At 42.6% G+C, this 137630-nt stretch overlaps 3 protein-coding genes and 2 non-coding genes across 8 annotated transcripts; 3 read left to right on the top strand and 2 right to left on the bottom strand.

The window, feature by feature from the left end:
• The first annotated feature begins 2621 nt into the window (after positions 1 to 2621).
• LOC120032841 (eukaryotic initiation factor 4A-III) lies at positions 2622 to 16437 on the top strand. Of its 2 annotated transcripts, none has more exons than XR_005473858.1 (12): positions 2622 to 2899; positions 3436 to 3508; positions 5987 to 6053; positions 6361 to 6423; positions 6847 to 6979; positions 11338 to 11418; positions 11745 to 11886; positions 12760 to 12898; positions 13805 to 13920; positions 14698 to 14805; positions 15815 to 16007; positions 16214 to 16437. XR_005473858.1 is itself a non-coding variant. In XM_038979051.1 (12 exons), the coding sequence occupies exons 1-12, from the start codon at positions 2746 to 2748 to the stop codon at positions 16228 to 16230; spliced, it is 1221 nt and encodes a 406-aa protein (XP_038834979.1). In that variant the 5' UTR covers positions 2624 to 2745; the 3' UTR covers positions 16231 to 16437. The 2 variants fall into 2 exon arrangements, 1 of the variants encoding a protein (XP_038834979.1); XM_038979051.1 differs by having other exon boundaries at positions 2624 to 2899; positions 15880 to 16007.
• On the top strand, positions 10945 to 11078 carry LOC120033080. The gene has a single exon (XR_005473917.1). It is a non-coding gene; the product is annotated as a small nucleolar RNA SNORA54 (small nucleolar RNA).
• On the top strand, positions 12387 to 12520 carry LOC120033081. The gene has a single exon (XR_005473918.1). It is a non-coding gene; the product is annotated as a small nucleolar RNA SNORA54 (small nucleolar RNA).
• A 9871-nt stretch (positions 16438 to 26308) lies between the features above and the next one.
• On the bottom strand, positions 26309 to 45476 carry LOC120032513 (atlastin-2-like). Of its 3 annotated transcripts, none has more exons than XM_038978638.1 (13): positions 45381 to 45476; positions 37032 to 37297; positions 34676 to 34810; positions 34286 to 34390; positions 33883 to 33933; positions 33228 to 33284; positions 32915 to 33007; positions 32432 to 32570; positions 31708 to 31835; positions 31186 to 31242; positions 30572 to 30643; positions 28771 to 29202; positions 26309 to 27439 (listed from the first exon to the last, which is right to left on the bottom strand). In XM_038978638.1, exons 1-13 carry the CDS (start codon positions 45451 to 45453, stop codon positions 27320 to 27322), a joined length of 1728 nt encoding a protein of 575 aa, XP_038834566.1. In that variant the 5' UTR covers positions 45454 to 45476; the 3' UTR covers positions 26309 to 27319. The 3 variants fall into 3 exon arrangements, with proteins under 3 accessions (XP_038834566.1, XP_038834564.1, XP_038834565.1); XM_038978636.1 differs by lacking the exon at positions 26309 to 27439 and adding an exon at positions 27632 to 28009; XM_038978637.1 differs by lacking the exons at positions 26309 to 27439; positions 33883 to 33933 and adding an exon at positions 27633 to 28009.
• A 21130-nt stretch (positions 45477 to 66606) lies between these two features.
• Positions 66607 to 132755, bottom strand: LOC120032923 (heterogeneous nuclear ribonucleoprotein L-like). Its single transcript, XM_038979188.1, has 13 exons — positions 132543 to 132755; positions 94750 to 94868; positions 91942 to 92179; positions 88995 to 89080; positions 86923 to 87019; positions 86733 to 86805; positions 79793 to 79864; positions 77256 to 77476; positions 76601 to 76722; positions 75232 to 75433; positions 74720 to 74777; positions 74178 to 74276; positions 66607 to 67997 (listed from the first exon to the last, which is right to left on the bottom strand). Exons 1-13 carry the CDS (start codon positions 132753 to 132755, stop codon positions 67942 to 67944), a joined length of 1656 nt encoding a protein of 551 aa, XP_038835116.1. The 3' UTR covers positions 66607 to 67941.
• Between the last annotated feature and the right edge of the window lie 4875 nt (positions 132756 to 137630).

Genomic DNA, 137630 nt, shown 5'->3' with positions numbered 1-137630 from the left:
TGACTGACCTTCATGTCTTAAAGTAATGATGGACTGTCGTTTCTCTTTGCTTATTTGAGCTGTTCTTGCCATAATATAGACTTGGTCTTTTACCAAATAGGGCTATCTTCTGTATACCACCCCTACCTTTTCACAAAACAGCTGATTGGCTCAAACGCATTAAGAAGGAATGAAATTCCACAAATTAACTTTTAACAAGGCACACCTGTTATTTGAAATGTATTCCAGGTGACTACCTCATGAAGCTGGTTGAGAGAATGCCAAGCGTGTCCAAAGCTGTCATTAAGGCAAAGAGTGGCTACTTTGAAGAATCTCAAATATAAAATATATTTTGATTTGTTTAACACTTTTTTGGTTACTACATTGTGTTATTTCATGTTTTGATGTCTTCACTATTATTGTAAAATGTTGAAAATAGTAAAAATAAAGAAAAACCCTGGAATTAGTAGGTGTGTCCAAACTTTGAATGGCACTGTACATATTGAACTTCCATCCTCTTAGGGCAGGGTCAACAATGTATGAATCTGAATCACCATTATAATTGTTGGCCAGTACAGAGAATAAAATAAAATAAAATGTTATTGGTCGCATACACGTTTAGCATATGTTATTGCAGGTGTTATAGCGAAATGCTTGTGTTCCTAGCTACAACATTGCAGTAATATCTAACAATACACATCCATGAATACACGCCATTGACTGTCATTAATAAAGTTAGACTATAAGATCTTAGTGGAAATAATCATGAACAGACTAAATGGGGTTCTTGATACCATAAAAGAAAAAGAGCAAACATTTGCCATCAAAGGGAGTTTCATGTGGGACAACATCTGTACGCTGAAAGATATTACTACATCCACATCTGAATTTGATTTCTACATTTTGTGTTTTGTTTAGAAAAAGCTTTTAATTATGGTTTACGTGAATATTGATGGTCTGTATTGAAATGTTATGGGTTCCCAAGTCCATTAATTGACATGATTAAGTTACTGTATGCCGATCTACTGTCCAAGTTAATGTAAATGGTTTCCTGACCGAAATCTTTTGAAATTGAAAGGGGGGTGAAGCAGGGTTGCCCACTTAGCACAGCCTTGTATGTAATAGCTATTAGCCCTCTCCTAAAGCAAATGAAAGAAGATCCAAGTATTCAAGGTACTATCACCAGCTCTAGACAGCCTGTTGTCGCACTTGCTTATGCCGATGATGTCGTAATCAGAAATCAAGATGAGTTGAATAGATTAAACAATCATTTTTATTTATACAAAGAAGTCGCTCAAGCTAAATTGAACCAAGATAAAATGGAGGGTGTTTGGATTGGAACTCCAATACACATACAAGTAAGGGATGAAATTAGAATTTGGGGTGTATAAATATGTAACTAAAGCGCATATCGGATGGTCTGCTCTGACCATAACAGTCATACCAAGCATAGGGTTGCTATAAGATTGAAATTTGAAATATAGCCGTGAAAAAACTATGAAATAGCTCCCCAGTTCCATCTGATGTTTAATGTATTACATGAATGGTGATGACAGACCTTCCGAAAATTTTAACCATGTTTAATGCGATTTTTTCAAACCTGCTCCATGTATTCAATCTATTCCATTTCAAATTTGGCTCCCAGTGTGGCTTTACTTCCGGGCTATTATGATACATCTGACAGTTCCTTCTCTGTATTGCTACGTTCCTGTGCTTGTCAGAACTAGGAAACTCTGAATTTTCTGATTTGCTAACTGGTAGTAGATATACACGCGCTGTGTTCAACCAGTAAGCAAGTCAGAAATGTTCTGAGTTTTCTATTCCCTACTAGTACGTGAACGCGGCATATATTCCTATTTTTAAATTTAAAAAATATATATATTCCTAGTTAGCAACCAGGAAATGGCGCAGCGATTTCTGTAGTGCACCCACAGATAGAACAATGATACATTTATTTCAATGAGACAGATATTTAATGGTTGTATAAATGTGAAGCATCCGGTTGACGTTTCCACTTACTACCAAATATGGTAGTGAGAGGACGCCCACTGGCGGGAAGTGGGAGATGTATTTTGGCCGATATTCTGCAAATTTTCTCATCGATGAAACATTTCATCTTAATACAGTTTTATGTTCGCAAACTAGAATATGTTATGAACAGAATGGACTAAGTTTTGTAGACTTTATCCTGAATAATAAAGTCGCGCTGTTTAGAATTAGTTATTGGGGCTCCCGAGTGGCAAAGCGGTTTTAAGACACTGCATCTCTGCGCTGGAGGTGTCACTACAGACACCTGGGTTCGAATCCAGGCTGTATCACAACAGGCCGCGATTGGAAGTCCCATAGGGCGGTGCACAATTGGCCCAGCGTCGTCCGGTGTAGGCCGTCATTTTAAATAATAATTTGTTCTTAACTGACTTGCCTCGTCACAGAGTAGGCCTTCCGTAGCGGAAATATGCAGATACTTGAACGCGCCAATAGGATATCACTTGCTTGGCTCTGCCCACCTCCTTGTTTGTTCCCACTATGACTCATTGTTTCCATTGAAAACAACAAGCTGTGATCTATCTTGGTTTATCTTTGGTACACCTTTAATCGGATCTCTATGATGACGACACAGAATACGTAATGCAAATTCTCGTCTCTTGCTTTCGGCGTCACTAGAGCGACACATGCGGCGGTCTTTTTTTCTACTTACAGCAGCACAACTCGAGTTGGTGAAGTTGTCGATTTCATTCGTATTTTGTGAATACGCTCACAAAAGCCATGGAAGTAGCCACTGTACCGCGCACGAGGCGTCTATTGAAGGAGGAAGACATGACCAAGATCGAGTTTGAGACCAGCGAGGAGGTCGATGTTACTCCTACTTTCGACACGATGGGCCTACGAGAGGATCTCCTCCGTGGGATATACGCATACGGTAGGTCCGGGGGTTTGTTTCGGACAGTGGGCCCATATAGGCAGCTAACGTTACCAAAGTTAGTTATTTGAACACATTTTCTGTACATCATGATTCAGTTGCACACTCAGAACCAACACATACTGCGAGTGTTGGATGAAAAAAGCCAGAATGTTGTATTTGTTTTTCATTAGTTAGCGTTAGCCAACTAACGTTACCTAGTTAATAATTCGTTTCATTGAAACTAGCTAACTCGATACCTAGCTAATGTTAGCTAATTAGCATGTCCCACCCCCTTTAGTATTTATTACATGTTGCGTTTTCCTCACATGTTGATTAATATTTGTGTGTGAGCATTTTGCTCTGCTTGTGCCGCCATTTGTTCTAGCCAGTAATAATAACATTTGACACGAACAGTCTGCACAACTGGAAATATATTCAGTACTTCCAGTTGCTCAAAGGTTTACATGAATAGTATGTAATGTTAATTGAACTATTTCACTGGAAAGAGTTTCATGGGCCTACATAATTAACCACCTTTTATTTCTTATTCTCAGGATTCGAGAAGCCTTCCGCAATCCAACAAAGAGCAATTAAACAGATCATCAAGGGTAGAGATGTCATTGCACAGTAAGTAACTTTAATGACTGTTTACGCTGGAGAAACACAATGTCCAGAGCTACACAATATAGTTAAATGTTTGGAACTTTGGCTATTCACCAGGGGTGTATTCATTAGTTGGATTCTGTTTTAAAATGTTTTGTCTTTAGCAATGGAAACCGTTTGCTTTAGGAATCAAATAAGGGCTACCTGAATTAGTCCAGTAGAAACAAACATTTTACATTTGGAGTAGGGATGCACAATATATTGGTGAACCTATCGGAATCTGCCGATACTAGCTAAAAAAGCCAACAACGGTATCGGCCCGATGTGTAGTTTAACGGCGATGTTTAAAAAACGATGTCAAAGCTGAGCTATAATAACAAAGGTACATGATGTAATGACGCCACGTAAAATGTTGCGCTACACTAACAACACAGCATTCCTAACCTAGCCCACAATGTCTGCTGAGTGGATCGAGCCGTCAACAAGTCGAGCAGTCATTTGAAAAAGTAAGAATTTCAGGGAGACGATTCAAAGGCGAAATCCATTAACGCCAAGATAATTGAATTCATTGCCTTTCGCAATCAACCGTTCTCTTGTTGTGGGTGAATTTGGCTTTCGCGACTGGTCGATCACCGGTACACACTGTTACCAGGTGCGCTATTGTTCAGCTGTTGCCCTACCGGCGTTACACAGTAATAGTGTAACTGCTATTAACCTCACGACATACTATGGAATGCCGTTTCGGTCTTTGCGTGTCAAATAACACAATTTGACAATCGCACTATTTAATACGTTACATAAGCTTTTAATTTGTCAAATAACAGTTCTATTATAGAATGTTGTGTGTTCTGAATTTGCACATGCAAGCTTCACACAGCTGTGAAGAGTTTACGCAAATATTAGCATTGTAGCTCTTATCGTGTGACTGAAGTCACCTCCCCAGTCAGCCTATTGTGTGTATTGACATTAATATTGCACTGTACAGCTTTACCTACGGATTGGGGGTCAATGAAATGGGCTAACGGTCTACTCAATACCTAAGATATTTTTCCCAAAGTTCTCCTCGGTTATCAGACTCCAAAGCATCATGGCAGTGTTGTTTTTCCTCTGGAATAGTGCTCAATACACATAGGTAGACAATAATACATGTGGCTCAATTCATTTGTTTCAGAGTCCCGCAATAAGAGCTATGATGCTAATGTTCTCTGGGTGTCACTGAGTAGATGCTAATGTTCTCTGAGTGTCATTGATCCACAATCCATAGGTAAGGCTGTACAGTGAAATAAGTATGCCCCAATGCAATTCTAAAGTATAATACATCCAGTGTGATTTCAACAGATTTGTCAAATTATTGTATTTTGTTGATTTTATATAACATTCCAACCTCGTTCAGCATGATCTATTCAATTATGGCATAATTCTACTATTTGTATGCATTTGCATCCCTATCAATGACATAACCTTCAAAATAAAAGTAACTGCAAAGTCCACCATTGTGGCTAGCTTCACATAGATGGGTCAGACCACCATTAATCAAATAAGACCTGTCTTATACATCAGGGTTATTTTAGATGACACCTAGCTATATAGCTAGCTAGCTAACTATAGCTACTGAAACATAGTCATTTTGCTATGTTTTTGGGGAAGAACATTGTTTGCATCCATGAGCTAGCTAGGTTCTTTTTTAATTACCAGCATTGTAGGTGCCTGAGACAACTTTACCAACATCATAGCATACGTATCGATGAATCGTTGTGACATATGAAATACGAGTGATAGTGTAATAACTACGTAAAAAATGTATGAACGTGTTAAATTATGTGACGAGCAGTCATTCAGGTCCTGATTGGTCAACAAGCTTATTTGACACGTATCTTTTTTGACACGCAAAGACCCAAACAGCGTTCCATAGAAATCCTGGTTGAGAATAAAACGACTAAACAAATGAACAACGGAACAGCACAGCAAGTAAGTGAAAGAAAAAGGTTTTGATTATGTTTTGCTGATAATGGGGGCATACGTTAATGCCAACAAAATAACTTTTTGGTCAGTGTGGTGTGTGTGTAACCTTTAATTAACTAGGCAAGTCAGTTAAGAATATATTCTTATTTACAATGACGGCCTACCCCAGACGACACTGGGCTAATTGTGCGCTGCCCTATGGGACTCCCAATCACGACCGGATGTGATACCGCCTCGATTCGAACCAGGGACTGTAGTGATGCCTCTTGCACTGAGATGCAGTGCCTTAGACCGCTGTGTGTGTGTTAACTATTTAACTGTACTAGAATGCTTAAAAGCCCGTTAAATATCGGGTATTGTTTTTTTTGCCACGGAAAAATATCGACATCGGCCAAAAATGTCATGCCGGTGCATCACTAATTTGGAGTAAACAGTTTCCAACCTAATGAATATAAATACTCCCCAAGGCCCTTGTTCGAATGTTTGTTTATCGTGGCTGTTGAATACAATCTTTCTCTGTTCTTCAACACCTTTCTTTAGGTCTCAGTCAGGAACAGGAAAGACTGCCACGTTTTGCGTATCAGTGCTGCAGTGTCTTGACATTCAGGTATTTGAGTAAGGTTGTGTGCAGACTAGGGCCCGTATCCAGCGTCTCAGAGTAGGAGGGCTGATCTAGTATCAGTTTTTCCTTTTGGATCATAATTAATCATTTTATATGAACATGTGGGATGACATCCTCGATCAGCACTCTTACTTTGAGAGGCTACATGAATACAAGCCCTGTTGTAGGTACCGTTATCATCACATATCAGTTTTGGATCATCCAACATTTTGTGAAATTTTCTCGCACTCTGAATATGTGGAGTTTGGACAACGTGAGCAACGTGATTTTTTTGTTGTTGGTTTTGTTACAGGTGCGTGAAACCCAGGCACTGATCCTGGCTCCTACCAGAGAGTTGGCTGGACAGATACAGAAGGTATGTGACTGAATATCAATTGTCTTCTGATGGACTGGGGAAAAACTGCTTTGGGAGAGAAGGGTTGTTCGTGTTCAGTAGGGCACACAGTAGCAAAATGTATTACAACAAAGTGTTGCTATTGGGCAGGTCCTGTTAATTCAACAGAACGCTGTGCAACGAAAAATGGGAACAAGTGTTTATTTGATTGTACCTTTCTGTTTCAAAACATTTTCTCCTGTTCTATGCCGACTGAACAAGCCCAGATCAGAACATTGGCAAAGGTTTGAATTGGTGAAAGCCTTGACTGGAGGGAGTTTCCACCATTGTTTAAATCCGTGACGGGGAGTGTGCAAGTGCACACTCCAGTAGAAGAGTAGACAATTTGGATGCAATCATTGTCTCCTATTATTCAGATGTTAAAATCCCTTCACCTCCCTCTAGGTGCTCCTGGCCCTAGGTGACTACATGAACGTCCAGTGTCATTCCTGCATCGGAGGGACAAACGTGGGTGAGGACATCCGCAAACTGGACTATGGCCAGCACGTGGTAGCAGGGACCCCTGGGAGAGTGTTTGGTGAGTTCCCTGGACCCTAACCTTCTACTATCCAGAGGTATGAACGTCTGTGTCTGCCCAGCTGCATTTCGCTGTTTCACTTCGTGGGTTCAGTCTGAATTAGAGGTCGACCGATTAATCGGAATGGCCGATTTTAATTAGGGCCGATTTCAAGTTTTCATAACAATCGGTAATTGGTATTTTTGGACACCGATTGTGGCCAATTAAATTTTTTTCACCTTTATTTAACTAGGCAAGTCAGTTAAAGAAAACATTCTTATTTTCAATGACGGCCTAGAAACGGTGGGTTAACTGCCTTGTTCAGGGGCAGAACGACAGATCTGAACGACAGAACGACAGATTTTTACCTTGTCAGCTCGGGGATTCGTTTTTGAAACCTTCCGGTTACTAGTCCAACGCTCTAACCACCTGCCTTACATTGCACTCCATGAGGAGCCTGCGTGGCAGGCTGACTACCTGTTACGCGAGGGCAGCAAGAAGCCAAGGAAAGTTGCTAGCTAGCATTAAACTTATCTTATAAAAAACAATCAATCTTAACATAATCACAAGTTAACTACACATGGTTGATGATATTACTAGTTTATCTAGCGTGTCCTGCGTTGCATATAATTGATGCGGTGCCTGTTAATTTATCATTGAATCACAGCCTACTTCGCCAAACGGGCGATTTAACAAGCGCATTCGCAAAAAAAAGCACTGTCGTTGCACCAATGTGTACCTAACCATAAACATCAATGCCTTTCTTTAAAATCAATACACAAGTATATATTTCTTACCTGAATATTTAGTTAATATTGCCCGCTAACATGAATTTCCTTTAGCTAGGGGAATTGTGAGAGTCAGGGTATATGCAGCAGTTTGGGCCGCCTGGCTTGTTGCGAACTGTGTGAAGTCCATTTATTCCTAACAAAGACCGTAATTAATTTGCCAGAATTGTACATAATTATGACATAACATTGAAGGTTGTACAATGTAACAGCAATATTTAGACTTCGGGATGCCATCCGTTAGATAAAATACGGAACGGTTCCGTATTTCACTGAAAGAATAAACGTTTTCGAAATGATAGGTTCCGGATTTGACCATATTAATGACATAAGGCTCATATTTCTGTGTGTTATTATAATTAAGTCTATGATTTGATAGAGCAGTCTGTCTGAGAGGTGGTAGGCAGCAGCAGGCTCGTAAGCATTCATTCAAACCGCACTTTCGTGCGTTTGCCAGCAGCTCTTCACTGTGCTTCAAGCATTGAGCTGTTTATGACTTCAAGCTTATCAACTCCTGAAATTAGGCTGGTGTAACCGATGTGAAATGGCTAGCTAGTTAGCGGGGTGCGCGCTAATAGCGTTTCAAACGTCACTCGCTCTGAGACTTGGAGTAGTTGTTCCCCTTGCTCTGCAAGGGCCGCGGCTTTTGTGGAGCGATGGGTAACGATGCTTCAAGGGTGGCTGTTGATGTGTTCCTGGTTCGAGCCCAGGTAGCTGCGAGGAGAGGGACGGAAGCTATACTGTTACACTGGCAATACTAAAGTGCCTATAAGAACATCCAATAGTCAAAGGTATATGAAATACAAATGGTATAGAGAGAAATAGTCCTATAATAACCTTAACCTAAAACTTCTTACCTGGGAATATTGAAGACTCATGTTAACCTGTCTAGGACAGGGGTTCCGCTAGCGAAACTCATCCCACATTCCACTGAAAAGGCAGAGCGGGAAATTCAAAAAAAATTTTTTTTGAAATATTTAACTTTCACACATTAACAAGTCCAATACAGCATTTGAAAGATAAACATCTTGTGAATCCAGCCAACATGTCCGATTTTTTTAAATGTATTACAGAAAAAACACCACGTATATTTATGTTAGCTCACCACCAAATACAAAAGAGGACAGACATTTTTCACAGCACCGGTAGCATGCAGGTAGCATGCACAAAGCCAACCTAACTAACCTAGAACCAACCTAACTAACCTAGAAACAACTCCCTCAGATGACAGTCCTATAACATGTTACACAATAAATCTATGTTTTGTTCAAAAAATGTGCATATTTGAGCTATAAATCAGTTTTACATTACTGCTACCATCATAGCTATCATAGTCAGAAATAGCACGGGAGCAGCCAGAGTAAATAGACACCAACGTCAACTACCTAATTACACATCATAAAACATTTCAGAAAAATATATGGTGGACAGCAAATGAAAGACAAAGATCTTGTGAATATAGCCAATATTTCCGATTTTTAAAATGTTTTACAGCGAAAACACCACGTATATTTATGTTAGCTCACCACCAAATACAAAAGACAGACAGACATTTTTCACAGCACCGGTAGCATGCAGGTAGCATGCACAAAGCCAACCTAACTAACCTAGAACCAACCTAACTAACCTAGAAACAACTCCCTCAGATGACAGTCCTATAACATGTTACACAATAAATCTATGTTTTGTTCAAAAAATGTGCATATTTGAGCTATAAATCAGTTTTACATTACTGCTACCATCATAGCTATCATAGTCAGAAATAGCACGGGAGCAGCCAGAGTAAATAGACACCAACGTCAACTACCTAATTACACATCATAAAACATTTCAGAAAAATATATGGTGGATAGCAAATGAAAGACAAAGATCTTGTGAATATAGCTAATATTTCCGATTTTCTAAGTGTTTTACAGCGAAAACACAATATATCGTTATATTAGCTTACTACATTAGCTAGCACACAGCAACATTGATTCTAGTCGAACGGTAGCATAGCACAGTTCGACAGATATATGAAAAAGCATCCCAAATTGGGTCCTTATCTTTGTTGATCTTCCATCAGAATGTTCTCCAAGGGGTCCTTTGTTCAGAAACGTCTTTATTTCGATCCAGAACGAACGATTTCCCTCTTGAATTAGCAAGCACACTGGCAGTGCGACGCTAACCTCTCCATCTTGACAAAATTCTTGCGTCGCATCACGTCTAAAGTCCAGAATAAATTTCAATAATATAATTAAACTATATTGAAAAAACATACTTTAGGATGATTCTGTGACATGTATCGAATAAAATCGAAGCCAGAGATCATATTCATCAATAAGGACGGTTTTCCAGGAGGCAATACCAGGTCCAAATTCGCGCCTCCCAACAAAAAATAAATGGCGGTCCTCTCAATCAAAGAGGTTGTAATCATTCCCTGAACGAGATAATCACCTCATTTCTGCTCTCACTTCCGCATGACACCCAGGGGAAGGCGTATGGCGTGTTTCTACAGTCATAAGTGACATGCCCTTTTATAGAGAAGCTTTTGAAGAGAGGCCTCGATTTTGAAAATCTCACTTCCGGATAGGAAATGGGCTGTAAAAAGATTTCTGTTTCACTTAGAGAAATAATTAGAACTGTTTTAGAAACTAGAGTTTTCTATCCAATATTAATAATAATATGCATATTGTACGAGCAAGAATTGAGTAGGAGGCCGTTTTAAATTTTGAACGATTTTCCCCAAAAGTGTAAACTCCACCCCTAATCCTTAAGAGGTTATTAAAAGGAACCACCAGCTATCATATGTTCTCATGTTCTGAGCAAGGAACTTAAACGTTAGCTTTTTTACATGGCACATATTGCACTTTTACTTCTCCAACACTTTGTTTTTGCATTATTTAAACCAAATTGAACATGTTTCATTATTTATTTGAGACTAAATTGATTTGATTTTTGTATTAAGTTAAAATAAGTGTTCATTCAGTATTGTTGTAATTGTCATTATTACAAATAAATGCAATTTTTTTTTTTAAATCGGCCGATTAATCGGTATCGGCTTTTTTTGGTCCTCCAATAATCGGCATCGGCGTTGAAAATTCATAATCGGTCGACTTCTAGTCTGCATCTGCCTTCATTGAAACGGTTTGTACCTTTTATTTAATGAGGCAACTCGGCATACTTAGGACAACAGTAAAGTAAAGAAAATCATCATTTTTGCACTGTTCGTAACCTGGCTCAGTCCTCAGTGTGAGCTGTGGGTTCCATTCCAGTGCCACAGTAAAACCCAGAGAGTGGCAGGGGTCCAGTACGTCTTGTACCGTTGCTCTGTTCACTCTCTGGGAACATGACCCCTCCCATGTAACACAGACAGGGGAAAGAAGGATAGTAAATCAATGACTTTTGGTCCCACTCCAGCCATCAATCACATTTTTCACATGATTTACCTGAGACCAGAACATTTCAAAGGAAGGTAACTAAGAAAATATGCACGAGTAGACATGAATTGGGCTCCCTGTAGTCACCACAAGGGTTGCGTCTTCAAAGTCAGAGTATGAATTGAGAAGAGTCCCCTCCATAATGCAGGCACTGCTCTCTCTGTTCTTTCAGATATGATCCGCAGGAGGAGTTTGAGGACGCGTGCCATCAAGATGCTGGTGCTGGACGAAGCAGACGAAATGCTCAACAAGGGTAGGCCAGACACGCTGTTGTGCATTACAAAGGTGAAACGGAAAGACATCTTCCAGTTGTGTGTTTCTGGTCTCCGGTTGCCCAAAAAACAACCAGAACAAGAGGTCACGTGGTAAAGCAGGATACGTTTCAGTGCTGCTTTGTCGTTCCCCCTGCACACAACTAGTTTCCTACTATCCCTGTCTGCAACCCACGGCAGGCAGGGACGCTTGGTCTCAGACACTATTGCACAGGAAAGTCGTTTTGACGGTCTGCGCGGCTTTTCCCAGGACGTGTAGTGTAATATGAAGGGGAAACTGAATATCTTTCCCTTACCCGTCCGGCAGGTTTCAAAGAGCAGATCTACGACGTGTACCGGTACCTGCCCCCCGCCACCCAGGTCTGTCTGATCAGCGCCACGCTGCCCCACGAGATCCTGGAGATGACCAACAAGTTCATGACCGACCCCATCCGCATCCTGGTCAAACGGTGAGTCGAGCGTTACTCGGATGTATATTAGGAAGTATCACCCTGGTTTCTAGCCTAGCGGAACCAACCTGGTCGCTGTGTTAAGACTCGTTCAAGTTGTGAACTCTAGGGGGCAGCATTGTGTAATGTATACAAGGGGGGGGAAGTAAGTCAGCCGGGTCCTAAATCGCTCCCTACCCCATGGCCCTAACCCTTTGTTTCTGCAGGTCTGTAAGGTGGAAGCAATATAGTGGATGCTCCACCACTGAACTGCTTATACGTATCCAGACCCTATACATCTGCAATCATCCAGGAGTTAGTGGCGAGGCGTTGAGAGTGATTTGGGACCGGTTTAGTCTGAATACAAACCTCATATAGTCATCAGCGAATCAGCCATGCTTAAATCGAAAAGTCCCCCACCATTCCTGTGTGACCTTTCAGAAGAGAAAAGCGAAATGCTCCGTCTTATCTATACCAGTATTTCTGACTATTATATAGCCGAGTCAAGGAAATCTTCCCTTTGGCACTGTTCGTAACCTGGCTCAGTCCTCAGTGTGAGCTGTGGGTTCCATTCCAGTGCCACAGTAAAGCCCAGAGAGTGGCAGGGGTCCGGTACGTCTTGTACCGTTTCTCTGTTCGCTCTCTGGGAACATGAAACAAAACCCCGTCATGGCAAACTACATGCGGCTCAACTTCAATTGCGATGTATTTTTGTTGAAGGTATGGTCTTTTTGGGGCCTTTGCGCCCTGCCTAGAAAAGATTATATGGAAAGTTCGGAGTTAACTGGAATAGGAAGACCTGCACTCACTGGGAAGAGTATTCAGATGGGTTCCTTTAGCAGCAGAAGTGGTCCAATACTGCGTTAACCCCTCTCTTCCTTTTCCCTATCCCAGTGATGAGTTGACTCTAGAGGGCATCAAGCAGTTCTTTGTGGCAGTAGAGAGGGAGGAGTGGAAGTTTGACACCCTGTGTGACCTGTACGACACCCTCACCATCACGCAGGCGGTCATCTTCTGCAACACCAAGCGGAAGGTCTGTACACAACTAAAACAAAGTGACATTTATTGCGAGGTTGCCCCTAACACTGAACTTCGGTCAGTTTAGCATTTTCCCCCAATAATAGTTCAAGTTGGGATTAAGGGAGGGGAAGCTGATCCTAGATCTGTGCCTAGGAGAAACTTCACTGGAGCTACTTGGGTTGTTGGCAGCTGTTGACAGTTATTGTATGTTTTTCCTCCTAGTCAGTATTGTCTCCCTTAGCCTATATGTATTGGTAAAAAAATAGGGATGGGCAGGAGTACTCCATTTGAAGGTTTGTATTCGATCGGTAATGTGTACTTGACATTTTTAAATGCAACTATTTAGCAGGTTCAATTTATAAGCACTGTCCAAATGTCCCGACACGAAGATGTTTGCTTGTGGAGTATGTCAAGCGCAGTGAAGATATGTTGCGTATGGTTTTCAGTTTTGTATCAGAACAAAATACATTCAAAATACATTCCCACCGTTGTTAGAGAAAAAATGAAGAGGTCCCGGCTATTTTGTCGTGCTTCCGTCTCCCCGGGGCCAACATGCTTTGACATTTGTTAGTTTGACAAATGAATGCCAGTGTTTCCTCAACCTCTCATTGAACACACCGCTGAATGTCATGATAATCTTTGTTTGCACTGTTCCTAACCTGGCTCCGTCCTCAGTGTGAGCTGTGGGTTCCATTGCAGTGCCACGCTAAAGCCCAAAGAGTGGCAGGGATCCAGTACGCCTTGTACCGTTGCTCTGTTCACTCTCTAGGAACATAAAGCCCCGTCATAGGGTGCGTCCTAAATGGCACCCTATTCCCTACATTGTGTATTTCAGGGAGCATGTTTGGCACGATCCCTGAAATGCGTCGTCATACGTTTGGGCCTGAGCCTCTATTTGTCCTCGCTCTGCTTGCGATAGGTTGACTGGCTGACTGAGAAGATGAGGGAGGCCAACTTCACCGTTTCCTCCATGCACGGAGACATGCCCCAGAAGGAGAGGGAGTCCATCATGAAAGAGTTCCGGTCCGGCGCCAGGTAATGATGAAATATTCTGTTTTTAGCATCCCAATCAATCTTTGAAGGCTATTCAATAAGTTAATTCATCTTTTGGGTGTGTGACCACTGGGTCAATATTTGTCAATAGTGAATGTGCGCTCGTGTCAGTAGTTACTTTGTCATATTTCTATGAGAAAGTTGAAGCTGTTCTTACACTTAACTTTTTAAATTAATTTTTTATTCTCAGTGTGCAGTCACCAATAATTTGCACATCTGGGTGTATATCTGAGTCGTTTGATGGCCAGAGACGTTATCTTAGCTTAGTTGGTCGAACAGTCTCTTAGCAGGAAGAACATTTAGATCCTAATATATGACAATGTACTGTATCGTCTGGATTCTTTCTGGTCCACCCGATAGAGAATGTTGTCTTTTCATATACAACACCGGACAGTTTCCCACACTAGATAAAGCGTACTAGTGGACTGAACACTTAAATGGGCATTCTTCATAGCACTGTTCGTAACCTGGCTCAGTCCTTAGTGAGAGCTCTGTGTTCCATTCCTGTGCCACAGTAAAACCCAGAGAGTGGCAGTGGTCCAGTACGTCTTGTACTGTTTCTCTGTTCACTCCCTGGAAACATGTCTACGCGTTGTTCTTTAAATTCTCCCAGGGGTGGACTTGGGTCGTATTAATTGGTGCACACCGTAGCAAAAACATTTTCCAAAGTTCAGATAGTCCCTCCCCGTTTGAGCCCGTTTAGTTCCAAGTGAAAACGACCTTGGTTTGGCCTAACGTGGATCTCCTCTCCCCCTGTAGCCGAGTGCTTATCTCCACTGATGTGTGGGCCCGAGGTCTGGACGTGCCCCAGGTGTCCCTCATCATCAACTACGACCTGCCCAACAACAGAGAGCTGTACATCCACAGGTACGTCTGGCTGCCCGGCTCGGAGAACTACTATTGAAACTAAGCGATATTGGGTATGCAATGTGGCTATTCGGACAACGGTGAAGTCGGGAAAATCACCTGGCGCATTCCTCAGTTTGAGCTGTGGGTTCCATTCCTGTGCCACAGTAAAACCCAGAGAGTGGCAGAGGGTACGTTTTGTACCTTTTTCTCTGTTCAGTCTCTCAGGACACTAAAAGCCTATTTTTATGGTCAATCCGACATCTGTAGTGGCCGTACAGCATTTACAGCGATGCGGACTCTGCAGAAGTCAGAGCATTTATACTTGCTCTTTGGGGAGCTGTCATACGCATCCAATAAATTGGTTTGCACCGCACCACTTGTAGTGATTCAAAGCTAATCGCTATAGCCATCCAGCTAATTGTGAGCGACTGGCTAAACGAAAAGACCTTACCTCTTCAGATGTTGGTGTCCGTTTCCCGGTGATTGACATAGGAGCTCAGCCAAGATAGCATTAAAAAGGCTGCACCGTTTTCCCACCTGTATCTCCGTCCTGAATCTCCCCATTGCCCCCAGCAAAATGTGCCTACATTTTAGGCTGTAAATGTATGTTTCACACTGTTACGGTAAAAATAAGTCTAATGCTTGTTTGAATGTCAACCCCAATACGTTCGTGTCATCAATCAACTGCATTACAGTTAAAAATGACTGGCTATCACCACTGATTTCTGTATGCTAGCTATGCTACCAGATTATACAAACAGGAGTTAGCATTTAGCAGTCACTTGCTCTAAACTTGGAAAAATGTCTAAATGTTATGCAGCGAAAACAGCAAAATATATCCAAATTGGATTTTAGTAACCACATTCTGGTCCTGTTACAGTACATCAATCATGACGGTTTTGACATATCCACTTAGATCAGATTTGTTGAATGTAGGCCAATCCAGTGCCCTTCGCTCCCCCATTGTCTGCATTCCATTGATCTCTTTACCACATCTATCCTCATTACGACCCTGATCTCTTTCCAGGAGCTTCGGCTTGTCAGGGCAACGATTTACTGGTGTTTTTGTCCCTCAACCTCCTCTCTTCATAGGATTGGCCGATCGGGCCGTTACGGCCGCAAGGGTGTGGCCATTAACTTTGTGAAGAACGACGACATCCGTATTCTCCGTGACATTGAGCAGTACTATTCCACACAGATCGATGAAATGCCAATGAACGGTAAATTCCCGTCTGAGTATTTAATTGACAATGTTGATGTGTTTAGTATTGCTGTTTTGGTTCAAGCAACTAAATGTAAGTGTTCAGTTTTGTTTCAACCATATAGTGGGTGTACAGATTTAGGGCCATATAGACCTGGGGTTCTTTTACAAAAATGGGCATTGACATTAGATGGCTGTCATTAACATGACATTTGTTCTCCTCAGTGGCTGACCTGATCTAAGGCGCTGGTGATGGAAGTGGAGAGACCGCTTTGATTACACTTTGGACCCCTTTTTATTTACTTAGAATTCTTGTCTCATTTGTTTTGTTTTTAATAGTAGCTTTGGAACAGCCTTTGAATTTGTGATGACTATTGTATTCTAAGGGAAATGCCTACTGCAACCATCAGTTGTTTTGTAAATAAAGAACATTTTGTTTCCCATTTGAATGCAGGTTCATTTTCTTTTCCCTGTTTTTAAAGGGGCAATCTGGGATTTTGGAAAAACAATGAAATGGGTACCCCAACCATTTTGTTTTGATAAACAGCAAAGGGATTGGGCTGGGAAAATGTAACCACTCTCAAATTCATAGAAAGGGCTATGGTTGCAAGGACTGACCATCCATCCTTGAGATCAAAAGTGTAGTTTTAACCATGTTATGAGGCTATAGTATTTGTTTACAATTACATTCTGTGTGATGTGGTAGATGAATGAACTAAGATCATGAGATATAAGTTAGTTCTATTACTTTACAATCACGTCTTCTGTTAGACTTCTATAGGCCTCCAGGTGCAACTGTCAGTCTTGTGCCAGGATTCAGTCCAATGTGTGTTATAGTGCTTTTGGACAGCCAACCAAGGTGTCATTTTAAATGGAATTTCCCAGGTGTTTGCAGTGATTCCATTCTTGGATACCTGCTAATTATGGCCCATGCGTTAATTACCTTTTAAAAGACACTTTGTCTACTGCCTAGTGCGCTGCTCTATAAAGTGCCTTGGATTGAAATACGGCCAAGGTTTCATTTAAAAAAAAGTTTATTTACCAGATCCGTTGTTTGATAATGGGGACATGGATGACCGTGATGATGAATGAGGGTGTAGGTGATGGCGTCTGACTGAGATGATGGAGTTGGTAAAGCTGAGTACTGTTGTAGGTACTGGAAAATATGCATGACAAGTCGAGTAATCCATAGGGCAGTGGATTTTGTCTCGGGACCCACATTTCAGCGTGTCACCTCAGTAGTGACCAAATACTTGCGCAGGTGGAAAATTTGTGCCAAAATGCAATGTGGGAAACTATAAGGCTCTATTGATTTAATTAATGTAACAAGAAAACAAAATGCTTTGCCGAAGGGCACTACTACATATTTTTTACCTTTGTCAGCTCTGGTATTCAAACCAGCAACTTTTTGGTTACTGGCCTAACACTTTAACATTGAGGTCACCTGCCACCATATTAACTGGAAACATTTTTTCCTTTTCAATAATTCCATACTGCTCAACCTCCCACCACTCAATTTTGGTTGAGAATCGCTGCCCGCACTACAGACGGCTGGCTATATTGGTGTCGGACTAGTAACGGCTATGCCCGTGGCTATGCTCGTGTCTCGGGGCCACCATTTTGATTCTGTTAGTCACTCTCCCTCAGATATACTAGTCGAGGTAAAATGTGTAGAATTGCAGGAAATTAGCTGCAAAAACTTTCTGCTATCGGATCCCTCTGTATGTATTCTAGTTTTTCATTCCGGTGCAGAGTTCGTGTAGTGGCTAATTGTATAGCTAATAGGCTGTGTTTGTAGACCGACTGAGGTTGATAAAACCACAGCAGTCAATGTGATAATGACTGGGTTCTCTTTTTCTTCTCCAAACAGCATTTGAGTTTTTCAGTTGTATAAAAATGCAGTAAATGAGCTTCAGTTGGCTTAGTAAGTAATGTGGAGGCAGGAGGATGGGAAGAGCTCACTCCTGCCTATGGATGTCACATTCGTTTTACTGATAACATATTGTATCTGAAACCTTTTTCAAAGTTGGATTTCCTAGCGGTAAGTGATGGAAGACCAACACCTTGGTTTAGGCAGTGGTGGGAAAAGTATAACGTTTTCGTACTTGAGTAAAAGTAAAGAAACCTTAATAGAAAATTACAAGTAAAAGTCACCCAGTAAAATACTACTTGAGTCAAAGTATGTGGTTTTAAATATACTTAAGTATCAAAAGTGAAAAAGGTTTCAGGTACAATATGCACTCTGTTCACAACGTTGACATCAGCAAACTGCTCACCCACACGACGTACAATTAAAACCGGGATTCATCAGTGAAGAGCACACTTCTCCAGTGTGCCATTGGCCATCGAAGGTGAGCATTTGCCCACTAAAGCCGGTCACGATGCCAAACTGTTGTCAGGTCAAGACCCTGGATAGCACGCAGATGAGATTCTCTGAGACGGTTTCTGACTGTGTGCAGAAATTGTTTGGTTGTGCAAAACCAGTTTCATCAGCTATCCGACCCTGCAAGTGAAGAAGCCGGGGGAGGACCTGGGCTGGTGTGGTTACGCGTGGTCCGCGGTTGTGAGGCCGGTTGAACGTACTGCCAATGTGAAAATTCAATGTGGATGCGGCTTATGGTAGAGAAATTAACATTCAATTATCTGGCAACAGCTCTGGTGGACATTGTGTTGTGACAACCCCATTTTAATGATCATGTTTAATCAGCTCCTTGATATGCCAGACCTGTCAAGTGGGTGGATTATCTTATATTATTCTTATGGCTAAGAAGAAATGCTCACTAACAGGCATGTACATGTGTAAAGAAATACACTTTTTGTGCGCATAGAACATTTCTGGGATCTTTTAATTCAGCTCATGAAACATGGGACCAATACTTCACATGTTGCAATTATATTTTGTATGTACAGTGCATTCTGAAAATATTCAGACCCCTTGACTTTTTCCACATTTTGTTACATTACAGCCTTATTCTAAAATGGATGAAATTGTTTTTTTCCCTCAACAATCTACACACAATACCCCATAATGACATGCAAAAACAGTTTTTTTGAAATTGTTGCAAATGTATTAAAAATAAAAAACTGATGTCACATTTACATAAGTATTCAAACCCTTTACTTAGTACTTTGTTGAAGCACCTTTGGCAGTGAATTACTCAATTCCTGTGTTGTAGCACCTTAGGCACCTTTGGCAGCTGTCACCACCATGCTTCACCGTAAGGATGGTGCCAGGTTTCCTCCAGACGTGACGCTTAGCATTGAGGCCAAAGAGTTCAATCTTGGTTTCATCAGACCAGAGAATCTTGCTTCTCATGGACTGAGTCCTTTAGGTGCCATTTGGCAAACTCCAAGCGGGCTATCATGTGCCTTTTACTGAGGAGTGGCTTCTGTCTGACCACTATCATAAAGGCCTGATTGGTGGCGTGCTGCAGAGATGGTTGTCCTGGAAGGTTCTCCCATCTTCACTAAGGAACTCTGGAGCTCTGTCAGTGACCATCGGGTTCTTAGTCACTTGCCTGACCAAGGCTCTTCTCCCCCGATTGCTCAGTTTGGCCGGGCGGCCAGCTCTAGTAAGAGTCTTGGTGGTTCCAAACCTCTTCCATTAAGAATGATGGAGGCCACTCTGTTCTTGGGGAACTTCAATGCTGCAGACATTTTTTGGTACCCTTCCCTAGATCTATGCCTCGACACAATCCTGTCTCGGAGCTCTACGGACAAGTTCCTTTGACCTCATGGCTTAGTTTTTGCTCTGACATGCACTGTCAACTGTGGGACCTTATATAGACTTGTGTGCCTTTCCAAATCATGTCCAATCAATTGAATTTACCACAGGTGGACTCCAAGTTGTAGAAACATCTCAACAATGAACAATGGAAACAGGATGCACCTGAGATCAATTTAGAGTCTCATAGCAAAGGGTCTGAATACTTATGTAAATAAGGTATATGTTTTTTGTTTTGCATAAATTAGCAACATTTTCTAAGAACCTGTTTTCGCTTTGTCATTATAGTGTAGATTGTGTGTAGATTGATGAGTATTTTTTAAATCCTTTCTCGAATAAGCCTGTAACGTAACAACATGTGGAAAAAGGGAAGGAGTCTGAATACTATCTGAATGCACTGTAGGTTGAAGATAGAAATGGCTTACTATTCCTCACCAGGAGAGGGTGTAATCCCCTTGTGGGATAAAAAAGTACTTGACCTAGGCCAAGAAGGGTTGTGGAATCATTCATGTTCCAGACAGTCTTGAAGGTAGCTATTGAACTGATACGTTTTTTAAGTTGAGCAGAGTTCAACTCCAATTCACCATTGACGTTAGAGGCGGCAGGTAGCCTAGCTGTTAAGTGAGTTGGGCCAGTAACAAAAACGGTCTCTGTTGAAGGCTGTGGATCTTCCAGAAGGACAACAACCCCAAACAACCATCAAAAGCAACTTGGAATGGTTGAAGAAACACTGGACTGTTCTGGAGTGGCCACCGAAGAGTCCAGACCTGAATCGCATCCATAATCTATGGTGAGAGCTGAAAACAGCAGTTGGTGGAGGGCACCCCTCAAACATTGAAGAATTAGAGCAGTTTTCTGCTGAAGAGTGGGCCAAATTGGCAGTAGAAAGTTGCAGCAAGGTCATTTATGGCTACAAGAAACATTTGTTGGCAGTAATCTTGGCCAAAGACTGTGCAACCAAGTGCAAGTGCCAGGGTGACAATAATTTAGTCCATAGTATTTGTCTTTATTTTCTCAATTAAAATTCTAAACTTAAGTTTACAACAACATAAATTCTGCAGTGTTGAAAATCCAATAACAAGGTGTGGAGAAAAGTTTTCTTTTTCAATTCAAATGTATTTATAAAGCCCTTTTTACATCAACAGGTGTCACAAAGTGCTTACACAGAAACCCAGCCTAAAACCCTAAACAGCAAGCAATACAGATGTAGAAGCACGGTGGCTAGGAAAAACTCCCTAGAAAGGCAGGAGCCTCGGAAGAAACCTAGAGAGGAACCAGGCTCTGAAGGGTGGCCAGTCCTCTTCTGGCTGTGCCGGGTGGAAGAGTACATGGCCATTAAGGCCAGACTGTTCTTCAAGATGTTCAAACGTTCATAGATGGCCAGCAGGGTCAAGTAATAATCACAGTGTTTGTAGAGGGTGACAGTAAGTTTGTTTTTTCATAGCTGATCATTCAGAGATTGAGAGGTCGAGAGAGAGAGACGAAACTGCAGGTCCGGGACATGGTAACACGCCCGATGAACAGGCCAGGGTTCCATAGCCGCAGGCAGAACAGTTGAAACTGGAACTGCAGCTCAAACAGGTGGACTTTGGGCAGCCAGGAGTCATCAGGCCAGGTAGTCCTGAGGCATGGCCCTAAGGCTCAGGTCCTCCAGGAGGAGAGGGAGAATTACAGGGAGCATACTTCAATTCACACAGGACACCAGAAAACACAGGATAATTACACCAGCTATAACAGACTGACCCTAGCCCCCCGGAACATAGACTATTGCAGCATAGATACTGGAGGCTGAGGTGGGTGGGTCGGGGGGCACTGTGGCCCTGTCCGACAATACCCCCGGACAGGACCAACCAGGCAGGATATAACCCCACACACCTTTCCAAAGCGCAGCCCCTACACCACCAGAGGGATATCAACAGACCACCCACAAAGATCTCCTCCACCACACGAGCCCAAGGGTGTGCAAAACCGGACAGGAAGATTACGTCAGTGACTCGACCCCCTCAAGTGATGCACCGCTCCTAGGGACGGCATGGAAGAGCACTAGTAAGCCTGGGACTCAGACCCCGTAATAGAGGCAGAGAATCCCAGTGGAGAGAGGGGAGCCGGCCAAGCAGAGACAGCAAGGGTGGTTTGTCTCTTCAGTGCCTTGCCGTTCACCTTCGCACCCCTGGGCCAGACGACACTCAATCATAGGAACTCCTGAAGAGATGAGTGTTCAGTAAAGGCTTAAAGGTTGAGACCGAGTCTGCGTCTCTCACATTAATCTCTCACATAAATAATGTTTACATATCTTGCATTAATCATCTCATATCTCTTCCCCTTTTCCAACATGTGGAAAAGGGGAAGGAGTCTGAATACTTTCTGAATGCACTGTAGGTTGTCGATAGAAATGGCTTACTATTCCTCACCAGGAGAGGGTGTAATCCCCTTGTGGGATAAAAAAGTACTTGACCTAGGCCAAGGAGGGTTGTGGAATCATTCATGTTCCAGACAGTCTTGAAGGTAGCTATTGAAGTGATACGTTTTTTATATATTCAATACTATTCTGCTGAATCTTAGTCTTTGCCACTCTGAGGTTGCTCGTCCATATATTTATATATTCTTAATCCCATTACTTTACTTAGATTTGTGAGTATTGGGTATATGTTATGAAATGGTTAGATATTACTTCTTAGATATTACTGCACTGTCGGAGCTAGAAACACAAGTATTTCGCTACACCCGCAATAACATCTGCTACATACGTGTAAGTGACCAATAAAATTTGATTTGGATAGGCAGACCATTCCATACAAATGTTGCTCTATAGGAAAAAGTCCTGCTTCCAGCTGTTTGCTTAGAAATTCTAGGGACAATAAGAAGGCTGCATTTTGTTACCGTAGCGTACGTGTAGGTATGTATGGCAGGACCAAATCGACGAGATAGGGAGGAGCAAGTCCATGTAAAGCTTTGTAGGTTAACAGTAAAACCTTGAAATCACCCCTAGCCTTAACAGGAAGCCAGTATAGAGAGGCTAGCACTGGACTAATATGATCAAATGTTGGGGTTCTAGTCAAGATACTAACTGACGTTTATTTAGTGCTTTATCTGGGTAGTCAGAGAGTAGAGTATTGCAGTAGTCTAATCTAGAAGTGACATAATTTTTGGACAAAAAGTTTCTGATTTTACGAAGATATAAAAAAGCTGCCCTTGAAATATTCTTATTTTCAAAAGTGAGATCAGGGTTCATAGTAACGCCAAGGTCATTCAGTTTTATTTGAGACGACTGTACAACCATCGATATTAATTGTCAGATCCAAAAGCAGATCTCTTTGTTTCTTGGGACCTAGAACTAGCATCTCTGTTTTGTCCGAGTTTAAAAGTAAAACAATTGCCGCCATCCACTTCCTTAAGTCCACTTCCAGGCTAGGCAATTTTTGGGCTTCACCATGTTTCATCGAAATGCACAGCTGTGTATTGTCCGCCTAGCAGTGGAAGTTGACATTGTGTTTCCAAATGACATCACCGAATGACATAACCTTGAGGGACACCGAAACCTACAATTGATTTGTCAGAGGACAACCCCTCCACAGAGACGAACCGATATCTAAACCAGGCAAGAACTTGTCCGTGTAGACCAATTATGGCTTCCAATCTCCCCAAAATAATTTGGTGATCGATTATGTCAAAAGCGTCTAGGAGCACGAGGACAGATGCAGAGCCTTAGCCTGATGCCATTAAAAGGTAATTTACCACCTTCACGAGTGCAGTCTCAGTACTATGATCCGGTCTAAAACCAGACTGAAGCATTTCTTATACATTATTTGTCTTCAGGAAGGCAGCAAGTTGTCGTGCAACAGCTTTTAATTTTTTTTTGAGAGGAATGGAAGATTCAATATAGGCCGATTCGTTTTTTACATTTTCCGGGTCAAGGTTTGGCTTTTTCAAGAGAGGCTTTATTACTGCCACTTTTAGTGAGTTTGGTACACATCTGCGGGATAGGGATCTGTTTATTATGTTCAACATAGGAGGACCAAGCACAGGAAGTAGCTTTATCAATAGTTTAGTTGGAATAGGATCCAGTACGCAGCTGTAAGGTTTAGAGGCATTGTCTATTTTGGTGAATGTGTCAAGAGATGCAGCATTAAAAAAAACTTGAGTGTCTCCATTGGTCCTAGGTCCTGGTAGTTCTGTGCAGACTCAGGACAACTGAGCTTTGGAGAAATACACAGATTCAAATAGGAGTCCGTAATTCGCTTTCTAATGATCGGTACTGTCTTTCCAAGCTAGCCGGAAGACTTCCAGTTTGGTGGAGCGCCATTTCCATTCCAATTTTCTGGAAGCTTGCTTCAGGGCTCTGGTATTTTCTGTATACCAGGGAGCTAATTTCTTGTGACAAACGTTTTATTTTATGTATTATTTTACCCAATTTAGTGGTATCCAAGTGGTAGTTACAGTCCTGTCCCATCGCTGCAACTTCCGTACGGACTCGGGAGAGGCGAAGGTCGAGAGCCGTGCGTCCTCTGAAACACAACCCAGCCAAGCCATACTGCTTCTTGACACAACACCCGCTTAACCCAGAAGCACCAATGTGTCGGAGGAAGCACTGTACACCTGGCGACAGTGTCTGCATGCATTGCGCTCGGCCCGCCACAGGAGTCGCTAGTGTGCAATGGAACAGGAATATCCCCTAACCTGGACGATGCTGAGCCAATTGTGCGCCGCCCATGGGTTTCCCGGTCGCGGCCGGCTGCGACAGAGCCTGGACTCGAACCAGGTTCTCTAGTGGCACAGCTAGAACTGCGCCACCCGGGAGGCCATTTTTTGTTTTTAGGTGGAGACTGCGTCGAGGGTATTACGCAAGGTTAAATTTAGATCCTCAGTTAGATGGTTAACCGATTTCTGTAATCCAACGTCCTTGGGTAGGTGGAGGGAGTCGAAGGACATCTATGAATCTTTGGGTTGTCTGAGAATGTATAGCACAGCTTTGGATAATCCTTGTTTGGGGTCTGAGCAGCTTATTTGTTGCGATTGCAAACATAATAAAATGGTGGTCCGATAGTCCAGGATTATAAAAACATTTCGATCCACAGGACAAAACTAAATCCAGGGTATGAATGTGGCAATGCGTAGGTCCAGAGAAATATTGGACAAAACCCACTGAGTCGATGATGGCTCCGAAAGCTTTTTGGAGTGGGTCTGTAGACTTTTTCATATGAATATTGAAGTCACCAGAAATGTGACTATTATCTGCCATGACTACAAGGTCCGATAGGAATTCAGAGAACTCCGTGAGGAACACTGTATACAGTAGCTATAATTTTCTGTCATAAATGTTAGCAACACCTCTGCCTTTGTGGGACATGGTCACAAGTGTAACCAGGAGGAGAGGCCTCATTTAACACAGTAAATTCATCAGGTTTAGAAATGTTTCAGTCAGGTCAAGCACATCAAGGTTTTGATCAGTGATTAGTTATTCGACTATGACTGCCTTGGAAGTGAGGGATCTAACATGAAGTAGCCCTATTGTGAGATATCACAATCTCTTTCAATAATGACAGGATTGGAGTAGGTCTTTATTCCAGTGAGATTGCTCAAGCAAAACACCGCCATGTTTAGTTTTGCCCAACCTAGATCGAGGCAGACACGGTCTCAATGGGAATAGCTGAGCTAACTACACAGACTGTGCAAGTGGTAGACTCTACTAAGCTGGCAGGCTGGCAAACAGGCTGCTGTCTGGCCTGCACCCCATCTGATTGTGAAGCTAGAGGAGTTAGAGCCGATTATCAACTTCCTCACTGTACACCATGAAGCCACAATTAAAGACAATTTAATATCCCAAATTGTACCCATCCCTGGGTCAACATTCTTGCATACAAGATGACATACAACCAATTGAGGCTGGTGGGATGAGCTATAGGATGGGCACATTGTAATGGCTGGAATGGAATAGAACAGTATCGAACACAAACATATGGAAACCACACTTGACACCCTTCCAGCCCTTACAAACTGTTGTGATACAATGGAGTTACTGCACAAAATGTATAGGTGTTGTGAAGACACCAATTGCTGTGTGAACATTGCACATCAGTTATTCCAACCATTGTCAAATGCATCGCTCAATTGTACAGCCTGAATGTCAGTGTTGTGGAAGCTACTCTGAATATATAGTTTCCCAAGCTACCAATTACTTCACACTGGGAGAAGTTAAGCTACCATTAAGAAAATTAAAGTTCTGGAAAAAGTAGTTCACTACATCCAAACTACTGCTTGATAAATGATCTAAATCTGACATTTCTACACATTGCAAGAACGAGTCATTCTGGAATTTAGGCTATTAAAACTGTTTCAAATTAGAATAGGCAGATCTGATGTCAAAAAAGGTAATCACCTACTTCACCCATATTTTATTTCCTTTTTGCAAAAGAAATTGTGTACTTCCAGTAATTAGCAAAAAAAGTTCTTAAAACACTAAAGATTTGAATTTAGTTCAGCTACTGCAAAATGTAGTTAAATTACTAGTTGAACTACGTGTAGTTCACTACCCCAACACTGCTGAATGTGTACGGGGGGGGCCCTCGGTCTGTACAAACGGACCAAGCAAGCATTACTTCATATACTGTGGTATTGTTTTAATCTCGTATTGAAAAATAAATTAACGAAATAACTTTTAAACTGCAACAGAAGACAAATTAAGTTAACAAACATTTGTCAGCAGGGGTGGAATTGCAGCGCTCAATGTAGATTACTTTACAAATGTGTATAAAAAATAATTTATTGGGACATACACAAATCACAAAATCATTCATTTAAATACAGTAAACTGCACAGTGGCCTACCACAAAACCATTGTTCTTCCAGCTACAAAAAAGGTATAGAAAACGTATTTATATATGTATATTTCGTACACATGCCCCATTTTGGATGAGTAACAAAAAAAACTGTACAAAACAGCACATTGGTGGTAATGGTCTGGAGGGAATAATTGCAATAGAACAACAAGTCTAATACTAGAATAGAAATATACCAAATGATTCATCTTAAGAGCAACTGGTTGAGAGATGTGAGGGGAGGGTGATGCTGAACTGATAAGCAGGCTACAACTAGCTATACCTCGATCGGTGTGTAACTGTAGTGTCTCAAAACAGCAACGACAAGTGTTAGTGAAATAGAGCAGTGGTTGTTCTTACATTGATTGATATCCATTCACTCGGACAAGTGGGAAGGAAAACGAGAAAGCTCTTACAGAGAAGACGAGTAAATTGTGGTTTAAACAGACCTCTAAACGCTGCCTGTCCCAGACAACCACAAACTACTGAGCTGAAAAACGTCCCACTTAAATAAACTGCCACAAAATGTCCTGTCACAATAACAATAATCCGTTTCCATGAGGGGGGGGGGGGGGGGGGGGGGTGGATCTCACAAGACATCCAATCAGCAGTCTGATCAAGGAAAAAGAGGCTGGCTCATCCTTCCCCGCACTGCCAACCGCTCGTAATGCCGCCTTCTCATTGGGTGCCCGAGTTAAGTGACGAGCGGCTATGACCAATTACAGAGGGTAAAGCTGTAAACTTTGGTTATACGGGCAGGTTGGCAAAGTTAGTGTGGGACGCGGACGTCGGTCACTCATTTACTCTAACTTGTTGTGTTGCGACACCTGCTCGCTCAGAAAAGCAGAGACTGTTGACCACACTCAGCCTAATGTTATCCTCCATATAGTGATCGCCCAGAGGCTTCAACACCTGGGGAGAGAGACAAGAGTGGTGGGAAAGACAAAAGGAGGAGAGGGGGGTGACGTCAGATGAAAGGAAGGGGGGGAGAAGGAGAATAAAACCAACTGGAGGTGGAGAGAAAGGAGCAAGGAAAGCAAGCTTAATTTGTTCGTTAGTACATTCATCCATACCAAAATTGGAAACCGTGGCAGCTAATCATGCACACACGTGATAAAACTTAAGCACCCAATGTCACCCTACCCACCCTTAACCCCACAATCCCCTCAACATGTAATGAGGAAACAAATCAAACATGAAAGTGCCAACCTGTATTCTACATTTGTGGTGAGAACCAGGTATAAAATTCAGTTTTTAAAGTCTAAACCAGCATGGCATGGGGACCATGAGCTATCAAAAAAGAAAACATTTATATATAGTCCTAAAAATGGACACTGGAAACCAAGCGAAGGGGGGGAAAACCGGCAGGTGCTAGTTTTTCTTCTTGACATTGTTGTTGGAGGCCAGTCTCGTTCTCTGGGCCGTTATCAAGGAATCCAACGGGACTCGACTCCTCGCCACCTCAAAGAGTTTGGAAAAGATCTGAAAACAAGGCAAGGGAAGTATTGTGGCCGTGTTAATGACATTAGTAGTGACGTATTTTTGCCTCCAAAATGACAAAAGATGGAGCCTTTAAACCCTCCGTCCACCTCACCTTTCGTGGAGTCCTCTGTGCCAAGCACAAAGTAAAAAGAAAAGATGGAATACTAATTAGTGGGGATAGTAGTGAGAGGCGTCCCAATTCCCTACCCTCCTACCAAAGTGTGCACTTGCACCCTCCCTCAGATTTAACAATGGTTGAAACTCCCTTCAGGCAACGCTTACACTAATACATTTATTTTAAGTGGCGGGTGCACACTTCTGGAGAAGGGGTAAAGAATCAGGGTTCAACCAGAGAGACAAAGGCAGATAAGGAACCACATTTTGGGCTGATAAGGAAATTCTGGTTTGAGAGAGAAAAGAGGTGTTTTGGTGAATCACATTCAGTCACATCCAGATAGGTTAGGAAAAGAACAGGAGAAAGAGGTTGGGAGCAAACACTCTGTGAAAGCGTAAGCAGGAGGGGGGACACGGGGTGAGACAGGGAAAGAAAAGGGAAGAGAGTGAGGGGGTAGAAAGGAAAAGAGCGAAAGGGAGCAGGGGGAAAAAATGAGGTATACATTAAAAGGGAGATGAGAGGCGTGGAAATAGAAGTGAGTGAAAGAGCCCAAGCAAAAGAGAAACAGGACATGCATAATAGTCTGATCAAGAGACGTGCCGCAGGCATTTCTTCCCCCCCCAACCTCCACTCCCGGATCACCCACCTGCTCCCACAGGGTCTCGGCCACCTGGTCGATGACGCTGCCCACCTCGCGGAACTCGCCGGAATACTTCACATAGGCCCATAGGCAGAGGGCAGCCAGTGCCACGCCCATAATGAGATTACACACCATGGCCACTGTGTTGATACCCAGAAAGCCCGTGACCAGCGACGCCACGTACATGGCGAACATGACGGCGAAGAGCGTGGCTGGCGTGCGTGCCGCGTAGAAGATGTTCTTGCCATCGTTGTGCTTGATGAAGTTCGTGAAGGCCTCATCCAGCTCTGCTTCAAGCTGCTCCTGGTAGCACCGGCAGAAGTCCTCGCCGCCCATTTTCTTGACCGAGCGGAAGTGGTTGACCGCCACCTGACGCAGGTTCGCGTGGCCGCGCTCCAGTTGATCGGGGGCCATGTAGGGCTTGTCGCCTCCGCACACCTGGGAGAAAGGGGAGTTCGCTATGAGGGACATACATACTGCAACTCATTTACTTATTGAATATTCAGTGTCTTATAAGCCCATATGGGCTGGGCATCTGACAGATGCAAGAACATTTTATAGCAATCATACAGACATTTCCGGTCGCAAATCAACCCCTAGCCTCTAAGTCTAGACATCTCTTTGCCCCTCAGATCTGGGAGAACTATACTGAACAAAATATAAAACACAACTATACTGAACAAAATATAAAACACAACAGGTAAAGTGTTGGTTACATGAGCTGAAATAAAAGATCCAAGAAATGTTCCATACAAAGCTTATTTCACTCAAATTTGTTTACATCCCTGTTAGTGAGCAGTTCTCCATTACCAAGATAATCCATCCACCTGACAGGTGTGGCATATCAAGAAGCTGATTAAACAGCATGATCATTACACAGGTGCAACTTGTGTTGGGAACAATACAAGGCCACTAAACTGTGCAGTTGTGTCACAACAGTGCCACAGATGTCTTAAGTTTTAGGGAGCGTGCAATTGGCATACTGTCTGCAGGAATGTCCACCAGAGCTGTTAACAGAGAATGTCATGTTTATTTCTACCATAAGCAGCCTCTTGTCGTTTTAGAGAATTTGGCAGTACGGTCAAGCCCCACAATCGCAGACGACGCGTAACCACGCCAGCCCAGGACCTCCACATCCGGCTTCTTCACCTGTGGGATCGTCTGAGATCAGCCACCCAAACAGCTGATGAAACTGAGTATTTCTGTCTGTAATAAAGCCCTTGTAGGGAAAAACTAATTCTAATTGGCAGTGCCTAGCTCCCCAGTGGGGGGGGGGGCTTATGCCCTCCCAGGCCCACCCATGGCTGCGCCCCTGCCCAGTCATGTGAAATCCACAGATTAGGGTCTAATGAATTTATTTAAATGAACCGATTACCTTAATAAACTGTAACTCCGTAAAATCATTGAAAATGTTGAGTTTATATTTTTGTTCAGTATAGAGCAATACAGAAGAAACAATGTAAATGTGAACATCTAGCACACCAGACTACAAAGTGGTGCTATACACGGGATTAAATCAACAAAATCCTTTCAGATCTACAAGGAGTCATCACATATCTCGATGTAGGCGCTAGGACTTTGCTGAGAGCAAAAACAGAGCTATTTACAGAGTTTATTTAGACCCGTCTAATTAAGATATTAGGTGGTTAAATGGACAACAACAAAAGCTTTACAACTGAATCAATCTTGAGTATAATGTAGCTGGTAACATGCCACAACTCATCTGCACAGATGTAAACGCTTCGACTGCTTTTATTAGTCAGACGCTAAATTGGATGCTTAAAACTGAAAGTAACTGTTCAATTACCTGCTCCATGCCTTTGTTGTAAATGTCTTTTGCTCCTGCAACCGCTGCCAGGTTGTTGGCTTCTGCTGTTGCCTAGGTGACAGTGGAAGAAAGCAGAGGGGAAAACGCAGCCGTCCTGAAATTAGCTTCATTTGGTGCATCAACGGTATACATGAAATTCTACTCAAGTTTTAAAGAGGCTATATGGAATACGTGTTTATATGGAACACGCCTCTGGGAGTGCTCGAGCCCAAAGGGCCCTCTAAACAGACAAATACTGGTCAGAAAGGGGCACACCTCCCCACGCCCATGAGTAAAAGCATATGTTGTTTGCTAATCGCTCATTGACCAGGTAACATAAACGGTATCATAAGGTCTAAAAGGCTTTGGGACGCAACGAATGTTCATGCTACACAATACATTTGGTCAACGACAAGTGAAAACACGAGCATGCTTCAGGGTTGTATTTACAAGAACATTTTGCAACAGAGGGAACGAAACGAGCTTTTAATTGGACAAATTCAGGCAGTACCTCCCAGCTTTACACCAGTATCAAACTATTCTACTCCATTTCGTAACACAATCCAGTTATTTGTTAGGGGAATGTATCATTGACCATCTGGAGAGTTAACTACCTGTAACATTGACTTGGGATGAGGTAGCTCCTCCCCTTGGTATATTTTCATGTATGCCTGTGCCGGAAAAAGAAAAACACAAGCAACATTTTTTCAGAAGAAGGTATTAAAGAGGAAAGGTATAGGAGGAAAAAAGGAGGTATATCGTAAATCATATTTTATTGGTCACATATTTTATTGGTCACATGCTTGTGTTCCTAGCGCCAACAGTGCAGTAGTATCGAACAATGCACACAAATCTCAACGTGAAAGAACGGAGTTAAGAGATAAATATTAGAACGAGCAGTGTCAAAGTGGCATTGACTACGATACAGTATAGACATATAAAAACAGTTTGTAAACATTAAAGTGACCAGTGGTTCCATGTCTATGTACATGGGGCAGCATCCTCGAAGGTGCAGGGTTGAGGAACCAGGTGGTAGCCGGCTAGTGACAGCGACTAAGTTCAGGGCACTGGGTGGAGGCCCGGCTAATGATGGCAAGGTATAAGCTCAGACGGAATGTTTGAAACGATCGACTTACTTTGAAATACTGTACAAGGTCTCGGCACGTCACTTTGGATCCTCCGATTTCTTTCTCCACCAAGTTCTTCGGGGACAACAAGATTGGCACTAGGTTGACTAGCTCAGTCTTGAAATCGTCATCAATATCTAGAGGGAGAGACAAGTGGGAAATGCATTTCTTTATTAAAAAAGGTCTGTTGACATTTCCCTTAAATTCCCAGTGAAAAATTTACCTACCGTCATCTGACCTTAAATGCAACTATAAAGGCCAACACGTTATAACTTTGAAAGATTACCTTTGTATTGTAATAGATTGCATTTATGTAGCACTTTTCTGCTAAAATCTAAGAATGCAAGTCTACAGTGAACCATGTTCCCTAGGCACACCTGGATGAGATGATTGGATACATATAGCATTATGGTAATTGCTTCACCTTACCTTCTGATTGGCTTGGTAGAAATCTGACCATAGTGCTTAGACCTATCCAATCGCTTCAGACCTACAGGAGTGCCTTGGGGTAGGGGCTGGTTTATTTGGAATTGACAGAGTTGGCTAAGGGGTACTTTGACTAAAGCCTGTTTTAGCATGGGCAGCACCATGAACTGTCAACACACTCTGAAGTAGAAGAGGAAATTGACTATATTAAAATAGAGACAGCCCTCAATGGCACTGTTCATGCTCTCGGAGATAGGTGTGCAATCTTTCCACAAGGGTAATAGAGCAACCTTCTCCTATAGCGTACCTGTGAGCCTGCCATCAAAGTTGGGGTTGGTGGCCACCTTGAGACCGGGGTGGGGCAGGAGGAAGCAGCCGATGTTAGAGAAGCAGGAGTGGATGTGCTTCCTGACATTCTGCAGCTCCTCGTGCTGGTTCTGTTTCACCTGCACACAGTGGAGAGACCCTTGTTTATTCAAGTAAATGGTTGGACAAATATTTGTTTGAATTAGCCCCGCCTCAGATCGGTTTGTGCCAAAACCCCGATGAAGGCAGCGTAGCTGTCAAGAGTGTTGGCATCTATTACATTTATTCCTTCAGAACCCAAGTGTGCAGCTTTTCTTATCCATGTGCTGTACAGCCTAGGAGTTGGCAAGACTGCGCAAAAAAACAGGCTGTTTGAACAGTGGATGCATAATTTAGAACGTGTGTAAGTGCTTTAGTTCCTGAAATGTCAGAGAAGTCTGATTTTCTTAAAACAAATAATGGAGCAAGTGGAAAAAATGCGTACTTGTAATCTCTTCTCCAGGAAACTCTTCCCTCCGTCCAAGCCATAGGGATGCTCGTAAGGGTAGCTCCAGTCTCTTATAAGAAACATTAAAGTCTGTTGTGGAAGGCAATTAAGGAATAAATATTAAACAAGATACTATAGGACTATAGACTTTTCACAAAGTGTCAAGTAATGGCAGCCATATTGAAATAAGACTAGAGATGCCTATCAGCGGCATCTCAATTACTTAAAAATCTCCTCTTCATTATTATCCAACGAGAAATGCGTCGCAGGCCATTCATTCAGGAAAGGCAGCAGAAAAATGTGACAATACCTGAAAGGGTTTCTCATAGATTTCTTCCAAGGCCAGCCTTCCATATTCGGTAAAGAGCTAGGTAGGGAAAAACAAAAGTCAGAGTAACACTCCACGTCCTTGTGGAAAAGGTCAACAGTCAGTCAAACAATCTATTAATAACAACGAGAAGTCTTGCAGCTGACTTGCCGTCTAATAGGACAGTGATGTCAATAACACGCCTCATTTAAGAGCCTTCTGTTGAGTAGGTTTTAGAGAGGCTATATATATATATATATATATCTTTTGCTTCTAGGGGTGCTCGAGCCAAAAGGGGTCCCCTGTAGTCACATTTTAAGTCAATTTGAAGTTCATTTAGCAATTAAAAACATCCATTGTGCATCTTTAACAAGGGAGGAAGCAGCTATACACTTCCATACAAGTGCTCTACTTATGACCCACTAAGTACAATAGTTCCAAATGCATGGTTGATAATCAAAGGAATATCATTTAGACATTTCCCCCTGGAGGACTATGATATAACATCAAAGTCAAGATCCTTTTCAAGTTACAGCATCTGTTCGTGGAGCTCAATGTCCAAAGCTCATGGCCAAAGCAGTGTTGAAGATTGCAAGTCCCCCATCCAAAACAATCCAAACACGCATGCACACACACACACACACACACACACACACACCTGGAGATGTTGAAGGTCATCTTCTTGCACATTCTGAGACAAGTTGTAAACCTAACACGGGTGACAAATCATCAAAACATCAATAACCTGTACTAAAGTCCAGAGATCACACTTTCAATCAATGTTTAGCATGAATTGAAAAGTTGGTATGGGGAGGAGGAAAGTCGGGTAGTCAGTCTAGAACTAGCACATGACAATACAACTTCATAAACTGTCTATTTAACATGCACGGAAGTCTCAGGAAATTGTCTAATTTTTCAATTCCTCAATCCTGATACTTACTGGCGAAAGGGGTATAGCAAGAGTGGCATTCCTCGTCCAAACAGCCTATAGTCACCCAGTTCCCTACGATAGTGAATACCTTAATATAAAGGGTACACAACACTGAGGGGGAGCGTCATACCTGTACAGAGCTGGTCATGGTGCTCAACGCAAACAGCGTCGCACAGTCTTTGATGGTTGATTGGCTGTCGAAAGCCCCCTGCGTGTCGATTAGAAGAACAGCAACCTTTCAGAGAAAGGATAAATCAATTACAAAGTCATATTCTTCACCAATCAAGGGGTATTAAATCAGTTGAAATAACCAATGGACAACTGGAAATTTGAAATCGTGTCTTTAAAAAGGGACATTGCACTCCAAAATCAAGCCGTTTGATATGGACTCATCTTGATCGTTTTAGTGGTCTGAAAATATCAGAAACTTTGCTTTTGGAGAGCAATGTCTTAAAAACAATTCAACATTAGTTGGGAGAAAATGTGCGCCCATCCAAGGGACAATCGACTTTGTATTTACCTTGCTCCCGTCTGGCTTGTCCACCACAAACACGTCGCTCCAGGCCAGGATGCCCGTGGTCTCCCTCTCGCAGCCCCCCCGCCAGGTGAAGCCCGTCAGTGGCTCCTCGTGCCCACCCAGCCAGGAGCAGGATGTCTGAAAGGACAAAGAGGACAAAGCAGGAGATTGAAGATCATATGAGCCATGTAGCTACAGTGCCACAACTCTTGTTGGCTGAAGCAGTCCTCTCAGGCCTTGCCCAGAAACAACCTCTAGCCATTTCCCCTAGACAATTCATGTAAACCTGAAAGGTATAAGCGAGCAATATGGTCAAGCCTATTAGAGGGCAAGAAATACTACAGTACCTGCTTATACCCATCAGATGTATTACAAATATGCATGAAGTGTCTAGGGGATAAGTATTTTTACTTATTGAACTCCCCTAACCCAGACCCTCCTGTTTGTTAGCATACTTGAGTTGCATATTGATGGCGATCCCTGCTCAAACTGAGGGCCACACACAAAAGCAGCCTTTATGCCCGGAATAAAGGGCAGAGTTCTTGCAAAAGCAGGCCACAGTCCCAACCATTGTGCTGCCCAAAAATCAGCTTTAAGCACAGCTCAAATGGATTATGGTCATCCCCCTAAACAAGTTATGAACAGCGAAAGGTAATTAACCGACAAGGGTTTAGCCAGTTGTGGCAGAAATCCTGATCCTGATTTACTCTAAGCGTCCGATGAATGGCATGAATGAATTCCTCGCAGCTCATAACAGTATGAGGACAATGAAAAGTATGAGGACAATGTTTCCCAACTCAAGATAAGTATCATCTCTGGTTAGTTGTGTGATTTCATCTAACAAGTTTGTTTGAAGTCCATCCTAGTAAAATGTTCTAGCAGGGCCAATGGAGTGTCCTGAAAGTCCTACTTGTTCAAAGGACACTCATGTTAGCAGATGTCCCAAAGCACTGCCAAGTAGCCCAACACGGGCAATCTTTTCAATAAGTGCTACTGGATCATTTCACAGCGCAGCTGCAGAAAATAGCTTGTCAATGCGGCTAAATCCCACAGGTCACAAAGCACTCAGACCCACATTAAGTTCACCAGACATGTGACATGAGCCGCGCTACTGTTCTCACAGGGGTTTGACATCAATTTCTCCGGGTCGGGGCAAGTAGACCAGAAGTCTACTGGCTGCCACGTGATTTTCTACTTGGAAATCGACTGACGTCTATCTACTTAGCCAAAAGCATGAGTTTACGTGGTCTCAAAAAACAAAAGAAACACAGGTTAATGTTGAACCCTGCCGCATATTCTACTATGTTCCAGACTGGCGGGTTGAGAGCCAGTGTTTGCATTGCTTTCCTGTGTATTTCCATACCTGGTGGGTCAGAGCATGTGTGTTGTCCGTATAGGCTGCACACTAACACGCATGTGGCCACTTAAGTGTTTTTAAATTGTATATGCCTTAATGTTAGCTGGACCCCAGGAAGTGTCCTAAATACAAAATACAACTAATTCTACATGTATGCCTATGTGGTCTCTCTTGTAGTATATGTACATATACTACATAAGCCTGTGTGTTCCCTCTCCTGGTTGTAAGTCATGTATAAAAGCCCTTGTTATACAGATCGGCCGGTGTGTAGCTTCACCTACCTTCACATGTATAGTATGACCAGCTTTCATCTAGCCTCACCTTGTTGTACACAGGGCCTAAAATTAACACTGGCCACCTGAAGGTAGATTTTGGCGGGTGAGATGTCAATTTCACCAGTCTCGTTGGCAGGTGGTCAGGGCTCCGGTACGAGCATTTCACTCATATGTGAATAAAAAATGTCACATTTATAGATAAATGCTGCAGTAGCATATTTCCGTTTTCAAAACCGTTTCGTAGCTGGTAAATGAATCGCAAAAGTCAGAGCTACGAATCCTATAGCCTATCCCAACTAGTGCTGCAACACTGCCTGGCTGGGGGCTGTGCTTGGAATGAAAGTACACCGACGTGAGACTTTGTCCTTGTGTTTTTGGGCTATTTACATTGTTTTGTTCGCAACCTTTTCAAATGTTTGTTTCAATTGCCAGGGAAGACAAGACAACGCAGCTACTAGTCAGACTCAATCTCACAGGCAGAAACAGTTGCATTACCAAGGTAACCTGTGAAAGACTCAGGGTCACAAACATTAAATTAAATAATGTACCACATTACTAGTAATACATTTGTCGTTTTAGAAAGATTACAAAGCATGCACATCTATTTTACTGGGTTTTGTTGGTGTAATTTGAGTTTAAAAAATATTTTAACAGTGGCTGGTGGAGTTCATTTTAGGCCCTGATTGTACATGTAGCCTGTACAAGGAACGCCTGTGTATAGCCTCACCTGGTTGTACATGAAGCGCAGCATGAAGTCCAGCAGGAAGGACTTGCCCTTGCGGAAGGCCCCGGCCACCGACACCACCACCACGTTGAGGTCGCGCACATGCTCCTGCAGCAGGATGCGCTCCAGCGCCGCCTCGTCGAGCTCAAAGGCGTGGTCGTCCTCGTGAGCCACAACGATCTGTACCGGCCTTGCATCTTCCTCCGACAACAGGGCCTTCTCTTCCTCTGGGCTCATCTTATGAGGCACATCCTCCACCCCATGCTCACCTGGGAGAGATGTTTAGAATCATTAAAGGGAAGGTCCTCAATTTATAACTTAAAGAGAAGGTCAACCCCCCAAATCAGAGTTTGTTAACAATTTCAAACCTGAAAGTGGTTACTGGTTAGATATAAAGTGGATATTATACACAGATACCTGCATATGCCAACTAGTTCATCCACAATATAAATTCAACTGTGTTACTTTCACTTAATTTTGGGGGCATATTAACCCATTACGCCATCGTTTTCCACTCAACGATGCTAAGACTAATATGTAGCCATGTTAAACCTATCTAGTCTAAACCTTGTGTTAATGGAACAAGGCCAAATCTTGGAACTATAATATCCATTTAAAAATAAAGGCACTCTGCAGTGAACCCGATCAAGATGCCGGGATGTCAAAGATTCTTTTGTTTTCTAAATGTTGAGTGTTAGCTAGCAGCAAGTTGGTGTGTCTGGTTCCCTTTCTGCTTCCTGTTTTTCTACGATGTGGTTTAGACCAGTAGTCTGTCTGAGACACCCTCTCTGATCACACCAGTAAGGTCCTTGAAAGAGATGAAAATAATTTTATATGTGGGGACCGTCCCTTCAAACATCAGAAACAGCAGACTGCAGTCATATCAATAATGGGTCCCAGTCATAAGTCACAAGCTTTGATGTCAAAGGTTCTTGACTTCAGACATGTCAGTATGCCAAAGCAACAACATTCAAGTCAAACGATAGGAGAGCAGTAACCATGAGTAGGCCTAAATGACTACCATTAACCTTTTATGGATGCGATTCAATGAACAACTACAATATATGCTGATATTCTCTGAATAGTTGAGCTGCTCATTGGGTGAAACAGCTGAAAGAATACTGTCTGTACCATACGCTCACTGAGGTGCACAACAGGAAACAAAGTGGCAGGAACTGGGCTGCCAAGTTTGCAGTTTGCGACGGGATAAGAAACAAACAGTGGTTAGAGCGGTTAGAACAAAATCACGTGCACACACACACACCTAGCAGGCAGACTGTGCAGCCCTGCCAGCGCTACATCAGTCGGCCTCCCCGGCCAAATTCTTTCATGAATAAAGTCCGAGGGCTTCCCCCAAGGACAGTCAGCCCATTGGGGGGGGACCATAATGAGGGGCACACGCAGCCACCCTCGTCACATTACAGTAGACGACACTGCAGTAATCACCGGCCAGTCAGAACGCAAGACAAATAAAGCCCCATCATGTCAGACTAGACCAGCACAACACGAGCGCGACATTTAAGGGGTCTTGTGCTAATTGCTATGCTAATTGAATAACTTGATAGACATCTACACAACAAGCATGGCCTTGACTGACCATGATGACTTATGGGGGGGGGGGGGTTTGACCACCATGACCGAACCCTTCGTATAAATAATCAGCCTTCTGTCTTATAGGACTTAATATGGGCAATAAGGGTGCTTGATTGGGCACCTCAATGGGCATCTATTAGAGTGTTAAACTAAATACAAGTTTCAGACTAGGGCACAGCGGGTAAACATCCGGATAACTCCTAGACAAACCTAAACCTGTACTAAAATGCATGTTCAACGGCGAATCCTGTGGCCGGAAAATGTCCGTAGAGGCATAGGCCTAAACCTAGTGCAGCAGCACCGGATTGGGCATCCACGGCCTTGGAGGGTTCAAAGTGTGTGCAGGTCTTTGTTCTAGCCAGCACTAGCTAAACGCACTGTTAAAGCTGGAATGGAACAAAAGCCCACACACTGCAGCCCCTCATGGAACCATAATCTAGAGTAACAGCCAGAGGATGACCATTCACAATGTCTGCATTTGGCTAGGCTGCATTACAAACTTGAAAGCGTAATCACTAGCCTCCGTCCCGGGCTACTCCACCTTCAGAGTCCTGAAAGGACTGAATGGGTTTAGGCCTACACCATATCTGGCTGGGCAATATGGCTTTCAGATTACAAGGGGAGTTGGACTGAAAAAGGGTTAGCAGAGGGAAGGGAAGGAGATTTAAGATTGATTCGACCCAGTTTTTCATAAAACCGACCCAGTTTTTCATAAAACCGACCCAGTTTTTCATAAAACCGACCCGGTTTTTCATTAAACTGGTGAACCCATTGGTTCTAACAGTAGAACAAACAGCCTATGAGGATAGAAGTGAAGAGGATAGAAGCTCCTTTGGCCAAATTAGCAGCTGGAAGCCAATGCTGCTGGGAGGAGCAAGTGATGAACAATCTGACTAGGATGAGAGCGAGTTCATGGCTCAGGAAGACTTGCTGCATTATTTAGGGCGCTTTGCTCATATACCAACATGTTATCATGCCAAACGTCAGGGGACCAAGCCAAGAGGATGGGTGCGAGTGACTCAAATACCTCTATAAGATGCTTTTTGAGGTCTCCTAGCGGTGCCGTTGAGGAACTACAGCAAGCACACTGGTTTTGTTGGGAACAACGCCAGCATCCCCACCATCACACAATTAGTTGTTTATGCGATCCAAAAACGGCTCATAATAAATCACAATTTGGTTCAGGTGGGCATAATTTGATAGCTTGTTCTATTGCCAAGTTATAAAATACGATCTTAGTGTTAGGCTTTCACAGGGCAATTCAGAGAAACCAATCGTAATTTCAGTGTCCATAGAAAGGAGTCATGCGTGCATTAAGTAGTGACTGGGGCAAGAAAAAAAATCTATAGTTAGGGACATTCATTTTGACAAACCATCATATTGCTTTGATAGCGCAAAAATAATACTGCAATATTTGGCTGTACTTGCACCAAAAATCCAGTATTCTTCCTTCGTAGCTTGTTCTCTATCTTTTTAAATAGGGAACCAATATGTTGCAATAAAATCGCAATACATACTGTATCGGCACCTGTGACACCGCCCCAGACCATGACGGACCTTTCACGTCGATCCCGCTCCAGAGTACAGGCCTCGGTGTAACGCTCATTGCTTCGACGATAAACGCGAATCCGACCATCACCCCTGGTGAGACAAACCCGAGACTCGTCAGTGTAGAACACTTTTTGCCAGTCCTGTCTGGTCCAGCGACGGTGGGTTTGTGCCCATAGGCGACATTGTTGCCGGTGATGTCTGGTGAGGACCTGCCTTACAACAGGCCTAGAAGCCCTCAGTCCAGCCTCTCTCAGCCTACTACGGACAGTCTGAGCACCGATGGAGGGAATGTGCGTTCCTGGTGTAACACGGGCAGTTGTTGCCATCCTGTTTCTGTCCCACAGGTGTGATGTTCGGATGTACCGATCCTGTGCAGGTGTTGATACACATGGTCTGCCACTGCGAGGATGATCAGCTGTTCGTCCTGTCTCCCTGTAGAGCCGTCTTAGGCGTCTCACAGTACGGACATTGCAATTTATTGCCCTGGCCACATCTGCAGTCCTCATGCCTCCTTGCAGCATTCCTAATGCCCATTCACACAGATGAGCAGGGACCCTGGGCATCTTTATATTGGTGCTTTTCAGAGTCAGTACAAAGGCCTCTTTCGTGTCCTAAGTTTTCATAACTGTGACCTTAATTGCCTACCGTCTGTAAACTGTTAGTGTCTTAACAACCGTTTCACAGGTGCATGTTAATTAATTGTTTATGGTTCATTGAACAAGCATGGGAAACAGTGTTTAAACCCTTTACAATGAAGATCTGTGAAGTTATTTGGATTTTTATGAATTATCTTTGAAAGGCAGGGTCCTGAAAAAGGGATATGTATTTTTTTGCTGACTTTAGATACAAAGGATCCGATATGATACAAGAACGAGACGTTTAAGTTTGAAATGATTCGGTGCGATTCGGTTTGATTAGAGAAAAAAAAAAGAGGTAATGGATGCAATCGATGTTGCATGAACAAATTTTCCATTCTTAAAAAAAGAAAGAAAATATGCTGCTGATGGAGCTCATGAGCTGAATCTGTGAGCTAACGTGTGTATAAATGATGTAGGTCTATGGCGTGTTTGTGTCGTGAATTATAAACTGGGTGGTTTGAACCCTGAATTTTGTTTGGCTGAAAGCCATGGTATATAAGACCGTATACCACGGGTATGACAAAACATTTTGTTTTACTGATTAAGTGGTAACCAGTTCATAATAACAGTAAGGTACCTCAGGGGTTTGCGGTATATGGCCAATATACCACAGCGGCGGTGTCCAGTCACTCTGTATTGCGTTGTGCATAAGAACAGCCCTTAGCCGTGGTATATTGGCAATATACCACACCTCCTCAGGGTTTATTGCTTAATTATGGAGTATGAACCATGTAGGCACCTGATCAGAGCCATAAAGGAGATTAGGCATCTACCACTATCAGATTGCAGCAATTTAGCCAGTTTTTTGTTGCTCCACTCTGAAATCACCCCCCACTAATTAACTTGTCATTTTTGCAGATTAAGTGTTTTAGCTAGTAATGTATGAATATTTAACATTTACAAATGAGCTATGACATAGCCAAAGAATATATAGCACAACTTTGGATTTCACCCCATCTCAAAATCAAATGGTTTTGACCGTTTGGAAGTTTAGTGAGCTTCTTTTCTCCTACTTTGGCCATGCAGTTTCCCTCGCAAAATGATGACTGTCTTAGTTATGAAATTGTCAACCTTACCCTGTATATCTAAAAATGACCTTATACACTGATTGTCTAACGCAAAACCACCAAAACTATTGCTGATAGTGAACCTGAACAATCGGGAAAAATAAATTAAAAAGTTAAGCCCCGTTCAACTACTATAGCAGATTAGAGTTGTCTACAGTAGCTTACTTTTATTTCGGGAAAAAACATTTTCAACAGAGCATAGATAACAATAACCTAGCAACTTACATAGGTTGTCACTCTAATAAAGCCTAACATTGCACAAGCCATTTCAGCATTTAAAATCTGAAGATGTGCATGATCAGGAACATGCCGCCTACCGCAAAACTGGGCACAGTTTGACTAGGCTACTGATACTCCCTGGGGTTGTTTGGCATGCAAAATGACTTTTAGATCAATGACTCAACAGTTAACATGCTTAGTTCGATACTGAAGGAGAGGATGCATCGGTTGTCACAAAACATGGTCTTTTCGGGAGGTATACAAGTAATATGTGCAGCAAAAAGTGAATCGTTGATTCGTAACGTTTCAAAACGATTTTCTGACCGATGCGTGCTACATTTGTATGTGTTTGGGACCGATGCAGTCTTAGCTTAAACATTTGAATTGGGACCGATCCCCATCAGTGAATCATAACATCCCTAGTGTAGAGTGGGGACTGTTTTTTGAGCCTCGGAAGCGTACCTCATCAAGCCCTTTACCCAAAAGGCATCAATCAAAAAGCATCAACACCAGAAAGAGTTGTCAAGGTGGGGAAAAATTACAGGAGGGATACAGTGGTGGCAGTAAACTCTAGGCTGCTGCGTGAATAGTGAACAGCGGTCGTGACAAATCTGAGAAATCGATACTCAAATGCCATGAATATGAAGCAAGATATTGGGCAAGATGTGATCTATAACCTGCATGACATCAGAAATAAAAAATAATCGAGGCTAGAGTTCAATGGCATTTCAGACGTGCTGGCATGCCTCTAGACTCTAGAGGAATCAGCCATTCTTAATAGGTTAGTGCTATGCGGGATTCTTGGGACATCCCTAAACACTAACCTTACCCATTTTAAATGTAAGCGTCAATGGGGTAGGAACGTTAATCTGTTAAAATCATGCCATAGGTCAAATGGAGCTAACCTAGGCTTTTTATAACCTAGGCCCTGCAATGTTGTTCACTTAGGCCAATGTTCTCTTGCTCACTTATCAGCACTGTTCAGATGCATGCGCAGATATCAGTGTAGGCTGAAGTTGCACATAGACATTGCTCTCGGGTCAGTTTGGTATTTTTCTTACTAATCGTTAAGGTCAGGATTGTGAGGGGAAGCTGATCCTAGTCACCATCCTAGAGCCAGAGATCTCTTGCGTCAGCAGTTGTCCACTGAGACAGCTGTGTCACAGATGATAGGATGATACCTGGACTCACTGGAACTCAATTTATTGCTAGTCAGTAGGCAGTCTAAGCACAAATTAAAGCATACTCAGTTTGTCATTACTGCAGGGGAGGTATGTTGGTTGCGAGAGCAAGCTATGCTAAATGGCTGCTCCAACTAAGCTAGCACATAAAATGTTAGCCAAGAGGTGCAAAAGCTTGGCCTAGGTCTTAAGGGTGGAAATGGGGAGAAAATTGGATAGGAAAACATTTAATTGGATAGCCAGACAGTAGCCTCACACTTTAGAAACAGGAGATGGGCTCCTGCCCTATGGTCCATCCTGGCTCGAGCTCCGGACAAGGCTTAGCCTACTTCTTAGACGGAGGCAAAAGATCCCAATAATAGCTTTCCTTTTACAAATTTGCCATCCTCTTAATCTCCCATGCTTGGATGGATGGTCATACGCAGTTCTCTCCTTGTATGGGAACATTTTTATTCCTAACAATTCCAAGAAGTTTTAATTCCTACACCTCTGACCTTGCCTCATTTCAAGAACTCCAAATGATGTCCAAATTAGCAGAACCAACTTAAAGGAATACTTCAGGATTTCAGCAACGAGGTCCTTTATCTACTTCCCCAGAGTCAGATAAACTTGTGGATACCATATATTTTAATGTAATTTTATATTAGTTTGAAGGAAGTTGCTAACATTAGCACATTGACTGGAAGTCTATGGGTATCTGTAGCCAATGCTGGTTAGCATTGGCTCACAAAACTACCTCTAACTTCTTTGTACTGTACACAAAAATGGTATCCACAAGTTCATCGGACTCTGCGGAAGTAGATAAAGGGCCTCATTACCAAAATCCCAGAGTATCCATTTAAAACATGAGCTCAAGCTCACATCCCCTTCAAATCAAGCCATTCCTACAACCCACTATGCAATCCCGTGGTATGACTGACTAGGTCAATGTTCAAAAACACACCATGTGAGATAACCCTAGACTTGTGCATCAATGCAGCAGGGCTAGGTAAGGTTACAGGAACAAATGCTGCAAGTAAACAAACTTGATCTATGGCTTAGTGGAAGCAGTTCAAGTGCAATGGCCTACTTCCATGCAGTCAGTATTGAAACAGTTACTGATATAGTAGTTGGCAAGCTAAGGTATCAAGTATGCACAGAGTATGCACAGTATTCCAACATTGATGGTCAAATGCCTAGGCAAACTAGCTAGCTAATCCTTGAGGGGTTGTGTAAGAGAGTAGATAAGACCAGCTACTACAGCAGCTAACTAACGTCTAGCTGGCCAAATTAATTCCAAGTAAGCAAGGCTACTAGCTAGTTAGCTATTATGTTTGCAGTAGACTAACGTTAGAGCATAGGTTCCTTGGCCGCGTTAACGTTACCTTCTAACAAACCTCTAATTGGTTAGATAGCTAGCCAACTAAAATAGCTAGCTAGTTACACAACACATGTCATTCATGTCATCATGTACTTAGTCAGATCATTCATTTAAAACTAACGTCAGCCAATAATACTAGCTAGCTAGCAGTCTAAAACGTTTACAAACTCACGCTAGCTAGCTACCAATAACTATCGAACAATGACATTGACACTTGAAGATTACCATTAGCTTTGACATAAGGTGGATCATGCCTTCACATACGGTACCAGTGTTGGCTAATGGGGCAAGGCATACTGGTAGTTCGCTAGATGGCGAAAAAACGAAGATTATCTGGATTTACTAAAACAAACAAGACAACAATGTCAGCCAGATAAATTATCTAGTTAGCATTACAAAAAGGAACAGTCAGTAGCCAGTTTATTGTGTAGTGCTAAATTATTATTCCCAGCTAGGTAGGCTTTGACTTTGTGGACGGAAACATTTGGGTTGTCATAATATGTAGTTTCAGTCACACCCAATCAAGACGTTAATTTTAATTCAACATTTTCTTCCCAAAATTGAAAAGGTATGTTGAGTAGGAAACGAATAATGGGATGGATGCTCTGCACTGGAACTCGATAGCATTCCCTCGTCCATGATAACGTAAGCTTAGAATGAAACAGGGATTATTATCGTCAATCCCACAAAACCTAATTATATTTATGTTTAGATATAATTGACAAACTAAGGATAAATAATACCTTCGTCGAAAGTGCTGTTTTCGCTATTTTGCTGAGCGTGATGCCGATGCTTCAACCCGCTCTCCTCCGCCATCTTGACCCGTTCAAAATAATCAAATTCAGCTGACGTAAAAAAAAAACAGAACCCCCTCCTCTTGTCTCTTTATCAAGTTCAGACGACGTGGGTTTTCCGCAGGGTCCTAAATGAATTAATGGAAGACCTAGGAACATTGTTTGTACTTTGATTGAAAGCCTCAACCTTCTGACTGATTTTTGTTTTGATTATTATGGTCTTATACTGGGCATTGTTCTTGCCATGCAGATACACACACACAAATGCCTAAATAACATTTTGTCTTTAAATATGTTGAATTTATTCAACGTCTTTATTGAACATCATTTTTTATGTTCTATTTGATATTTAGAGATATAGGGTTGAGTTGTCCATGTGAAGTTTATGCATTTTACAGTTGATGTTCCAGTTACTGAACCATGTAGATTGTACCATTTTTGTAAATAGTTAGAACAAAATGATGACCATTTTTCCCCCACAAAATATACAGACAGACTACGGAACGTAAAATAAAAATATACAGAAATATTTCAACTCCATGTCACTTATCACCAACTCCACAGTTGGACTGAAAGAGAAATAGACCCAGCTCAGTATAATCCATTATTAGCCATCAAAACAAGTGGAAGCACATGTGAACCAATAGAACAACCTAAAGCATATTTATATAACTAGGCTACATTCATCTTCATCCCCTTAACTGTGGTACATAAAGCAAAGCAAGCAGGGGACTTTAATGTTATGTTTCACGCTTCACTGAGTGGACACGTTAAAACAGCCAATGAAGTAAAGATTGACTCAGTGGTCTTCCCATATTGATCCAACATGTTCTCTATCCTTTTTTTGTCAGATCTAAATAGTTGATTCATTGATTAAAGCCTACAAACATGTTTTTCAGTCCCAAACAAAGTCCCAAACGTGCATCTTCGTGGACCCTTGTTAGTTTGTGGTACGAGCTAAATGGAGCATGCCATGTGATGCAAATAAGTGGTGTTAGGAAAAGTCCTTGCAAATGCACTGGCCATTTCACTATCAAAGCACTCAGACCTTTTATATAGAAGTCAATGAGTACATTTACATGCACACTAATAATTGAAACACCTGGTTTTCTGAGAAATCTTTCGAATTATTAGGACATGTAAACAGTTTAATCGGGGTTCCAGCGGTGTATTTAATCTGCGCATGTGCCAACAGCGGGTAGCGCAAATTTCCCACTGTATGCGAAAGTGAAGTGAGTTCGGAAAAACTGAATGTATGCATCTTATAAATAGTTTTCACATACACACTTTATATGTACGAACTCAGAATCAAATGGTCTTCGTAAAAATATGGTCACTGTGGTAGAACGTTTATTTGGATTGACGATTATCTGCATTCATCAAAAGTCAGTAGCCTGATTTCAGATGTGTCCATGTAAACAGGATTATTAGGGAAGTGGTTCTTCTTGCAAAGCATGTAAACGTCGATACAAGCTATTATATTAACCGGACTTTCCATCACAAAAATCGCATTGTGTGCATGTAACTGTGCACGATGAGTCTGATCGCCTCTTAGGGGCCGGTCGAAATGTACACAATTATTACCACGAGGAAAATGGGGGAGGGTCGTGCTTTTTCAGTTTCACTCAGGGGAAGGGTTTAGTATATATATTTTTTCATCCATGTGAGGGTCGTGCAATTTGTAATCGATTAAATGTTAGCATTTGTCAGCATTTTGGAATGACGTATTGCATTTAACTATGTGTAACTTTGGTGTACAACCCTGCTCTCTCGCTATCTCACTCATTATTTCTCTTTGCTGAACCTGGCTGGGTGGGCATTTCAATTGTGCCTTTCCATTGGCTGTTCGACCAGTCCCTCTTTGCACTTGGCCTATCCAGCACATGGGCATGTAGAGTATCTGGCGAATAAAATAACGCTTATAGTGATGATGTTCGGAGCTAGCGCACAACAGAAATGCTGCGTTCAAAACAACTGGGAACTCTGAAATCTCTGACTTCCGACTTCAGTGCTTTCAAGACAACTAAGAACTCGGGAAACAATAATCTTCACAATAATTAAAGGGTTTCTTGCAGTCTCTGGAGTAAAACATTGGAGTAAAACAAGCTTATATTTTGGTTCTCATGGAGTGTGACTGTTGAAATAAGCTCATGAGACATTTATCATTTATAAGTTATATTCTTAAAGATCAATGGATATATATATACACTACCGGTCAAAAGTTTTAGAACACCTACACATTCAAGGGTTTTTCTTTATTTTTACTATTTTCTACATTGTAGAATAATACTGAAGACATCAAAACTATGAAATAACACATATGGAGTCATGTAGTAACCAAAAAAGTGTTAAAAGAATCAAAATATATTTTATCACCCTTTGCCATGATGACAGCTTTGCACATGTAACAGTATAACTTTAAACCGTCCCCTCGCCCGACACGGGCGCGAACCAGGGACCCTCTGCACACATCAACAACTGACACCCACGAAGCGTCGTTACCCATCGCTCCACAAAAGCCGCGGCCCTTGCAGAGCAAGGGACAACATTACTTCTAGGTTTCAGAGCAAGTGACGTAACTGATTGAAACGCTAGTAGCGCGTACCCGCTAACTAGCTAGCCATTTCACATCCGTTACACTCACCCCCCTTTCAACCTCCTCCTTTTCCGCAGCAACCAGTGATCCGGGTCAACAGCATCAATGTAACAGTATAACTTTAAACCGTCCCCTCGCCCCGACACGGGCGCGAACCAGGGACCCTCTGCACACATCAACAACGGTCGCCCACGAAGCATCGTTACCCATCGCTCCACAAAGGCCACGGCCCTTGCAGAGCAAGGGACAACATTACTTCTAGGTTTCAGAGCAAGTGACGTAACTGATTGAAACGCTAGTAGCGCGTACCCGCTAACTAGCTAGCCATTTCACATCCGTTACACACACTCTTGGCATTCTCTCAACCAGCTTCATGAGGTAGTCACCTGGAATGCATTTAAATTAGGTGTGCCTTCTTAAAAGTGAATTTGTGGAATTTCTTTTCTTCTTAATGCGTCTGAGCCAATCAGTTGTGTTGTGGTATACAGAAAATGGTATACAGGGGTGGTATACAGAAGGTAGCCCTATTTGGTAAAAGACCAAGTCCATATTATGGTAAGAACAGCTCAAATAAGCAAAGAGAAATGACAGTCCATCATTACTTTAAGACATGAAGGTCAGTCAACACGGAAAATGTCAAGAACTTTTAAAGTTTCTTCAAGTGCAGTCGCAAAAACCATCAAGCGCTATGATGAAACAGGCTCTCATGAGGACCACCACAGGAAAGGAAGACCCAAAGTTACCTCTGCTGCAGAGGATAAGTTCATTAGAGTTACCAGCCTCAGAAATTGCCACCCAAATAAATTCTTCACAGAGTTCAAGTAACAGACACATCTCAACATCAACTGTTCAGAGGGCTTGGGCCCAGCCCCTGACTCACACAATTTATGTAATATACAGTTTTTATTTTTATTATTAATCAGTTACCCAATCAAGGTAGGGCTTGCCGATGACACAACAGTGGTAGGCCTGATCACCAACAACGACGAGACAGCCTATAGGGAGGAGGTCAGAGACTTACCCACGTGTGCCCCCTACTTCCTCTACTTCCCCCATCTGACGAAAAGCTGGCTCCTGAATCCTCCTGTGGTTGACAGTTGCAGTAAAAAAATGTGAAATATATATATATTACATTTATAATGTATACTGTATATATTTAGTGTATATTCTTTTACACTTTTTTTGCTGTCTCTTGGGCGCCCACGGGCCTGAGCCCAGGGGCTTCGGCCCCGATAAGCCCCTACATTAATCCAGCCCTGCTCACTTGATAATAATAATACTTTCCTCATTGCACTGAGTTGTTGTAGCCTAGGTAGAAAATGTTACTGTCTAAAAATGTAGGCTAATCAATAGTGGAGCTTTGCGTGCCCGTCTTCTGCAGAGCGCAGCTTGGAGGAATGCTCAGATCCAACTTTTTTCCTTGCACGTTGACAGGTAAATATTTATAGCCCGTAATATTTAGCTAATGAGTGGCCTAATATCTAGCAAATATTTCGGTTCATCAGCTACACAACTCTAGCCTCTCTCTTCAAATCAAATTGTATTTGTCACATGCGTCGAATATAACAGGTATAACAACCTTACAGTAAAATGCTAACAAACAAGCCCTTAACCAACAATGCAGTTTGAAGAAAAATATCCCCCAAAAAAGAAATGAAAATAACAAATAATTAAAGAGCAGCAGTAAAATAACAATAGCGAGGCTACAGTTGAAGTCGGAAGTTTACATACACTTAGGTTGGAGTCATTAAAACGCATTTTTCAACCACTCCGCAAATATATTGTTAACAAACTATAGTTTTGGCATGTCGGTTAGGACATCTACTTCGTGCACGACACAAGTAATTTTTCCAACAATTGTTTACAGACAGATTATTTCACTTATAATTCACTGTATCACAATTCTAGTGGGTCAGAAGTTTACATACGTTAAGTTGACTGTGCCTTTAAACAGCTTGGAAAATGACAGAAAATGATGTCATGGCTTTAGAAGCTTCTGATAGGCTAATAGACATCATTTGAGTCAATTGGAGGTGCACCTGTGGATGTATTTCAAGGCCTACCTTCAAACTCAGTGCCTCTTTGCTTGACATCATGGGAAAATCAAAAGAAATCAGCCAAGACCTTAGAACAAAAATTGTAGACCTCCACAAGTCTGGTTCATCCTTGGGAGCAATTTCCGAACACCTGAAGGTACCACGTTCATCTGTACAAACAATAGTACGCAAGTATAAACACCATGGAACCACGCAGCTGTCATACCGCTCAGGAAGGAGACGCATTCTGTCTCCTAGAGATGAACGTACTTTGGTGCGAAAAGTGCAAATCAATTCCAGAACAGCAAAGAACCTTGTGAAGATGCTGGAGGAAACGGGTACAAAAGTAGCTATATCCACAGTAAAACGAGTCCTATATCGACATAACCTGAAAGACCGCTCAGCAAGGAGGAAGCCACTGCTCCAAAACGGCTATAAAAAAGCCAGACTACAGTTTGCAACTGCACATGGGGACAAAGATCGTACTTTTTGAAGAAATGTCCTCTGGTCTGATGAAACAAAAATAGAACTGTTTGGCCATAATGACCATTGTTATGTTTGGAGGATAAAGGGTGAGGCTTGCACCCTCCCGTGAAGCACGGGGGTGGCAGCATCATGTTGTGGGGGTGCTTTGTTGCAGGAGGGACTGGTGCACTTCACAAATAGATGGCATAATGAGGTAGGAAAATTATGTGGATATATTGAAGCAACATCTCAAGACATCAGTCAGGACGTTAAATTAAAGCTTGGTCGCAAATGGGTCTTTCAAAAGGACAATGACCCCAAGCATACTTCCACAATTGTGGCAAAATGGCTTAAGGACAACAAAGTCAAGGTATTGGAGTGGACATCACAAAGCCCTGAAAAAGCGTGTGCGAACAAAGAGGCCTACAAACCTGACTCAGTTACACCAGCTCTGTCAGCAGGAATGGGCCAAAATTCACCCAACTTATTGTGGGAATCTTGTGGAAGGCTACCTGAAACGTTTGACCCAAGTTAAACAATTTAAAGGCAATGCTACCAAATACTAATTGAGTGTATGTTAACTTCTGATCCACTAGGAATGTGATGAAAGAAATAAAAGATAAAATAAATAATTCTCTCTACTATTATTCTGACATTTCACATTCTTAAAATAAAGTGGTGATCCTAACTGACCTAAAACAGGGAATTTTTACTGGGATTAAATGTCAGGAATTGTGAAAAACTGAGTTTAAATGTATTTGGCTAAGGTGTATGTAAACTTCCGAGTCAATGTGTGGGTACACCGGTTAGTCGAGGTAATTGAGGTAATATGTACATGTAGGTAAAGTTATTACAGTGACAATGCATAGATAATAACAGAGAGTAGAAGCAGCGTAAAAGAGGGGGGGGGGGGGGGGTAATGCTATAGTCTGGGTAGCCATTTGATTAGATGTTCAGGAGTCTTATGGCTTGGGGGTAGAAGCTGTTTAGAAGTCTCTTGGACCTAGATTTGGTGCTCCAGTACAGCTTGCCGTGCGGTAGCAGAGAGATCATTCTATGACAAGGGTGGCTGGAGTCTTTGACAATTATTTGGGCCTTCCTCTGACACTGCCTTGTATAGAGGTCTTGGATGGCAGAAATCTTGGCCCCAGTGATGTACTGGGCCGTACGTACAACACTCTGTAGTGCCTTGCGGTTGGAGGCCGAGCAGTTGCCATACCAGGCAGTTATGCAACCCGTCAGGATGCTCTCGATGGTGCAGCTGTAGAACCTTTTGAGGATCTGAGGACCCATGCTAAATCTTTTCAGTCTCCTGAGGGGGAATAGGTTTTGTTGTGCCCTCTTCACGGCTGTATTGGTGTGCTTGGACCATGTTGGTTTGTTGGTGATGTGGACACCAAGGAACTTGAAGCTCTCATCCTGCTCTATTGCAGCCCCGTCGATGAGAATGGGAGCGTGCTCGATCCTCCTTTTCCTGTAGTCACAATCATCAAAGGGAGTACAGGAGGGGACTGAGCAATCACCCCTGAGGTGTCCCGTGTTGAGGATCAGCGTGGCGAATGTGTTGTTACCCACCCTTACCACCTGGGGGCGGCCCGTCAGGAAGTCCAGGATCTAGTTTCAGAGAGAGGTGTTTAGTCCCAGGGTCCTTAGCTTAGTGATGAGCTTTGAGGGCACTATGGTGTTGAACGCTGAGCTATAGTCAATGAATAGCATTCTCACATAGGTGTTCTTTTTGTCCAGGTGTGAAAGGGCAGTGTGGAGTGCAATAGAGATTGCATCATCTGTGGATCTGTTGGGGCGGTATGCAAATTGGAGTGGGTCTAGGGTTTCTGGGATAATGGTGTTGATGTGAGCAATGACCAGCCTTTCGAAAGCACTTCAGGGCTACAGACGTGAATGCTACGCGTCGGTAGTCATTTAGGCAGGTTACCTTAGTGTTCTTGGGCACAGGGACAATGGTGGTCTGCTTGAAACATGTTGGTATTACAGATTCAGACAGGGAGAGGTTGAAAATGTCAGTGAAGACACTTGCCAGTTGGTCAGCGCATGCTCGGAGTACACGTCCTGGTAATCTGTCTGGCCCTGCTGCCTCGTGAATGTTGACCTGCTTAAAGGTCTTACTCACATCGGCTGCAGAGAGCGTGATCACACAGTCGTCCGGAACAGCTGATGCTCTCATGCATGTTTCAGTGTTACTTGCCTCAATGCGAGCATAGAAGTAATTTAGCTCGTCTGGTAGGCTCGTGTCACTGGGCAACTCTCGGCTGTGCTTCCCTTTGTAGTCTTTAATAGTTTGCAAGCCTTGCACACACCTGACGAGCGTCAGAGCAGGTGTAGTACGATTCGATCTTAGTCCTGTATTGACGCTTTGCCTGTTTGATGGTTCGTCAGAGGGCATAGCGGGATTTCTTATAAGCTTCCCGGGTTGGAGTCCCGCTCATTGAAAGCGGCAGCTCTTTAGCTCAGTGCAGATGTTGCCTGTAATCCACGACTTCTGGTTGGGGTATGTACGTACAGTCACTGTGGGGACGACGTCATCGATGCACTTATTGATGAAGTAACCTTCCATCTATTCCCGTGCTGAGTGGTTAGTGCTTTATGAGGTCGGTTCGGTTTCAATCCTAAAATAATAATCATGGTTTTCATTTTGGTTTCAGGTATTTTTAAATTATTAAATGAACTATGCATTATGTGGTTTGAATGCCATAACACAGAATAAAACAATTAATAAGAGTTCCGTGATGGTATTGACTGCATATTACAGCTTATCACTTATTAACCATAATTTATTCACGTTACTTTAACTAAATATTTCATTTGTGTATATTAGATTTGTTTATTTGATTTCTTTATTATTTCATTCCATGTCATCATCTCATCTCTATAGAGCTGCTGCCTATGTTGTCTGACAAGATCAGAATTTTCTGCAAATGTAAAAAAAAAAAAATAAAAAAAAAAAATACCGTATTTACGTAAGTATTCAGACCCTTTGCTATGAGACTCCAAATTGAGCTCAGGTGCATCCTGTTTCAATTGATCATCCTTGAGATGTTTCTCCAACTTGATTGGAGTCCACCTGTGGTACATTCAATTGATTGGACATGATTTGGAAAGGCACACACCTGTCTATATAAGGTCCCACAGTTGACAGCGCATGTCAGAGCAAAAACCAAGTCATGAGGTCGAGGGAATTGTCCTTAGAGCTCTGAGACAGGAAGGTGTCGAGGAACCGATCTTGGGAAGGGTACCAAAAATTCTTAAATGGAATACTCTTCCTAGAGCTGGCCGCCCGGCCAAACTGAGCAATTGGAGGAGAAAGGCCTTGGTCAGGGAGGTGACCAAGTACCCGATGGTAACTGACAGAGCTCCAGAGTTCCTCTGTGGAGATGGGAGAAGGCCAAGGGTCACGTCTGGAGGAAACTAGGCACCGCTCATCACTTGGCCAAAACCATCCCTACGGTGAAGCATGGTGGGGGCAGCATCATGCTGTGGGGAGGTTTTTCATAGGCAGGAACTGGGAGACTAGTCAGTGTCAAGGGAAAGATGAACGGAGCAAAGTACAGAGAGATCATTGATGAAAACCTGCTCCAGAGTGCTCAGGACCTCAGTCTGGTTCACCTTCCAATATGACAACAACCCTAAGCACGCAGCCAAGACAACGCAGGAGTTGCTTCGGGACAAGTCACAATGTCCTTGAGTGGACCAACCAGAGCCCGGACTTGAACCCGAGCGAGAGACCTGAAAATACCTGAGCAGCGACGCTCCCCATCCAACCTGACAGAGCTTGAGAGGATCTGCAGAAAAGAATGGGAGAAACTCCCCAAATACAGGTGTGCCAAGCTTGTAGCGTAATACCCAAGATGATTTGAGGCTGTAATCGCTTCCAAAGGTGCTTCAACAAAGTACTGAGTAAGGGTATGAATACTTACGTATGTAAATGTGATATTTCAGGTTTTTATTTTTTACAAATTTGCATACATTTCAAAAAGCCTGTTTTTGCTTTGTCATTATGGATTATTGTGTGTAGATTGATGAGGACATTTTTTTTCTCTCCATTCATTTAAGAATAAGACTGTAACGTAACAAAATGCACTGTAAGCCCATATATGGTCATAAACAAGTTCAACATTGCACCCAAAGATCACACGGCAACACAACTGTCAATAAACACCAATCAGTGGTCATATCAATATACCCTATCATCCTACCCTTGGAACACATTAGTAACATCACATTATGTGTCCAAAGCATAAATACTAGCATCAGTGCCCTCTGGTTGCCCATGTCAGTTTCCTCCTTGGACTAGGGAACATACCCAGGAACAGGGTGTTTTCACAGGCCATTCTGTGGTGGAAAATAGAGATTCGAACTGTAATGAAAGCCATTTCACACAGTGCTGACTCGGTTCACGTGTTTTCCTGTCTCTGAGTGGCCTGGGGCACTAGGAAGCCCTGTGCCCATGTCATGTGATGGGGGCCTGACCTGGGCAAGTGAGGTTGATTGAATCATACCGAGATACTGAGAAATGTCAAGGCCCGGAGCTGTCCTGATACACACGCACACCCACACACAAGGACTAACACACACACACACACACACACACACACACACACACACACACACACACACACACACACACACACACACACACACACACACACACACACACACACACACACAAAGAAAGAAAGACATTTACCAAAGCAAGCACACAAAGGCTTACTAACAGAGGCCTCAAACGCCATTGAGATAAAATGTATGGACAGGGAGAATCGATTAGACCTGGGGGAACCATTCTAATGGCCACCACTTTCATGTTACAGCTATTACTAATAGTAACAGACATTTATCCTGCCCCCACCCCAATGGACATTTATCATTGTTACAGTTGTGAATATGTATTTAAAAATACAATTTATTAATTTATATATATATTTTTTTTATTGTTTCATTCACATAGAGCTCTGAGCTTAAGAATTTCCCTGTACCCTGCAACTAAATCTGCGACCCTGTGCACGTGACTAATACAATTTAATCTAATGAAATTACAGTTGATTTTCACATTCTGAGGCATTTAACTGCCCAGCTATATGAATCTTGGTAGATAACATTTATGCATAGCAGTATTATTCACTATACGTCTGTAGCTGTATATTTCAAACCATTCTCATCATTATTAGACAATCATTTGCAACAACATTTCTGTGATTACTGTAATTTGCTGTATATTATATTTGATTAGATTTATGAAAAGTTAGTTAATTTTGGTCAGTTTCATTTTGTTGTTATATAACATATCATTTTTTGTCATATGAATTGGATTAGGGTGTACACCGGTTCAGACATATTTTCAGAATGAATAGGGTATCATCATAGTGTGATTATAGTGTATTATAGTGTACATATTATTCACAAATATGTACATATAGTGCACATATTGTAGTATACATAGTGTCATACTATGATTCTGACAAAACACAATATTATCAAATACCTAAGTAAGTGAAATATATCTGTATCAGGGATTAGACTTCAGACAAGTGGACCACCCTTTAAAGTTTAAAACACTACAGCCAGCCAAACATACTTTTTCTAGACTCCCGTCTCTGAAGTCCAACACCATTTACAACAATAACAGAGACATCTTCCGTCTTCCTCCGAGGGGGATTGGTCACATGGACTGGGGATGAAAAATGTAGTCCTCATGGCCTAGTATTTATCTGTGACTTTTGGTGCATGGGTGAGTTCATTAGGAGAGTGATATACAGCGGACCGGTAAGAGATCAATACCAACAGTGTGTCCCAAATGGCACCCTTTTCACTACTTTTGACCAGGGTTCATAGGTCTATGGTCAAAAATAGTGCACTATGCAGGGAACAGAGTGACATTTGGAATGCACACAGGTCTGCTGAAGTGATGAGGGCAACATGGAGTGGCACACTTTCCTTGCTGTTATATATTTTTTATTTTCAGTAGCTCCCTATTGATCTAGCTTGGCTAATGACCTCAGAGCTGGCTGAGGCTCTGGTCTAAGCTCATTAAGCAATACTGCAGAACTCTGCAGGGACCTGTGTAAAACGAAGACATGGTGTACATATACAGCTTTCAAACCTTAGTCGTTAGTACAAGTTTTTAAGCCCCTTTTCTCAGCCTACTAGCCTGGGGTGGTATGAAACAAGCGTCTCAGAGGAGGAGCGTTGATTTAGGATCAGTTCTGCATTTTAGATGATCAATCATAAGACTACATGGACAAGGGAGATCTGATCCGATCTCAGCGCAAGTTGCTGTTTGTGCTGTAGCGCCAACTCCTATGGCTCACTGTACTGTACATTGAATTGGGTAAAGTGTGGCTATGTTACGTAAGCCTCTAGGAAGAGGGGAACGCAACACCATGCTACAACTCAACTCCCCGTGGAGTGAAAGAGGTATGGGACTGTAGGTGCGAGTAAGGATGACAAGGCAGAGAATTTACCGTTAACTGGGAATTTATTGCTTCCTTCACACGGTAAATTTGGGGAAAAGGGGCTGAACGGAACCAAAGCAAAAGAAAGTAAATGTCAAAGCCCCCTCTCCTACCTTACCTGCCTACCCACTACTTACCTAACTTAGCACCACCTGGTGCGCTAACCAAAATACAGAAGGTGGTCCGCCCAGGTCTTACCTAGTAAGTATAGACAGTAAATACTACGGGTTATGTATGCCCGCGGGCCTCTTGCCTAAGCACTCCGTAGGTGCCTTCCCCTTCCACCCTGGGAACAAATGAAAAATAATATTACAAACATTTTCACAAAAAAAACTCTGAGAAACACAGGACATCAAGTAAGCTCTATCTGACTGAGCAACAAACTAACACAGAACATAACCATCAGCTCTCTCAGCAACAACTAACATAGTACATAGCAAATCTCTTTCTGAGAAACAACCAACATATGATATAACCCTCAGCTCTCAACAACCAACACAGGACACACTCATCATCTCCCCTCTGAGCAACAGAACACTGGCTTATATAGCTGGAGAAGGAGTCTAATGGGATACAGCTGTATCCTCTGACGAGAGGGCGGGGTCAGCTCCAATTATCGATGTGGCCGACCAATCAGCTGCTTGGGGGGGGATTTCAGGAATCCATCCTGAAACCCACACATACAAACAAAACCACAACACAGAAACTGAGGAACGTAACAGGCTATATGGCATATATTATACATTATGGGCCGGTTTCTCAGACACAGATTAAGCTTTGTCTCGGACTAAAAAGCTTTGTCAATGGAGATTCTCATTTGACAATGCTTTTTAGTCTAGGACTAGGCTTAATCTGTGTCTGAGAAACCGGCCCTAAAACATTAAAATAGCATCATAGTGTGAAGGAATGACTGTATATATGAATGGACAAAGCCATCAATCGCGTGACACCATTCATTCCTATGTGAAAAGTAAATTCCGCACGGAAGCCAAATGAAGTCGATTAAGATGGCGTCTCATGTGGACATAACATGCGTGGTTTGAGCTACTCCAGGAAGTGAAGTTGCAGGGTAGCTCAGTGTTGCCCCTTGTCATTGAGTAACTCAAGTAGAAGGCCGACCGGGGTACTGCAAGCTGCTATTAGCAACTATATATATTATAAATTAACTTCTTCTGTGTGATTTTTAAATAATCGGTTCAAGGACATACATCTGGTGTATTAGAAGCAAATATTGGTAACTATTGTACCATGACTGTCTTAAAAAAATATATTATTTACACAAATATTGACCACGAGTATTGCAAATTTTCCAAGTACCACGGTCGGCCTTGAACTTCTGTGGCTTCAATGAGTAGGGGAAGTCGTTCTACATTGCAGTGAAGAAACTTGTTTATTTATTTACAGGGGCATTGGCAGGACATAGAAGACTGCTTCGAATCTGCATGCTGCCATTTGACAGGGTTGAAATATGGCCTGATAACACTCTGATCCCAAGACAGGTACGAGTTATCCTGGGGTAGGCTGAAGTAGGTCAGAGGAGAATGTTTTACCCCAAGTATTAATGTCCTTGCTCCACTGCCTGAAGCGGGGGAGGGGGGGACTCAATGATAAAAGACATCAGGGATGTGCTCATCAGCTATTCCCTGCCTGTTTCAGTCCATTGTCTTCTGTTTGGTGCCTAATGACCACGACCCTGAAAATAAATCATAATCATATATTGTTGTACTTTTTACCCCTTTTTCATGATATCCAATTGGTAGTTACAGTCTTGTCCCATCGCCGCAACTCCCGTACAGACTTGGGAGAGGTGAAGGCCGAGAGCGACTCGTCCGCCGAAACACGACCCTGCCAAGCCGCACTGCTTTTTGACACTGCCCCCTTAACCCGGAAGCCAGCTGCACCAATGTTTTGGAAGAAACACCTTACAACTGGTGACTGCGTGCATGCACAAAGTTAACCATTTTCACTGTAGTGTCCAAAGCATCTTTCAAGCTGTCAGGCATTCCCCTGGCAACAAGAGCCTCTCGGTGGATGCTGCAGTGTACCCAAGTGGTGTCGGGAGCAACTGCTTGCACGCGCGTTACCACTCCACTATGTCTCCCTGTCATGGCTTTTGCGTCATCAGTACAGATATCAACACATCTTGACCACCAAAGTCCATTTTAATGTCACAAAGCTATCCAGTACTTTACAAATATCCTCTCCTGTTGTCCTGGTTTCCAGTGGTTTGCAGAAGAGGATGTCTTCCTTAATTGACCCCCCATAAACGTAACGGACATATACCAGGAGCTGTGCCAGGCCTGTGCCACGTCTGTTGACTCATCCAACTGTAATGCATAGAATTGACTGGCTTGTATGCAAAGCAGTAATTGTTTCAAAACATCTCCTGCCATGTCACTGATGCATCGTGAAACAGTGATGTTTGATGGAGGCAGTGTCTGTATAGTTTTTTTGGCCTTCTCCCCTAGCATTGTCCCAGCCATATCCGTGGCAGCAGGATGAATTAAGTCCTCCACAATAGTATGGGGCTTGCCTGTCCTAGCCACTCGGTAGCTCACCATATAAGACGCTTCTAGCCCCTTCTTATTAATGGTATCTGTTGCTTTTATACATGTCTTACTACTCGAAAGTCATCTTAATTCTTGCTCAAAAATCTCCCGTGGCTTATTTTTCAAATTGGCATGTTTTGTTTCTAAATGTCTGTGCAAGAGTGAAGGTTTCATTGAGTTGTGAGATACTACTTTTGCACATATAACACAATGTAGGCTGAGGAAAGGCACTACTCCCAATCTACACTACCGTTCAAAAGTTTAGGGTCACTTAGAAATGTCCTTGTTTTTGAAAGAAAAGCTCATTTTTTGTCCATTACAATAACATCAAAATGATCAGAAATACAGTGTAGACATTGTTAATGTAGCTGGAAACTGCAGATTGTTTATGGAATTTCTGAGGCCCATAATCAGCAACCATCACTCCTGTGTTCCATGGCACGTTGTGTTAGCTAATCCAAGTTTATGATTTTAAAAGGCTAATTGATCATTAGAAAACCCTTTTGTAATTATGTTAGCACAGCTGAAAACTGTTGTACTGATTAAAGAAGCAATAAAACAGGCCTTCTTTAGACTAGTTGAGTATCTGGAGCATCAGCATTTGTGGGTTTGATTACAGGCTCAAAATGGCCAGAAGAAAATACCTTTCCTCTGAATCTCATCAGTCTATTTTTGTTCTGAGAAATGAAGGCTATTCCATGCGAGAAATTAAGGCTATTTCATGCGAGAAATTGCCAAGAAACTGAAGATCTCGTACAACGCTGTGTACTACTCCCTTCACAGAACAGCGCAAACTGGCCCTAACCAGAATAGAAAGAGGAGTGGGAGGCCCTGGTGCACAACTGAGCAATAGGACAAGTACATTAGAGTGTCTAGTTTGAGAAACAGACACATCACAAGTCCTCAACTGGCAGCCTTATTAAGTAGTAAGTAGTACACGCAAAACACCAGTCTCAACGTCAACAGTGAAGAGGCGACTCCGGGATGCTGGCCTTCATCACTTAGGTTAGGGTTCATGCAGATACCCAATGATTATGTGACGTTCAGAATGAGACAGATGAGGTAATAATTAATAATGGACTGTTATTGATGTAAGAGATATTTAGATAATCTTTAGAGTTTAAGTCGGTAGATAGCAATTCTGTAAACTTCCCGTGGTGCCCCAAATTCCAAATGAGTTAATTGTTACATGATTAATTTAATCGAGTAATAATTAAACGTTGTAGGTCATTATTTGATAAATAGAAGTCATCACATTGAAGATAGTCACGTCACGACACAGGTGAGTTTTTGCCTCCGGCCAGTGAAGATAAAGTTGACTGTTCAAAGGGCTGACAAAAACTAGCAGAAGCCAATAGGGTGTAAAATAAGAAGAATCCATGTTTAAGGTAAGGTGAGAATGTCTTTATATATTCTAGATATCGTAGCGATCCTTGCTATATGAGCCACGTTACAATCCCCACCAAGTGGGTTAACCCTGTCGGCGCAAAGCATAGGGTGTTTACCTTTTACATGAGGAACTTGTTATAGAGAAGCGTATGAACACACACTCCCGAAAGAATGGGGGTAATGTAACGACCTTAACCCAAAACCTAGCAACCTCTTTCAGGTTTGGACCTCTTGGCGTAAGGTGTTGGCTTGGCCGTCGCTGGACCAGGATTCGAGTCCCGTTCAAGGCTACCCTCCGAATTCGGTACAATATTCAGTAAGAGATTCATTATCTGACATTTTATTCCACCGGTAATATGGTCTCAAAATACAATTATTTTGCACATACAAGCCTCATAGCTATCTTAATAGCAGGCCTGTGTTTACTTCCTGGAAAAGTCTCTTGATGATGCAAAATGCATCATCATAAGACTTTTTTGCTATTGCTTGATTTTTGGGCTTCGGGGCCCAGTTAATTATCAAAACATTTTATCCAGATCGAAAGGATCCTGTGTTGGGTTATATTCTTCTCCCACTTCAGATATGGTCCCTCCTCGTTTTTCAGTTCAATTTTAAGCGATAATTGAAACACATCTCTAATATACTACATCATATGCTGCAACAAAGATCATGTTGTATAATCTCATGACATGTGGACAAAATATTTACCTCTGCTGCAGAGGATAAGTTCATTAGAGTTAACTGCATCTCAGATTGCAGCTCAAATAAATGCTTCACGGAGTTCTAGTAACAGAAACATCTCAACATTAACTGTTCAGAGGAGACTGCGTGAATCAGGCCTTCGCGGTCGAATTGCTGCAAAGAAACCACTACTGAAGGACACCAATAATAAGAAGAGACTTGCTTGGGCCAAGAAACACAACTAATGGACATTAGACCGGTGGAAATCTGTGCTTTGCTCTGGTGAGCCCAAATTTGAGATTTTTGGTACTAACCGCCTTATCTTTGTGAGACGCAGAGTAGGTGAACAGATGATCTCCGCACGCCAAATCAAATCAAACCACATTTTATTGGTCATATACATATGTTTAGCAGATGTTATTGCAGGTGTAGCGAAATGCTTGTCTTTCTAGCTCTGAAATTGCAGTAATATCTAACAAGTAACACAAATCTAACTAAAGGAATGGATTTTAGAATACATAAATATATGGACGAGTCATGTCAGAGCAGCATAGACTAAGATACAGTAGAATAGAATACAGTATATACATATGAGATGAGTAATGCAAAATATATAAACATTATTGAAGTGACTAGTACAGGTGCAGTGACTAGTACAGGTGTATTTATTAAAGTGGCCAGTGATTTCAAGTCTATGTATATAGGCAGCAGCCTCTAATGTGCAAGTGATGGCTATTTAAAAGTCTGATGGCCTTGAGATAGAAACTGTTTTTCAGTCTCTCGGTCCCAGCTTTGATGCAACTGTACTGGATGATAGCGGGGTGAACAGGAAGTGGCTTGGGTGGTTGTTGTCCTTGATAATCTTTTTGGCCTTCCTGTGACATTGGGTGATGTAGGTGTCCTGGAGGGCAGGTAGTTTGCCCCCAGTGATGCGTTGTGCAGACCGCACCACCCTCTGGAGAGCCCCGCTGTTGCGGGAGGTGCAGTTTCCGTACCAGGCAGTGACAGGATGCACTCAATTGTGCATCTGTAAAATTTTGTGAGGGTTTTAGGTGCCAAGACAAATTTCTTCAGCCTCCTGAAGCTTGCGCCTTCCTCACCACACTATCTGTGTGGGTGGACCATGTTGTTGTTGTTGGTTCCAACTGTGAAGCATGGAGGAGGAGGTGTGATGGTGTGGGGGTGCTTTGCTGGTGACACTGTCTGTGATTTATTTTAAATTCAAGGCACACTTTATCAGCATGGCTACCACAGCATTCTGCAGCAATACGCCATCCCATCTGGTTTGCCCTTAGTGGGACTATCATTTGTTTTTCAACAGGACAATGACCCAAAACACACTTCCAGGCTGTGTAAGGGCTATTTGACCAAGGAGGGGGATGGAGTGCTGCATCAGATGACCTGGCCTCCAAAATCATCTGACCTCAACCCAATTGAGATGGTTTGGGATAAGTTAGACCGCAGAGTGAAGGAAAAGCTGACAACAAATGCTCAGCATATGTGGGAACTCCTTCATGACTGTTGGAAAAGCATTCCTCATGAAGCTGGTTGAGAGAATGCCAAGAGTGTGCAAAGCTGTCATCAAGGCAAATGGTGGCTACTTTGAAGAATCTCAAATATAAAATATATTTTGATTTGTTGAACACTTTTTTGGTTACTACATGATTCCATATGTGTTATTTCATAGTTTTGATGTCTTCTACAGTGTAGAAAATAGTGAAAATAAAGAAAAACCTTGGAATGAGTAGGTGTGTCCAAACTTTTGACTGGTACTGTACATATATATATTTTTTGAGTAAAATGCCCCTTTAAGGGTTACACACACACCATCAACAATTAATATTCACAAAAAGTGTTCTGAAATAACAACCTGATGGTTTCAGGAACTCATTGTGATTGTATATTACGAGTAAAGTGCCACAGGTAACAGAGGGAAAGAGAGTTGATGGTTTTCTTCATCTGTTTGTGTGTAGTGAGCTTTTGATACTCCAGTGAGGTCCTGAGGGAGACAATCAACTCTGAAAAAAGTAGGCCACAGAGTTCCTCAGCGGAGAGTTTCTATGACACGGGTGACTGAAAGCCATAATCTCCCTCGCTCTCTCTCTCCCTCTCTCTCTCTCTCTCTCTCTGATGGCTCAAGAGAACTTCTGAGTGTCAAATCGGAGGGCCTGTTGTCCGAACCTCTGGCAGTCTCTATGTGGGTGACACAGGGTTCAATTCTCGGGCCGACTCTTTTCTCTGTATATATCAATGATGTCGCTCTTGCTGCGGGTGATTCTTTGATCCACCTCTACGCAGACAACACCACACTGTATACATCTGGCCCTTCTTTGGACACTGTGCTAACAAACCTCCAAACGAGCTTCGATGCCATACAACACTCCTTCCGTGGCCTGGTGAGAAAAACAGGGATTGCTACAGCCAGGGAAGTGTGAAAAAAGAGAAGAGAGGGAAATAAGGGAGGCCAGACGGGTTGCTTTTCATGCGTCACTGAAACACACAGACATGCAGAGTGGGTTTGGTCTTTTCGGGACACAGCTGTGTTTACCCCACGCACATCTCCTCAAGAGCCCAAGACCAGAGGGGCAGGAGCCACTGCCATGGGCCCCCGTGGTTATAGTTGAATACAGAGCAGAGATACAGATGGATGGTCTCTAGATCATTTTCCCCCAAAGTACCAACATCAGTGCTTAACAAACCTCTGCTTGAGGACCCCCCCGCTATTCCACACATTGGATCTATTCCAGTACTAGCATCGCTGATCCAACTAAATAAAAACGTGATTAGTTGATCAGTTGAATCAGGTGTGCTGGTACAGGAATAGATCAAATAAATGGAGCAACTGGGGGTACTCAAGGAAATGTCTGGAAATCACTGTTCTGGATAATGTAACTCAGAGCTACAGTGCATTCTGAAAATATTGCGTTACGTTACAGCCTTACTCTAAAATCGATTACATACATTTTTCAATCTACACACAATACCCCATAATGACAAAGCAAAAACTGATTTTTTGAAATTTTTGCAAATGTATTCAAAATAAAAGACAAGTATACCTTATTTACATAAGTATTCAGACCCTTTGCTATGAGACTCCAAATTGAGCTCAGGTGCATCCTGTTTCCATTGATCATCCTTGAGATTATTCTACAACTTGATTGGAGTCCACCTGTGGTAAATTCAATTGATTGGACATGATTTGGAAAGGCACGCACCTGTCTAGATAAGGTCCGACAGTTGACAGTGCATGTCAGAGCAAAAACCAAGCCCTGAGGTTAAAGTAATTGTCCGTAGAGCTCCAAGGCAGGTGTGTGTCGAGGCATAGATCTGGGGAAGGGTCCCAAAAAACTTCTACAGCATTGAAGGTCGCCAAGAACACAGTGGACTCCATCATTCTTAAATGGAAGAAGTTTGGAACCACCAAGCCCTAGAGCTGAGCAATCGGGGGAGAAGGTCCTTGGGTCAGGGAGTTGACCAAGTACCCAATGGTCACTCTGACAGAACTCCAGAGTTCCTCTGTGGAGATGGGAGAACATTCCAGAAGGACAACCATCTCTGCAGCACTCCACCAATCAGGCCTTTATGGTAGAGTGGCCAGACGAAAGCCACTCCTCAGTAAAAGGCACATAACAGTTCGCTTGGAGTTTGCCAAAAGGCTCCTAAATGACTCTCAGATCCATGAGAAACAAGATTCTCTGGTCTAATGAAACCAAGATTGAACTCTTTGTCCTGAATGCCAAGCGTCACGTCTGGAAGAAACCTGGAACAGTCCCTACGGTGAAGCATGGTGGTGGCAGCATCATGCTGTGGGGATGTTTTTCAGCGGCAGGGACTGGGAGACTAGTCAGGATCGAGGGAAAGATGAACGGAGCAAAGTAAAGTGAGATCCTTTATGAAAACCTGCTCCAGAGCGCTCAGGACCTCAGACTGGGGCAAAGGTTCACCTTCCAACAGGACAACAACCCTAAGCAGACAGCCAAGACAACACATGAGTGGCTTAGGGACAAGTCTCTTAATGTTCTTGAGTGGCCCAGCTAGAGCCCGGACTTGAACCCGATCGAACATCTCTGGAGAGACCTGAAAATAGTTGTGCAGCGACGCTCCCCCTCCAACCTGACAGAGCTTGAGAGGATCTGCAGAGAACAATGGGAGAAACTCCCCAAATACAGGTGTGCCAAGCTTGTAGCGTCATACCCAAGAAGACTCGAGGCTGTAATCGCTGACAAAGGTGCTTCAACAAAGTACTGAGTGAAGGGTCTGAATACTTATGTAAATGTGATATTTGAGTTTTCTATTTTTAATACATTTCTAAAAACCTGTTTTTGCTTTGTCATTATAAGGTATTGTGTGTAGATTGATGAGGGGAAAAAACTATTTAATCAATTTTAGAATAAGGTCTGTAACGTATCAAAATGTATAAAAAGTCAAGGTGTCTGAATACTTTCCGAATGTACTGTATATAGATAGATAGTTTGTCAATTGCTTTTTCAAGCAAGACGCTTTGCAAACCTTTTCACTGTGAGGACCAGCCTGATGCCAAGATGCGACCAATATCGACGACGACTATATCCTAAAATAATTTGGCTTGTAATCATAATATGATTTGCCTGCTTAATTGCTTACACATCACTTAAAACAGTCTGAAGTGTAAAAGTGTTTTCCATAACCCTGTGACCCAGACGTCAGGACACCAAATTCTAATCAGGAACTGACAGTCCTACCTTGACCTTGCTAAACGGATGAATTTCACTCTCTGTATCATGAAACATGACAAAGCAACAGAAATCTCAAAAAGACTGACTGTTCTCATTGTTCAAATGGCATTTAGTAGAGATATAATGTTCTATAAATGTTTAATTCAATATTAAACAAACTATAACCCCTTAAAGGTAACCTTATTGCAAAGTGTTACCAGAACTGGACATATAATAGTATGCTGATTGGATAAGCACGTATTGGAATGGGAATAAAATGACCTTGTTGTGTATCGACTGGCAAATGTTTTAATTTCTGCACATGCTCACAGTGAATTCTTCAGACATGGTGGTGGTGTGCCAAGTACAAACATGGAGACACAGTATAACACTAAATACATACAACCCGCACGGACCTTCAGTGTTTGGAACTCTTGAAACAGTTTGGGAAAAGCAAATGTCCTCTTCAAAAAATGCCGTCTTGAGAGAAGACAGACGTGTCGTAGTGGCTGAGTATTTCACCCCTCTGGTTCAGTGTTTCCCAACCCTAGATCCAGGGACCGACATGGCGGGTTGCTGTTGACCATCAGAGTGTAAGCTGACACCGACTTCTGACACAAGTCTCAAGTGTTCATTTGAGTTTTAATTCAAATGGTCCTCCAAAGAAGAGGACCATCGACAGAAAAAATGTAGAAACAATCCTTACAGAAAAAACACATGATTTCACATGTGTTTTCTTGGAACAATTCACATGTAAAATTGTGTTTTTTCCATAAGGAACTGCTCTTATTAACATAGCGCCCGGACACCCACTCAACTGCTATACACACATATGTACACTATAATGTGGACGGGTTGTTCATTTACAAACACTGAGTAATCTCTTATATTGCAGAGTTAGGCACACACATTTCCACACATTTCCACCAGTGTTTCCCCTAGCTAGAGCAGCCCTCCACCGCCGAAATTGATTTGCCCTCCATTGGTTTCAATTTGTAATTTTTTATCCCAGCTGCCCTAGATGTTGCTTTGAGGGCTTTTGCATCCCGCCTAAGGAAGAAACTAATATAGGGGAAAAACTGGGTATACAGTTCTCATGGTCCAACTTTGGGAATCGTCTGAAAGTTGTAAAACTGGCCACTGGCCATCGACATCAACCTAGGAATTAAAACGGACCGTAGGCCACTGTCTTTCGACCACTAAAATAGGTCTCACAATAAAAAGACAGAAGTCAAATTCGGCCCTCGGCAAGTCAGCACAGGAAATGTCAAATCAATTGTGGTGCAGAGTAAGCAGCCCTGCCAGGATGCATAGTTGGGCTTTCCTCTCCCTCTGTCAGTTACAACTGTCAGCCCAACCACTCGCAGCTCCTTCAAATCGTTTTTGTAAATAAAGGAAAAAAGACAACAAAAAGAATCCATTAAAATAGTTCATATGAGGGGGAGAAATGATCTTGAGTGGTTTTTAACACCCCGCCTTTCCATTCTCAGGTCCGAAAAAGTGTGTGGACTAACCACCCTTGCGTTGTTTCTTTTCGTTCTCCTTTGTCGGGTGCTCTTCCTTTCTCCCCTATCCGCTTCTCCCCTTATTGATGGGCGAACTAGTGCGGCGGCCATCTTGGTTTTCCCGGGTCTCAGAGGTGTGAGGAAGTGGAGAAGCAAAGCTTGAGGGTGTAAGGGTTGGAACCATCTGCAGATGGAAAGACAGAATAGGAAGAAGGGATGAGGAGAGGATAAAAAAATACACGACTTACACACATGTTTAACTCTATACATTTACTTTGAGGGGTGTGTGTGTGTGTGTGTGTGTGTGTGTGTGTGTGTGTGTGTGCGGGTGTGTATTTGTGCGTATGTGTGAACATTTGCTCTAAATAATCATGTGTTGACACGAGTCAGTTTGAGCAATGCCCTGGTGGGATATTTCATGAAGCAGAGGCAGTAAGTTAGCCAGCGAAAGATTCTGAAACCACTCCATATAAAAGGCCAACTTCTTAAGTAAAGTGTTACAGAGTGTTTTTATTAAAGAGACATGATCTATGAGTTATGTAGCTAACTTTGATAAACCCTTGGTAGCAACATTTGTTCCATAGATTTCCTAGATCACAGGGGAGGTAGCCTGCAGGTGTAATTGTTTACTACTTGTTATAAGCATGCACAAGCCTTTATAATGTCTTATAATAATGCTTATAATATGTCATGTCTCTTTATGTATCAACATTTTAACTGAATGCCTGGTCTTTACTAGTCGGGATCATGTTTCAAGTTTTAATGTCACATGCACAAGTACAATGAAGCATACTATATACAGGTAATATTTTTTTTAAAGTCAGTACCAATACCATATTTACATGTGAATGGATACTGGAGTGATGGAGGTAGATATGTATAGGGGTAAGGTGACTAGGCAACAGGATATAATATAAACAAAGTAGCAGCAACTTGCATGTGAGTAGGTGTGCGGGTGTGCAGAGTCAGTATAAATGTATTTGAATATTATGTGTGAGTGAGCAAATGATGGAGTGAGTGTTTGTGTGTGTGTTGTGTTGCCTCAGGGGGTTACTCCTTATATTCTGTATTCTGACTTTTTTTCAGCTAACTGGGACCTTAGGCCTGCCACCCACAAAGAGACTATGGCGTGAGGCTCTCTGTATGAAAGCCATTATTATGAGAGAAAACAAAACTTTCTCCTGCAATTTTCCTCCTCTGCCACAAAAATAAAAAATGTAAGCACACAATGGAGGTGTTTGGGGGGGGTTCCATTTTTGTTTTGTCTATTGGCTTTCGTTTGCGTTGTGAGCCAGTGTGAAGGTGAATAACTGCTGTGTAGGGGAGGAACACAAGGGAAGAATAAAACCAAAAAATGTATTTCACTTGTATTGTAGTCGATAAATAGAGAAAGTGAACAAATGCGAACGATGATGAAGGCCAGTGATGAAGAGGCGGCTAGCCCGGCACGTTGATTCTATCTGGCATCGTCCGGATGTATATTTGCATCTCACAAGAGAGAGCCACACCTTCACCGTGACAATCTCCAGGATGAGACGTTCCCACGGAAGTCCTGGGGGTCACTGATGCCAGGAGAGGAGTGACGACTGTTACCGTGTGAATTAAATTGTAGTGTTTGGTTTGTTTCAAGAGCTTATAAAGAGCCGCTCATTTTGATATGTCTTATTGCATTTTATGTTTTCTGGTTGATGTATTTTTTTTTTTTTTTTTCCTGCCTTTCGTTTTCACGAGCAAAATGTTAAGTAGTGTTCATTCAGGTTGGGGTACGTTCCCCGCTTGAATTTGGTTAAGAGGGGAGGGAACCCGCTCATACTTTGAGAACTTCCTACCAAGCTCCTATGTGTATCAGAAACACATCGTTTCCCCCCCCTCTTAGAGATGATTCTGAACCGACGACATGTGTAACCACGTTAAGTCTTAGCCTATTGGCGATGATCATTTACTCCGTGCCATTCTGTAATGTATCAAGTATTTCATGTACACTGTCATGTTGTCATTGTTTAACAGAGTAATTATTTGATTGACTATTTGCCTTTAATTTGATAGTTGTTAATTACACTAAACACATAGCACATGCTTGGGTACCAACTTGACATCCCCGAGCTGCTTGCCTCAATAAATGAACGCTAGAACATCGTTCGCGAGGATTAGCTATTTGCATCTAGCCTCTTAGGAATTGCATAACGGTGCAAGATAGACACAGGTTCATTATAGTCATGCTGAGTCGGTGATGCAATGATTCACTGTCGTGCTCGATCCTCCAGAGACGCATGTATTCATTGCATGTATTCACATAATAATCCGAGTCCGATTGGTAAACGTAGTTTATTATTCAACATCATTTCCACCAACCTACAGTACGACTGTTGGAGTTTTATTAGGGAAACCCCTCAAAAAGATGTGTAATGCAGCCTTGTAGCATGGAGTGAAGGTAAGCACCTCTTAATGACATGCACAAGCTAGCATTACTTCCTAGCTTTACTCCATGCTACAGGTTAGTGATACTTCCTCCAACATTATGTCCTCTATAAGGTTCAAATCTGAGTGAAAAAACAAGGGTTTACAATGAAAGTCACTTCGGCTGCGTTTGGACGAGAGGCCAAATTCCCCCCCCAAATTCTCACTAATTGCTCTTTTTGGCAATCGAATTAGCCCTGAAAAAGATCTGGTGAAAAGATCTGATGTGATTGGTCAAAAGACCAATTAGTGTCTAAACACAGCCTTAGGTGTGCTAAGTGTAATTTTAGATGTGGCCTACAGTATCAGAATGAATGTTAACATATACATTTCAACCACCGTATACTTTTCTGGTGGGGTTCTATGCAATCAGACTGTGCTAGTCAGCTATTGATTATTAACATTATGCTTAGGTAGCATAGTTGTTTTGTTAACCCTTTAAGAGTCTAAGCCCTGTCTAAGCCAAGGGGGGGGGGGGGGGGGGGGGGTGGGGGGGTCCACTAAGCTAAGCTATATGGAATTGTTTTAAGAAGGTCATACCAAGGATCATTTAGCTGTTTGATTTACGATTTTAAGACCCCTTCATGTCTAATTGTTTTTTGGGGCCTTTACTGCTATTAGACCATACAAACGCATTGAATAACAGATTCACTACATGGAACAACAGATCGTCCCAACAAAATATCAAAAAGATGTTTGTTCGGATGTCTCTCCTATTTCTGAGAGATATAAGAAAGATCAGGAAACATTTATATACATATATGTTTTTAAATGTGTATTTAACCCCTTATTTTTGGGACTAAACAGTCTAAGCCCTGTCTAAACTGGGGGGGGGGGGGGGGGGGGGGGGGGGGGTTCTACTAAGCTATAAGCTATATGTATTTGTTTTAAGAAGGTCATACCAAGGATCAATTTGCTATTGGTATAGAATTTTATGACCCCTTGAAGTATCCCAAATAAATATTTCTATATATATTTGCTGAAAATTATTTTGGGCCTTACTGCCCATTCAAACGTATTTATTAACAGATTCACTACATGGAACAACAGACAGTCCCCTCCCAAAAATATAAAAAGGCAGTTTTTTCTAAAATGTCTCTCCTACATCTGAAAGATATAAGAAATATCAGGAAACATTTATTTTTATTTTTACATGTATTTAATCCCATATTTTTGGCATTAAACAGTCTCCATATACAGGACTTGTCACACCCTGATCTGATTCACCTGTCCTCGTTATTGTCCCCACCCCCTCCGGGTGTCGCTTGTTTTCCCCAGTGTATTTATCCTTGTGTTTCCTGTCTCTCTGTGCCAGTGTATTTATCCCTGTGTTTCCTGTCTCTCTGTGTCAGTTCGTCTTGTTTTCCCCAGTGTGTTTATCTCTGTGTTTCCTGTCTCTCTGTACCAGTTCATCTGGATTTCCCCAGTGTATTTACCCCTGTTTCCTGTCTCTCTGTACCAGTGTATTTATCCCGGTGTTTCCTGTCTCTCCGTACCAGTGTATTTATCCCGGTGTTTCCTGTCTCTCTGTACCACTGTATTTATCCCTGTGTTTCCTGTGTTTCCTGTCTCTCTGTACCAGTGTATTTATCCCGGTGTTTCCTGTCTCTCTGTGACAGTTCGTCTTGTATGTCCAAGTCAACCAGCGTGTTTTTCCCCAGCACCTGCCTTTTCTATTCTCTTTTCGCTAGTCCTCCCGGTTTTGACCCCTGCCTGTTTCTGGACTATGTACCCACCTACCTGACCATTCTGCCTGTCTTGACCTCGAGCATGCCTGCCACTCTGTACCTCCTGGACTCTGAACTGGCTTTGACCTTTTGCCTGTCCACGACCATTCTCTTGCCTACTCCTTTTTGGATCAATAAACATCTAAGACTCCAACCATCTGCCTCCTGTGTCTGCATCTGGGTCTCGCCTTGTGCCCTGATAGTACTCTTCCATAGATTTTTTCAACTGGTACCGGGGACCTTCAGACGAGTATTGTGAGGCCTGTGGGCATCCTAGTGCAAACACTGACATGTACATTTTGTGAGAAGACCGATTTTTGGGATGTCTCATGTTCTGACAAACACCGCTCTAGCTCTGTCACCTTTCACTGCAGATGCGGAAGTGCGACATAGGCGGATGCGGTGGATTAAGATGCATCCAATGCAAAAATGGAGATATCTCTAGCTTAAACTGATGGATTTTGATGGGGTAATTTGTATTATGCTAATTAGATTTCCGCTGGGTTTCCTGTGTTTCCTGTCTCTCTGTACCAGTGTATTTATCCCGGTGTTTCCTGTCTCTCTGTACCAGTGTATTTATCCCGGTGTTTCCTGTCTCTCTGTACCAGTGTATTTATCCCGGTGTTTCCTGTCTCTCTGTACCAGTGTATTTATCCCTGTGTTTCCTGTGTTTCCTGTCTCTCTGTACCAGTGTATTTATCCCGGTGTTTCCTGTCTCTCTGTACCAGTGTATTTATCCGTGTTTCCTGTCTCTCTGTACCAGTGTATTTATCCCGGTGTTTCCTGTCTCTCTGTACCAGTGTATTTATCCGTGTTTCCTGTCTCTCTGTACCAGTGTATTTATCCCTGTGTTTCCTGTCTCTCTGTACCAGTGTATTTATCCCTGTGTTTCCTGTCTCTCTGTACCAGTGTATTTATCCGTGTTTCCTGTCTCTCTGTGCCAGTGTATTTATCCCGGTGTTTCCTGTCTCTCTGTACCAGTGTATTTATCCGTGTTTCCTGTCTCTCTGTACCAGTGTATTTATCCCGGTGTTTCCTGTCTCTCTGTACCAGTGTATTTATCCGTGTTTCCTGTCTCTCTGTACCAGTGTATTTATCCCGGTGTTTCCTGTCTCTCTGTACCAGTGTATTTATCCGTGTTTCCTGTCTCTCTGTACCAGTGTATTTATCCGTGTTTCCTGTCTCTCTGTACCAGTGTATTTATCCCGATGTTTCCTGTCTCTCTGTACCAGTGTATTTATCCCTGTGTTTCCTGTCTCTCTGTACCAGTGTATTTATCCCGGTGTTTCCTGTCTCTCTGTACCAGTGTATTTATCCGTGTTTCCTGTCTCTCTGTACCAGTGTATTTATCCGTGTTTCCTGTCTCTCTGTACCAGTGTATTTATCCCGGTGTTTCCTGTCTCTCTGTACCAGTGTATTTATCCCGGTGTTTCCTGTCTCTCTGTACCAGTGTATTTATCCCGGTGTTTCCTGTCTCTCTGTACCAGTGTATTTATCCCGGTGTTTCCTGTCTCTCTGTACCAGTGTATTTATCCCGGTGTTTCCTGTCTCTCTGTACCAGTGTATTTATCCCGGTGTTTCCTGTCTCTCTGTACCAGTGTATTTATCCCGGTGTTTCCTGTCTCTCTGTACCAGTGTATTTATCCGTGTTTCCTGTCTCTCTGTACCAGTGTATTTATCCGTGTTTCCTGTCTCTCTGTACCAGTGTATTTATCCCGGTGTTTCCTGTCTCTCTGTACCAGTGTATTTATCCCGGTGTTTCCTGTCTCTCTGTACCAGTGTATTTATCCGTGTTTCCTGTCTCTCTGTGCCAGTGTATTTATCCCTGTGTTTCCTGTCTCTCTGTGCCAGTTCGTCTTGTATGTTCAAGTCAACCAGCGTGTTTTTCCCCAACCTTATTGTAATTTTTTGGGGTGGATAGTTGCAGTCAGAACCATGTTAAATGTCTCGAAGATGTCATTTAAAAGAGACAGAGGAGGTGGCATGGGTTTTCTAGCAGTTTTCTAGGGCTGCAGTCTCTGGCACACATATGGTGTTGGCATAGGTTTGAATCCAGCCTACTGTCTTGTGACACATTCTCTTTCTACCATTCTCTCGTCATCTCTCACTCTTTTTTTTTCTTCTGTTATTGAAGCAAGCATTCGGATGTCATTCTCTCCGGAGTAGGACACAGTACTTACTTGGAATTCTGATCTGGTGGTGGTTGAGGACTGTCAGAACCTCCACAGCGTGTGTCTTGTTGTCAAATTCGAATAAGCCTGAGATAGTTTTGGAGCTGGCTAGAAGGGAAAGGGAAAAACATCAGCCAACTTGAAAAGAAAACATGTGAAAGTGCTTAATACAAGTGTTAATAATAAATAATATGTCGGTAGCGCTTTATAATAACTGTCATGAATACACATGAATAAGTATTTCATCATTTGTAAACGTTGGCACGCATTACAATTCATAAGCATTTACAACATGTATGATCATTTTGAAAGCATTTATAAGCATTTATAGGAAAGCATTCATAATGGTCTATTCATATCAGTCATAGTAGAATACTCTTTATCTATTTATATTATTCCTTATGAATTACATTTCTAATCTAGGTGCCTAGCAGTTGCTGACACATTATTTAGAAAAACAGCTGAACGTCTATGACTAGTACCTCTACTGAATTGACTCATGTCATATAATGTCCATTTAGTCCAACACAATGAATGAAATGAGCACTTACGTTTCGCATCGAAGACTTTGAACTTGGTGAAACCGGGTACATCATGCTCTGTACATAACTAAACATAAAGAAACACGACAGAAAAGGTTCAGCTATTGCGTCAACATTGCTTCATTCAGTGTTTTGTATATGTTATCCACTAGATGGCGATGTTACGATATGAATCGCAACACTGGACAAGAAATAGGCTTCTACAGGCCAGTGTTATTCAAACCTGGTCTTGGAGGGCCACTGGGCTATTGTCTGTCTGGTGCCAAATAACTTGACATATTGCAAACATTTGAATGACTGTTTATTCAAATGTTAAGAACTATCTCCCCACTTGCTTGTGTCTTCTCTACCCTATAGGCAGGTGGCTCCTGCTACCCATTACCAGGGTCATCCAAACTTTGAATTCAACTATAGAAAGGGTTCAACCTCCCCTTACCCCCACCTCCCACCTCTCTAGACATCAGTCGCCATTCCAGCCTAAACAGCCACCCCTTCCCCCCCTCCCTCCCCTCCACACCCACCCTCTGCAGCTCGTCCTCGGTGATGCAGGGCGGGACATTGTAGAAGTGCAGCACAGCGGCGGGCGGCTGGATGATGTTCTTGGACGCCTGGCCCACGCTGCTGAAGCGGTTGTTCCGGGTCATGGCGAAGTCCTTGTAGCTGTTGCTGCCGTCCTCCAGCTCAAACACCTGACTGGGGATGACCGCGTGCTGCTTGGACACACTGGAGGGAGGGAAAGATCGAGGAAGGGAAGGAAGGGAGGGATGAATAGACAGATAGATATATAGATGGGAGAGGAACACAGCTGCTAGGTTTGCAGCCATAGATAATCTATATGTAGTTCTATGTTTCCAGCTCTCCTATAGTGGGTGAACAAAAAGGAAGCACTTTAAAAATGGGGGTTTATACATTCATGAGGCCAAGGTACAGATAGGGACAGGAAGAGTAAACATTAAAAAAAACCTGTCTTGACCCTCTAATAACAAATTGGCTCTCAAGGGCCGCGGGGAGCGAGAGGTTAAGTATGTATCGGCTTAGTGCTGCGAGAGACTAAGTCCCAACGGGTTGAAGGGGATTTATGAAATGCCCTTTGAGTTTTTCAATGCTATGCAGTCTCTCATTCAGAGGCCTAGAGATGGCTATGGCAGCGGCATTTTTAACATGCTATAATTATTCGGGCATTGTTTGTATTGTAACATGCCATACTATTTGGGGCATTGTTTATAGCATGCTATAGAAAAATATGTATTTCATGCCACGACATCCATCTCTTTCACAACATATAGCATGTTACAGACAACGCCCCATATGTCGCAGCAATGTCTTCAGATTGGGTGTGCAGTCAGTAACTGGTGGGCCGTCCGCCAACATAATGAAATGCTGTTTGAATTCCTTGCGGCGGGGTTGAATCCCGGCGGAGCCGAACGAAAGACTCATCTAAACTGGATCTGGCAGCTTAGGCAATTCATTATTCTGATGGATGGAGGCTGCCAATTTGATAGGACGACTCAACGCAACCCACACAGAGCCTCTAAACAGCCAACGCTGTCGCGACGAATAAGGCCTTTGTGTACCTCCACTGTCCTTTTTTCCTAACGCTTCGAAGATTCCCAAAACCAAAACTTGCTCAGCAACAAATTGATGATAAATGACGATAATAGTTTTCTCTTTCAAAGAATGGCCTCGCATCCTCTCGTCCCGCCTCCTTCTCAAAACGCATTTGAGGAGAAAGGTCCAAGGTGCTTCCCTTACACCTGTTCTTCTGATGTATTTAGAGAAGGAGGCAAGGAGAGAGAGGACACGAGGAATCGAGGAAAGACGAACGTCACGCTCATCAAGCTAGGGTTCAGGGTAGTGGGGGTCAAAAGGTGAAACGTGTAGCCTCCTCACCAGACGTTGAGCCTCTTGCTGAACACCTTGATGCTGTTGAGGTGTGTGATGGATCGGTCCACTGCGTACTCATCTCCCATCTCTACCAGTGCGGTGCCCGGGACACTCTTCATAAACTTCACCTGGGGGGGGGCGTAAATAAGACCGAATGGCATCACTGTGAATCCATACAGACCGTCCGATATTCTGCTAGGTGACGCTGACCTTGGGTTAGTTTTGCATTTCACCTACTAATGGCTTCTCTTCGAGTACGCCAGTACTACAGTACCAGCACACTTGATTACATTTGTCAACTAATCACTAAGCACACTTTTGTTTTTATCCATTTAATACAGAGACCAAATGGAATAAGTCTCACTCTAAAACATATTACAGGTCAGGGTTCAATTGAATCAAACTGGTAGGTACTCCCCTCACAGTGGTAGGTTGCTGGCAGTAATTCTGTAATTAAAGCTACAGCATAAAGATTGCCATGGCAACTTGATTGCATCCACCCCCTAGTCACACTAGCTGTCACTCTACTGACCTCAGCCATCTCATTTAAAGAGGCAATCCAGGATTGATACATACATTTTTTAAACTTTTAAATTAATGATGTTTTTTGAATCGCAGACTGTAGCTTTCATCTCGTGCGAAAACAGACGCCGACACTGACCTTCTCAATGTTCCCGTACAGGCAGAAGAGGTTGAAGATACGGGTGCAGTTCATCTTGGCGGGGTGCAGGCCGCTCACCATGGCAACTGACGAGCTGGAGGCGTGGCCCATATAGGAGGAGGTCTGGGGCAGGGGGTAGGCAACCACCTCCTGGGCATCATGGGGAGAGCTCCTCTTGTACCTGTTATTGCTGGGCAGGGGCAGCAGGGGGCAGTGTGACCCTGAAGAGCGGGGGAGAGAGAGAGAGTGAGAGGGAGCGAATAAGACAATGAGAGATAGTGAGAAATAGAAAAGGGGGGGATGAGGGTAGGGGGATAGAGAGAGAGAGAGAGAGAGAGATTGAGATAGAGGGGCAGGAGAGAAAGAGAGAGAGAGATAGAAAGACAGGGAGAGAAAGAAATAGAGTGAGAGAGAGTGTGTGTGAGAGAGGGAGAGACAGAGGGGGCAGAGAGAGACAGACGGGGGCAGAGAGAGAGAGAGAGATAGAGAAAGAAAGAAAGAAAGAACAATGGTTGAGATGACAGTGCAACCCCCCCCCCCCCCCCCCCCCCCCCCCCCCCCCCCCCCCCCCCCCCCCCGCCCCCCATGAAGTAGGGTAAACAATTCCAGCAGTACTAAAGAAAAGTCCAAGACCATTTTCTACACCGCTGCACCCCGTTTCCCCTGCAGATCTTGCTAATTACCAAGTGCCTTCAAGAGCGGCCGTTCACATCACATCATTACGCTCTTTCTAAACTCCTGACACACATATACACACTCACGCACACCAATGACTGTATGACACACACACATATGTAGAGACCACCCCCCCCCCCCCCCCCCCCTGTTTTTCAAATCCATCCATCCAACCTCCACCACCTCCCCCAGATGTAAGTGTCTGTGGGTGTTGGAGCTTAATTACAGGATACCCAAAGCCCAGATGCACAATGACAGTCACACAAAGAGAGAGAGAGAGATGGATGGATGGATGGATTAAGAGAGGGATGGGAAAGAAAAGAGATACTGTAGACGTGGTGAGACAGAATGATAAAGAGAGAAAATGAGAGATTCTGAGAAAGAGAGAGATGATGAGTCAGAGAGGGATACCGAGAAAGGGAGATGCTGGGAGAAAGAAAGGTGGAAGGAGAGAAAGATGCTGAGAGAGGGAGTGAGGGACCGAGAGAGAGATGCTGAGAGAGGGAGTGAGAGACGGAGAAAGAGAGATGAGTCAGAATGAGAGGGATAAAGAGAGAGGGAGTGTGTGTGTGTGTGTGTGTGTGTGTGTGTGTGTGTGTGTGTGTGTGTGTGTGTGTGTGTGTGTGTGTGTGTGTGTGTGTGTGTGTGTCTATTATGGTTTGCACACCTCCAGTATGTGTAGTGGGTTAGAGGCCATATGTCAACACACTTTTCATTATTATTATTCATTATTTTTATGCTTTTTTTGTAATGCTTTTTTCTGATAAAAATGAGTTAATTGCATCCACCGTAGAGCCCAGTTTCATAATTTTACCATATGTCCCAGCTGCTTGCCGTAGTTTTGAAGTAATCACAAAAAAACAGGCCTTATTTTAGGGCATTTTTCACCCTGCCAACTCCTATTAGTTCTATTGAGCACAGTGGCACCAACTAGCCTTCCGAATGTTCTATTCACAATGCCTGCTTCGCTATTGTTGGCAATGAGACCTGCCCACCTTTGTGATAGTTCAAATGTAAACAACAACAAAAAATGAGGTCGTCCCATTGCTTCCTATAGGGAAATATAGGCATGTCTGTCTTTTTTGCCAAATATCTTGCAATGTGTATATTTAGATTTTTTCAAATTGGACACACTTTTAATCATGAGAATCTCCTCTTTCTAATGATGTAAGGCTGGGCAGCGTACTCCGTTGTCATCAAACGCTAGCTCTGAAATACCGTTTGCCCTTGGAACGCTGAGCTCCCCCCATTGTTTTCCTATTGAGAGGCATGCTGGTATATTTCGCCAGATATCTCACAATTTAAACTTTTTGATTTTTTTCAAGTCGGCCACCATTTTAATCAGGGTAATCTCCTCTTTCTAATTACATAAGGTTGGGCAGCGTACTCTGCTGTCATCGATCGCTAGAGCAGAAATAGTAAAAAGTTGCAATTTTTTTCCCAACTTCCTCGTTACGCAGACATAAGCAGACTTGGCACCATCGAGGTGCGGATGTTAACTTTCTACACGAGTTGTTATTTTTCAGAACAGATTGTTGTGGTAAAATAAAAAGAACAGATTGTTGTGGTAAAATACGGCAAAGCAGCTGGGACATTTTTGGGTGTCATTTAGGCAAAATGGAATTCTAAGCGTCACTCCAGTCAGAAGAGGCTCTGGGAACGTTCGATTCCATTCATTTGCTATAGGCTCGCGCTAGTGTTCCAGCTTAGCCAACGTTCCTTTACCATTTTTCAGCCTTGGGTGAATTTCTGACTCATTTTATTGTCCAGCCTAGTGAGGGCAGGAGAGACATGAGACAAAAAGAGAGAAAGAGCGAGGGAGGGAGGGATAAAGAGAGGCAACGAATGTGAGCGACACTGACCATAGCCGTTGTCGCTGTAGGAGGACGGATGCTCTCCCAGAATGGCCTGGCGCTGTCTCCCCTTCCCTCGCTCTGCAACGCAGACAGAATACACAGTGTAAGGCAAATGTAAAGTGACAATGCCACCAGGTGCCAAATGCACATCCATCCACTCGAGATGCATAGACACGCACAGATACACACACATGGGGACTAACAGACACAGTCATGCACACATAGGACTAACACACACAAGACTAACGCACAAGCACATATACACACACACACACATTGGCACATTTGCACGCCAGCCTAGGAATGACTGAAAGCCATAAAACCACGCTACGCAAGCAGATTCGATTTGGTGACAGCAAATCTAGACATTGCTTAATTAACACGTTTGGTAATTGGCATAACAACAAAACTATACACTTTCGGTTCAACTTTGTCCTTTTAATTCAAAATGGCACATTGCTCTTCCTTGGCTGACTGAGCTTGGGTGAATTTCAGAGGAACGATAAAACAGTGTTTTGTTTTGGGGGGGGGGGGGGGGGGGGGTGGTGTTAAAATGACAGTTACAATATCACAGTAACAGTTCAATGGCCCCGGGTGGAAACGTTGACCCAGACAGGAGGGAAAATGCATTTGACATGAAAAAAGGTATATTAAGCACCCTTCTACGCTAATCCTCTTACTGTGCACCAGGAAAGGGACAAACAGAACAAAGACACAGGTATTTTCAGTCCATCTTTTCCCCCAATGCGGCTTACTGGCAGAGACGCAGACAAACGCACTCTAGGTGCTGTCGAACTACGACTGAAGCATATGTAATATAATGTTTTTTTTATGTAACGTGTCCCAATGAAGTTACAGACTACTATATGCAGCATTGCTGCCATTGCTGCCTCTGTCATTGTTAGCCTGGTCCCAGATCTGTTTGTGCTGTATACCTCTACGGGGCTTTGTCTGTACAGCTCAAGCAGATATAGGACCAGGCTTTCTCACCGCATCCCTTACTCATCAAACAAACGTCATCGAAAATAAAAGGTAACCCTTAACATTTTAGTGGTGTTGGGGGGAGTTGGTGGCGTGAGTATTTCAATGACATATGCACAACCATCCACTCAGTGAACCCTGTTAATCTGAGGATTTGAGAGAAGTGTGTGTGCCAAACTGCGTGTGTGTGTGTGCACTGTTGAGCATGCGAGTGTGTTCACACGGATGTGTCTTTCAGCGCCAATGACTCAACCTGTCGAACATCATTTGAACATCCTTTTTTCAAAGTCTAATTTCAACAATGTGAGAGAGAACTGGTGCTGCGCACACAGACATAAATGGAAGGTGCGGCGCCGAGTTAAAAGAACGCACATGCCATCCTCTCGCCAGCTCCCGTGGGCCACGGGGGACCGAGCTCATGCAGAGCTAAGCTAATTGGTACAAAACGAGCAGTTAGGCAGGCGGGAACCGGTGGGATTGGTGGCTTGCCATATTTGTACAGAAACCACAAAGAGAGTGGAGAGGAGAAGGATTAACTGAGAGGAGAGGAGAGGAGTGACCTTGATGCCTGCACTAAGCCGACAGGTTCGCCATTCACCTGACAGAATGGCAGAGAGAGAGAAAGAGAGAGGGGGGAGGAAGAGAGAGAGACTGCGGGAGAGAGTGAGGAGGGGAGAGAGAGCGCGAGAGAGAGAGAGAGAGCGAGAGAGAGAGAGCGAGAGAGAGAGACTGCGGGAGAGAGTGAGGAGGGGAGAGAGAGAGAGAGAGAGAGAGAGGGGGGGAGGAAGAGAGAGAGACTGCGGGAGAGAGTGAGGAGGGGAGAGAGAGAGAGAGAGAGTGAGGAGGGGAGAGAGAGAGAGAGAGAGTGAGGAGGGGAGAGAGAGAGAGAGAGAGAGAGAGAGAGAGAGAGAGAGAGAGAGAGCGAGAGAGAGAGAGGCCTCTGACAATGACGTCATCCCAGTAGTTGGGATAAATCTATCGAAATTGTATCTTACTTTACAGGTAAGGGGTAAGAGATGTGTGGAACACACATGATGTGTCTCTCTCGTGTCTTAGCTAAATGTTTAATAAGGCACTGCAGGTGTGAATACACTTCTAGACTTTACTTGTGTTTTGAGGCAATGTTTCCGAGTACCTTCGAGGCGATGTGCTCAAAAGAACGAACAAGGGGTTTGAAAGACAACATCCATAAACTACTATTTGATTCTGATGAGAAGAATTACATCTCTTTACACGCTGTCCTTCTCTATGTTTTGTATAATAAGCTACTGTATATACGCCGAACAATCCTTTTTGAAGAGCATCGGATATGTTATGGGCCTCAAGTGCGAATATAGCATTTCAATTTCCCCAAAATGCAAGCTGATTAGGATTTAAATTTACCGTCTGCGGCTCAAGAGGCTTGTGTGGTGCTGTTTTAATTTCTTAATTTCGCTGTCTATTTTAATTTCTCTCTGTTTGCACTAAAGAGCTTCCAATCCATTATCATTCAGCTGTTTTTCATGTCAGCATTTCATTTTCAGCCTCTTGCTCTTTTTCGAGTTGCTTCTCCGTCTCCTTCCTCCGGTCAATAGAAACAATTGGAAGCTGACCACACATCTTCAACTCCACGGCAAAAAGTCCTTGACGCCGTCAAAGTCAAACAGACCTTAAAATCCAATATACGGCAAGGCGATCGATTGGAAAGCAGCCCTGGCTTGTGGGTGATAAGACACTGTTTACCCTCCATTTGTGGAGAGAGAATGGGAATCGGGACTGGCATGTCAATCACACCGTCCAACAGATGTTTAATCAAGCCCAAGTCACACAAGGCAGGCTTTCTGCTTGGTTAAAAACCATGCTCCCATTTATATGAATATGATTATGGGCTGCAGTCTATCTACGGCACCTCATATTGTTAAAGCATCCCCAGTACATGAGAGTTTCAAATTCAGAGACCAAGGGTTCTCTTTTATTGAGCATTGTAATGTTATAATATTTGGTGTGGGGACAACACTATTGTACAGTGCATTCGGAAAGTATTCAGACCCCTTGACTTTTACCACATTTTGTTAGGTTACAGCCTTATTCTAAAATGTATTTAAAAATAATCAATCTACACACAATACCCCATTATGACAATGAAAAAAAACTGTTTTTTAGAACATTTTGCAAATTGAATAAGTATTCAGATCCTTTACTCAGTACTTCCTTTGTTAGCGATTACAGCCTCAAGTCTTCTTGGGTATGATGCTACAAGCTTGGCACACCTGTATTTGGGGAGTTTCTCCCATTCTTCTCTGCAGATCCTCTCAAGCTCTGTTAGGTTGGATGGGGAGCGTCGCTGCACAGCTATTTTCAGGTCTCTCCAGAGGTGTTCGATCAGGTTGAAGTCCAGGCTTTGGCTGGGCCACTCAAGGACATTCAGAGACTTGTCCCAAAGCCACTCCTGCTTTGTCGTGGGTGTTTACGTATGGTTGTTGTCCTGTTGGAAGGTGAATCTTCACCCCAGTCTGAGGTCCTGAGCGCTCTGGAGCAGATTTTCATCAAGGATCTCTCTGTACTTTGCTCCATTCATCTTTCCCTCGATCCCGACTAGTCTCCCAGTCCCTACCGCTGAAAAACATCCCCACAGCATGATGCTGCCATCATTGTAGGGATGGTGCCAGGTTTCCTCCAGACGTGACGCTTGGCATTCAGGACAAAGGGTTCAATCTTGGTTTCATCAGACCAGAGAATCTTGTTTCTCATGTTCTGATAGTCCTAGGTTCCTTTTGGAAAACTCCAAGTGGGCTGTCATGTGCCTTTTACTGAGGGGCTTCCATCTGACCACTCTGCCATAAAGGCCTGATTGGTGGAGTGCTGCGGAGATGGTTGTCCTTCTAGAACGTTCTCTCATCTCCACAAAGGAACTCTTGAGCTCTGTCAGAGTGACCATCGGGTTCTTGGTCACCTTCCTGACCAAGGCCCTTCTCCCCGATTGCTCAGTTTGGCCAGGCGGCCAGCTATAGTCTTGGTGGTTCCAAACTTCTTCCATTTAAGATTAATGGAGGCCACTGTGTTCTTCGGGACCTTCAATGACGCTGACATTTTTTGGTACCCTTCCCCAGATCTGTGCCTCGACACAATCCTGTCTCTACCGACAATTCCCTCGACCTCACGGCTTGGTTTTAGCTCTGACATGCACTGTCAACTGTGGGACCTTATATAGACGGGTGTCTGCCTCCCAAGCCATGTCCAATCAATTAAATGTACCACAGGTGGACTCTAATCAAGTTGTCGAAACATCTCAAGCATGATCAATGGAAACAGGATGCACCTGAGCTCAATTTCAAGTCTCATAGCAAAGGGTCTGAATACTTATTTAAATAAGGTATTTCTGTTTTTTATTTTTTATAAATGTGCAAAAATATCTAAAGACCTGTTTTCGCTTCGTCATTATGGGGTATTGTGCGTAGATTGCGGAGAATGAAAAACGATTTAATCAATTTTAGTATAAGGTTGTAACGTAACAAAATGTGGAAAAAGGGAAGGGGTCAGAATATTTCCCGAATGCACTGTATAACTGTATATCAAATTAATATGCATCGATTCATTGGTGTGGGCTCAGCGAAGGGACAGGGGAATAGGCTCAGCAAAGTCAAGGTCTGTTATTATCAGATTCTATTATGCTTTCACCGATTGAGTCGTAAAATAGATAGATGACCAAATGAAAGATTAAAAGGGGTGTGGAGGGGGGGGATTAGCAATAGCCCTTTCATCGATGTTGCTTTATTCTCTGGACCTACTCAACACTGACAAATCCAAGGGCATGAGCTTGCTTATTGTATTTCAATATTTTGTGTACCATGCAATGTAGGCTACCATGGCCATGGCAAAGGGATGAATGTTTTCATTTTTCAAAGACTTACTGCATTAGATAAAAACATCCAATGTTTCCGTAAAGATTTATTCAAGGACAAACTGATAGAAGTGGAGGCATATTAATGGGTTGCACCTCTATCACTCAGTCGCACCGTTGCCATTGTTATCAACGAACGTTCTACAGATGCTGCAGCATATTGATGTCTGATTGTTAATCTTTCGGAACTGGTGCTAATGACTGTTTAATCAAATGTACATTATAGTGGCCTGGAAATACGATGACATTGCTGAAGTAGACAAATCATTTGTAGAAAACGACTTTGCCATCATTGTTGTCAAGTTTGTTTTAGAGAGATGGCAATTTTGTCATCAGCTACAAAAATGTGCCAGAAATAGCTAGCAATGCTAACGTTAGCTAGCTAAAATGTCAGTGCTCTCCCCTCAATCTAAAGTTATACTGTATCGAAAGTAAATCTGGCGACATCACAATGATGACAAAAGCTTGTCCTGAAAATGATTTGCCTCCTTTTGAAATGTCATTGGGTTTCAAAGCCATAGTAATGTACTTTAGACTAAATCTTCATCAGCGTCCATTGACACTGTATTGAGTAGAATGCTCTGCTGGGCACCAGTCCTAAAAGGAACATTCAAAACAATATTGTGACGAAACGTGCCACTCATGAATATATCTGTTTTTATCTGTTTTCACAGATAATTGAATCCTTTCTTGACTATGAAAAGCCAACTGACATTTACTCCTGAGGTGTTAAACTATTGACCCCGTTGGTCATCTATGAACGTCTGGAAGAACGATCTGGCCTAAATGACCATGTACTGTTATAATCTCCACACGGCACAGGCAGATGACTGGCCACCCCTTAGAGCCTATTCCTCTCTCGGTTCCTTCCTCGGTTCCTGCCTTTCTAGGGAGTTTTTCCTAGCCACCGTGCTTCTACATCTGCATTGCTTGCTGTTTGGAGTTCTAGACTGGGTTTCTGTACAGCACTTTGTGACAACTGCTGATGTAAAAAGGGCTTCATAAAATAAATGTGATTGATTGGTTGCAATAAAATATTTATTTGCTTCTTTAGAGCATGTATACACGATCAGATGTCTCTCTTCCTAACTAAGTACGTAAACACATCTGCATGTAAGGTCTACACCCGTTGTATTCGGTGCGTGTGACTAATAACATTTGATTTGATATCTGGATAAGATAAGGTTGGGGTTAGTGGATAAAATACCATTTGTGATTAGAAAGTGAAGGTACTACTAGACCAGGGTTTCCCAAACTCGGTCCTGGCCCCCCGGGGTGTACGTTTCGTTTTTTTGCCCTAGCACTACACAGCTGATTCAAATAATCAAAGCTTGATGATGATTTTGGGAAACCCTGTACTAGACACTGACGACTGGGCCGTACCCACTCTGACCTGCAGCACTGAGCAGTAGGGGGCGCTAAAGCAACAGCAAGCTACAGCACTATAAGGACAGGAAGTGGTAAACAGCTAAATCTGACATTTCTATTGGAAGTTAATACGTAAAACAAAAGGATATGTATGTTACCAAGGTTCTCTGATGGAACAAGTGCGAATGACTGAAAGAAAACAAATATTTTTTTTAACAGAGAGGCTATTTTGACTCATTTTAGTTAGGAAATGAAGAAGACTAGGCAGGGACAAAGACTGAGGCCTAAATGTTGGAGAGAAAACAACAGACGAACTGGCAAAATGAGATTCATGGCCGATCTTTAAGGAGCGAATGTAAAACCACAATGGCGGAACTCAACTGATTATGCGTCTGTAGGAGTGTGAAGGTTGAAAGGGTTTTGAAATGGTTTGACAACCAAGGCTACAGATTTGAGGGTTGCTCTGCTCACCATATTTTAATATCAGCTCTTTGTAAAACAGAAGTGACACACACAACGCACACACAAATGTATTCATTAGAGCATGCAACGGAGGATGGTTTAAAACGTTTTGCAACAGAGAACTAAAATCACCGTTTCTTATTAGACAAGTCCAGGTAGTCTCTCCTTGTTCCAGTCTGTTTTCTTCAGTTTGCTACCTAATGAATACGACCCTAGTACAGGAAGAGATTCAGCAGAGAAGGAAGGATATCGTACCTCGCCTGACGAGAAAGGGCTTGGTGTAGTCCCAGCTATCATTGTCGTTGCGGAGGACGTTGAGTCGCGTGGGCTGCATGGGGAGAGAGAGCAGAGCACCGCTGCATGTGTGTTAGGGGTCCACAGGGATCCTGGTGGAGTGTGTGTGAGCACTGTGTGTGTATGTGGGTTTGTGAGTGTGTGTGTTTACCCGAGCGTATTCGATCTTCAGGGTGCAGCTGCCGGCGTATATGTCTGCTCCGTTGAGAGCCGATTTCGCCTTCTGGGCGTTTTTGACAGTTTCGAACGTGGCGACACCATTAAGGAAGAGCAACCGGGAGGATCTCAGTGGAATTCAAAACATTGTGTGGCAAACAGAATAGATCAGTGTATAATCACAATGACCAGAAGGCAATAACATAGGAGACGGGGAAAGAACCACAAGCCACCCTGCAGACGACAAAGGCTGTTCGCATACTCTTGGGTCACTCAGCCCAACGTAGTTCTGCTTCAGAGAAGCTGTAATCAGCCCAGCAATGGCAGATTAGTTTATAGAATAGGGCCCTGTTCGATTCCTCCTAAAAATACATTCTCCTCCTTCGCTTCCTTGTAAGTAATCCCTCATCTGACATGGCATAATTGGTGCAATTACAATGGAAAGCTTGCTTACATCAATCCCTTCATGTCAGATCAGTAATTAGTTGAAGAAGATAGGAAGGAAGGATTCCTTTTAAGAGTATTTGAACAAGGCCCTATTCTATAACCTTACTGGCAGTGACTGTGCTGATTACAGCCACTCTAAAGTGACTGTAGCCTCTAACATCATGACGTCTTTTCAAGCTGCTCTGGTTCCAGCTTGCAGACGAGTAGATCGTTATGCAAATTCGGTAGTAAAAGTCAAGTGCGCTATAAAAACCTAAAAAGGTCCAAAATGTCTGTGTTAATATAATTGAATTGAAATCTAATTGAGGTGGGCCAAATTGTCTTTCTATTTCTCACTTGTTGAGCCTATGTCTTCAAATATTATATGCTAAAATACAGTATGTGATGGTACGCCCATTGGAACACACACACAGATCAGATCAAACACAGAGCGCCTTAGAAACCCCCATTTTCCGCGGCAACCACGTCCCAGTGGCAATAAAACAGGGGTTTTAAGCATCCATCTCCCATAAAACCCAAACCTGAAACAACAGTGACAACAATCCCTTGTCTCTTGAATTCCCACTGGCCAATCTCTGCTCCTAGTGGTACCATTAGCAAGAAACTCTTGACTGACAGCTGTACACGATCCACATAACGAGCCAACTTGGAGACAAAGTGAAATGTCTTAGAATGCCAGACAGTAAATATAAACAGCTGCCCATTGCGTTAAAATGTGATTATAAATAAGGGAACAATATCAATACTTCAGCATATCAGTTAAAAAGTACCTTCCATTGTTGATCATTTTTCCAAGAGGATAAAAAAACTGAACACAAATGTGGTTCACACTCCAGAACTGCATGCACTGACTGGCCTACGACATGCTAATTATTACATAGGTTGTTAAAATCTAATATAAGGCTTGCATAATGAAAAGTGTGTTGACATATGGCCTCTAACCCACTACACATAGTGGAGGTGTGCAAACCATAATACACACACACACACACACACACACACACACACACACACACACACACACACACACACACACACACACACACACACACACACACACACACACACAGAAGTGTGTGTGTGTGATGCCGGGAGACCGGCATCCATATTTGATGAAGGCCCATCTCGTCCGCTGGAATGCTGCTCGTGCTGATTCAGTGCTCTCAAGGACCCGGTCGAGTGGAGTGGGCTCTGCTCCTCTACTCTGGAGCTTTTTACAGCCTGAGTGTGTTTGTGTGTCTGTGTGTGTGTGTGTGTGTCTGTGTGTATGTGTGTGTGTGTGTGTGTGTGTGTGTGTGTGTGTGTGTGTGTGTGTGTGTGTGTGTGTGTGTGTGTGTGTGTGTGTGTGTGTGTGTGTGTGTGTTTCTGTGTGGGGCCAGCACTGACTTACAGCTTGTTTCCCCACTCCAAAAATGACATACTGATGCAGGTGTGCATACTCGTACAAACCCACAGGGAGACATACACAGACACTTACGCAAAATCACTCACGCAGACAGACTCTTGAATCAAGACACATGCACATGCATCCACTCTACGCGCATCCTCGGGCACAAACCCACCCGTGCATGCACGGACACACACGCCCGCAGTAGCCCAGCTTGACTCCAGAAAGGATATTCCACCATGGCCTGGATTCCATTGCGTTTGAAGATGACAATGCGCTGCACATTGCCTATGGGATTGCAGACTGTGTACAGAACATCCTAGAAGACAGAAGAGCAACGGGTTCTGACTAATGCCGCAATGATCACAACAATAAGTAACAGCTTCCTGAAAGCCTAGGTGTTCGTGTGGTATTTTATTTTTTTTCGAAACGCATTTCTTCTTGCTTCTTTTGAGTATATTTGTTCGCGGATAGAAGATTGGCTGTCAGTTAAACATACATTTGAGACTTTACGTTACTCTTTTGCGGCTGAGCTGCTGGGTTGTCGAGATAAAGGACATGCCACATTAGCTACAAGGCTTTCAGGGAATCCAAGCTAAAGCGTTGTAAACTAAATCATTGTGAGCGACACCATTGTAAAGTTAAACCATTGTGAACTTAAACATTGTAAACTATTGTGAACAAAACCATTGCTGAACTATCGCAAACTTAACCATTGCATCGTGAACTAAACCATCGTAAGCTAAACTACCATAAGCTAAATCATGGTATTGTGTACTAAACCATGATAAACTAAACCATCGTTAGCGAAACCATAGTGAAATAAACTATTTTAAATGAAACCATCGTAAACTAAACCATTGTGAACAAATACCTGGCAAGCTTCCTACTGGACACACCACGTCATTTCAACGTGGAGAATTGGGTAATATTTGGTAGATACGTTGATCAATGTGGTTCCAAACTATTTTCACCCACTCAAAAAGACAGCCGAAAGTTTGTTGAATTCACAATGCATTATCACTATGCTTTCAACCATCTAAAACCACAACCAAATTCCAATGGAAAATCAATGTCTGATTTTTGGTTTAGTTGTCACCTAAATGTGTTTTCACTGTGCTTCAACCATTTAAAAGCACAACAAAGTTCAAATGGGAATAGAATGTCAGATATTTAGTTTAACACAACTTAATGTGTTATCACTGTGCTTGATCTAATAGCACAACCACATGACCTGGATTGTAGTACATGGTGGATGTACTACAATGGTGGATGTACTACAAGTACATGGTGGATCGATGCCGTTGGAGTTTTTGTGCAGATTATTATTGCAATTGCAAAGATTTCTACAGATCTGCGACCCAGAATGCTTTCTATGATTACATGAGAAGACATGTATTGTTACAGTAACCTCAAAATGTAGCCATGGATGTGCTACTCATTTTAAGGTTGAATAAATACTGTTATATTAGTTTGCAAAATAGCCTTAACATTATGCTATTTACTATCTTACAAAGGTAATATTGAATTGTGTTTGGTTGACAATGCAACCAAATATCAACAGTTAAAGGATATGTACCAACTGCTTGGATAGTTCCATCTGGGCCACTAGCTTAATCCTATTCTTTTAACTTTTATTTTTGGTTTAAATGGAGACGTGAATCCAAATGATAATTTGTTAACAAGTTAATAGGCTATTTACCGTATTGCAAAAGTGATATTGAATTGTGTTTGGTTGTCAACACAACCAATGATCAACATTTGAAGGAGATGCATCTTCTGCTTGGACATCTGTGCCACTGAGTTTGGCTTCAATTCCAGTTTGTCAACAAATGAATAATTGATATGTTGGATTCACGTCTCCATTTCAACCAAACCAATATATGTTCAAATATAGGACTAAATCAAATCAAACTTTAAATTCACTTTTAAATACCATTTTATTCGATTTAATCCTATTCTTCAACTTTTATTTTTGGTTGAGATGGAGTCGTGAATCAAACATATCTAGTATTAACTGGTAGATTCCATTTCAAATCAACCAAAGCTTGAAACCCTATGCCTATATGTATTGTCTATTTTTCGTTGAATCCTGGGCTAAATAGCATCATTGATGATATACAGAACGATTGATAAAGTACGGTTCCATTTAATTTGCTCTGTGAACCTACCCTTTGGAATGACTTCGATAGCAACAGTGAGATTTCAACAATCCCTCTCACGATAGCACATTGGCAAAGACAAAATCTCTAAACTTGCACGACAATCGCGTCCCGTATTTTATAGATGTAATCTCTGAAGCCATATCCACATTTCATGCTAGTTAGCTATCTACATTTTCTAAATTTGCTCTGTCACCAGAGATCAGCCTCGATGTTGCTGTGGGTTACTAAGTGCCTTTGTCACTGGTTCTTCCTTCGACAGCTATGTTATGATGATGGCTTTCGAAGCCATGGAGAGTGCCGACAAGCCGTGACATGCGGCGCCAATGAAGTGGTCCTGTGTGGCTCAGTTGGTAGTGCATGGCGCTTGAAACGGCAGGATTGTGGGTATGATTCCCTGGGCCACCCACATGTAAAATTTATGCAGGCTTGACTGTACGTCGCTTTGGATGAAAGCATCTGCTAAAAGGCATATATATTATTATATTATGGTAATAGTCAGTGACAAATATTAATGCTAACCTGGGATTGGTTAAAAACCTGGATGGGATAGAAGGAACAGCTGTAGATAGATCAACTGTCCAGTAGGAGCAGCTGCCCAGCCTATTGTTTTTTTCCTATAGTGGATATTACGTTGAAGATCTGACGTTGTTGAAAGGTAAAAATTCAACATATTTTATACAAGGTTTGTCTATGTTGAAAATTGGTTACCATGATGACGTAATCCTGTGGTTGAAATGTAACCCCTCAAAACAACAGCTGATGACAGTTGATGTCTTTTTTCAAATCCAACGTATTTTCCACGTAGATTCCACATCGCAATATGTTGACAAATTACATTGAAACAACATTGATTTAACCAGCTTGTGCCCAGCGGGTTGACTACCGTAAGTTAGTCATTGAAAGCTAAACCATTGTAAACTAAACAATCGTCAACTAAACCATACTGAACAAAAAATATTGTCAACATTGTAAACTCAACCAGTGCACTGAACTGGCACGAAGTTCATGAACTTACAGTGGTGATGGGATAGAGGGGGTTCTGAATAGAGAGGAGCAGGACTTTGTTGCCACTGCTGGGGTCATCGGCGTTAGTTGGCCGCGTGATCCTCTTACTGGTGGAGTAGTTGAAGAAGGCCTGCTGGCCGGCAATGTAGACCGCTTCGTTGGCCCCGCACGTCACGCACTGGTCGGCGCTCTCCATGGCTTCAAACTCCACCAGCGCCTGGCGCTTGAACGGCATCATCATGACGTAGCTGTCAAATGAAGACCCAGTGACAAAGACACAATTAGTAACCCACCGCAACATCGAGGCTGATCTCTGGTGACCGACAAAATGTAGGAAATGTTGATAGCTACTTAGCATGAAATGTGGTTATAAGGCACACGGTTGTTGTGGGAGTTTCGTCGCTTTGTCTCATGACAGAGAAAAGGTTTCCCTTTTTATTGGATGCTGTGCAACACTCGACGAAAAAAATCAGACTGTCATGCAATATCTGTCGAAAACAGTGATAGTGTAAACTACCTGGAAACTAACCTGTCATCTTGCTGCCAAAGAGGACCACAATGGAAAAAAAATGTAAGGCTTTAATGTGGTTTTATCCTCAATAATGTTTTATGTGTGTAATTATGGCTCCGGCTGGAGCAGCCTGCTACTTTTAATGATCTAATAAATTCAGTCAATCAATAAATCAATCAACAAACCTTGTTTCAGTCATGTCACAGACATTTGATGAGTGTCAAGCAACAATCCATGTTTTCACTTCTCAGTAAGCATCCCCACACACTGAAGACCTAGCCAGTGTGTCACTCAGTGGCCCATATTCAATTTTAGCTCCTCAATTCCCTAGTTAGATATCTCAATGTTTTTCTTATACAGACTCCGTGCAGTGACGGTAAAATAAAAGTAGATGCTCGTATGAGGATTTGTCTCGTCTAACAGAACCCCAAACCACACTGAGGTACAGTCATTGCTTTGTGACTCAACATTTGTGGAAAGGCGCCAGATAGAAACCAAACCCTTTTTTGGTCGAAAATGAGTTAACGTGATTTTTTGCTACATTAAATACATGCTTAACCATGTGGACAAGTATCCTGCCTCTATTGTATTGTGTTTTGGAGAAAATGGGGGTCATGTTAGCAGTAGCTGCATAAAGTTACTGTGAAACCAAGGTAAATAAAAGCCATTTTTTCTCAGTTTAACACTATGAGCAGTTACTGCCTTTTTGCTCGGTTGGGCCACGCGTTCTATTTTTGTTGAACTAGAAAGAGTTCAACATAAGTTAAAATAAAATGTCCCCCTGGTTATGCTTTATTTTACAGTCAACAACTTATTCATCTCGCTAGTATCTTACATTATCTACTAAGAATGGCAGGTTTTGGATGATTATGATTATAAGATATTATCAGGTGGTCATCCCTATATTATCACTGCATGATAATGCACTACTTAAATTGCAGACAGAGCACACTCCACCTTCATAAATAGCATTGATTGCGCAATAAAGGCCCCCCATCATTCTAATGCGAATGCTGTCCTTGAGGCCAGTGTTTGAGTGGAGCTGACAGCTCACGTTCACCGTGTCCCAATATGTCTGCCTATGGCATACTCGGAGGGACCTACAGTATATCGATATTGCACCAACCTAAAAATACCCTCGCCTGATTTCAATTCCGACTACAGCACCGGTGAACATACTCTACCAGCGCACAAGTCAAGTCCTTGCAATCAAATCCACATCCCATAATACCCCCCGAGTTACAGAAATATCAAGTGACACTGGGATGGATGGTGGCAGGGGGATATTTACAATAATCACAGGCATATTGGCCCCTCTCTGGTTGTAAAACTGATGTACAACGCATTTGACATGATGGTTGTGATACAACTGCTACGTTTGTGATATAATGGAGAGTTTGTCCGCATAAGATGTGTGTATCAATACTTTTGTGCAGAAGAACTCTCCCTCGTGTCACAACCGTTGCGTCGGACGCGTTGTATTTCAGTTGTGCATCTTGAGTGTGTCTACGGGGTCAATGTCTTTTTCCAAATTCCACCCAAATTCACCTCAACTTCAAATCAAAACTTTCTAGATTCTCTAAGTGAACGTGAAGGGGCTAGGCAAATAAGCCTCTGCTGTGTATTCCCCGTTGTGTGAGTGCCCCAAATGAGGCTTCCCCAGACAATAAGAGAATCGCATGTTTGTCCCCTGAGCAGTTATACCCTTGGGTAAACATGTGTGGTCTGATGATAAAAGCAGGCAATTTAGAGGACAGACATGAGCTAAAAATACAGGTCCTAAAATGGCAAACGTTTTCCAAGCCCTTAATGGTCCTTGTTCTACTAGAAATATGATAACCGGGAGATTGTTATTGCATTTAAATGCATAATTTTTTTTATTTTCCAACACTGAAGAAATGGCTAATGGGAGATAAAAATCCAGAAAAAGGGAGTTGTATTCTAGAAGGGCAAAGAGTCCAGTCCCACTGGCTTTGTTGGAGGAAAAACAATCAAACTGCACACAGGGGGAAAAAATGCATCTCAATACCTTCTGTTGATGCATTCAATCAGTGAGCTGCTCAGACGCAGAATAGTATTAGAATACTAACTGACATGCATAGTCATATAGTAGTTGGCTCTTCCTGGTAAGTGAAAATTCACTTACACTAAGTGCCACTCTGAACTATGAATACAGTTATGTAATGGACTACTGTTCTATAGTACATTTCAAGTAATCATATGCACATGCATCCATGTAATGGAAATGAGGCAAAGGATTGGCGCTTGTCCCTCAAAGCAGAACAGACAAGAAGAAATATCACCTACCAGATGTTGCCGAACTTCTCCAGGGCCTCCACCAGGTCCCCCTCCACCACTGACTCACAGAGCCCCCGCACGTGGACCACCGGTGAGGGGGCGATCCTGTGGGCATCCTCCCCGTTGTCCTGGAGGAGAGAGGGGGGGACACCGGTCAAATTGGGTTGAAAGGTCAAATGAGGTATACCACATGGATACATACGAAGGCCGCTTTCACAGCCAAGAAGGTTTAACATAATGTAAATGTAACCAAACATCAAAGTCATTGTCAGCATTGGCACTGAGCGCCTTTGACATGCTTTTGGAGTGCACACGGAGTGAAATTGCAGCATGTTCTCTTGTCAATGCCTTAACACTCTTTTCGGAATGTTTATAGTGAATTTGTTTGTGTTTTGTAGCAATGTTTGATTTGGTTTGGTTTGAATAACTTCAATCACATTTTTTTTGTATTTGAACTCATTCTTGAGGCCTAAGGAAATTCAGCCTCTTCAGATTCTTTGACATGAGAGCCACTTACAGACCGGCAAGCAAATACAGTGCATTCTGTAAAGTATTCAGACCTCTTGACTTTTTCCACTATTTGTTACTTTACAGCCTTATTCTAAAATGGATTGAATAAAAAAATGTCCTCATCAATCTACACACAATACTCCATAATGACAAATCGAAAACAGGTTTCTAGAAATGTTAGCAAATGTATTACAAATAAAAAACAGAAATACCTTATTTACATAAGTACTCAGACCCTTTGCTATGAGACTCGAAATTGAGCTCAGGTGCATCTTGTTTCCATTGATCATACTTGAGATGTTTCTACAAAGGCACACACCTGTCAATAAAAGGCCCCACAGTTGACAGTGCATGTCAGAGCAAAAACCAAGCCATGAGGTCAAAGGAATTGTCCGTAGAGCTCCGAGACAGGATTGTGTCGAGGGACAGACCTTGTGAAGCAGCATTGAAGGTCCCCAAGAACACAGTGGCCTCCATCATTCTTAGATGGAAGAAGTTAAAAACCGCCAAGACTCTTCCTAGAGCTGGCCGCCTGGCCAAACTGAGCAATCGGGAGAGAAGGGTCTTGGTCAGGAAAGTGACCAAGAACCCGATGGTCACTCTGACAGAGCTCCAGAGTTCCTCTATGGAGATGGGAGAACCGTCCAGATGGACAACCATCTCTGTAGCACTCCACCAATCAGTCCTTTATGGTAGCGTGGCCAGACAGAAGTCACTCCTCAGTTAAAGGCACATGACAGCCCGTTTGGAGTTTGCCTAAAGGCACGTAAAGGACTCTCAAACCATGAGAAACAAGAAGTCTTTGGCCTGAATGCCAAGCGTCACATATGGAGGAAACCTGGCACCATCCCTACAGTGAAGCATAGTGGTGGCAGCATCATGCTGTAGTGATGTTTTTCAGCGACAGGGACTGGTAGACTACTCAGGATCGAGGGAAAGATGAACGGAGCAAATTACAGAGAGATCCTTAATGAAAACCTGCTCCAGAGCGTTCAGGACAACGACCCTAAGCACACAGGGTTCACCTTCCAACAGGACAACGACGGAGTGGCTTCGGGACAAGTCTCTTAATGTCCTCGAACCCCGACTTGTACCCAATCGAACATCTCTGGAGGGACCTGAAAATAGCTGTCCAGCAACACTCCCCATCCAACCTGACAGAGTTTGAGAAGATCTGCAGAGAAGAATGGGAGAAACTCCCCAAATACAGGTTGTCCAAGCTTGTAGCGTCAAGAAGACTCAAGGCTGTAGTCACTGACAAAAGGGCTTCAAGTAAAAAGTAAGTAAAAGTGAGTAAAAAGTCTGAATACTTATGTAAATGTGATATTTCAGTTTTCAAAAAATAATTATAAAAAAATGGTTTTTGCTTCGTCATTATGTGTGTAGATTGATGGAAAAAAAAGTTATCCATTTTAGAATAAGGCTGTAATGTAACAAAATGTGGAAAAAGTCAAGGGGTCTGAATACTTTCCGAATGCACTGTACATCATTCATTCTTTTTAGGCGAACAACTTGAGGCCCTCTCAGTAGAACTACAGATTTTCAGAGGGGTCGTTGTCCGGCAGAGGTGAAAGAGAGAAAAGCAAAGACATATACGGATTAGAAGAAGGAAAAGAGGGATCTGAATAAGGGATCTGAATCCTTTCCGAATGCACTGTACAGTACATCATGGTCTGTCACACAATCTAAATGTAACATAATTTATACCCAACTCTACTGCAAGCCTTCAGACTGCCCCTTGTCTTGTAGCTGGATGTTGTTAAATCGCAGCACGGGCTGTTAATTCATAGTCCTTCACACCTGTTTTACAGTGGCTTCACAATTCACACACCCTTCACGCTTGTCTCAAAGTGAGGAAAATATGCTAATGTTGAAAACCTTTAGGGGGTAGGAAGGACTTCTGAAATAGCAACTTGCTGAGCATTCGAATCACTTTGTAAACTGTTGCGCAACAACGTGGTCAGCTTTGTTTGAAAATTCATGAAAGTAGAGGGAAACCATATTTGAATGCTCACTGATACGTTCATGTTGGACTGGCTATTCAGGCATTCAAATATGTATGTTGAAATCTAAAATAAAAGTTTTGTTTATATGCTGCACAGATGAACCATGAAAATGCAAGTCTTGCAACAGCAGCAAAAGCCAATACCTAAAAATGACACAATTGTCACGAATACTACCGAAGGTGACTCCCCTTCCCGTTCGGGTGGCGCTCGGCGGTCGTCGTCGCCGGTCTACTAGCTGCCACCGATCCCTTTTTCCTTTTCGTTTATGTCTGTCTAATTGTTTTCACCTGTTTCTTGTTGGGGTTTTGGGAGGTGTACTATTTAGGTTAGTTTCGCCCGCTAGTGTTTGTGCGGGCTTATTGTGTGTTCATGTTACGTCAGGAGTGGATTATTTGATTGTGGGTTTTTCGCTGTCCAGTTTATTTTAAACAGTTGGTCTGTGTGTTGTGTTTGCGCGTCACCCCTTTTGTACCTGTTCCTGTTTTCACTGTGGACATTAAAGCGTTTTGTTCCCGTAAACTTCTGCTCTCTCTGCGCCTGACTCTACACCCATCATTCTCCTGTCGTTACAACAATTCATCTGCGAATTGAAAGCTGTACATTCAAAAAGCTTTTCTTAGTCTCCAATTAAATAGGACAAAGGATTACAAACAATGATGCAAAGCACATAAAAAAAAGAACAAATTAAAAGTAATTATCCACTAAAAGCCGCTAGGAAACGAGAGGTGTAAAATTGGGGAGACCAATATGAAATTACAATAAAACCACTTCACCATGAATGAATGACCTCAGCCCGATTTTAAGTAATTCGATTTTTTCATAATCACAATGAACCAAAACAACAGCAGCTGCAGTCAACAGGCTACAGCATCCATTCTTATAATCTTCCAAATGGATGTAATTTGTCTGAATTAAGAAACAAGTCACCCTGATGAAACTGGAGCTATAGTACATAAGAAAATAAGCTAACAGTAATTATAATCAGACTGCAAAGCGTCTGCTCTACAACAAAACAGATTGTCTGACATCCAGTCTCTCGTTTTCTGAAAACGACTTGGGCTGCCTTGTATCCACCATAGGCCGGCTTTGAGAAACCGCATCGACAAGGGCCACAGCACGTCTGAGGCAACCAATTACTTGGCCCTCTTCTTCGTTCAACGCTAGCTCTTCCAGAAGCCCCGGACGGTTCATTACGGGAGCTGTCCGTCGCGATGAATTCCTCCCGTCTAGTCTAGCCCTCCATGCGCTCTGGGACAAGGCCGAGCCCCATACGAGCCCCTATTACTTCAGACACAGAGACAAATTGAATCCTCGCCGACAGTCACTGTGCTTAAGACGAGATTCGTTTACAATTGACCACATTCTTACCCCCAGCCTCTCTAGAAAGAGAGATAAATAGGCTGTGTCCCGATTCACTTGCCAAGTTAAATAAAGGTTAAATCAAAAATAAATAAATACATTCACCACCCTTCTCCCGAAGTATGTACTTGCACACTTTCTTCTATGGATTTAACAATGGTGGAAATTCCCTACAGCCAATGCTTACACCAATCATTAGCTTTTAAATCCATGACGGGAGTTTGTGAGGGCAAGTGTGGAGAAACAGGACACAGACAAACATCCCCTGGAAATAACTCAAAAAAGCCCTAGAAACGACAACCGCAATCCATGGACAGTGTTTGTCTGAAGAAGAACGTCAATTCATTCCCGAAAGCAACATGTAGCTCAACAAGCTCCTGTAAAGACATTGATATATTCATATCCCTTTCCAGGTGATCTGTTTTAATGCGCAGGATATTGGAGAATGGGGAAAAACATGCAAAACTGTTGCCTGTCACAGTGGTAAAGAAAATAATAGAATAAGTGGTGTGCTTTTCGCTGTGGTAAAATTAAGCATAGAAACTATTTCAAAGCCACCTTTTGGCTCTCGGCAGTTGCTGTTTGGAGAATATCTGAGCTGTCTTCTTTTGATGCCCGCACTTGAACACAGTCAGGCATACCTACCACTACTTTAACTACCCAAACGTTCAAGGGTGTCTTCAAAGTTGAAAGTATCTCTCTGTATCTTTCCTTCTTCCATATCTTAATTTCCTTGTTCATTTTTTAAAAACGTTTTTTCTTTCTTTCTTTCTTTCTGTCTTACTATCTATACTTTCTTCCTGTCTTTAGTTTTATTTCTTCGTCCTTCCTGTCTTTCACTCTGTCTGTATTTCTTTATTTCCTCTCCCTCGCTCTCTCTCTCACACCTCGACAGACCTTGGCCCCTTTCGTCAAACCAAAGTGTGTGTGTGTCAGTCACACGCACAAAGCTATTTTCACCAAATGACATTTTCAGTCTGCCTCTTCCCTCCTTTAAAAATAGCACTGAGGAAATGTGAGCAAAAGTTCTGTCTCCAAGAAAGGGGGTCTCGGAGCAACGTTTCATCCCATTAATCCAGCAAATATTCCACTGCAGCCAGCCAAGGAGGTAAAATGCAATGTCACAAGAGGTTAATGCACACACACACACACACACACACACACACACACACACACACACACACACACACACACACACACACACACACACACACACACACACACACACACACACACACACACACACACACACACACACACACACACAAACACCGGATAAGACCGCTGGATCAGACGATTGCGTTTCCAAAGAAGTACATCAATTGTATTTGTTCACATGTGAATGTCTCACTCCTCTCCCACAGTAGCTGATAGTGACAATTCCCACTGATTCAGACTCAACCGCAGTCACAAGCTACTGCTGCTGCTGTTGTGAAACAGCATCCAGAAGCACGCTGCAGCAGAGGGCCTCGCCGGCCACACACAGGATACACATCTACGCGGCTCTGTTTGCAGTTCAGTCTGAAACATGGCTACATCAAAGGCTGTTGCACCTCTTACTCCACCTCTACTGCTATGCAAGCCACGTCCCTCTGGTTTATACTCTGCAGATCAATGCCCTGCCAATACTATTGAGTGATATTCTTGGAAAGTGTCTTTTTAATTTTATTACATTTTTTTCTGAAGCTAGGGGGTACATGCTTTACTCCCTGTGATGTTGAAATAGTAACTTTTCTGTCTTCTGAGATATCCGCTAATTCAGGAGTCCTTTTTATGGTTTGTTTGAACAATCCTGGTAGTTGATGTTGGAAAATCATCTCACTCAAAATGGTAAAAACAACAACGAAAGAACAAAATGTCAACCTTCCAAAGCTTTGCCACGAACACCAAAGCACGAGAGTTTGCAGTTTTTGCTCGTTGCAGACAGCGACCTTGTTTCCGGCAACTGAATTGAAGGCTTTGTGAGGCCATATTACCTTATCTCACAACAAAACCTGGGAGACAACCATCTGCCAACACTAAACACACACACACACAGCCCCGCTCAAGGTACCAAATGATATCATAACCGCCATCGATAAAAGACAGTACTGTGCAGCCGTCTTCATCAACCTGGCCAAGGCTTTCGACTCTGTCAATCACCATATTCTTATCGGCAGACTCAGTAGTCTCGGTTTTTCTGATGACTGCCTTGCCTGGTTCACCAACTACTTTGCAGACAGAGTTCAGTGTGTCAAATCGGAGGGCATGTTGTCCGGTCCTCTGGCAGTCTCTATGGGGGTACCACAGGGTTCAATTCTCGGGCCGACTCTTTTCTCTGTATATATCAATGATGTTGCTCTTGCTGCGGGCGATTCCCTGATCCACCTCTACGCAGACGACACCATTCTGTATACTTCTGGCCCTTCCTTGGACACTGTGCTATCTAACCTACAAACGAGCCTCAATGCCATACAACACTCCTTCCGTGGCCTCCAACTGCTCTTAAACGCTAGTAAAACCAAATGCATGCTTTTCAACCGTTCGCTACCTGCACCCGCCCGCCCGACTAGCATCACCACCCTGGACGGTTCCGATCTAGAATATGTGGACATCTATAAATACCTAGGTGTCTGGCTAGACTGTAAACTCTCCTTCCAGACTCATATTAAACATCTCCAATCCAAAATCAAATCAAGAATCGTCTTTCTATTTTGCAACAAAGCCTCCTTCACTCACGCCGCCAAACTTACCCTAGTAAAACTGACTATCCTACCGATCCTCGACTTCGGCGATGTCATCTACAAAATAGCTTCCAATACTCTACTCAGCAAACTAGATGCAGTTTATCATAGTGCCATCCGTTTTGTTACTAAAACCCCTTATACCACCCACCACTGCGACCTGTATGCTCTAGTCGGCTGGCCCTCGCTACATATTCGTCGCCAGACCCACTGGCTCCAGGTCATCTATAAGTCCATGCTAGGTAAAGCTCCGCCTTATCTCAGTTCACTGGTCATGATAACAACACCCACCCGTAGCACGCGCTCCAGCGGGTATATCTCACTGATCATCCCAAAAGCCAACACCTCATTTGGCCGCCTTTCCTTACAGTTCTCTGCTGCCTGTGACTGGAACGAATTGCAAAAATCGCTGAAGTTGGAGACTTTTATTTCCCTCACCAACTTTAAACATCTGCTATCTAAGCAGCTAACCGATCGCTGCAGCTGTACATAGTCCATCTGTAAACAGCCCACCCAATTTACCTACCTCATCCCCTTACTGTTTTTATTTATTTACTTTTCTGCTCTTTTGCACACCAGTATCTCTACTTGCACATTGATCATCTGATGATTTATCACTCCAGTGTTAATCTGCTAAATTGTAACTATTCGCTCCTATGGCCTATTTATTGCCTACCTCCTCATGCCTTTTGCACACAATGTATATAGACTCATTTAGTTTTTTTCCTACTGTGTTATTGACTTGTTTATTGTTTACTCCATGTGTAACTCGGTGTTGTTGTCTGTTCACACTGCTATGCTTTATCTTGGCCAGGTCGCAGTTGTAAATGAGAACTTGTTCTCAACTGGCCTACCTGGTTAAATAAAGGTGAAATTAAAAATTAAAAAATATACACGCACACGCACACGTTGGTTTGTCGCTGCTTGAGCAAACCTTTTGGGATAACTCTCACGAAGGTTCTTTAAAGTACATTTTAAAGTACACTTTAAAACCATTCTAATGGAGATATAACCATTGCCTGCCACAAAGCACATCTCAAGAACCACTTTTTTACAATGCACATACAATCCTCACACACACACACACTTTTGATGAGTCTTTTTAGGTGTTATAGAACTTTCTCAAAAGGGTTCAATATAGAATCATTTGACAAACCGTGTCCCCAAAAACAACTAACCTCTCCTGAAGCCTTCTAAGCAAAGTGTGCACTTTAACATCAGGTGTCAGCATCAGATATCTCTTCTCCACTCGCACATGTTATGTTTAGAATGCTGCAGACACTCAAAAAGCAACTTAGGGTGAACAGGGCTCTGTCAGAGAATAGACACATGTTTAACAGTGTTGTGTAACTGTAGGCCAGATACAGGGGTTGACATACTGATTGTGTGTGTGTGTGTGTGCGTGTGCGTGTGCGTGTGAGAGAGAGAAAGAGTGTGACAGGTTATGTGTGTGTATGTTTGTATATGTGAGAGAGTGTGTGTCCACACCATAAAATCAACGGTAGAGTACTTCATTAGAGAGGAACCAATCTAGAAACCAACAGATTATCAACTTCGAGCCACAAATATCCAATACTTTCTCTAACTGCACAGACCACCAGCCCAAATGCATCGAATACCGTACGGCGTTACTTCTTCGCTCCGACTCTGTGCTTGCCACAACGCCCCCTGCCTGCTGAAGCACGACCTCTCCTGTCACTGGTTGGATGTGGTTTTCTGCCGAGTCAGTCACCATCCGGGCCAGCCAGTCTCTTCACGCATCACTTTCCGTTCAGGTTGGGCGTCACCAACCGAATCTACTCAAGACCAAAGGGTTGAGTTGGAAGTTGGAACATGGCCTTTTATAACGCATTAACTGTCTTCAAGCAGTTTCCCACAGGGAACAATAAAGTTAGAATTAGTCTTTGGGACCAGAGCAGCAGAGGAGAGCGGAGGGAGATGCTAGCTGTAGGTCATCAGTGAAACACCCTGACAACCGTAAGCCTGCGGCATTAATCATTGTGGCAGTTTGTTTCACATGACGTTAGTAGGGGGTCGGGGTTTTATTGTCCGTGCCAGGCGAGACGACCATGTTTCTGCTGAGCGAAGAACATCTTCTTGCCTTTTTTAGGGTTAGGACCCCAGAGTGTTGCTGTCCCCCCTCAATACCCCTCGTGCATACACACACCACCACCACTATCAGACAGAACAGAGTGGACATGACAGTTGAACAGGTATCTCACACTCGCGGCACGGCCACGGCAAAGGGCATGAAGTACCATCCCCCGCTCCCCTCCCTTGCAACTTTCTCCATCTCCATAGCAACAGGATCTCAGCTTTTTTTTGTAGAAATGAGGGGTGAGGGGGTGACAAGCAGTGACATATCCCTTTCAGTGACATTTGCGATCAAGGACGGATGTTGATGTACAATTACCATTTTAACATACATACTGATCATCCCTGGCTTGGTACTTAGTTTCTAGGCCTCCATTGACTTGCAACTAACAGGCATTTTGGTTTTGCCGATCGAGGGACAATAACTAAACCGAGTTCCTCTTCTCTCATTTATTTTTTCTCCTTCATTCTCTTCCAGAATGTTCTCATTAAACATGGCCTTGTCTGCTACCGCTAAACGAGAGCGGTAAACATTTGCCAGGTCAAACGCTGCACAAACGGGGCTAACAAGGCAGAGGTAATGCATAATTTATCTCGCCAACAGCCAGGGTTCCACAGAACAAACATTTTTCGAGAGTCGTCATTAATTGAACCATTCTGATTATGTCTCAGTCTGCGTCCCAAATGGCACCCTATTCCCTATATATTGCACTACTGTTGACCAGGGCTCATAGGGCTCTAGTCAAAAGTAGTGTGTTACATAGGGAATAGGGTGCCATTTGAGATACAACCTTAGTGTAGAGTGTAAATAGAAATGTCAGATGAAGATTCCCTTCAGGCTGTCGGATAGAATGGAAGAAAATCAGGAGGGACAAGTTGTGTGAAGTATCTTGGGCTTTATTTTGTCAAAAGCGATTACTTTTCTGGGGATGATATAAAAACAAGGCTCCTCTTCTACTGCAAGAAACCCCATTTGAATTGCTATATTTTGGTCATGAACAATTAACATTGTTTTATTGAGCAAACCTGGCAGGCGGGTAGTAGAGACTGCATAACCACATTTGAAACTGAATTTGAAGATGATATAGAGAGTCATATACAGATATAACAAAGAAATAACATGAATTGGTTCCTAAACGTAGATACCATTACGTTGTAGTAGTTCTTATAGTCTGTAGTAGTTGTAGTAGTAATTGGTTGCAATATGGTTATGTGATGTCTCCTCAACCAGAAAACCAGTTTATAACCAGAAAATTACGCCATGAAGTCTCCATATGCCAAAAGTTTAACACACTTTCATCAAATAAAATTGAAAAAATGGTTCTGGAACATTCTCCAATCAAGCATGCGGTTTAGCGGACATATTAAACACCCCCGTAATATTCAATTATTCTGCTCGCCAGATGGGTTCAGAAGAGCCCCTTTTCTGTTAAAACAATCCTGGTTAAATAGTTTAGGCCAAAGTCAGACATGCCATTATGTAGCCTGATTGCACTTCAAGCTGAAAGCGCCAATAAATGTTAAGCATTTACTTGATTATTAATTGTCAGACTTTGATGATGTTGGTCCATTGTTTTGAGGCTGACAGAAACAGTAAAGACAGTGGCTTGGATTGGTCTAGCAGTTATTGTTGCTGCCGTCTTCCGAGCACATGTACAGGTTTACTTGATGTACAGGTTAATTTGATCACTCTGTTGTTGCAGATCATTTTCCTGCACTGCAGGAAATGCAAACTTGTTGTGTGTTAGAGATTTAAAAAGGCTTTTAATTAAAGTTAGTAATTTACACTTTAAAACGAAAAATGTATCAACCAAAATGTCCATGAATTATAATCCACATGATAATTCACATTTCCTGTTACTGCAGGAATATTTTCTTACATTTACATTTTTGTCATTTAGCAGACACAATAGTGAGCGCATAAATTCCTGCTGTGAGAAACTGGTCAAGTTAAGATATGACATGCAGGTGTTGGCGTTTGAATTTAGTTTGCACCGCACCCACACTTTCCTGTCTCTCTCTACTCTGTCATGTAAAACAAAACCGAAAAATACATAAACACGTTTGGGAGTGATGATGATAGTGAAGGGAAGGGCTCGGCCAAACAATCTCACAGTGGGTTACATTACGGCATGTTGCCACTACTACCAAAGTCACACCTGGTTGAGGAATCTCGAGAAGGCACCAGCTGGTTCATCATTCGGACAGACCGGCAGGATTTAGCCGGGTGCCAATATACCCTCATATTGAACTATTTATTTATTTATCTCTTTCTACAATTACAATATGAATGCAGTACTTACCCCAAACAGGAAATCAAAGAAGATAATGCAAATGTATAAATAAATCGGCAGCAATAACAAGATATGCACTGTAATCCCCTCATCTTCTCTGTTTGGTGTTCTTGCATTGTAAAATGGCTAAGTCGTATTGGCAAAATGCCAACAGCTACTATATATAAATAAAGCCTCCTCAAAATGTAAATTAGTTGTAAACGTATCTCTGCTTCGAGCACATCTTGCTTCGAGCATGCCCCATTCAAAAAAATGCAGGACTAAGAACAGATATAGCCCTGGGTTCACCACAGACTTGACTGCCTTTGACCAGCACAAAAACATTCTGTGGCGTTCTGCATTAACATTGAATATCCCCCGCGAAATGCAACTTTTCAGGCAAGTCAGGAACCAATATTCTCAGTCAGTTAGGAAAGCTACGGCTAGCTTTTTCAAACAGAAATTTGCATCCTGTAGCACTAATTCCAAAAAGTTCCAGCTGCCCAGTGCACTGTCACCACCGATAAATTCACCATTATTGAGAATTTCAATAAGCATTTTTCTACGGCTGGCCATGCTTTCCACGTGGCTACCCCTACCCCGGCCAACAACTCAGCACCACCTGCAGAAACTTGCCCAAGCCCCCCTGCTTCTCCTTCACCCAAATCCAGACAGCTGATGTTCTGAAAAAGCTGCAAAATCTGGATCCCTACACATCAGCTGGGCTAGACAATCTGGACCCTCTCTTTCTAAAATTATCCGCCGAAATTGTTGCAACCCCTATTACTAGTCTGTTCCAACCTCTCTTTCGTATCGTCTGAGATCCCCAAAGATTGGAAAGCTGCCGCGGTCATCCCCCTCTTCAAAGGGGGAGACACTCTAGACCCAAACTGTTATAGACCTATATCCATCCTGCCCTGCCTTTCTAAAATCTTCAAAAGCCAAGTTAACAAACAGATCACCGACCATTCCACCGTACCTTCTCCACTATGCAATCTGGTTTCCGAGCTGGTCATGGGTGCACCTCAGCCACGCTCAAGGTCCTAAACTATATCATAACCGCCATCGATAAAAGACAGTACTGTGCAGCCGCCTTCATTGACCTGGCCAAGGCTTTCGACTTTGTCAATCAACACATTCTTATCGGCAGACTCAATAGCCTTGGTTTCTCAAATGACTGCCTCGCCTGGTTCACCAACTACTTCTCAGATAGAGTTCAGTGTGTCAAATTGGAGGGCCTGTTTTCCGGACCTCTGGCAGTCTCTATGTGGGTGCCACAGGGTTCAATTCCCGGGTCGCCTCTTTTCTCTGTATATATCAATGATGTTGCTCTTGCTGCAGGTGATTCTCTGATACACCTCTATGCAGACAACACCATTCTGTATACATCTGGCCCTTCTTTGGACACTGTGTTAACGCCATGAAGTCTCCATATGCCAAAAGTTTGACACACTTTCATCAAATACATTTTTTATATGGTTCTGGATCATTCTCCAATCAAGCATGCGGTATAGCGGACATATTAAACACCCCCGTCATATTCAATTATTCTGCTCGCCAGTTGGGTTCAGAAGAGCCCCTTTTCTATTAAAACAATCCTGGTTAAATATTTTATTTTGCTTCCTAGCCACCTATCGTGCAACAAACCTCCTCAGACCCCTTCTTCTCTGATGCCATCGTGTCACATTAGTTCAGCTGCACCATCGAGAGCATCCTGACCGGTGCATCACTGCCTGGTGTGGAAACTGCTGGGCATCCGACCGTAAGGCGCTACAGAGGGTAGTGCATATGGCCCAATAGTTCACTGGGGCCAAGCTTCCTGCCATCCAGGACCTATATACTAGGTGTGTCAGAGGAAGGCCCAAAAAGTTGTCAAAGACTCCAGTCACCCAAGTCATAGACTGTTCTCTCTGCTACTCCACGGCAAGTGGTACCCGGAGCGCCAAGTCTAGGTCCAAAAGGCTCCTTAACAGGCTCCTTCTACCCTCAAGCCATAAGACTGCTGAACAATATATCAAATGGCCACCCGGACTATTTACATTGACCCTGCTGCTACTCGCTGTTTATAATCTATGCGTAGTCACTTTACACCAACCTACATGTACAAACTACCTCGACTAACCTGTAGCCCCTCACATTGACTCAGTACTCTGTATATAGCCTCATTGTTGTTATGTCATTTTATTGTGTTACTTTTTTAAAAACTTTCGTTTATTTTGTAACTATTTTCTTAACTCTATTTCTTGAATTGCATTGTTGGTTAGTGACAAATAGAATTTGAAAAATGACAAGGCAAGACAAGGCAGATAAAGAGAGCCTAGCACACACCATCAGACCTGGGTTCCAATATTATTATATCTACTCAAATACCTCAAGCGTTTGCTCTAGCCTGCTTGGATTGCCAGATGGGCGTGGTTTGCCATTTTGGGACTATTATTCTAATTTTTTGGTCCATTAAACCAGGCAAGCTCAATCAGGCACAGATCAAGTATTTAAAATGATTTCAAATAGTATTTGAGCCCAGGTCTGCACCATGCACAGGATATTGAACCCAGCCATCTTTCCTGCTTTGGACAAATAATTATTTCAGGCTGAATTCCAGAGGCCAGAAGATGAGACAAGAAGACATTTTGAAGCTTTTGTTCTTTCCCGGTTCATATCTGTGTTTTTTCAGGTAAAGGGAAAACGCAGACACTTAAGAATTCCACTAGTGTTTCAGGCACTCTGGGAAGTGCCTCTGGCAATGTGACTTCCAGAATCCCAATATCTTTCCATTAAAATAATTAGAATAATATACAAACAGAACAGAGGTCTGCTTCAAGTCTTTCATATGAGAAAAGACCATTGTTCGTTTGGTTCAATTAAAGACACTTCCCACAAAAATGTAAGTAGATATTTTCCGTAAGTCCTTGAACACAGGAGAAGAGATCTCCACTCCTCTATTTGTCATACATTTTGGCGCACGCACGCACGCACGCACGCACGCACGCACACACACACACACACACACACACACACACACACACACACACACAGCCAAATCTCTTTCAACTCCTCAACCCAGAGTGTGGGCATAGCAAGCAATATCATGCACAATACATCACTTAGGGACGCCTTCGAAGCCGGCTGTCAGAAAAATACTGCACTGCATTGGCCAATGTCGACTCCCCTCCGCAACCACGGTAATCAACAATGTTCAAACAGTGTTAGCGTCATCAGGCTAAGGCCACAGCAGACACAAACACAACTCAAGAAAGGGCTATAGCGTGATCCCGATCCTTAGCGTCCTTTGAGTTAATGCTGGAGGCTATTATTTGTATCCTTCTTCAGTAAATAGATGGCTATTCTCTCAACCAATCATCTGGAGGGCAATTGGGACAGCACACAACCCTGCAATGTAACAGACACACACGCACCTATACGTACACAAAGCCTTAAAGGGATAGTTCTGGATTTTGGAAATGTATCTGCGTCCAGTATAAAGGAAGTTAGAGGTAGTTTCACGAGCCCAATGCTAACTAGCATTAGCGCAATGACAACCTAACCCCGGGGGACTCTGGACTTTCACCCATTCGAAGGTAGAGCGCCATCCAATAAATGATAACTCATCACTGTGTCCTCTATCTGAGAGTGGGCTGGCCTTCCTTAGCTCTTCGGAGAGCTAAGGAAGGTACGTTTTTATTAATAAGGCCAAACTGAGACAGCTCCCATTTGACCAGAGATACATTTGAACCTATTTGCTCCACACCTCCCCAAACCATCTCGCTGCTCAATGTGTCAATGTATGTTTTTTGAACTGTAGTGCTCTGTGTTTCATGTTGTAAAAGTGTCTGAAACTGTGTGTGCTACTATTTCGGCCAGGTCTCTCTTGTAAAAATAGATGTTGAATTATATTGAGACTAACCTGGTAAAATAAAAGATATAAAAGAAAAGAGCATGGGTGATTACCGTCATCAAACGACAAGAGGAAGGCATAAAATATCCCCCTCATCCAGCTGCCCGTGCCCTTTCTACCTATGGGCCTTGGTCAAAAGTAGTGCAGAGAATAGGGTGCCATTGAGGATGTACACCTTCTCTCTCCTTTCCTTCTCACCCATGCAGCCACAGAGGTTATTAATATGGATATGACTGGATTCTATGTCCTACTTTTAAAATTACACATTGACATTGGGCAGGAATTTTCAACCGCTTTGATGATCTTCACAGACTTTTTTTCCCCCCTCGTCGCTTTTTCTATATTGTTTTAACGTTGTGCGCGTCGAAGCTTGCTTTTTATTTCCACTTCAAAGGGGAAGCCTAATTTCACCAGGCTGCAGGCTTTCGGATTGTTTCTGTGATGTTGCGTGCACAATGAAAATGTTGTTGTTGATAATGGGGTTTTGGCACGCGCAAAAACTAGGCTTCAAATAGACTCCGGTGCGCACGGTGCATTGCAATCAATGTGTGTATTTTTATTTTTTTTAATCATTCAAGGTCGTTATCTGTGAGGGCCTGTCACAATCACCATATTCACCATGAAATTGATCATCAACGTTTGACATAAAATTGCTTGAAAAACATGATAACTGTTCATAGGTCTTATCTGACGGACCAGGGTCTGTATGATAATAATCATCATCATTTGGGCGTGCTTATACTGCATATAGTCTTGTTTCACTGTATAACCTGTACAGGTGTGTTTTTCTGCATATCTCATTCCCACTGAGACCTCATCGGAGAGGATCTGGGAGTGTTAACATAGGATCAGTTTAGCCTTTTAGATCATAATAAGATTATATGGGTGGGGGGGGGGGGTCTGATCCAAGATCTGAGATCTTGATTTTTTTTGCGTTAAGATTCCAGTTGCATGGATTGAAAATATCCCTACACTGCTGTTTGAATATGACACTTTTCTATTCCTTTAATTCAAACATCAGTGTAGCTACCACCATGTTGCTTATCCTCTCTTTGATCTCAACGTATTCAGAGTGAACACATCCCATTGCTCCTTTGAGAATTTCACCTTCGACCTTGAAGTTAAATAATGTCCCCGCTGACCAGCATACCTTTTGAGTGGGAGGTTAATTAACGACTTAGCATTAGAGACAACATGCTTCACGCACATCCTAACACCACACACACAGAGACACACACACACACACACACTAGCCATATGCCTCGGTGGAATGTGCCTTTCACTTCTAATTATCGCCGAAGAAAAAAACGATCGTCCGATTTTAATGTGGGTAACATCATTGGCGTGCAGGTCTGTCTGAAATGCAAATGTTCTCTAATTATGCCAATGTAAAAAAGGGCCAAACTTGTCAACAGATGTGGTGGAATATTAATTCTCATATTTTTACATATCAGATGAGTGTTTTTAATCACTTAAACGCATAATCACCCTAATCACACGAAGAGATAACAAAACGATTATTATTCTCATCAGACGCTGTCTGAAACATACAGTAGGGAAAAGGTGAAGAGGACCTTTACTACTAGATGAGTGAACGTGCAATGAGGTGAAACCACGCTCATGTGATGACTAACCTTGCCAGAGGCCTGAGGATTTGTGCTAACTTCCCGAGCTAATGACTAGCCTTGGCTTTAGCTCAGCGAGCTAGCAGTCTTGTGACACACGAGAGACCCTGCTTCGAACCCCGGTTGGAACCATACTGAAACAGCCATTTGAAACGCAGCTATTCAAAAGAAACAAATGTTCCAAATGTTTCAGAAGGGCCAGTGAGGTGTGTCCGTCTCTTACTCAGTTTAGGTCATCATTAAGACGTGTCATTATGTAGCCTGATTGCACTTCAAGCTGAAAAGCGCCAATAAATGTTAAGCATTTACTTGATTATTAATTGTCAGACTTTGATGATGTTGGTCCATTGTTTTGAGGCTGACAGAAACAGTCAAGACAGTGGCTTGGATTGGTCTAGCAGTTATTGTTGCTGCCGTCTTCCGAGCACATGTACAGGTTTACTTGATGTACAGGTTAATTTGATCACTCTGTTGTTGCAGATCATTTTCCTGCACTGCAGGAAATGCAAACTTGTTGTGTGTTAGAGATTTAAAAAGGCTTTTAATTAAAGTTAGTAATTTACACTTTAAAACGAAAAATGTATCAACCAAAATGTCCATGAATTATAATCCACATGATAATTCACATTTCCTGTTACTGCAGGAATATTTTCTTACATTTACATTTTTGTCATTTAGCAGACACAATAGTGAGCGCATACATTCCTGCTGTGAGAAACTGGTCAAGTTAAGATATGACATGCAGGTGTTGGCGTTTGAATTTAGTTTGCACCGCACCCACACTTTCCTGTCTCTCTCTACTCTGTCATGTAAAACAAAACCGAAAAATACATAAACACGTTTGGGAGTGATGATGATAGTGAAGGGAAGGGCTCGGCCAAACAATCTCACAGTGGGTTACATTACGGCATGTTGCCACTACTACCAAAGTCACACCTGGTTGAGGAATCTCGAGAAGGCACCAGCTGGTTCATCATTCGGACAGGATTTAGCCGGGTGCCAATATACCCTCATATTGAACTATTTATTTATTTATCTCTTTCTACAATTACAATATGAATGCAGTACTTACCCCAAACAGGAAATCAAAGAAGATAATGCAAATGTATAAATAAATCGGCAGCAATAACAAGATATGCACTGTAATCCCCTCATCTTCTCTGTTTGGTGTTCTTGCATTGTAAAATGGCTAAGTCGTATTGGCAAAATGCCAACAGCTACTATATATAAATAAAGCCTCCTCAAAATGTAAATTAGTTGTAAACGTATCTCTGCTTCGAGCACATCTTGCTTCGAGCATGCCCCATTCAAAAAAATGCAGGACTAAGAACAGATATAGCCCTGGGTTCACCACAGACTTGACTGCCTTTGACCAGCACAAAAACATTCTGTGGCGTTCTGCATTAACATTGAATATCCCCCGCGAAATGCAACTTTTCAGGCAAGTCAGGAACCAATATTCTCAGTCAGTTAGGAAAGCTACGGCTAGCTTTTTCAAACAGAAATTTGCATCCTGTAGCACTAATTCCAAAAAGTTCCAGCTGCCCAGTGCACTGTCACCACCGATAAATTCACCATTATTGAGAATTTCAATAAGCATTTTTCTACGGCTGGCCATGCTTTCCACGTGGCTACCCCTACCCCGGCCAACAACTCAGCACCACCTGCAGAAACTTGCCCAAGCCCCCCTGCTTCTCCTTCACCCAAATCCAGACAGCTGATGTTCTGAAAAAGCTGCAAAATCTGGATCCCTACACATCAGCTGGGCTAGACAATCTGGACCCTCTCTTTCTAAAATTATCCGCCGAAATTGTTGCAACCCCTATTACTAGTCTGTTCCAACCTCTCTTTCGTATCGTCTGAGATCCCCAAAGATTGGAAAGCTGCCGCGGTCATCCCCCTCTTCAAAGGGGGAGACACTCTAGACCCAAACTGTTATAGACCTATATCCATCCTGCCCTGCCTTTCTAAAATCTTCAAAAGCCAAGTTAACAAACAGATCACCGACCATTCCACCGTACCTTCTCCACTATGCAATCTGGTTTCCGAGCTGGTCATGGGTGCACCTCAGCCACGCTCAAGGTCCTAAACTATATCATAACCGCCATCGATAAAAGACAGTACTGTGCAGCCGCCTTCATTGACCTGGCCAAGGCTTTCGACTTTGTCAATCAACACATTCTTATCGGCAGACTCAATAGCCTTGGTTTCTCAAATGACTGCCTCGCCTGGTTCACCAACTACTTCTCAGATAGAGTTCAGTGTGTCAAATTGGAGGGCCTGTTTTCCGGACCTCTGGCAGTCTCTATGTGGGTGCCACAGGGTTCAATTCCCGGGTCGCCTCTTTTCTCTGTATATATCAATGATGTTGCTCTTGCTGCAGGTGATTCTCTGATACACCTCTATGCAGACAACACCATTCTGTATACATCTGGCCCTTCTTTGGACACTGTGTTAACGCCATGAAGTCTCCATATGCCAAAAGTTTGACACACTTTCATCAAATACATTTTTTATATGGTTCTGGATCATTCTCCAATCAAGCATGCGGTATAGCGGACATATTAAACACCCCCGTCATATTCAATTATTCTGCTCGCCAGTTGGGTTCAGAAGAGCCCCTTTTCTATTAAAACAATCCTGGTTAAATATTTTATTTTGCTTCCTAGCCACCTATCGTGCAACAAACCTCCTCAGACCCCTTCTTCTCTGATGCCATCGTGTCACATTAGTTCAGCTGCACCATCGAGAGCATCCTGACCGGTGCATCACTGCCTGGTGTGGAAACTGCTGGGCATCCGACCGTAAGGCGCTACAGAGGGTAGTGCATATGGCCCAATAGTTCACTGGGGCCAAGCTTCCTGCCATCCAGGACCTATATACTAGGTGTGTCAGAGGAAGGCCCAAAAAATTGTCAAAGACTCCAGTCACCCAAGTCATAGACTGTTCTCTCTGCTACTCCACGACAAGTGGTACCCGGAGCGCCAAGTCTAGGTCCAAAAGGCTCCTTAACAGGCTCCTTCTACCCTCAAGCCATAAGACTGCTGAACAATATATCAAATGGCCACCCGGACTATTTACATTGACCCTGCTGCTACTCGCTGTTTATAATCTATGCGTAGTCACTTTACACCAACCTACATGTACAAACTACCTCGACTAACCTGTAGCCCCTCACATTGACTCAGTACTCTGTATATAGCCTCATTGTTGTTATGTCATTTTATTGTGTTACTTTTTTTAAAACTTTCGTTTATTTTGTAACTATTTTCTTAACTCTATTTCTTGAATTGCATTGTTGGTTAGTGACAAATAGAATTTGAAAAATGACAAGGCAAGACAAGGCAGATAAAGAGAGCCTAGCACACACCATCAGACCTGGGTTCCAATATTATTATATCTACTCAAATACCTCAAGCGTTTGCTCTAGCCTGCTTGGATTGCCAGATGGGCGTGGTTTGCCATTTTGGGACTATTATTCTAATTTTTTGGTCCATTAAACCAGGCAAGCTCAATCAGGCACAGATCAAGTATTTAAAATGATTTCAAATAGTATTTGAGCCCAGGTCTGCACCATGCACAGGATATTGAACCCAGCCATCTTTCCTGCTTTGGACAAATAATTATTTCAGGCTGAATTCCAGAGGCCAGAAGATGAGACAAGAAGACATTTTGAAGCTTTTGTTCTTTCCCGGTTCATATCTGTGTTTTTTCAGGTAAAGGGAAAACGCAGACACTTAAGAATTCCACTAGTGTTTCAGGCGCTCTGGGAAGTGCCTCTGGCAATGTGACTTCCAGAATCCCAATATCTTTCCATTAAAATAATTAGTATAATATACAAACAGAACAGAGGTCTGCTTCAAGTCTTTCATATGAGAAAAGACCATTGTTCGTTTGGTTCAATTAAAGACACTTCCCACAAAAATGTAAGTAGATATTTTCCGTAAGTCCTTGAACACAGGAGAAGAGATCTCCACTCCTCTATTTGTCATACATTTTGGCGTTTGCGTGTGCCTCTCACGCACGCACGCACGCACGCACGCACGCACGCACGCACGCACGCACGCACGCACGCACGCACGCACACACACACACACACACACACACACACACACACAGCCAAATCTCTTTCAACTCCTCAACCCAGAGTGTGGGCATAGCAAGCAATATCATGCACAATACATCACTTAGGGACGCCTTCGAAGCCGGCTGTCAGAAAAATACTGCACTGCATTGGCCAATGTCGACTCCCCTCCGCAACCACGGTAATCAACAATGTTCAAACAGTGTTAGCGTCATCAGGCTAAGGCCACAGCAGACACAAACACAACTCAAGAAAGGGCTATAGCGTGATCCCGATCCTTAGCGTCCTTTGAGTTAATGCTGGAGGCTATTATTTGTATCCTTCTTCAGTAAATAGATGGCTATTCTCTCAACCAATCATCTGGAGGGCAATTGGGACAGCACACAACCCTGCAATGTAACAGACACACACGCACCTATACGTACACACAACGCCTTAAAGGGATAGTTCTGGATTTTGGAAATGTATCTGCGTCCAGTATAAAGGAAGTTAGAGGTAGTTTCACGAGCCCAATGCTAACTAGCATTAGCGCAATGACAACCTAACCCCGGGGGACTCTGGACTTTCACCCATTCGAAGGTAGAGCGCCATCCAATAAATGATAACTCATCACTGTGTCCTCTATCTGAGAGTGGGCTGGCCTTCCTTAGCTCTTCGGAGAGCTAAGGAAGGTACGTTTTTATTAATAAGGCCAAACTGAGACAGCTCCCATTTGACCAGAGATACATTTGAACCTATTTGCTCCACACCTCCCCAAACCATCTCGCTGCTCAATGTGTCAATGTATGTTTTTTGAACTGTAGTGCTCTGTGTTTCATGTTGTAAAAGTGTCTGAAACTGTGTGTGCTACTATTTCGGCCAGGTCTCTCTTGTAAAAATAGATGTTGAATTATATTGAGACTAACCTGGTAAAATAAAAGATATAAAAGAAAAGAGCATGGGTGATTACCGTCATCAAACGACAAGAGGAAGGCATAAAATATCCCCCTCATCCAGCTGCCCGTGCCCTTTCTACCTATGGGCCTTGGTCAAAAGTAGTGCAGAGAATAGGGTGCCATTGAGGATGTACACCTTCTCTCTCCTTTCCTTCTCACCCATGCAGCCACAGAGGTTATTAATATGGATATGACTGGATTCTATGTCCTACTTTTAAAATTACACATTGACATTGGGCAGGAATTTTCAACCGCTTTGATGATCTTCACAGACTTTTTTTCCCCCCTCGTCGCTTTTTCTATATTGTTTTAACGTTGTGCGCGTCGAAGCTTGCTTTTTATTTCCACTTCAAAGGGGAAGCCTAATTTCACCAGGCTGCAGGCTTTCGGATTGTTTCTGTGATGTTGCGTGCACAATGAAAATGTTGTTGTTGATAATGGGGTTTTGGCACGCGCAAAAACTAGGCTTCAAATAGACTCCGGTGCGCACCGTGCATTGCAATCAATGTGTGTATTTTTTTTTTTTTTTAATCATTCAAGGTCGTTATCTGTGAGGGCCTGTCACAATCACCATATTCACCATGAAATTGATCATCAACGTTTGACATAAAATTGCTTGAAAAACATGATAACTGTTCATAGGTCTTATCTGACGGACCAGGGTCTGTATGATAATAATCATCATCATTTGGGCGTGCTTATACTGCATATAGTCTTGTTTCACTGTATAACCTGTACAGGTGTGTTTTTCTGCATATCTCATTCCCACTGAGACCTCATCGGAGAGGATCTGGGAGTGTTAACATAGGATCAGTTTAGCCTTTTAGATCATAATAAGATTATATGGGGGGGGGGGGGGGGGGGGGGGTCTGATCCAAGATCTGAGATCTTGATTTTTTTTGCGTTAAGATTCCAGTTGCATGGATTGAAAATATCCCTACACTGCTGTTTGAATATGACACTTTTCTATTCCTTTAATTCAAACATCAGTGTAGCTACCACCATGTTGCTTATCCTCTCTTTGATCTCAACGTATTCAGAGTGAACACATCCCATTGCTCCTTTGAGAATTTCACCTTCGACCTTGAAGTTAAATAATGTCCCCGCTGACCAGCATACCTTTTGAGTGGGAGGTTAATTAACGACTTAGCATTAGAGACAACATGCTTCACGCACATCCTAACACCACACACACAGAGACACACACACACACACACACTAGCCATATGCCTCGGTGGAATGTGCCTTTCACTTCTAATTATCGCCGAAGAAAAAAACGATCGTCCGATTTTAATGTGGGTAACATCATTGGCGTGCAGGTCTGTCTGAAATGCAAATGTTCTCTAATTATGCCAATGTAAAAAAGGGCCAAACTTGTCAACAGATGTGGTGGAATATTAATTCTCATATTTTTACATATCAGATGAGTGTTTTTAATCACTTAAACGCATAATCACCCTAATCACACGAAGAGATAACAAAACGATTATTATTCTCATCAGACGCTGTCTGAAACATACAGTAGGGAAAAGGTGAAGAGGACCTTTACTACTAGATGAGTGAACGTGCAATGAGGTGAAACCACGCTCATGTGATGACTAACCTTGCCAGAGGCCTGAGGATTTGTGCTAACTTCCCGAGCTAATGACTAGCCTTGGCTTTAGCTCAGCGAGCTAGCAGTCTTGTGACACACGAGAGACCCTGCTTCGAACCCCGGTTGGAACCATACTGAAACAGCCATTTGAAACGCAGCTATTCAAAAGAAACAAATGTTCCAAATGTTTCAGAAGGGCCAGTGAGGTGTGTCCGTCTCTTACTCAGTTTAGGTCATCATTAAGACGTGTCATTATGTAGCCTGATTGCACTTCAAGCTGAAAAGCGCCAATAAATGTTAAGCATTTACTTGATTATTAATTGTCAGACTTTGATGATGTTGGTCCATTGTTTTGAGGCTGACAGAAACAGTAAAGACAGTGGCTTGGATTGGTCTAGCAGTTATTGTTGCTGCCGTCTTCCGAGCACATGTACAGGTTTACTTGATGTACAGGTTAATTTGATCACTCTGTTGTTGCAGATCATTTTCCTGCACTGCAGGAAATGCAACCTTGTTGTGTGTTAGAGATTTAAAAAGGCTTTTAATTAAAGTTAGTAATTTACACTTTTAAACGAAAAATGTATCAACCAAAATGTCCATGAATTATAATCCACATGATAATTCACATTTCCTGTTACTGCAGGAATATTTTCTTACATTTACATTTTTGTCATTTAGCAGACACAATAGTGAGCGCATACATTCCTGCTGTGAGAAACTGGTCAAGTTAAGATATGACATGCAGGTGTTGGCGTTTGAATTTAGTTTGCACCGCACCCACACTTTCCTGTCTCTCTCTACTCTGTCATGTAAAACAAAACCGAAAAATACATAAACACGTTTGGGAGTGATGATGATAGTGAAGGGAAGGGCTCGGCCAAACAATCTCACAGTGGGTTACATTACGGCATGTTGCCACTACTACCAAAGTCACACCTGGTTGAGGAATCTCGAGAAGGCACCAGCTGGTTCATCATTCAGACAGACCGGCAGGATTTAGCCGGGTGCCAATATACCCTCATATTGAACTATTTATTTATTTATCTCTTTCTACAATTACAATATGAATGCAGTACTTACCCCAAACAGGAAATCAAAGAAGATAATGCAAATGTATAAATAAATCGGCAGCAATAACAAGATATGCACTGTAATCCCCTCATCTTCTCTGTTTGGTGTTCTTGCATTGTAAAATGGCTAAGTCGTATTGGCAAAATGCCAACAGCTACTATATATAAATAAAGCCTCCTCAAAATGTAAATTAGTTGTAAACGTATCTCTGCTTCGAGCACATCTTGCTTCGAGCATGCCCCATTCAAAAAAATGCAGGACTAAGAACAGATATAGCCCTGGGTTCACCACAGACTTGACTGCCTTTGACCAGCACAAAAACATTCTGTGGCGTTCTGCATTAACATTGAATATCCCCCGCGAAATGCAACTTTTCAGGCAAGTCAGGAACCAATATTCTCAGTCAGTTAGGAAAGCTAAGGCTAGCTTTTTCAAACAGAAATTTGCATCCTGTAGCACTAATTAAAAATTAGTTCCAGCTGCCCAGTGCACTGTCACCACCGATAAATTCACCATTATTGAGAATTTCAATAAGCATTTTTCTACGGCTGGCCATGCTGTCCACGTGGCTACCCCTACCCTGGCCAACAACTCAGCACCACCTGCAGAAACTTGCCCAAGCCCCCCCCCTGCTTCTCCTTCACCCAAATCCAGACAGCTGATGTTCTGAAAAAGCTGCAAAATCTGGATCCCTACACATCAGCTGGGCTAGACAATCTGGACCCTCTCTTTCTAAAATTATCAGCCGAAATTGTTGCAACCCCTATTACTAGTCTGTTCCAACCTCTCTTTCGTATCGTCTGAGATCCCCAAAGATTGGAAAGCTGCCGCGGTCATCCCCCTCTTCAAAGGGGGAGACACTCTAGACCCAAACTGTTATAGACCTATATCCATCCTGCCCTGCCTTTCTAAACTCTTCAAAAGCCAAGTTAACAAACAGATCACCGACCATTCCACCGTACCTTCTCCACTATGCAATCTGGTTTCCGAGCTGGTCATGGGTGCACCTCAGCCACGCTCAAGGTCCTAAACTATATCATAACCGCCATCGATAAAAGACAGTACTGTGCAGCCGCCTTCATTGACCTGGCCAAGGCTTTCGACTTTGTCAATCAACACATTCTTATCGGCAGACTCAATAGCCTTGGTTTCTCAAATGACTGCATCGCCTGGTTCACCAACTACTTCTCAGATAGAGTTCAGTGTGTCAAATTGGAGGGCCTGTTTTCCGGACCTCTGGCAGTCTCTATGTGGGTGCCACAGGGTTCAATTCCCGGGCCGCCTCTTTTCTCTGTATATATCAATGATGTTGCTCTTGCTGCAGGTGATTCTCTGATACACCTCTATGCAGACAACACCATTCTGTATACATCTGGCCCTTCTTTGGACACTGTGTTAACAAACCTCCAAACGAGCTTTGATACCATACAACACTCCTTCCGTGGCCTCCAACTGTTTTTAAATGCTAGTAAAACTAAATGCATGCTCTCCAACCGTTTGCTGCCCGCACCCTCCCGCCCGACTAGAATCACTACTCTGGACGGCTCTGACCTAGAATATGTGGACAATTACAAATACCTAGGTGTCTGGTTAGACTGTAAACTCTCCAATCCAAAATGAAATCTAGAATTGGCTTCCTATTTCGCAACAAAGCCTCCTTCACTCATGGTGCCAAACATAACCTCGTAAAACTGACTATCCTACCGATCCTTGACTTCGGCGATGACATTTACAAAATAGCCTCCAACACTCTACTCAGAAAACTGGATGTAGTCTATCACAGTGCCATCAGTTTTGTCACCAAAGCCCCATATACTACCCACCACTGCGACCTGTATGCTCTCGTTGGCTAGCCCTCACTACATATTCGTCGCCAAACCCACTGGCTCCAGGTCATCTATAAGTATTTGCTAGGTAAAGCCCCGCCTTATCTCAGCTCACTGGTCACGATAGCAACACCCACCCGTAGCACACACTCCAGCAGGTATATTTCACTGGTGAACCCCAAAGCCAACACTTCCTTTGGCCGCCTTTCCTTCCAGTTCTCTGCTCCCAATGACTGGAACGAATTGCAAAAATCACTGAAGCTGGAGTCTTATATCTCCCTCTCTAACTTTAAGCATCAGCTGTCAGAGCAGCTTACCGATCACTGTACCTGTACACAGCCAATCTGTAAATAGCACACCCAACTACCTCATCCCCATATTGTTATGTATCCTCTTGCTCTTTTGGACCCAAGTATCTCTACTTGCACATCATCATCTGCACATCTATCACTCCAGTGTTCATGCTAAATTGTAATTATTTCGCCTCTATGGCCTATTTATTGCCTTACCTCCCTACTCTTCTACATTTGCACACACTGTACATAGATTCTTATATTGTGTTATTGACTGTCCGTTTGTTTATGTGTAACTCTGTGTTGTTGTTTTGTCGCACTGCTATGCTTTATCTTGGCCAGGTCGCAGTTGTAAATGAGAACTTGTTCTCAACTGGCCTACCTGGTTAAATAAAGGTGAAATAAAAAAATATAATCCTCAGACAATCTGTTTCAATAAGTGTGCCTATCTCTGCATGACATTTACCATGGTTAACAACACTAAAAACAATGTAAATGGGGCAGAGAAAACAACATTTTGTCTTCCACCTGATGTTAGCTTTGGAGAAGCATTAATAGGCTAGGGCACAGGCCTCATGCATATGCATATACATAATAAATTCTACATAATAAATTCTAGCGCCGGATTACATAAGACATTGACTCGCAAAAGCCAAGGAATACTAAGGAACGCCTCTCCGCCAGTCTCTCTGATGTCAGAAAGGGTTGGGAGAAATCCCAGCCCGCATTGCGATGTGTCAGCTAAGTAGGGCATGTCAGCCTTCAGAACTCTCCTTTTCCAAGGGGGCGAACTGCTGCTTTCAAGCTCTCCCTCTGAAAACGATGTCGAGATCACAGAGTTGCGGAGATAAAGCACCTGCGTTTCAACTCCCCCACCTCCATCCCCTTCCCTCCTGCGCCCCACCCCCACTGGAGTCGCAACATTAAACTTTAATGAAGACAGACAGGTCAACAGAGGTAATATGGAGCTGCGCTGCCCGGTCCCTGGCTGGTTGCAGTGCAATGACGAGCAGCCAAAGTTCAACAGCACAGCCTTGAAGTCATGTTGGTACCCAGTGTATACAGCCAAGTTATCGTTACTCATTGTGTATTTAGTATTACTTTTATTCATGTGTTAATACTTTTCTATTATTTCTCTATTTTATTTCTATCTTCATTGTTGGGAAGGGCCCGTAAGTAAGCATTTCACTGTCCGTTACACTTGTTGTTTACAAAGCATGTGGCAAATAACATTTGATTTGATTTGCGTTGAGAGAGTTGCCAGACCAGCCGCTGTATGGTTATAAAGGGGGTTTCAAGGAAGAGGGTGGCCACAGGCCAGACCACAATCAACACTACCTACAGTGCTTTCGGAAAGTATTCAGACCCCTTGACTTTGTCCACATTTTGTTACGTTACAGGATTTTCTAAAATTTATTAAATAATTTTTTTTCCTCATCAACCTATAGACAATACCCCATAATTACAAAGCGAAAACATTTTTTATTTTTTATTTTTGCAACTGTATAAAAAAACAAACAGAAATACCTTATTTACATAACTATTCAGACCCTTTGCTATGAGACTCGAGATTGAGCTCAGGTGCATTCTGTTTCCATTGATCATCCTTGACATGTTTCTACAACTTGATTGGAGTCCACCTGTGGTACATTCAATTGATTGGACGTGATTTGGAAAGGCACACACTTGTCTATGCAAGGTCCCACAGTTGACAGTGCATGTCAGAGCAAAAACTAAGCCATGAGGCTGAAGGAATTGTCGGTAGAGCTCCAAGACAGGATTGTGTTGATGTACAGATCTGGGGAAGGGTACCAAAAAAATGTCTGCAGCATTGAAGGTCACCAAGAACACAGTGGCCTCCATCATTCTTATATGGAGTTTGGAACCACCAAGACTCTTCCTAGAGCTGGCCGACAGGCCAAACTGAGCAATAGGGGGAGAAGGGACTTGGTCAGGGAGGTGACCAATAACCCGTTGGTCACTCTGACAGAGCTCCAGAGTTCCTCTGTGGAGATGGGAGAATCTCTGCAGCACTCCACCAATCAGGCCTTTATGGTAGAGTGGCCAGACGGAAGCAACTCCTCAGTAAAAGGCACATGACAGCCCACTTAGAGTTTCCCAAAAGCACCTAAAGGACTCTCAGACCATGAGAAACAAGATTCTCTGGTCTGATGAAACCAAAATGTTACTCTTTGGCCTGAATGCCAAGCGTCACATCTGGAGGAAACCTGGCACCATCCCTATGGTGTAGTATGGTTGTGTCAGCATCATGCTGTGGGGATGTTTTTCAGCGGCAGGGACTGGGAGACAAGTCAGGGTCAAGGGAAAGATGAACGGCGCAAATTACAGGGAGATCCTTGATGAAAACCTGCTCCAGAGCGCTCAGGGCTTCAGATTGGGGCGAAGGTTCACCTTCCAACAGGACAACAACCCTAAGCACACAGCCAAGACAACGCAGAATGTCTGTGAGTGGCCCTGCCAGAGCCCGGACTTGAACCCGATCAAACATCTCTGGAGAGACCTGAAAATAGTTATGCAGCGACGCTCCCCATCCAACCTGACACAGCTTGAGAAGATCTGCAGAGAAGAATGGGAGGACCTCGCCAAATACAAGTGTGCCCGAGCTTGTAGCGTCATACCCCAAAAGACTCGAGGCTGCCAAAAGCGCTTCAACAAAGTACTGAGTAAAGGGTCTAAATACTTATGTAAATGTCATATTTCATTTTTTTTTATTTATACATTTGCAAAAATGTAGTCATTATGGGGAATTGTGTGTAGATTGATGAGGATTAAAAAAAAAAAATGTTTTATCCATTTTAAAATAAGACTGTAACGTAACAAAATGTGGAAAAAGTCAAGGGGTCTGAATACTTTCCAAATGCACTGTATATCATAGCAGCCCTTACTAATGTTACCATTGAATTGCTGTAGAACAATTTTTGGGCTACCATTATTACCTCAATAGATTTTCCATGTTGCTTTGTTAGGACTGGCACCATTGAAAATGGCCACTGGCCACAACAACCACTGTATGTATATATAATGAATACAAGTCAGGAAACAACATTTCCTATAAGTGAAATGCACTGCAAATTTACATCTAGGCATTGCTTTGTAGGTGTGTAGGCTAGGAAACGTTGAATAATAGTTCAAAGAAAATAAGCTCTCTCTTACTGCTCTTGCAGAGTATCACTTATTTGTTGAATGGTGACATTTCAAGCTTCACAACCATCAACAGAGATCTTAACCAGTATTTCCTAGAACATCATCATGTCAGTCTTGGAAGGGTGAACTGACTCTGACCCACCCTATTCCCCGTGTCTCACAGCAGTGGTTTGATCAAGCTCTAGCTTTGATGGAACTTGGGGCATACTCTGGCTATGACGCTGTAACTACTGCTGTACTGTGTTCATGGGAGGGGGAGATGGAGAGAGGGATAGAGAAAGGGAGGGAGTGAAGGGGAGATGGAGAACGAGAGAAAGGGAGAGGCCTAAGACAGACGGGGAGGCCTCTGCAAAAGAGAGGGCTAGTTGGACAGAGAGAAACACAGCCTTATCCTGGTAATGAGGAGAGTCGGTCAACAAAGCCACCCGCAAAAATCCTATCCCTGTCTCCCTCTACTACAGTCGTCTGTTAATGTTTGCCTTTTCAATTGTTTGCACAGTAATGCCCAATGGGAATACGCTTCACAGCACAAGCCTCGCAGTTCTTGTTACACTCTTCAATTGGAATTCAATTCGTGTTTTAGGTACCATAGCTTTAGGCGATCTCAACATTACAGACATCTTCACCAACTACGTTTCAAAATGTGTATTTTTGTGGCATTACAGCTGTAGCCTGGTTCCAGATCTCTTTGTGCTGTCATGCCGTAGCACTAGAAGCACGGCCGTAGCACTAGAAGCACGGCCGCAGCACTAGAAGCACGGCCGCAGCACTAGAAGCACGGCCGCAGCACTAGAAGCACGGCCGTAGCACTAGAAGCACGGCCGTAGCACCAGAAGCACGGCCGTAGCACCAGAAGCACGGCCATAGCACTAGAAGCACGGCCATAGCACTAGAAGCACGGCCATAGCACCAGAAGCACGGCCATAGCACCAGAAGCACGGCCATAGCACTAGAAGCACGGCCATAGCACCAGAAGCACGGCCATAGCACTAGAAGCACGGCCATAGCACTAGAAGCACAAAATGTTGACTACATATGAATTTAAAATGTAAATGACTATTTTTAAAGTCATCCTCCCCCCCACCTTACTCGACTTTACCTAAATAAGTCTATTTAACACAGGTATGTTCTTAGAAATCGCTAACAGAATTTGTGTCATAAGCAATTTTAAGAGGACATGTCATTTTTTCCCCCGGAGCATCAAATCCTCTTACAGAGTCACACGAAGGTAAGATGTTTCGATTTCTATATAGCATCAGAAAGAGCAGATTCCAAAGTTTCCGAAACACTAGCCTTCGAAAATAACTCTCAGAATGTAAGAGATTAGCTCGATTTCAAAATATCACTTTTTCCCCAAGAATAACCGCTGTTCCATGCACTACACATATGAGCATGTGGTAGCAGATAGCTAATGAGAATGCTATTGTGTTCCTTGAAATGTATATCCTTTTTATTCTAATGTTACCCAACACCTTCATAAACACAACCAAATAGCATATATGAAATGTATCTATTACACTGTTTGAACGTTGCAGTCAAAATGAACGCTCATTGGCTGAGAGTGGGGTCCCTCGAGGCCCTGCTTTTCTAGTGATAGGAGTTGGCTACAGAGCACAAACAGTTCTGGGATTAGACTGCTATACCTCTTTTTCCCCTACTGATTTGGGAGCAATATAAAATCAGATCAAATAGAAAACTGTCCAATATTGACAGTGTCCACAGAAAGGCATTCACAGCGGGCGTAGCTGCCTCACTGCCTCACTGCTTGACACTTATGGGGCCAGCTAAGCTCCTGGAGGAAAAGGGAAGAGAGGATAGATCGAGAGACTGAAAGAGAATGGGGACAGGTGGAGAATCTTGTTACAGGCCTCGGCCGAGTTTAATTTATAACCTCCTAAGTGACTCCTGATAACATCAGCGCAGTGGGAATCTGCTTAAGAGCCTGTCAGCAGGGTAGAAGAAGAAGAAGATGATGATGAAGAAGATGAAGGGGAGGAGATAGAACTGACGATAACGAAACTTACGTCTCGGATTCACTTCAAACACCACCCTGGGAGCATTAAGCCTTTCCACTACAGCTCAATGAATTTAGGAGAGACAGAGAGAGAAGGACAGACAGAGAGAGAGACAGACAGAGAGAGACACAGAGAGAGAGAAAGAGCGGTAAAGAGAGAGAGAGAGTGACAGAGAGAGAGGTAAAGAGAGAGAGAGAGAGAGGTAAAGAGAGAGAGATAGAGGTAAAGAGAGAGAGAGAGAGAGGTAAAGAGAGAGAGAGAGAGAGATCCACAACCACTTTAAAATAAACCATCTCGCCATCTTCAGCATCTGTCGTAGGTAGTAGCATTTCTTCAGAGGTCAACAGATGCTTGCTTTGTAACTACCTTGTGGGGGAATGTGGAAAGCAAGCTGAGAGAACAGAACAACACCCAGGCGTGTTCTTCAACCTTGACAGTGTTGATTGCTGGTTTGTCAAACATGAAACCCCTTGGAGTCTCCTTTATCTCATCTCAAATGTCGTTTTTTTTGTTGTTGTTTCTAACCTGTCCTTGATACTCATCTTTATGACAGGATAAAAACACACGATTTGAGATTATATATTGACCGAAGACAACACTGGATCACTTTCAATGCAAACCTGCATACTTTATACAGGTACAGGCCAAGACAAAGACTGGTTGGTATACTTCAGTCTGCCTCAGAATGACAGGATGTCAGAAGGAAGCAGAGACACAGGGTTCAGGCCATCTCTGAGAAATGGGCAATTCTACGGTAACAGAATGACGCAGAATGAGACTCTGACTTTTCCACTTTAAAAGTATGCCTAGCAAAAACCATTGACTGCAAAGTTAAACCAACCATACAACTTTAGGACTTTCCACAGAAAATGTGATAAAAACACGTTTACTTGAAAAACAGAGTGCAGAGTAACAGTATGCGGTTAACATTTTCCCCCAATTTATAATTTATTTTTTTAATCTAATCCGAATTTATATTCAAAGATGTCTGCAGAAAGAATGGGGTGTCAGCTATGATAATGCACCTCGAGTTTGAAAAAATCTATTTCGGTTATTGACCTTCAGTAAGTGAAATGGATTAACACCCAGTAACAAAATGATGGTAGCAGAGTGACATTATGGGTCCCTCCCTGATCTGTACTATACAAGAGATGCATGGTGATGTATCCTGAATAGGTACACAAGGGTAGAACAATGATATATCCTCCTTTGCATGTTTGGGTATTATTCTACACACTAACTATTACTATAATGAGCTCAGCCCCCAAATAATACCAAATTTGGTTGGTCCGAACCGAACCAAAGCAGTGCCAATCATAGACGTCTATGTTTTACAAGTTTGGACATCACAGTACAGCACAGTAGAGCACAGTAGAGCACAGTAGAGCACAGTAGAGTACAGTACAATAGAGTTCAATACAGTACAGTATAGTACAATGCAGTAAATTATACTGTACTTTACTCTAGTGTGCTCTACTGTACTGTACTAAACCCTTCTCTACTGTACAGTACAATACTGTACTTGATTGTACTGACCAATACTATACTATACTGTACTGACCAATACTATACTATACTGTACTTTTTTTAAATGGAGCCAATTTGTTTTCAGCACTTTTATTTCCATGACTGATCAAAAGGTGTTTTCTCACGGCTCTCGCTTGTCCCTCCGCAGCAGACATATGGTGAGCAAATATGTTTGGAACATCGAATGGCAATAAAATCACAGTATGGAATGGCAATACATATATAATTGTGAAAATCGCAATACATGTCGCATTGGCACCTAAGTATCATGATAATATCGTATCGTGAGGTCCCTGGTAATTCTCAGCCCTAGGTGTCAATAAGAGCTGGAAGGGGGGACCTTAACTGGAGAGAGTGTAGAGAGACAGAGAGAGAGAGGGAGGAGTTGTCCAGATTTTTTTCACACTCCTGGTTTGACCATGAGACAGAAGGAGAAAGAAAACAGTTATGAGCTGAACATGACAGTGGAAGGGAGGACAGTAGCAGGTGACCCAACTGTGATTTGTGACTACTATGAATTTCCATTGTAGCCAATTCAGTTGCAGTCATTCTGTTACTGATTTGGTGACAGAATAACGCGCTTCAATCACTTAATAAATCATCAACCAAATTGTTATTCGTAAAAACACTATAACTAATTAGTAGGTCTACCTTTACTTGTTACTTCTGTGAACATTTCATTATCCTCCCATTATGAGGGAGAGAAATAAGAAACGATCTTATAGATATGTGGGGTTTTGGTAACAGAATGACAAGACACTAGACTATATTTCTTAAACTTACTGGAGGCAAACCATTTTGGCAAAACTAAATATAAATGATATTAGTTGGCAGGGGTCTTTACTTCAACATTATTGTATTTTTATGTATTTCTAATATATTTTAAGACTGTTTCTGCTAGATGTTTTCTAAGACACCTTTTTCATCTTGTTCGACCTGAAATCAAAGCTTTTGCTTATTCCTACCGTAGAGACATTTATATATGCCTTAGCTTTCATTTGACACCCAATTTGATGTGCTCCTATGAACTTCTCATGTTAGTGCTCATGGGTCTTTTACATGGAAATGCCCCAAATCTAGTTTACGAAGTAGACCAGACAGCGGTAACCTAGCCTGCTCCTAGATGCGTTTACGCGATCTAGAATCAAATAGAATCACATTTAGCAGATATATAAATACAAGGAAGGCAGTCAAACTCATTTACAGTGAAATAATTACACGCGTACAGGGGAAAATATACGTTTGTAGCGTTCGATTTCATGTCCATAGTTAGCATGGATATTGGAATATGGTCCCAGTCATAGTTCACCCAGAGCTGTGCCACCCAGATCCACACTGAAGCTAATTTCTTAGCCAAACTGCCGCAGTCCTATCTCCGAAAGCAGGTTCCATGCAGCCCAAAAGCTGAGGCAGCCATTTGTAACATGCTATATTTTGTGGAAATTATTAAGTCCGTGCCACAAAATGCAAAAATTGCTTTGTTTTGTGCCCACAAATGCCAAGCGGTTATACACTGAAACCCCGTGAGGGACTGTGTCTTCCTCCCAAATGGGACCCTATTCCCTATATAGTTCACTACTTTTGACCAGGGCCCATATGGTGCTGGTCAAAAGTAATACACTATAAAGGGAATATATTTTGCCGTTTGGGACTCATACCATGACTCAGAGATTCATCCCGGCATCTGAACAAAGCTCTGCCGCGCGCCCAGATGTTTATCAGCCAGGGCCCTTGGCTTTATGAGATAGTGCCTAGCGTCGCGACAGTAGTGGCATTACTACCATCCAAAAGACCACAATGTAATTCCCTCTTTGCATATGCCAATAGGATATGATTAAGAATGCAAACTGCACCTCAAACTATCTCTCCCTATCAAACACACCAACGAGGCTCATTGCTAGGCACGTAATAAAAATGTTTAATGTTCTTTTGGGCCACGATAAGGCCTACCGCCGCCCACCTAAGCTCTTTTGATGTGCTTGTCAGGGCTGGGCATCGCTGTCACAAAGGGGACACTGTCTGGCTCCATTCCAAATGGCACCCTATTCCTTATATAATGCACTACTTTTGACCAGGGCCCTGATATGCAGCCTCTGTCATTGCCCAATCTGAGGAGATATACTGAGGAGATATACTGAGGAGATATACTGAGGAGATATACTGTGGAGATTTACTGAGGAGATATACTGAGGAGATTTACTGAGGAGATATACTGAGGAGATATACTGTGGAGATTTACTGAGGAGATATACTGAGGCAATATACTGTGGAGATTTACTGAGGAGATATACTGAGGAGAAATACTGAGGACATATACTGAGGAGATATACTGAGGAGATATACTGAGGAGATATACTGAGGAGAATTTGTTCCAAAGCTAAGTAGCAGATTGATATACCAATAAAAGTGTAGCGAATTAAACCATATCGGAAGTCTCCACTTCCACCTTCCTTGTGTCAATAAAAAATGATAGACAATCAGTTACATGGGGGGTGCTGGTGATAATCCGTTAACAGGCAGGCTATTAAAAGAGGAGCGGCGGTAACCGTTAACAACATGCTACTGTTGAACACATGAGAGGGTGTGATGTCATGTGTTATGCCATGGTGGGAAAGTGTTCCCCCTTAATTGGACTCTTATTGATAATCCTTTGATGGACAATCTATCCAAAGGGGAGTGGAGACAAACATGTCGCCATGCTACTGTTGAACACAGGCGAGGTGTGTGATGCATCAAAGTATGCCAAAGAGGAAGATTGTTCCCTCTTGATTTGACTCTTTCTTAAATTACCAATTTGAGGCGTCAAGGCAAAGTACATAAAAAAATCTATTTTATTTTATTAACCCTTATTTTACTAGGTAGGTTGACTAAGAACACATGATCGTATCACAGCAACAGCTCAGGGAAGGGATTTCCAATATCCAAGATTGAGAATATTTTCGGCCAGTTTTATAGACACAGATTAGGTCTAGTCTTGGACTAAAAAGCCCTTTCAATTGAAAATCTCCATTGAGAATGCTTTTTATTCCAGGACTAGGCCAAACTTTTTTCAAATTAATGTTTAATTTAATGGCAAAAATTGATTTAGACTGTGGGTCTTTAAGAAATGCCAGGAGTGACACGAAGGTACTGGTCCACAGTTTGCACAAGAGTGTGTGTTTTCGGTTGATTGGACGAGTGACAGCACTGTCTGTGACTTCACAGGGAGCAGCGGAGGTCTAATACGGACAGATAAGCAGTGCTCAAGACGTAGGATCTTAATTTGAGCCAGTTTGCTACAGCAGGAAAATAATCCTGCAGCAACAGGAATTTTGTATTATTTTGTGGATTTTAATGAAATTGTAATGAAATCACTCTGTATTCAAATGGTTATATTTCTCTTACAGCTCTCTCTGGAGATGGACCTGATGCCGCATGTGTGATTTGGAATCCTGAGCAAACCCTCCTGTATTTCTCATAAAGGATCCTAGACCACAAATCTACATATAGAATACCATGGGTTTTGAGGTCTATTTCAGCATGTGGATAAACATATGTGTTCATACTTTTGTAGATAATCATGTAAATACTTATTTATGAGGATAATATTATGTTGTGACTGTGAATGTGAATGTGGGTACATCAGAGCATCTCTGTCATCCTCTTTGGTGAAACAATGTTAGCCTTGGGTGTCATGTTCCTGACCTGTTTTCTGTTGTTTGGTATGTGTTTAATTGGTCAGGGCGTGAGTTTGGGTGGGTAGTCTATGTTATGTGTTTTCTATGTTGGGTTTATGGGTTGCCTGGTATGGTTCTCAATTAGAGGCAGGTGTTTGGCGTTTCCTCTGATTGAGAGTCATATTAAGGTAGGTTGTTCTCACTGTTTGTTGGTGGGTGATTGTCGCTGTGTCTGTGTTTATTGCACCACACGGTACTGTCTCGTCTCGTTCGTTCTTTCCTGTTCATGCGTGCTTCGTTATATGTAGTTTGCATGTTCAGGTCAGTCTACGTTGTTTGTTTGTTATTTTGTAAATATTCAAGTATAGTTCGTGTCAGTGTTCGTCATGTCTAATAAATTCATTATGGATTCAACACCCGCTGCGCCTTGGTCCGTTCATACACCACCAGACGAACGTTATATTGGGTGAGAAATGGGATGTGGTTCTTCACAGGGACATTCATCCAAATAATACATCTCTTAAGCCCCAGTTCATAGCGTTTGTCTAAATGTAGTTAAGCAAAGCCACCCACGGATACATTGCTTCCGGGGACAGTCTCTAAATCGATGAACGCTGATAACCTGCGTATTATTTGTCTCATTTTTATTGAGACAAAATAGATTTCAAGCCGCCAGACTGTCGGGAACACGAAAGTAAAATCTAATTATGGGGTAACGAAGTTAAATAGCGAGCTTCGTTCGGTTGAGAACTCCCAAGTCCTGTGTTTCGATAGACATGAGCTACTGCACACAGCTCCACACGCGTTCTATAGTCTATGTTTTAATCTTTCATTTTTATTTTGTATGCTTTCTAAAGAAAATTACGTGACTCTAGCGCAATATATTTGACACAAACCTAAATTGTCATTATTGGAAATCAGTCTTTAAATAATCAAGTAGCCTTAAGATTCTCAGAACCGCGGCTGGATCCAAGGCCCATCTGCCAATTCTAGTCCAAAAAGTTTATTGAAGACTGTCACTTGCCCAATAAATGTATGAGAGATAGGAAACAACACGGACTTTTTTATTTTAATATGGTCACTTTCTTTTTCCAAACCAAGCATCCATCTAAGGAACATAAGACAACGAGCAATGATATGTCTACACCCACCTTTCTTCCAGACCCATATTTTTTTGTTGACCACCGGGCCCGGTTTTCCCCGGGGGTCCCCGTAGCATCCTCCTCGTCTCCTAGCAGCCCCGCGGAAGCTGTATCTGAATCCTCCCCCTCCTCCAAATCCTCTCCCTCCTCCACATCCATCGTCTTGAGACGCTTAGGTGCTCTCTCGTATTCCCCTTCCTCGTATTCCTCAATGAGAGACATTGTTGATGAATACAATTATCTGTTGGTGTTAGATGAATTCACCACCTGAGAAATAAATCACAAAAAGCAGTCGAGAAAGTTGCATGCATGTGGCTCTACGATACAATGTCGACCAAGCGAACTAGAATTCTGACAACTGTGCGCATTGACGGCAATGTCACCCTCCAATACGCCCCTTCTTGTGCGTGCATCTTCACTCTTTTGTTCACATTGCAGATTTCTTTCCATTGGACAACCTTTGCTTCTCTTCTGAATACAGTCGTTGATTGGCTATGGGGGTTATGCGTAAAAAGCGAAGATATGATAGAAGCTTCTGTATCGCGAGCCACAGTATGTACTCTACGTGCATACCATCAAAGAGTGGGCCACTAGGCCTAATTAAAAGGAAAACAATGAAGCAAATGTATCCCATGACACTTTACATTTTAGTCATTTAGTAGATGCTTTGACTTACAGCAGCAATTATAGTTAAGTGACCGACCTACACAGTCAGCTCATGGAACTTCGAACCAGCGACATTTCAGTTACTGGCCAAATGCTCTTAACAGCTAGACTACCTGCCGCCCTACTTTCACATGCAAATAGCACTTCATTTCTATAAGCAATCCATAAGCTATTAATCAAGGACTATTCTGTTATTACTATGTAATAGTAAGGTACTATTAGACCTCGAACTAGACAATGAAGAAAACCATCTCGTTTTTTCAACTAATTATTATTAAGTAACTGGTTCCACAGCCTTTTTGTTGGTTTACTCAACTTTTCAGTCCAAGTGTTAGGCCTACCTGAACACAAAAAAATGATTTGGTGCACATTTATCTGCCCTAAAAATGTATTTGGGCATCTTACCTAAAAAAGGCTGTGGAACCAGCAGGGCCGGCTTAATGCAGGGGCTTACTGGGGCCGAAGCCCCTGGGCCCAGGCCCGTGGGGGGCCCAAGAGGCAACCATTTTGAATTTAAATAAATATATACAGTACCAGTCAATAGTATGGACACACCTACTCATTCCAGGGGGTTTCTTTATTTTTACTATTTTTCTACATTGTAGAATTATAGTGAAGACATGAAACATATGAAATAACACATATGGAATCATGTAGTAACCAAAAAAGTGTTACACAAATCAAAATGTATTTTATATTTGAGATCCTTCAAATTAGCCACCCTTTGCCTTGATGACAGCTTTGCACAATCTTGGCATTCTCTCAACCAGCTCATGAGGTAGTCACCAGGAATGCATTTCATTTTACAGGTGTGCCGTGTTAAAAGTTAATTCGTGGAATTTCTTTCCTTCTTAATGCGTTTGAACCAATCAGTTGTGTTGTGACAAGGTAGGGTTGGTATACAGAAGATAGCCCTATTTGGTAAAATGCCAAGTCCATATTATGGCAGGAACAGCTCAAATAAGCAACGAGAAACAACAGTCCATCATAAGACATGAAGGTCAGTCGATCCAGAAAATTTCAAGAACTTTGAAAGTTTTTTCAAGTGCAGTCACAAAAACCATCAAGAGCTGTGATGAAACTGGCTCTCATGAGGACCGCCACAGGAAAGGAAGACCCAGAGTTACCTCTGCTGCAGAGGATACGTTCATTAGAGTTACCAGCCTCAGAAATCAACAATTAACTGCACCTCAGATTGCAGCCCAAATAAATGCTTCACAGAGTTCAAGTGACAGACATATCAACATCAACTGTTCAGAAGACATTGCGTGAATCAGGCCTTCATGGTCGAATTGCTGCAAAGAAACCACTACTAAAGGACACCAATGATAAGAAGAGACTTGCTTGGGCCAAGAAACATGAGCAATGGACATTAGACATCTGTCCTTTGGTCTGATGAGTCCAAATTTGATATTTGTCTTTGTGAGACACAGAGTAGGTGAACGGATGTGTGGTTCCCACCGTGAAGCATGGAGGAGGAGGTGTGATGATGTGGGGGTGCTTTGCTGGTGACACTGTCAGTGATTTATTAAGAATTCAAAGCACACTTAACCAGCATGGCTACCACAGCATTCTGCAGCAATACGCCATCCCATCTGGTTTGCCCTTAGTGGGACTATCATTTGTTTTCCAAAAGGACAATGAACCAAAACACACCTCCAGGCTGTGTAAGGGCTATTTGACCAAGAAGGAGAGTTTGACCAAGAAGATGGAGTGCTGTGTCAGATGACCTGGCCTCCACAATCACCCGACCTCAACCCAATTGAGATGGTTTTGGATGAGTTGGACCACAGGGTGAAGGAAAAGCAGCCAACAAGTGTTCAGCAAAGTGGGAACTCCCTGAAGACTGTTGGAAAAGTATTCCAGGTGGCTACCTGGCCAAGAGTAGCCAAGAGTGTGCAAAGCTGAGTGTGCAAAGAGTGTGCAAAGCTGCCATCAAGTCAAAGGGTGGCAACTTGGAAGAATCTAAAGTCTAAAATATGTTTTGATTTGTTTAACACTTTCTAAGTTACTACATGACTCCATATGTGTTATTTCATAGTTTTCATGTCTTCACTATTATTCTATAATGTTGAAAAAAGTTAAAATAAAGAAAAACCCTTGAATGAGTAGGTGTCTCCAAATTTTTGACTGGTACTGTATGTATATATATGTAATGGAAATATATACGGTGTCTATTAGATATACAGTATATGATTTATATTTTTTCACTGCAACCGCCAACCACAGGAAGACTTAGGAGCCCGCTCTCAATGAGTGTAGACAGCCTGCAGCCTGCTGCCACTCTGCTAATCATCAGATTGGGGAGGAGAATAGGTAAGGGGCCACATGGGTAACTGGTGGACCCTTCCTTGATTGGGTAATTGATTAATAATTTAAAAAACGGAATAAGTAAATGTGACTTTATCGAATTGCTTCTTGGTGCACGGATTTGATTACAGCAAATGATGGTGTGCCGGGAAGGGGATTTCTTAAACTGGCCCTGTTAGGGAACCTGTTACACACACAGTGCTTTTAACATACAATGTAAACTTACATATTTGACACACATGATTACATTGTGCAAGTTCATTTACACAATCATTTTTATTTAACATTTCCTCAACAGGGATTTGAACTAACAACCTCTTGGTTCATGACATTCCGATCGTCCTGCTAGGCCACCATGTCTCTGTCAATTTTCACTTAATCTGACTATTCTCTCATTATTGATTTGATTTACTTTTTTTCTGCAATGTTAGGTTTTTCTGTATAGTCTAATGTTGGTGGGACATATTGCTCTGTTTTAATGTTACTCCTTAAACACTGTGATAAATAAAATGTATTTTCTTGAGTGTACTTTTAACAGAGCTGAGATGTACTTTGAAGTGCAAAGTGTAGCAATACAGGTGAAATCAGTAATTGACACAGTTACAAAGCAGGAAGATTGGAATGCCGTAAACCATGATGTGGTGATTTCAAATCCAATGTTGAATATGAATTACTGTCTAAATGAACATGCACAATGTAATCATGTAATCATGTAATCATTGCATGTTACAAGCACTATGGGTATGTAACTAGTTCCACTACCATTTTTAGGTAAAATGCCCAAATAATCATTTCTAGTTGAATGAACATATGAGACAATTTGAGCAAACACATAATTTTAAGTTCACTTAATTTTGGCCTACGATTTCTCAAGTTGGAGATAAGTTTGGCCAACACATTTTTTTAGTTCAGGTAACACTTGGACTGAAAAGTTGAGTAAGCAAAAAAAGGCTACGGAACCAGTTACTTAATAAAAAATTGTTGAAACAACTAGCTGTTGCATAACTAGTTGCGTAACTTCCATTATAACTATCCTAAAATAATGCCTTTGTCAAATTTGACCATGCTTACTTAGAGTGCTACAGGCTAAAATTGATTTTCTTTCAGGCAAACAATCAACTTAAAACAACATGTATTGAATAACAAGTTATACATAGTTTAATTATCTATCAGTTTGACTCTTTCTTTAGTAATACAAATTTAAATGTTTATGTCAAACAGTAGTTAGCTGTCAAGCAACTGAGTAACTACTCAGTTCTGTTCCCATTCTCATATCTACACCAAATCAAATCAAATCAAATGTCATTGGTCATATACACATGGTTAGCAGATGTTAATGCGAGTGTAGCGAAATGCTTGTGCTTCTAGTTCCGACCCTGCAGTAATATGTAACAAGTAATCTAACAATTTCACAACAACTACGTTATACACACAGGTGTAAAGGAATGAATAAGAATATGTACATATACAGTAAATATATGGATAAGCGATGGCCGTGCGGCATAGGCAAGATGCAGTAGATGGTATAGAGTACAGTATATACATATGAGATGAGTAATGTAGTGTATGTAAACATTATATAAAGTGGCATTGTTTAAAGTGACTAGTGATACATTTATTACATCCAATTTTTTATTATTAAAGTGGCTAGAGATTTGAGTCAGTATGTTGGCAGCAGCCACTCAATGTTAGTAAAGGCTGTTTAACAGACAGATGGCCTTGAGATAGAAGCTGTTTTTCAGTCTCTTGGTCCCAGCTTTGATGCACCTGTACTGACCTCGCCTTCTGGAAGATAGCGGGGTGAACAGGCAGTGGCTCGGGTGGTTGTTGTCCTTGATGATCTTTTTGTCCTTCCTGTGACATCGGGTGCTGTAGGTGTCATGGAGGGCAGGTAGTTTGCCCCCGGTGATGCGTTGTGCAGACCTCACTACCCTCTGGAGAGCCTTACTGTTATGGGTGGAGCAGTTGCCGTACCAGGCGGTGATACAGCCCGACAGGATGCTCTCGATTGTGCATCTGTAAAAGTTTGTGAGTGTTTTCGGTGACAAGCCAAATTTCTTCAGCCTCCTGAGGTTGAAGAGGCTCTGTTGCGCCTTCTTCATCACGCTGTCTGTGTGGGTG

The sequence above is a fragment of the Salvelinus namaycush genome, chromosome 39, assembly GCF_016432855.1.
Source record: "Salvelinus namaycush isolate Seneca chromosome 39, SaNama_1.0, whole genome shotgun sequence".
In the NCBI taxonomy this organism is placed as follows: domain Eukaryota; kingdom Metazoa; phylum Chordata; class Actinopteri; order Salmoniformes; family Salmonidae; genus Salvelinus; species Salvelinus namaycush.
The sequence above is the reverse complement of the archived record's forward strand: the minus strand, read 5'-3'. Positions and strand labels throughout refer to the sequence as shown.

Excerpts from the sequence above, each read along its gene's own strand:
- LOC120032841 (XM_038979051.1), top strand. The coding sequence starts at position 2,746 with ATGGAAGTAGCCACTGTACCGCGCACGAGGCGTCTATTGAAGGAGGAA. Across the intron at positions 6,054-6,360 it reads TGCAGTGTCTTGACATTCAG|GTGCGTGAAACCCAGGCACT; the intron begins GTATTTGAGTAA and ends GTTTTGTTACAG. Across the intron at positions 13,921-14,697 it reads GAGTTCCGGTCCGGCGCCAG|CCGAGTGCTTATCTCCACTG; the intron begins GTAATGATGAAA and ends CTCCCCCTGTAG.
- LOC120032513 (XM_038978638.1), bottom strand. The coding sequence starts at position 45,453 with ATGGCGGAGGAGAGCGGGTTGAAGCATCGGCATCACGCTCAGCAAAAT. Across the intron at positions 34,391-34,675 it reads ACAAGCCAGACGGGAGCAAG|GTTGCTGTTCTTCTAATCGA; the intron begins GTAAATACAAAG and ends TTTCTCTGAAAG. Across the intron at positions 31,243-31,707 it reads ACCTTGTACAGTATTTCAAA|GCATACATGAAAATATACCA; the intron begins GTAAGTCGATCG and ends TTTCCGGCACAG.
- LOC120032923 (XM_038979188.1), bottom strand. The coding sequence starts at position 132,755 with ATGTCTCTCATTGAGGAATACGAGGAAGGGGAATACGAGAGAGCACCT. Across the intron at positions 77,477-79,792 it reads CTACAGCGACAACGGCTATG|GGTCACACTGCCCCCTGCTG; the intron begins GTCAGTGTCGCT and ends CCCGCTCTTCAG. Across the intron at positions 74,778-75,231 it reads CCGAGGACGAGCTGCAGAGG|TTATGTACAGAGCATGATGT; the intron begins GTGGGTGTGGAG and ends CTTTATGTTTAG.